Below are 144,179 nucleotides of genomic sequence, written 5' to 3'. Positions count from 1 at the left end.
TAACATGACATTGGATTTTTCTGCAGTCTGGTCTTCAAAAAGATTTTACCTAGCTAGGTTATGATCACATTACAAATTGTCAAACAGCTACCACATGTGCACAACACAAGCTTGTTGCCAATTTCTCATAGTTTTCCATCGCAACTTAAACAACACTTTTCATCCCTTCCCTAGAACATCATTGTTAAAACTTCCACCTAGAAGTAAAGTATTAAAAAAGGATTTTCATTCTTTAGATTTTTACAATAAAAGCAAGTCTGTAATTGTTACCATGGTATACTCAGTTACTAATATCGAATAGTTTGTATTTTCCACCTGTCCACATTCCCTTCTTGCTGTGGTAGTAGTGGTATAGATATGGCACTCTATGCCTCACAACTTGCAGACCACCTTGAATGATTCTGTAAAACCAAATGCCAAAATTATATGAGGATTATATCTATTTGATAAACTGTTGCATGTCATACGTTCGAGTTTTTTCCCCTTCTTCACAAAAAGAAATAAATTATGAACGTCATAACTTTTTTTAAATCCTGTAAAGTTTCAGAGGCATTTCTTTATTGCCACGAACACCTCTGTTTTCCACTATGATTTACGTACCCTAGCACTTTGACTTGAGCTGGACTATCTAATTATACATCTGCATACCAAGTACTAGCAGACTAATACAGTATCGTCAGGCTAGTTCTGTAATGAGACATGTCACAAATTTTCTCATCGAAGACATTAAACCAATGATTTCGCCGAGAAAATGCGAATGGAAAAACAAAAGCTTTGTTAGTGCTGGTCGTAGAGGGTGTCGGTCAGAATGCGAATGCACTTTACCTGTCAATAAACTCCCAGTCTTCGCCTCCCCATTTGTCGACGAACTCTTTGGTGTTCATTCCTCCAATTTTGTCCCAGTCATACTTTGTGATTCCCAGTAGTCCATATCCATTCATATCCCAGACACCTGTCACTCGTGGAATAATTAATAGACGTTACTTAGTGTTATATACAGTCAGAGTTCAGGATTTAATTATGTTAATGTCATTTTAGAAACTTCTAACATTCTATAGGCCTACCTGGCAATATTTTAATCTCGGTGTATCTTGAGCAGATAAGACGTACTGTAACCGTTACCATTTACGAAAGAATGCCGACGGATACCGGGTACTCAATGGTTCGCATATTGCGCGTCTCAACATAACAGAAGTGTATTAAAAAGGGGCCACAAGATATGCCTGTGTCTGGCATCAGAATGTCTTGCCAGGAAATTTGTTTAGAAGATTACAATTTCAATGGAAACAAGAGGCCATGGCACTTCCATAATCCTCTTACGGACGAGAAAAAACTTGATCCCGGGGATCGAGTCTCCGGCCTTTAAGTCGATATTAGTTTAATTTTAACATATTCGAGTAGGTTTCTAGCAATTTCATAAATGCTCAAAAAGCAAAAAGTAGGAAGGTCTCGTATTGGTACCTGTTGGGTTACGTGTAGTCTTTCCACATTCCAGTTTAGCGACAACCGGTGCGTAGACCATTTTAGTCTTTATTACGTGCTGCAATGGTAGATGGAATGACAAAGTAAGTGAAATGCTGACAACATAACTGTCCCCGGACCTCCCTGGTGACGGTTTGTCGAAATCGGCTGTTTGGCTGCCCCTGAGTACACCAACAATGTGCCTGCATGCAATTTATGGGAGCAATGTACATTATTGATATTAATTCGGGGTCATACCTTACGAATTCTGTCGATCATATCTGTTGGAATCTCCAAGTGAAGATCACACAGGAAGACAATATCAGCAGGATTCTGAAACAGATGAAGTCCCGACATGAAAAGTTACCATTTGGCAAATCATCTGGTACACTGTCAGGTTTAGATAAGGCAGAAGTTACATCCATGGATTTTTCTAACTATTGCTATAGTAAGCGAACCATGGACTTGTGTTGTGATATCATATTCTCAAGCAAACCAACTTATTACTAAAATGGCAACCATTGTTCAAAATGTACTACCATATCAGCTGCATGGGACCAAAGACGTCACTTCAAAGATAAAAATTGTTACTTTAATATTATGACAGGACTGTGTGTGGAGAGTTTGATTTAACAAATCTGTGTGTCGGCAAATATGACAAATATTGTTGGAGAAAACTGGCCACAAAAGAAATTCCAAATACCTTGATTTGTCCGACTGCTTTCTGGAACCCAAGAGTCTTTACAAAGTAACCACTCATGTGTATGACCGTTATCCTGTGTGAATATTGAAGTCGTTGAGTAAAAATGTAAACAAAAAGTAAACAACTCATCTTTCTTGTATTCTCTTTCCATTCAGCTAGACGCTTTTATCATGTGATTCACGGCCATTTGTTTCAGTTCAGAAAACACACGGAAGAGATTCAAATAAAAGCGAACCTATTGTACAGGCAGGATACAATTCACAACGATTCTAACGATCAAAAACACCAAAACCACGTACCTGTTTGCTAGCAAAGAATTCTCGACTATTGACGTCATGTTGACATCTACACTACCAAAATCCACGATTGTAATGCGAAAGTATTGGTCGCCCGTTGTTCTGTAGAGCTATATTAACAGATTTATCAAGATAACAGAGTGCACATCACATTTTTGTTAATGATATTTGGACACCTACCAGTATGTTACTGAATTCGAAGAGGCATGTTCTAGCATATACATGTAAGTGCCGGGTGTAAACTCTTCTCTTTTTTCGCTACTGCCTCTTTCTCTCCACAATAGCATCAAAGTCAATTCCGCAATACTAAACTTTTGTCCGTTTAGCATGCTCAACGTAACGGTGATTAATCCGCATTAATCTGCGTCTGACGTCATATTTGCATAATACGTACTTTTTATCTTTACTGTTACGTCACTTTTGAAACAGGCAATTATTGCATATATCGCACTTACCCGTTCCATTTCATTGACAAAATACCTAGTCCACTGACCCAGGTTGCTGGCGGTCACAATCACGTGAACCATACGACGATGGCTTAACAAGTAGCCGCCAGGGCGACACATACCCCTGCCATTTGATGTTATAACCACGTAGTCCGAAACGCTAAAACTGGTTGGAATCGTGTACCTGCTACTGTTGTGGCCGTCTTCAAGTTCCTGATTGCAAATAAAATTTTGTTGAAATTTCTCATGTTCATATTCATTGATTTCGTCGAGGACTGAATTTTTATAGACACCTCTTAGACTGAAATGCAAATATTATCAAACAACTTTTACGAAATTAGAACTAGATTCTCGTGTCCGATTTGCATTCGATCTAACCTGATGCTAATATGTACGCATGGATGCCACTGTTATGCATACCTGTTCCAGCCGTTAGTACTCTATCTACAGCCAGAATGTCCGAAGGAAGTCCGATCGAGTCTCGCCGGGCAGAAACGTTAATTTTTTAAACTCTATAAGTGGCTCTGATAATTCCCTCTGAATATTTCGGAGCAAAATGTACGACGCTAGAGGGCGTAGGACTTGCTGATTTTCTTACCATGTCAGTGAGGTACAATTTCCATCCATCGAAGCCAGGTATCTCTTCAATGTTAACCATTGTCTTCATTTTGAAACCTCTGTTGACGAGGAAAAAGGCACAAAAAATTGTGTCGACCATACTCAACTTGAAAGAGCATTTACAAGAAATCTTCCAAACCATACGCCTTCCACGATCTTGAGATGATGATGATGATGATGATGATGATGACGACGACGATGAGGATGAGGATGGTGGTGGTGGTGATGATGGTGATGATGATGATGATGATGATGATGATGATGATGATGATGATGATGATGATGACGACGACGACGACAATGAGGATGGTGGTGGTTGTGGTGGTGGTGCTGGAGGTGGTGGTGATGATGATGATGATGATGATGATGATGATGATGATGATGATGATGACGATGATGATGGTGGTGGTGGTGGTGGTAGTGATGATGATGATGATGATGATGATGATGATGACGACGACGATGAGGATGGTGGTGGTGGTGGGGTGGTGGTGGTGGTGGTGGTGGTGGTAGTGATGATGATGATGATGATGATGATGACAATGGTGGTGTTGGTGTTGGTGGTGGTGATGATAATAATGATGATGATGATGATGATGATGATGATGATGATGATGATGACGATGATGATGACGATGATGATGATGACGATGATGATGATGATGATGATGATGATGATGATGATGATATGCCTCCTATGTGTTCTTCATGAGGAATTTAAGGTTAAGATACACGGCTTGCTAACAGATGGTTGTTTCTTGAAGTGAACTCTTTCGGTGGTTACCTTAACAGTTCGACGTGTCATAAAAAGTAAAGTGAAATGAAGAACAGAGTACGTCATTTTAGCCTTGGTTACAAACTGCCTTAAAAGAAAGGAAATGTACCACACACTTATTAAAAAAAGTACATTTTTGTTACATTTGTGGTTGCATAGCCGTCTCGGTAACGATCCTTACACAAGTCAAAGCATCGTGAGAGATACAAATTATTAGTCACAATCACTTCGAAGATGTACACGACAATCTGAGTTTCCACTATTTGTCAATTTACCTTTTCAAATGTTTCTTGTAGGAATCTATGACACTTCTATAAGTCTTCTCAGCCAGGATTCTGTTGCCTTCTGTGTTACGCTTCTTTGTATTCCACAGCTTGGTGTCGTCATTTGGATGTACGGCGCTGTACTTCACCTAACCGTTTACCAAATACGATCAATAGGAAATTTATAAAATTTATAAAAATACGCAATTGCCGTGGCATGGTTGCGTTGTGCATGTTTCATTGACTGTCACTCATTGTTTCAGACCAGACATGATGAAGGCTTATTCGTAGCATCATTAAACTACGTAGACTTTGAATACTATTATTAAACTAATAACCACTTGAAAGTTAGATCATCCCTTTATTTCATATCAAGTACATCTGTCGCAGATCTAGAGTAGGAAAGTAATATAGCTCGTGCTATTATAGTAGATACTCCGTATGCAGCCAAAGTGGACTGTACCGTAAGACGGGACCCTAGTTTTACGACTGCGACCTATACGTAGGAGCCACCATAATTTCACGAGCTAGATTACAATAAAGGGTTGCAACGTTACATTCCATTACATTCCATTACGTTCAGATGAAATGCTGTCGACGTTGTCTTGTTACGGCAACGTACCTGTCTGTGTCCGTCAAATCGCTTTACCATTCTTCGAACCCTCGTCTCACGCCTTTCGCAGGTTTCAAGATTGACGACCATTCCCACAGCAACTTTTTGTTCTGAAAACACAAATGCATCTTCTTCACAACTGTCGGCTTGTCCAGTCACTGCTCTAAAACTATGGTAGGTGTTATCGTAAAGTTCCCACAAAAACTATTCTATCCGAGTAGTTTTGCTGGATCGATGGTTAGAGTCTTTGGCAATTGATGCATATGTACAAAGCGCCTTCAATAGAAATTGGCTACATTGTCAAATTAAACATTCAATGTGTGTTAGAAGTTAAAAGAACAATGAAATGACAACTGTAAGCAAGAATTTTAGGTGATTTAGGCCATCTTAAAAAGAAACTTGTTAGCCATCGGATATTTAGCTTTCAATTACAAGTTATTGTAACAGTTGTTATATTGGATATACATCTGAGAACTCATCGAATGAAAAATGTCAGCCAATGTTCTATTTTGCAATCCTTACACAATGCCATACAATGACACCGTACAGATACTCCAACACTACTGCACAGATACTCCAACACTACTGCAAAGATACTCCAACACTACAGCAAAGATACTTCAACACTACTGTACAGATACTCCAACACTACTGCAAAGATACTCCAACACTACTGCAAAGATACTTCAACACTACTGCAAAGATACTTCAACACTACTGCAAACCACTACTGCAAAGATACTCCAACACTACTGCAAAGATACTCCAACACTACTGCAAAGATACTCCGGTACAAACTGTACAAACATGAACTCAAATACTACTAATCTTACCTTTCACTAGGTTATATCTTTGTATATTACTGTTCTTTATATAAGGTTGTCCAACCACTTGTGAGGCTGCCGTCTCTTGCGCCAATAGTTCTGGATATGATCAGGAATAATGCGACTGGTTTTATTTCACGTTTTAAGAATTACGGGACTGTCGATAATTAAAGCTGACGCATAACAAACATGATTCCTTCATTTAGGGGGCGGCTGTGGGCTCGTTCGGTTTGCGTACTTCAAAAACGCATAAGGACTATCGTGTTATGACCTAATCTTGTTCTTGTCCAAGTGTCGAACAACCGACAATAACCGGAGACAAAACCCTATTCAGCAGTGCATGTACATACGTGTTCAACCCAAAGTCTGATAGAGAGGCAAGACCTACTATTACTTCAAGCAGAAACTTTAAGGAAATCAGAACGAAAGAGAGAATCAAAAAGAAGAGGAAAAACTTAGAGATGCCACACAGGTATTTGTATGAGGCTTTCAGCTACCTGTTGGCGCAAAGTGCCACTTTAGGTAGTATGCACCTCGAAAGTGAAAGACTTAAACTTTTGCTCTAACTTCCTCAAGGAATCTTTCAATCATTCTCTTTCAAAATCAAGAATAAAAATAGGGGGTCACCGTGAAATTTTGTTACTAGAGAAACAAATTACCCAAGATTACTGATATTAGAAATTCAAAATGCCGCCATCCCTGTGTTAACTCTATGGAGAAAAATAAAATTTCCGAATTTCGAAAAAAACTAAGCCGGTGAAAAGTTTACTGTCACCTAGAACTTTAAAATGAACCCCACATATGGTATATCAGAAGAGAATTGTAAAGTTTGAGAGTCCGAATGTCTGTCCCCGAGGTGCGTTGTACCTTAAATTTGCTGCAAGCACGCAATACTATCGTAGCATTCATCGAGAACGGAAAGACCACAATATCTGGAGACGAAAAAGACAAAGAGCTACCGAAAAGAAGTAACGTTGTTGTAATAACTGACAAGCTGACGCTTTTTCATCAAATATGTCAAAATTTTTCTCCGTAAGAAATGTATTCAAATGTTCTCTCCCCTTGATATGAACGGTATTTTCCTACCTGGAAATGTAAAGTTATGCATTCAGCCTACAGGAGCGTGTGTGCGTGCAAGTAAAAGCATTATCATGATCATGCTGCAGACGTTGTCGATTTTTCCATTATGATTTCGCATCAGAACTTTCGTTGGAGCAGGAAGGGGGTCTCAATTGTGGTTCGTTTGTGGTGTCTTTAATTATCGACAGCCCCTAAGCAAAATTGGCTAAAATCAAATAGAATTCACTTGTATGATTTTCTCTTACCCATACTAGGTGTCAATTTAATACTAATCTTTGAAATTACCGTCGATATAACAACGCAAGTCAGGAACTTTCACTGAAACATAAATTTATCAATTTTGATGGTGAACTATTTTCATGTCTACATTTGTCACAGAAGCTTTTATGAATAACATGCACGAATAACAAGTCAAATTCTCTCCCTGAATGCCATAATCTACGATCATAGTTAGTTTAGTCTATGGAAAATGAAGCCTACCTTCATTTTCCGATATTGGAATAAAAGAGTTGCTTTCCAGTAACTCGAGATTGTTACTGCCCGGTCGTGCCCACTGATGATAAGATGAACAAAAATAGCCATATATCATACAAAACTGTCATTTTATCTGTAATAATTATGGATACTTTCATCATTTATTTAATGCTGGTATATGTGTGATTTGAAATACACTGGTCTCCGTTGTAGCGAGAAATGTATTGTCACTGGCTGTTTTGAGAACATGAAATATTTTAGTTGCGCATATTTTTTGTCCGTCCTTATGAGATATTGCCGACAAAACAGCTCGCCATCACAAACACTGCCTCAACAAACGCTAACATGTAAAAACTGCCTCAAGTTATACACCCAACGTCTTAACTTGTAACATGTTCTTATTGCAAAGAGCCTAACTGCAATATTCATACCTTTACTTGAAGGAATCCCTGTCCTGAGGTGTGCATATGGATTGCTTGAATGAAGTACAGAGATTTGTCAGTCAACCTGTGATTCAAAAGAGAGAAAGAGACGCAAGTCACGGCTTTTTCGAATGCAGTTGTGCAAATTTTCGCCATTAAAAAAAATCACACAAGCAGGAAAATAGTGGTGTAAAATGTAGGAAAAAGCTCACCTGATTGGTCCAGAGTTGTTCTGTATTATCGGAGCTCCTTTATCTTTTACCTGCAAAGTAAGTCTAGTCTCTCCAAAATATATAATGCACAATGCGGGGCAGATGAATATTCCACATTGATAAAGAACGATTAGCACAAAATTTCAATACCAAAAAAATGCGCATTAACATAATTTGCATAAATTAATACTAACCTGCCCTGTATCTTGCACTAATAGCTCCAAAAGGGTAAAGACTTTGCATATTAATTACAAAGTCAAAGTTTCCTTCAAAACACCTTTGCAAGCCACAAGTTTTGTTTGCAGTCTTTAAAAACGAGCTTAAAACGATCTATTGTACTGGTTTAGATTTAATGGCCTTCTACGCTTCCGGTTTTGAAATTTATGAGATCGAAAACATTGAAAATAATTCCAACAACTAGAAAGTTCTGCTAAGCAATGACGCATATCAATGAACAAGCCATGGCCCATACACAGATCGTCAAGTGTTGAACGACCTTGTCAATTTCTATGATCACAAAGCAAAGCCACCCATCACTGTACATCGCTAGTCTACTCACCGTATGTAGTTCAACAATTGCTTGGTGATTGTCGAGGAATTCATTTCTGTCACTTCTCCAATCCTTACCTGTACCTCATCGTCACCTACCAAACTGATGACGTATACCCCTTGAATAGAGGATGAGAAGCAACATACAGAACGCTGTTATTTTTATACACAATGATTAGACAGTATAATTTTACTTTACGGCAGTTTTAATGTATAAATGTACGAATGGTATACTTGTCCCTAATATTTATCCAGTTTATTTACTGTCGATTACAATGTATATGATCATTGGACAGGGTTTATATTGCGGTGACTTAAAGTTATGCACCAAGATGTATTTCAAAAGGTGGTCAACGTAGGTGTCACTGCCGAGGTACAAAGTGTGGAATGCCTTACCTACAGTTGTCAAACAAAGAGCTCGTCCACATACTTTCAAAAGCAACTTTGAAGACTATTAGTAGGAACGTGCCCTAGCAGTTTCTCTCTTCTTGTACGTATTTTTGTGATTTGAAGTTGTTTTTCAGATTTTCTTCGAAATTTGGTAAGGGCCCCGAATGAAATTACTGTATAGTGACCAGGTTGCGAAATATAGTGTAAATAAATTGTGGAATATTAGTCGGGAAACGCTTGAAAACAAAACAAAAGTACTATTTTTGTAGGGTGAAGAGAGTTACTGACTTCAAATGAATGAGATCTACCACGAGGCCTTTTCTAACGTACGTTAAAATCCCTTCACTTACCTGGAAGTGAAACGCGAAGAAAGCCGAATACCATCTCACCGTAGGTGCTGTCGTTCAGCACAGAGTGAAATGCAGGCAGTGATGACCGCATCTATCCAACACGATGTACAGGATGATACGAAAATCGTGGTATTATGATTAAAATATAGAGCGTGAGGAGGACCCAGAAGGCTTCTATTTTTTCAATGACAGTCGAATACGTAATGACAAGGTCACTTCTATCTAACATTTGCTCTTAAATGGTCATTTCTCAATCCCTTTTTTTCGGATTGGTTCTTGCTAATGTTGAGTACTTACATTGTGTTAGCCCTTTGTTTTCCATTGAAATTTTTATCAAGTTAGTCACTTTGCTTTTAGGTAAAACTAATAAATGACCCGCCCCTTGATATTTTACGACATGCTTTGCACTTGGCGTAGGAAACAACTTGAAGCTTGTTTACATTACCTTTCTCTGGCTTGGCAACGAAACATTATGAACTGAAAGATTATTTGTTTGTTTATTTGTTTGTTTACGACGATTCTGTCAAATGTGATAATCAACACCTTCAACAGGTGTACAGAATTGACATCATAAATGCATTTTTTCTACCCAAAATTCTTTGCAGAAAATTCAAATTCCTTAAGCATGCGTGAAATAAAAACGAGGCTTACGTTTGGTAGACCAGGATACAGAGGATGGGAGAATAAATCTTCGGGTTTTTCACCGCACCAATCATTCCAAATATACCTCAAAATACGAGGTTGCTCTCTAACAGTTGAAGAATTAATCAATGATATAGCGTCGCGTATCCTCTGTCTCTTTGCACTTACATGATCAGTGCCAACGGTGGAGTTATCCTTGATCCCTAATATTAAAACAGATCTTGTTATACCCACCGTTACAAGTATCTTCACGCATATTAATATAAGACGGCGAGGTGATTCTTACAGTATTGCGCAAAATAATCACACCTAAATCAATTGACTTACACAATTTGCAAGAAGCATGCCTTTTGGTACCGAGCTTTGTAGAGCTTTCTCTGTGGGCAGCAGGTTTGGGCCATGATACACTCCTTATATCGCGTAGCGTCAAGTGTCTACTGGCGTTTGAGATTTGGGGGAGGGCCGCACAAAAGTGTTTGGGATAAGAAAGGGAGGCCAGCAAAAGTTGACTCGGCCAAGTTGTTAAACAGAATAAACAAGGTACGTAATAGAGACAAAGAAGAAGGTAATACCATACGCACGGTGACTTCTTTTTATCCCAACATCCAGTGTGTCCGCGGTTGGTGTTTCCCAGGGTCTCCGGGTGCTCAGACAGCAACGATAACAGACAATGACGTATATTAGAAGGAAAATTGAGGCAAAATGAACGGAAAGACGAAGACATCTCAGTGTTGGAATCATAGTTATCATGGAGAGCAATGTGCTCAGACGGTAGTTATTTGCAACAGAGTAACTTTGTGTGTTTTTTTCTCATGATCAAGCGAATTTGTATATCGATTTATTACAGGTTTCTGCGAATAAAAACAGAGCAAGCTATATGATTCGTTGAGTTGGGTAACCTCATCGCATGTATTAAAATGCTTAATGTATTTGCATATAGGTACACCAATCAAAAGCGAGGAATAGAAAAGTTCCCGATCGATTATTTTGAAGCGATTCGTATTGTTAAAGATCGATTTTTCTTTAAGACAGCTGCATATCGGCTGACTCTGAAACCTTTATTGGGTCACGTCGTATGGCTCGATTGTTTGTCTTTGCTTTTGGTTTGAAAGCAAGCCACCTGCCCCAGACATGGAAGTAAGCGCAGTGGTTTTCTTGTTTCATTTAAAGGGAGGGGCGTCGGAACTGCGCATGTGCGACTTTAATGTTTACAAACAATGTATTTAACATGATATCAAAATGCATCACGTCAACATAGCTGCAACATTTAAATTTTACAATATTTATTTTTAACAAAAATGTTTCAACTTTCATCAATCGCCAACATACCCAAGATACAGTGTTTACATCGGTCGTAGGGGTCTCTGGCAACCTTTGAGCAGGGCTCCAACGACCCCCCTCCCTTTAAACTATGACCCGGGATTTCTATATATTAGGGAATCCAGTGAGAGATGTCGTATTATCTGCGCGTAAACTTCTTCGTAACGTTGTCAACAATTTGTCACATACCGTTGACCTTAGTAATTTTTGATTGTCTGATCCAAGAACATTTATTTCTACATGTATGTTTCCGATGTATTAGTTTTATCAACTCAAAATTTCCATAGCTTTGGATCCCGAACTTGAAACGAACCTATTGCGAGGGCGCCGTACATCCCGAATTTGACGTCTTGCGACTTCATTAGCAGAGTGTGGATGAAACTCTGACTGTTAGCAACTACTTTGGGGAGAATGTTTTTGATTTATCAGTAATTGATCTTTAAATGTAATGTAAATAGTCCAAAAAGAAAGTTAACAGACAATTTTTTGTGTGGATAGTTTTGGTTTTATTCTTGGCAGATTGCGAACCTTCAATTCCCGGAAAATTATGATTTATTATACACTTTGGTCAATCAATTTGCTTTTCTGTCATAACCTGAAATGCGTTGCTGGGAAACACGGTGGTGTGCCTCCGTGTGAGGAGTTCAATCTGAGGACATATAGCCTAACAGGTAACATTACGTCGTAGCTTTTCTTGGAACGGATGTACTCCGGCCTGTCAGATAAGGCAATATTATGCGACATGACATAAGTGCAGCAGCCGAGAAGATCCACACGCGACAAGGCGGACTTTATACCAGGTTTTTTTTTCATCAGGACTAATGAATTATGGTCAAGTTCCACGCCTCACAAGTGCAAGTGTCGTATGGTTTGTTCTCAAGCTCTCCACACGGTCAAAACGAATTATGTATGAAAGCGATGCTATATCATGCATATAAATCGAGGAAGAATTTTAAAGGAAATATTGTCCTTAGTAAATGCAACATTTCCATGACACTCAATACAAAATATTAATAAAATTTGGCATTAATAATTCGCAGAAAATGCTACATAAACAATTGGCGTATGAAAATAAATACGTGGGCAACCGGTTGAGTTTGCTCCGACATTCGTTTGACTAAAAAAATTACTAAGCTTTAACATCACAATTAAGGAAACTTTCTGATGTCATAAAAATTGAAAAAAAGGAATTACTGAACTGAGTAACAGCCCAGTGAAAGTGAAACCCAAAAAATCAAAACTACTTGGCAGGCCACATAAATACTTATTACTGAGCAGTATAGACCCCTATATAAAACACCCTAGAATAAAGCGGCTGTAATGTCCTGAGGTTCTGTTGTCAATGAAAAGTAAACTTTTATATTCGACAGACGCTGTATTTAGGGTATCCAATCTCCGCAATGACCTCAACCAGTACTTTTTAATCATAACATTTGAATTCTATGAACAGTGCAATCTTTTCTTCTATGAAATAACAGGGGCCCTAAGTGATCACGGTTCTATCATTAGATATATAGATTTAGTCTCATCGTTTTAGAAAATACAGCTGATACCTTGTCATAATTTGAAAATATTTTTTGTTTCCTCTTTAATTGCTAGATTTACATCTGTCCATAGTTTGTTATGTCACTGCGAATGAACTTGAAGGAAAAAAAAAAAACAAATTAAGCAACACGGAAAGATTATATACTCTAAGGATACATCCTGTTCCCTGAACCTGAACGGAAACATGTGATACTCATTCAGTCATCCTGTATGCTGTTTCTCATATCACTTATTACGATCCCATTGAGATATATTCAAATAAGAGCCGAGTTCACTCATGCAGTGAGTCTTCTTGAAACCTGTACTGGTACTCACGGTCCGTGTGGTAGGCCCTACTTTATAATGCTGAAAGTTGAAACATTCTTTTTTTTGTTGATGTTTCTTCAGACAGCGTCGTCACATGCAAGATCCCCGCACACCACATGGTATTTGGACTAATTAGACCCTACACTGAACTTTTGATGAGTGCACTTTGTATATACGAGAGTGGATATGTTGAGCAATGTCTATACGTGTACAAAAATATCAGCGGTAAAGACGGGGATTCCCTTTCTGGGATTTCCCCATTCGACATTCCCAGCCTTACATTCGTCAACGTCACATGAAATCCAGCATGAAATTGAACCAAGACGCATGCGCAGTCACCTGAGCTGTATTTCCGGTGGCCGAGCCGGAAAAAAATTGGGGATCTCTCCATGTTCAGGAGCCAGTATTTGTAGTGTAATTCACTTATTTTAAGGTTCAAGATGTCACAGAAGAAGTCAACGAGGTCTATGAGGTAGGCGATTAGTAATTCATTTTCATATGACGCCTTAATCATGTTAATGTCCCCGTTACATCGTACACAGGTGCACCGTCCGGACTTGTCAAATTTACGGCGAGTGAGTCGGAATCGTTATGAGGAGCTCTCCCTTGGAGAAAATCGAAGCACTGTTTGAATGTCAAATGAATAATGACCTCAGTGCAGGCATATATTTGAGCCCCGCTGTCCGGTTATAATCTTTTGTTTGTTAGACATGTCACGACACAAATGTTGACGCTTTTGTCGCCTCACGTCAGAGCATTAATTAATGCATGTAGCGCCAACGCGCAACACCAACGTTTGTACAGGACCGCGCCCGCCCTTGTCACGTACAATTTATCGAAATAAAATTACACTGTAAGTGAGTGATGTTTTTGTACCTGCCACGGTGAAATTCTGGCCGTCAGGAAACTTTAATGATGAAACCTAACCAAGGAAAGTTCGTCGACAATTGCTTAGACTCTTAGAGAGAAGTTTTAAAAATTAACCATTCCGTGTTCGTTGGCTTTCGTTTCTAGCTTCATGGTTTCATAATCAAACCAACTACTGAACTAATATTTGAATTTCACAATTCTACCGTGATCATGTTCATAATCATAGTGCAGTTGTTCTGGATGTTAATACATCATATCTTTATTCTTCAGCGAAAGAAATCAATGAAAATTGCCAAATGTAAATGCAAGAAATTGATTAACGTGCGATATTTAATTTTAATATCGACCAGTCTAATGTTCCAATATCAGTATCACATCCATGGTTCGTGTAAAATAGTAGATTTTGTAGATATTACGTAACTACTCGCTCAAATAAAAGTCAAAGGCGTGGTTCAATTTTAATCAAGTTCCCCATACAAAGCTCTTCAAGCAAAATGTCAGTCTGGTCATTTCCGTCGAAGACATTTTCATGCAGTCATAGTTTTTTTATTGCAAAGAGTGTAGTACAACTTCTGCTCTGGGCATGTTGATTTTGATAATTTGCAGAAAGTGCAGTATTTTATGTCCAATTTCAAGAGTTATTTAAGCTACAGATCCTTTGATCATGGTTTGTATGTAATTTCTACATAAAAGTTTTCATACTGGGTATATTCATATGTATCTTTTTTGGGACGACTCAAGATTAGTGGACACAACTTTTCGGTTGCAAATAGCAAGGGATTTTCTTAGGGGGCTCTGATGGGCAGTGATGGTAATATTTGACTCCCTAGGTTACTAGTAGTTCCAACGAAATTTCTCTGTATCCACTAATCTTCAGTCTTGCCCTTGTATGTTAATCCTAAGTATTTCGCTACACAATAGTGCAAAAAGTAATTTGAAAAGAACACCAGTGAGGCAATGCACTGTGAACAGCATTGCAGTATCAGTTTGGTAAATGCTCCAAATTGTTGTGTTGGAGCAACTTTGCCTAGATTAACAAAAGATTGGTATCTGTTGGGCAAATAGTTGCATTATCAAAGTCAACAAAGTCTACAGGAGACAGATGTTTTCACCGTCTTCATGGTGTACAGGAATATACTAGTATGTGCTGATGACAAAAATACCAGCTACATGATTGTTTGACAGCATGAAACTCACAGTAACAAACGGAACAATATACATGTATATTGATAATATATGCTGTATAATATATATATATATATATATATATATATATATATATATATATATATATATATATATAATATATATATAGACAATATCACACACACATACACACATATATGTACACACACTTGAACTCTTGAACTAAAAGTCAATGTGAAATGAAACAAGTCCGTTGAAAGAAAAATCTTCTTTTATTTGAAGCTGAAGTTGAGGATTTTTAAAAAAGTGACAAGTCGTCAATTGTTTATCCACTGTAGTTTGTGTATGTAAGAACTCACATTCATCATTCAGCATGTCCAGGACTTGTGTTCATTGTGTCCACTCTGTTGGTTTCCATGTCAAAGTATGGTGGTGTAAGATTTGACCATGGAGATAACACACAGAGTGTCTCCATGATGTAATAATCTTCGTACACACAATACTCTATTGTGATAACAATTATGACTCACACAAACGGATAGATTTGAACATACCCGTTACCACCAGTAGTCCCTCCAGTGGAAATATGGAAATTTTTTGTGACTGTTTGGTTGGACACTGTCAGAAGTACATGTAATTAAAAATGGACCAGAACTACATTTTGTCAGAATTTTAACAAATCATAAAATTCTACATCAGGTTACCAGTGCACAAAAAATGAGAGTTACTCAGTATCCTTGGTGCATGCATTGGTTGTCATTATTGCATAATTAATAGGCCTAGGTGAAGGCTGCGCATTAGGAATGTAATCCGTACAGGCAAAACATTACATGTATGATGTAGGAGATACATTTTGAGCCAAATAAACGTAATTATCGGTTTCAAAGATACATGTACATTGATGATTCATGATTTTATAGGAGGATAGACTTATGCAGGTTTATGGAGAAAAATAATGCTGATGTGATTATCAATAAGTTTTCTTCAATGTTTATAATGCAAGGAAGACCAAACTTGGTCAGAGTGATATGAGGATATCAAATGATAGGTTACACATTGCAAAAGAAACTTGGATTTAAAATAAAGGTACTCATGTGCCGTTACCAGAATACGATGTCCTTCGTAATTGTTCAGTTACCTTTCATAAAATTCTTCCTCTGACTTGTACAACAGCTGTAATGCCATCTAGCATTGGTATTGCTAGATTTATAACATGTCGTATATTAATGTGTGATTGCTAAAGGGCCATAATGTAACTCGTAAAAGATGCGGACACTAAATGTGTCTATTTCTAGGGTCAAATTATTGAATGTAATGTTAATACCCTGTTGTTACTATTTCTGTTGCCTCGACTCTCAGGGCCAATACTTGCTGAGTGCTCATAATTGAATTGTTGAGGCAAACTATTTAAAAGCTACAAATATTGCAAAAAAAAACGCCCCATAAAATGCTAAAACAGTTATTAAATGAAATGTGTACACAACAAAAATTTGTAAACTGTCTTGGCTGTGATAAATCGTATACTGTAACATGCAGTAGGATGAGAACTACATGTATGCATAGGTTGTGGTGTTCCTGCAAGGTACTGTACCAACTGTGGTTTCTTCACCTGGGATGCTCTGTCTTACTTGTACAAAAGAATCATATTAATTTCATATCATAAATGGACAATCAGTTAGTCTAAAAATTCTGATGAGTTTGATAATGTACATTGATTCAATAAAGAACAGCATTCAATCCTATCTGTTTCAATTGCCAGCTAGCACTCTGGGTTGGACTTTGAACCACTTGAACTCAATATATTATAGCTAAATACTTCATTGCATGGTGTGTTGTGAAGCTTGTGTATTTTTTACAAGTCTTTGATTTTGTTATTGTTTTGATTGTTCTTCACACATGACAAGCTGTGCATGAAGTCTTGCTGAATAAATGTGATTTTGTCCAGATAGAGTCCATGAGGCATGAAACATCACAAGATGTAGGCGGATCAATCCAAAGGAATCCGACATTTGTGAGCATTGTCCAGGGTATAAGTTTGTCCTGAACAAAACAGTCATTGTGTTAATAAATTTATTGTGTCAGAAAATGGCATTTTGTGAAGTAGAAGGGCAAGAACAAGTAGTTTGATGGTAATTTTTAGCCTATGTTCAAAGTTCACTGCATTTTTGACTACATGTAGGCTTGCCATATACATATAAGTACATATGATATGTAGAACATTATTCTACTGTGAGGCAAGGTGAAATCAGAATTATACTTCTTCGCTTGCAATATTTCATCATAGAATCACACATCCCCAATATTGCAAGATAAACTTGTCTCAGTTGCTAATTTAACCCTTTTCCTGCCAAGTCCATATTCACCACAAGGTCAAGATGGTTAAAATTAATGAAACACAACGTATTCCATATGATGTATTTTAACATAATACTGTACATTTGAAGGCTGTTGAAAACATAATACTGTAAAGTGGATTTTTTGGGACAAAGATGCTATAACATGCCAAGCCAGTGGTGAAAATACGTCATGTTTTGGTCACAACACCGCTTTTTACTGACTTGGCTGATGGGGAAGTGATACAGTTATAACTGTCTGGCAGGAACAGGGGTACCAGATGTACCAGATTTTGGCTTTGATAGTGATTGGCTATGGATAGCCATGGAATTTTGAATGCTATCGGCATGGCACTGGGTACATCATTTGTAGCAAAAGGTTAAACAGGAAACATGCACAGTAACACAGGGCTGGCTGTGTTATGTGTCTGTTGTTATAATCCTAAACTAGGCCTGTTTTGTGTGGCACAATGTATGTCTGCCATGTCACAGGATAGAAACACAGCATCAAAAAACCTCAAGTGACATTGTATTGGGAAATGCAGTTTTTCCTATTTAGTCATGATTACTCTAATATTTTCTTTTCGTTGTTAATGAGAAGGCTATACCGGTATTGCAAAACATACAATAATGATTTCATATAATGTTGCACAGTGTTTTGATGTGATGTTTCTATTTATTTCCGTCTCGCACAATAATTCTCTCATGGCATACACAGATGAGCTAAATCTGTACATTCCAATTGAATGAAGCAACTACAATGGTTTTATTTGTTGCAGTTTGTATCTAGTCAGTTCTAGAGTGCATCATGTCTCTTATCACTGATCTTGATACAGTTTGAAAAATACATCAACGACCTCGTCATGTGCTCAGTTTCATCACACAAGTGTGTGTGTGTACATGTGTGGTGTGTGTGTGTGTGTGTGTACATGTATGTCATGTCGTCACAACTTTTGTCAATTTATTCAGTTTTATAGTTCCTGTATGATGGATGTTGGATGTCAGTAATGGCCCTGGCTGACCGATTCATCACCTAGTTAATGAAATTCTCATCACCGTGTGGATTGGGTGTTCAGATCTGCAGAGCTATCCACCAAATATTGCCATCATGGTTTAAAATATCCCAGATAATTCATTGATTACCCACAATAGCACCCTATAAATGAAAGCATTGTTATTACACATGGATGTGATTACATTGTCACTTAATTCTGTGCATTACTGATGTTTCCCAGATGTACTATTGATTTTTTTCAATTTGATGCATTAGAACGACAGACATGCAGAGAGATATTTTTTAAAATTTATGGGCCAATACTACAGTGATATTAAACTTGTAATTTTTTTTCTGAAATGGTGATTGTATTTAATATACAAATAACATGACAGCATTCAGTGCTTATTATGTAGTTATAAATATATGTATGATAAAAAGCAAAGTTTAACACGCATCTCGTGACCTTTCCATCAAACATTTAAGTTGTAAAACACCAGAAAGTGTGTGTTTAGCAGTGCCGCATCAATTACTAGTAGTTCATGAAGCATTTATTTGTACGTTTATCGCATTAACCGACTGTACACATATATATCATCAAATATTAGTCCATGTTTGTATAGTATGCACCGCTTGGTCGTATTTATGCAAATTAGCAATGTTTTCCAGCCTACGACCTGAAGGGTATTCATCAGGGTTCTATATTTGGCTAATGGAGGACTGATTGATTGCCCGCTCTTCAAATTTATCATTGCTAGAAATTTGAGAAAACTCACGATATTAACTCATGATGATCGTTTGAATGTTGATGTCGAAAAGCTGAATGAGTGGATGTACACAATGTACACAGTCATGATGAGATATCTGTGTTTGTTATACCAGCATGAGATGAACGCAAATTTTGTACACCATGTCCTTCATTGAGCCCCTGCCCAATCATACCTAGCGAGTAACCTTGTAGTCTTGAAAATTGAAGTCAAGTCAAAATATGAAATATGTTTGTTTCTGTTATTTACATGCTTTCAGGATGTTTTATTGTATTCTTAATCGGGTAATACTAATCAAAAAATACCAAACAGTATGTTTTATTTTTTATTTTTAATAGGGTTTTACCAATCAAAAGATAGGAACTAGTGTTTTAATTTTTATGGGGTATCACCAATCAAAAATAGGAAACTTTGGCAAAAACATGCCTGATTTTAAGCAGTGTAAAAAAGTTCAGGATCAGTTTTAATATAAAAATTGTGCCAGGTTACTGAAGCCTCACATATTATTTGATTTTGCCTTATTTACATCTATAAGTACATTGGTATATGCTCTCAACAACAGTACACAGTGGATTTCATTACCAATGCAGTCCAAATTTGTCCTGTCGTTTTGTTCGCTCTTTCAGTTTGAAATGATCAAACACAACATCACAAATTTTACGTGTGACATGTCAAAACTCAGAGCTACAAGGTTTCTAGCCTGCCTTGACCTCTACTAAAGTACAGATTTCAGCTCTTATCAACAGAATCCAAATAAACTAGAAATACTGTATCAGTCGGGACATACCTTCCTATTTAAAAATTCGCTAAATCCTCATTCCGTTGTACCAGTTTGTAACTACCAATGAATGAATTTTGCATCTGAGGGTTGTACAGCTCATGCAGGAATTTGAAAATTACCGGCACTAGTTAAGGTGCTCTGTCAGACATTTTATTAAATGATATTGAAGTAATGTCAAAGTAAAATTATTAAAATTAAAACTAAAAACTACAAGTTTAATCAAACAATTTGTATGATCACAAAACATAAAGTACACAGGTACTGGTGTGGGTATACATGTAGCCTAGTAGGAAACAACTAGCAGTAGAGAGTTCACATGTACATGTGAACATTTTACACATTACAAAGAGGAATGTTTTGATCACCAGAGAGCTTTTCTGCCTGTTTTTGTCGCAGATTGTTATCAAAAGGTATCATTATACATGAGGAACAAACAGCCAAGGAAATAGATAGTAGTTGTGTATTTAAGACTTACTAGATTCACAGTGTTCTCTGTAACTTCCGTAACATTGTCTGGACTGTAGAGTTTTCAAACATTTTGGTCAGCATGAATATAAGTATTGTTTACAGGCAGTCATAATAACCTTATGCCGGTTTAAAATAGTCGTTATTAAAGCTCAAGTCACCAAAATTTCTAATAATTCTTTCCTTTATTTATGATTATCATAGATTAATTAATTGGGCTACATGTATTGAAAGTAAGGAAATTCTTTGTTTCGCTTCAGTGCATGTAGGTTTTTGGAGTTTCAGATGAAATCACAAACTTTTCTTGGAGAATTTTTCTAAAAAACAAAAAAGCCTGCAACAAAATACTAAAGCTGTCATGTTACAATCATTGAACTCCTTGGTGACATAAAATGGAAAAGGAATGTGCATATTGTATGAGAAAACTGTCAAATAATGTCAAATATTAAATGGGAAATTAATTTTGTGTTATTTTTTTGTATGTATTTTACAAACTCACCGGCCATCCTTTTAGCATTTTGAGTGGAAGCAAAGCAAAGAGTTTATTTACATATATGAAACATAAAACTATTGTATGTTTAATATAATAGATGAATACAAGATTTTACAGCATACTAAATAGGAGCATATTTGATACTGAGAATAAAACTGCAAATAGCAAAAGTCTTACACCCTCTACTGGTACATTATCATTTAGATTCAAATTGTATTGTCTCTGAGATCTGAACAATGTTTTCCTGTACATATTATATTGTAGTTCTGTGGAGTTACAGTTACATACAGTATACATCAAGTTTGGACTGATCTCTGCGAATGCAAACACAAGATGGAATTGCAGTGTTTCTTAGATCAAGATGATTTTAATCCTTTGAAATACCCCAGTCAATTTTTTCAGATTTTTGCCTAAATTTTGATGAAAATGTATAGCCAGTAAAATGCGATGTCTGTTTGGTCCAAAATTATCAAAGCAATCACAGAAAGATTCACAAAAATTGGTAAAATGTGGCACTAATATTTAGGCGGGAAAAATTGCAGCACCAACAGGGTTAATGATTCAAAACAAGAAATGCTGTCACCTTTACATTTCAGTGTTAGTCACTTGAAATAGATATGTCGGTGTCAGAATAATGTAGTATGGTGGTGTAGCTGTTTTATATTGTGAATTCATGTTTCTGCAGGCATAGCTTTTTGTTTTCAATTTCCCAATTTTAGACCATGCTGTGTGATCAGGAATAACAAAACCCACATTCCTTAAAATATTCCATTTTTCCCCTTAATGGTGACATTTAAAATTTTGTTCAATTCAAGATTTCAAATTGGTGAAGACAAATTGCAACATAGAAATACAGTGTGTGAAAACTGCCAATCACATGTGAAAATAATTTTGTAACTTAAAAGTAAATCACCTTCAGAATCAGTAATAGGTAATCTTCACATTTATGCATTGACAGAAATGAATCACTGAGTTGGGTCAATAAAGTTTGCCATGCATGCACTGTGTACATGCAATCCGTATTCAAATTCTTCCTGTGCAATCGCGGAATATCACCCGATTCTCAAATAACATTTAGCCAGTGTGTAAGCTTTCTGGTATTCAGAACTGGAATTCTACAAGACAAACCAATATAGTATCTTTTTGACATTGTAGGATACAATGTTCACATACACTCCTTTTCAAAATATTACTGAACAAAATTATGGCGAAGTTTCTAATGTTCTCAGCATTTTCACTTTACAGCAACGTGAAATTCCAAAATGAAAATAATTGTAACAGCTTGCGTTTTATGCCCACTCAATTGCGTTCTCTCATCACTTTTTACAGTAAATTTGGGTAAATGAAAAGGTATTTCAATACAATTATAAAATACTTTGTACAGTGTGCTTTCATGTGTGTTCAGTCTTGTATGTGCATTGGTGAAACAACATGTCTTTTAAGCTAGCATGCCTTTGTAGCTACATATAATGTAGCTAGAGAGTTTGCTAATTCAAGATGTAGTTAATTCAAACATTTCCCAATATAACAATGCTCAAAGTGTCTTGTCAGCTAAATTAAGATCCCAGTATCTCATTTCAAATTGCTGTCTTGCCAAAACAGCGTGCAGCTAATTCATAGTGTTTTACAGTTATTTAAGATGATGCATTTAAGTTGTAGATGAACTGTATCAGTGTAAACCTTGGCCTGCCATGACAGCTGTGTATGCATAGTTCGTTGCCCTGTGTTATCTTTAGTCTGTGTTGGCACACCTGTCTGTTCTGCAAACATGAACAGTACACGAGATATGTTCCATCTTGATGTTACGCCAAATATTTTCAGTGACGCAGTCTATCAATACCAAACTGGTCCATGTTGATGTGTAATTTATTTAAAGGTAGGACAGAAAAATAAACAAAACGTCTGTGCTATTAGTTGGTACATGTAGGTTGTACGCTGACTTGGCATACAGTGGATTCAAAGAGTATCAAAAAAAAAGAATTAAAAGCAATTTACATTTTAGATCATCATGTCCATGATAACACAATAAATTACTTCAGCGCAAGCCATACAGTCTGTCTGTATAAACATTCTACTTGGTCATGTCATCATTGTCATGAAAAAATAAGCCTGAGTGAAGAAATCTAAAATTATATGAATACAAGCAAGTCGGAGGAAGTTGTCCAGAAATCTAAAAGATGGCTTCCCAGAAAGTTCACTTCAAGTTATCTTGACTTTTTCACCTGTGACCATGACCAGTTTGTAAAAATTATCTCTTATCTGGAATTCTCAACTGGCAGTGAGTTAAACATTATGGCAAGCTGGAGGGCATATTCCCTGTGCAGTGATATTCCATGTCTTTTAAACAAATATACATGTATATGACTACAAAAAAAATAATAGTGTTTTTCTTTCTTTTGTTGCTATAAAATTACAGTACTGTTTTGGAGTGTTCCATTTTATAAACGTATCAACGCTGGATTTAATAGTTTTTGCTGATCTCAAAGGAAGCATCCATGTAGCTGTGTATTTTGAACAGAAATGTGCCAACATCTGAATCTTCCAATCCAACTAGAATTTTCTCCAGAAATTTATAAACCGTTATTTTGTTAGGATACATTATGCAGAGTGCAGGATTAGTTATTCACAGCTTATCAGTATTGTGTGTTATATAAGTTTGCTGTATCGTGCAGTGGTCTGGTCCTGCTAGGTGGCTGTGGCCATCAGCTTTGTATACACAACTTCTTCACACAAACTGTTGGTTCAGTTGCTATGGTATTTGCTACATGTATGTGTAGGGATGTGCCAATGAATTAAAATATTGATGTGTGAATCTCTGAATGTTTATTAACTTTTGAACTGCTTATCCAAAAGGAAATTTGTGCATGTTGTTATATATTTAAGGATTTTTTGTCATATTTGATCGAAACGTCTTCTGTAAAAGCACTTGTTTAATAGCTTTCAAATTTGGTGCCAAAGGATGATATCATTGAGAATCAAATAATTTTCATACATTTTTTTTGATGTGCATGAAGCACAACAATGGTGTTGAGATTTTCCAACTGCCTACGGAGTATTTTCAAATCTAGTCCTTACTGCACAGCTTGTTATAAATGTTGCATATTCATGATGCACTTAAAAGTGAAGCTCTATCAACTACTTGCCTGGGAGATACATGTACACCACTCTTACTGCAATGAGTGGTTTCACTTTCAGTTTCAATTTATTTGGAATCCTTTTAGCTTTTAAAATTATTTTCGCAGGGACCCATGAAACAGAAACAGAAACGGCAAAGTAGAATAAAAAAGCAATACAGGTATATGACGTACAAGCATAACAATTATGTAAAGCATTGTAACAGCTACCAAGCACTCATAGCAAAACAATTGAAGATCTACCATATCAAACCATAGACGGTAGAAGCAAATCTCACTTCCACTATCGGTGATTACACATATGGCACAGTCATTTTAAGGTAGTATGAGCCTCAAAAGTGAAAGTCTTAAACTTTTGCTCAAACTTTCCTTGAAGCTTTTGACTATTCTCTTACCAAATCAAAAATAAAAATCTTGGGTCACCGTGCAAAATTTGGTACCAGAGAGACAAATAACTTGAGATTTCTTGATATTTTAAATTCAAAATGGCCACCATCCCTGTGTTAACTCTACAGGGAAAAATAAAAATGTTCTATTTTCGAAAAACTCAGACAGTGAAAAGTTTTCTTACACCAAGAGCTTTAAAATGAACCCCCACAAGTGTTAGATCAGAAAAGAATTGGAAAAGTGAGAGAGTTTGAATATCTGTCCCCGAGGCGCGTTCTACCTTAAAACATCTTGAACTTGTCTTGTATGTCATGCTGATAAAGCCCATTGTAAGGGTTTAGTCACAAGAAATACAATATCAAATTGAAGGTCTGTATGGATGACAAAATCATTATTACTTGATTTTTTGTCATAATTGTGGATGCTTTAATCAGCTAATCCTATACATACATGATGCAATAAGACTATTCAATGAGAAAACAAGTTGTTTCATTTGATGATTTCTATGAAAATTATCCTCAGTTCAGGTGCCATTGTAAGATATACCAACTAGCAACTGTTGGTGCCAATATCGCGTATCTTTAGTCATGGCGTAATTGTAATTTGACGTTTGTCTGGGTGCAAATATCACCATGACCTGCTTTAGAAACAATCTTAATTTCCCAGTTCTCGATTTAACTACGTATAAAAGTCTACCTATGCGCAAGTTGTCTGTTTAATGTGACAACCATATGGTTGAAACAATAATAATGAAATATGACACCAGTGAATAATAAATAGATTTATTGAGACCAAAGTTCAAAGATACTCCAACACTAGCAGACAAACAATTGTGCAGTCAACTTCACCACTGCAATGTCAACAAATACCAGTCAAGATTTCAGTGATAATACAAAGAGGAACCAAGTACCTACTGGTACAGTTTTAGAGACCGTGTTGTGGTTCTGTGAACAATTTCCTCCACTCTACCATTACATAATGCTTTGCCAGTCAATATTTTATTCAAAAGACAGAAAAGTAATGATAGAAAGCAATTTGATGATGATTAACTACTGTAGGGATTGAATGGCATCCATTAGTATTTGTGCTTTTACCAGTTAATTAGGCTGGGCCAGATGTTCTTTGGAGTTGAAGGGCTCCCTCTACAGTCTGTAGTGCTTCTCAGTATAAAATATGAACTGCACTGAGACAGATGTCAAATGAGCTATTTTTGAAAGTTTCCACATACATTATACATGATGGCAGTGTCTGTTTGCATGAATTTGCATTTTAATGTCAAATTATTGGTCCTATTGTTATTGTTTTGTCATTTATAACAAGTATGGTTATGTATCAACTATTCATACCTATAGAATATTGAATGTATGCCTGCGCAAACAATGCGATAACACCATTTCATTCTTTGCCATTTTCTATACTTTACATGCATAATGAGCAGATTCACATTCCACCGGGTAACTCTCAGTCCACTGTCTACAGCGTTCTACAATGTACCCACACCCGCTCCAATAGTCCCCACATCATCATGTGAAGCACTTCGAGTTTTTTACAGAATCAATAGGACGATATGTCATGTTGATTTGTAACCCCGGATTACTGCTCCGTGGCTTTTTTTTTGGAAGTTCAGAGAATCCAGAATTGTGTGAATTGTAGTCACAGTGGTGTGCTATGGATGTGTCTGTGGATGAGGAAACCGACCGGCTGGAAATTGAAGCTAGGTGAGACATAGTGCCGCGCATATAGCCAGTTACTGAAATAACAGGATTATGCCAATGCCTAGACGTGTTCCATGGATTGGTTTACATCATGGTATAGAGTATCTCACTCAGCATATATTTTGTCTGTTTAGATTGTAATTAGTGAGCTGAGATTGAAATGAGAAGCCAGGAAATCCAATTCTGGTTTTTGATCCAACAGGTGTCTATTTAGCATCAAGTTAGCCATATTTACAGATAATTCATACATCCATTGCTAGTGCAGCATGCTACAAATATGTGTAAAAAATACAGCTAATGGCTCAATCAAATCTATTGACAATCGCATGATGTGCCTACATAAAACATGACATGAGAAAACGTTCTCATGAATTTTTGTCGTTAGGAAATGATGTAGCTGAGTTTGATAAATTCACACATATCAAAAGATATTAGTAGTTATAACAGACATTAAATTTGTCTACCCATACTTCTGTGTTGAAATAATCATACCATAGATATCATATGTACACATTACGGACTATGACAGCAAAACTAAACATAGTCCACCATGGCAGTCAAGGTCATAAAACATATGAATGTTTTAGAAATATGGCTGAGGTTTTGAAGGAAAAACTAAGCCAGGGAACGATCTCTCTGTAAATGTAAGTGTGCAAAAATCAACATTTTGACACAATGCAGGTTTCCTTCATCTTGATGACACTGATTCACCATTTGATTTTTCTGATCATTCAGCTCTTTGTCACTTCTACATTGTCATGATGCAATGATTTGCTTTGCTTCATACGAACAAGATTGATTTACCCACAGTGACAGATGTTGTCGCAATGACTTGTGCCATCAGTCACTGATTTCATGAAATCAAGATGTCACACAATATGACGATGGAGGGACTGTGCAAGATGTGGTGTCATACATTGTGTTCGTTGAAGGGTTTTGCATAAACATAGCCAAGGAACTCATGGTATCACTCTGAGAGTGATCATGGAGTGACCATACAAGTATATTTACTGATGTACTAGCAATAATTGCCAGGAACTATCATACAATGGATTTTCCTCAATGCCATCATACCAGTGACTTTTCTGACCAGACATAGGTTTGGTTCTCACCTACAGTGCAACCTTTCATATCATCATGGTGTGGTAGCGTTGAACTCACGAAATTGATTCACAGCTTTGTCGCCAAATGTAGATTTGGTGACTTCACTGTCATCTTTTGTTTCTACTGCGAGTACAAAATTTAATGATGGTCATCACAATACAGTACTTGCATATTCTATCATAATGCGTGGTCATTGAAAACCTCTGTTTCACATGGAGTGTGTCTCATATAGAGTGTCCATGACAGGCGCTATCCCTAATTCACATGGAGTATTGCAACTGACAGAGTTTATCCCCTGTCTGACATGGAGTGTCCCTAATAGGCTATCCCCTGTCTCACATGGAGTGTTCCTAACAGAGACTATCCCCTGTCTCACACAGTGTTTCCCTGACAGTTGCTATCCCCTGTCTCACATGGAGTGCGTCTAACAGATGTTGTCTCCTGTCTCCCATGGAATGTCCTTGGCAGGTTACTGTACAACAGTTCATGTTCATGTTGATGCTGTTACACAGTCTACTAATGTTATACCAGCTCCAGTTTCAGGTTTCTCTCCCAATGATGTCTAGCAGTTGTGAGATTTGATTTCCAAGAATCTCAAAGAGATGCTTTCCAGATCAGTCCATTACAAGAAGTACACTTGCAATTTCCCACAACCAATCTTTTCAGGATATACACCGTAGCAGTGTATTTACTGTATGGTGCTTCAGGGTGATAAATGAGTGCTATAGTTCTCTTTACCAGGCAATATGTGTTCAATACATGTACAAGAGGCTGTGATGATAGTGTGTGGACATGTAAGTGACAAGGTCATCTCAAAGTTGGCAGCTTGTCCATTTTTGATCTGAGCCAGTTATTTGCCTACAATTTAGTTCATCTGTATGTGACACACTGTATGTAAACAAATTCAGTTGTGATAATTATAATAATTGTGATGATTGGTAATTATTGGTACATGTAATTAATCTTTGAATAATCAGCTAACAAACATCACAAAAATGGTTTTACAGGTAACTTTTCTGTGCTTGTACTGCCATCAGGCTCTTGACTGGTGCTTTGCAAAATCTACATTTATAGTTGTGGACAATACACAGTGAACCAAAGTGTTAATGAAGAACCATCATGACCAAAACTGCCAAATTAAAAAAACATGGCTCGTCAGAAATAATTAGATATCAGTTTTGTATTTAAAAAAATCCCTGTCTGAACCCAAACTCAGGGTCTGACAGATATTCTGAACATCAGGTACACCAGCTGTTCCACTGTACTATGGCAGTACCCATTTACAGGCTAGGTGTGTTAGTGTTCTCATTTTCATAAAGTCAGTAAATATGTGTACACATGTCATTAACTGTATAATGTCTTCCAGCTTTTTTATTCATTGATATCATACATAGTACAAATCAACCATGAATCATTTCTCCGTGAATCTGACAATTTTCTGGATTTTTATTTCATTTCAGTACCTCTGGGGAATCCCTGTACCAGCTTCTAGGACTTCAAAAAGGTGCTGAACCAGATGAAGTGAAAAGAGCATACAGGAAGGTAAAGCAATTAACAAAATCTTTGGAAAAAAAAAATAATTGATTGATTAAACGAGATTCACATGACAGATAAATGTCAAGAGCAAAGCCATATTGTAATTGTATTTCTCCCAAGGAATTAGTTGTCAACTGCGATATTGAATTGAATTAAGTTCAAGGATTTCAGTGAGCTCACAGTTCAAATCAGACTGCCTTCCACAAACCGTTTTAATGTTACAATCTCAATCTGTCTGTTCAATACACATCAGTATATACATGTACATTTTTAGTCGATAACAATAAAATTTAATGTGCACCAAAGCCGTACAGAATGGGGGCTCCTTTACATTGATTGTATCTAGGCACCCTGAGTGCAGTAAATTCTTTGAGTGTCACTGCGTGTCCCCTTTATGACTGTTTCAAGGGCCTCATTGTTTGACTGCCAGAAGATGTCTTTGCTATCAGAAATGTGTCCAAGATAGCATTCCATACATGCGCTATAAATTGGAACTATTGTTTTTTTACCTTGGACATAAATGGTCACTACTTGACCACATACCGCCCCAGTCACAAAAGTAGGATGTCTCGTAATAAGGTTATTCTGAAAATACCGCAAAGGATGCACTCAGACATTGATACCACCCATCACCCTCCCCTTTGCATCAGGTGATACACTGCGCTACAATGTCCTCGTGCATCCTTTGTGGTATGTCATGATAACATCATAGTTTTCTGAGTATGGATAATTTGGTGTATGAAAGTCATTGTTTTGAACCTGAATTTGCAGTATTTTTTGAGTTTACTTGGGCACAAAATCGATGTTCAACAAGTTTTAAATCCCATTAAGCAATAATTAAGGTATCTTCAGTTCAGTACTGTAGAAATCATACAGTGCAGACAGAAAAACTTCTCGTTTAAAATTAATGATGTGATTTAATTTCAATATGATGTAAAATTCTAAAATTGAAGCCAAAAAGTAAACAGACTAATCTGATTAATAACACTCAATCTGAACACAGAATACACACTGTATAAATTGGTTTTGAGCTCCGTTGTCAGCAACTTTGAAAGAAGTGAGAAATTTATTTACATGTACCATCAGAGTCTTGAACTCTTTTGTCATCAATATGTACCATGATTGTTAAGCAAGCACATTCAAGAGATGATTGTCAAAATTACAATAAAGATTCAGAGAGTACACCAAATATTTCTGGACTACTTTCTAGCGTCTTGTATTTAATTGAACACTTGGAAGTAGGATCACTATAACATGAACGATTCCTCTGATTAAACACTAATGTTCATCCCTCTGGTGAAAAGTTCGCTGACCTTGCTTGATTGTAATGTCTCTCATTTACATATGAATGGTCACATGATTGGAATCAATGAATACTAGTACTAAACTGCATTGGTCAGAAAAACACTACTGTTTCAAACAGACTATACTACCAGCATTTCTCAGCTTGAAAATAGAAGTGGACGCATTCACATTACACACATATTTTTCACGCCCCGTATAATTTGATGTTACGTCTGTGTCTGTTGTAACGTAGGATTTTTTTTCCATCTCTTTCCCAGCTTGCTTTGAAGTGGCATCCGGATAAAAACCCAGACAACCCAGACGCCACAGAAAAGGTACGGACATTAAAACACCGTGACTGGCTGCTTGGTTTTTCAGTAATGGCAGTATTGTGAATACTTCATATTACCAATAGGTGCTTAGATAGTACAAATAGATTAAGACACACACACAAAGTTCAAAGTTATTTTAAGTGCAAAGTAATAATATCTGTAACTTAAGTCACACACACACACACACACGCATGCACACATGTGTGTGTGTTTGTTTATATACATATATATATATATATATATATATATATATATCACACACACACACACACGCATGCACACATGTGTGTGTTGTTATATATATATATATATATATATTATATATATGTTTACATATATATATATATATATACACACACACACACACACACACACACACACACACGCGCAGAAGGTAAACAAAATCACTCATTTACAGATACGCAAACACAAACATACACAGACACACAAACTGTTGTGCACACATTGGAACACATACACAAATATACAGACATTTGTGCACAGATACTCTCAAACATGCAAGTTGAAATCAAGATGTTCAGATTTATACAAACACAGGAAATACAGTACATCAGTTTGGAGTAGACAAAAGTTTTGAATTTTATTTTCAGTGTGGTAAAAACTGAATATTCCAGAGTTGTAGCAGTGCTGAGGTAAATTTTGTTTACAAACCTGAAACCAAAATGTGTCCATATGAAATATATACTGTTTGGTTGATGTCTCTTTATTCCACATTTACGTAAAGTTTTTTCCTTTTCTTATTTTTCACCAGTTTAAAGAAATAAACCATGCAAACTCTGTACTCAGTGACGAGACCAAACGGGAAATCTATGATGAATACGGTTCCATGGGACTTTATGTTGCGGAACAAATAGGGGAAGAGAATGTCAAGGCCTACTTCATGGTTCACAGTCCTCTATTCAAGGTGAGAAACAAAAACTTTAATCCATTCACAAAATTTGGAATGATTATTCACAGACCACACTTTAAGGTAAAACAACAAAATCTGTGTTCTTGATAAGAGCATTAGCCTGGTAAAATTTTATGTTGGTATGACATGTTACAAAGTTTTCAGTGGTATTTCAAAGCAGTCATATCAGCAGATAAGAGAGCTTGTACAGGGCTTCCAAAACCATTGACATATGTATTCCAAAACTCTAACAAAAACACTGAAAATAAACTGAAAAGAGTATTGCATATTGATAAATTCTATTTCAAGCTATTCATAATTATTGTAGACACATGTATGTCTCAGAAACAAGCTTTTCAATTTATGTCCGTCACTCGGGGGGATGCTTTGTCTTTGCAAAACAAAGTGTTACTGGCATGAATGTGTGTTGTCTTCATTACATGTATGCCAATAAGTGAATGGATGGCAAAATGAATATATCAAGGTCACTTTGTCTTTCAATCTATATGCCACTTCACTATAAACTTTTTGAGATGTCTAGCAGACAAATGGTATAATAAAATTAGTTACATGTAATTGATGGCTATTTTACTGTTTCATTCATTTCTTTCACGCATCGTTGCCATAAACAAGTACTTACACTGCTGTACATAGCACATTGGCCAGGTAAGATTAAAATCGACAAGCACAGAAAATTTCTGTGAACTGTACTTTAGAGTAAAATACAGGTTATGCCGTGAAACCATCTAATAGCACTTATCCGATTGTGTTTGTGTTTCAGTGTTGTTTTATCACCTGGGGAATACTCACATGCTGCTACTTCTGTTGCTGTTGTTGCTGCTGCTGCTGTTTCTGCTGCGGCAAACTGAAAACGTACGAGCCGGAAGAGGACGACTTCAACCTGAAACCAGAGGATCTTGAAGAGGACACGTCGCCCTCATCGGAGCGTGCCGAGGAACCTGTCACCAGCCAACCAGGAGCCATAGCAATGCCGCCACCTCCTGAGCCTTCCAAGACAGAGGAGAACGACGACGCATCGGAGAAAACAGGTCTCAACACAGGTGACCCACCCAGGAATTACACAGAAGAAACCAACTAATATATGAAAGAAATATCAGTGCTAGATTTTTAACATGTCCATCAGAGAATTTCACAAATCTTGATTTTCATACAGAGCCAGCAGGGAAAAAGAACTGTTAATTCTACTGCTCTTATGTAGATCTTGAGACTAGTTTTATATTAAAAGAGTGAAAAATTACAAAAGTTTTTAAAAATATGTCTGAGAGCTAGGGGAAGGCACTGAAAAGCCCTCTAAAGGAATCAACAAAGTGAAAGCTTGAGATCATGAATGTTATTCTCTGTGATGCCTTTATGCTGTATTGCCATTCAAATGCTTTATCCAGGTTCATTGATGGAATATTAAACCTTTCGTTGACACCCAATGCTACTTTAAGTTCATTGATGCAACATTAAACCATTCATTAACACCCAATGCTACATTCAGGATTATTCATAATGCAACATTAAAACTGTCTATTGACACCCAATGCTATTTTAGGTTCATTGATGCAACATTAAACCTTTCATTGACACCCTTTGTCATTTGCTGATTGAGATCAATTCGTGAAGTCTTCCCATTGATAAATAAGATGTAGAAAGGCCTTCCATTAATTGCTAATGAATGGAAAGACAGCGGTCCATTCATCATGATTTAATGTTACAGTACAGCAAAAAGAAATCAGAGTGCTTCAGTGTGCTCTTTAGTCATCTCATGTCATTCATAGACCTAGATACTGACAACTGGAGGCACATGGGTGAACTAATTCATCATCTACGGACATTTTTCACTTTTGGAGTATCAGAGACATTGAACCAGATTTCACTTGATGTGTGGGTGAGACACTCTTTCCTCTTATCTGTACATGCATCTGTCACAAGGTCTGTCCCTCTCATCTCTCGTCACAAGTCAGTGTGTATCTGGCATGCCCTACTGTTCTCACCTGGTTTATCACAAGATGTGTCTTCAAATTTTTGTACAAGGTGATGAAGCAATGTCAAGTCACTGAGATCTATTCTCACTTGGCCTTGAATGGTAATTTTACAGTACATCTGTGCCAAATACTAGGGGAGTGTTAGCCGATACTGGCCAGTCCAAAAATCTGTCGCAGAAATTACAGAAACTGAAGAGTAGATCAATGTGTCATTTAGCCACATCATTGCGGTATCTGGTTCTCCTTGTAAATAGAGAGAAAGTTTGCATCATCATAAAGATACTTGCGTGAAATGAACAGTACAGCCTCAGTTCTGAGAATACTAATTGTCTTTCAGTTGACTAGAAGATCAACAAAGAGCTTACTTCAGGTTATTTAAACTATGAATGCAATTTTTACAGTGAATATTATGAAGAAGACTGCCTGGCTCTGTGCAAAACCAAGATTTGGAATTTTGGACACCCTGTGATTGGATAAATTTTAGGATGAAATTTAGCTTTTAAAAGTTGGTAACCTTTGACCCGACACTGTGAGTTAGACTACCATGTCACTAGGCCCCCAGTAATTAATATACAGGAAAAGAACCTTTCCGTTGGTTTTAGTCTAATAGAAATCCTTTATGCTCCAAAACAGGAAGTAACCCTAATCATGTAAAATGCACAATTTGAAATTTGTGACGAATGTGATCATTTACCCATAAAAGCTGTAAGCAACATACAAAATATTTTTTTTTCTTTCTTTTGTTCATAATTTGCTTATGCTTTTTTCACTTGCAATCAAGTTGTGCCCTATTGGCATCGTATTTTCCTTATTTTGGTTCAGTTCTCAAAATCTTATCAAGATTTGTTTCACAAGAACTGAAATTCTGTTCAGGTTACAGTGTGTGTTTTTTATATGTAATGGGAACATGTTACAGGTAATAATACCACAGTTGATTATGAAAAGACTTGCAAAATCATGAAGTAAAAATTGCTCAAATGCTGTTTTAATTGTGTTACCCTCGTTCATACATAAAACACAGGATTGTAAATGAAAATGTCATGTTTCGATACTGATACTTATTCCAATTAAAATGTACATGTAACATACAACCATTACCTTCTGAATTTGCTTGATATTTTATTTTGAAGAACAAAACGAATTCTTGCTAAATCATGTGCTGTAAAATACTTTGTTTTCAGTCCAAATTTCCCCATGCTATTTCAAGCTTCAGTCACTTCCATCTGGAAATAAATTCTAATGAAAAGCCTTCCCATGATCAGTGTTTATTTTGGGGGAATATCAAATAAGTATTCACGTTGTGCATTTCTGTTGGTCTATTTTGGTGAAAATAAAGTATTTTATCGTACAGTTTACAAATTTCCATTTCATCTGTACTTGTTTGTGATATAACCAAAGGATGTTTGGTGTATGGCGTGTTGGAGGGTTCACATGTGCAAACGTGTGCCGGCACTGTTTCATGTTTAAACAGGAATCGCAGAGTACAAACTTTTGTATTGAATCTGCCATTCTGTCACAATGCTCAAATATCATGTTTGCCCCTCACAAAAGTAGCGCTGGCTTACAAGAAATATTTTCGCACTGTTACTTCATGCGTTGATCAACGAACGTGACAAAACAAGCATATCTTCATCACCCAGCCATTCGTCTGTGACATGCTTGTTCAACTTTGAAAGCGTTGCTGTCTCCATGGCCTATTCACCCATAGCACATTCAAAATTTCATCTCTAGTTGATTATGTATTTCAGTCCAATTTGGTTCTTCTTTTGCAGAATCTAGCTAGAATAGCTGTGTACTCGGTATGGCTGTAGTCAACTCTTTGTTGTAAGTCTAAAACTTTTCATGACATTATGTAGATCTGATTATGAACAAGATGTAAATGAATTATATAATATTTTTATATATATATATATATTACTAACCTGAAAAATATGATGACAGTTTGAGTCAAGCAAAAATTTGCTTGTTGATAGCAGACTTTGCACAAAGTCCTGTGAATATTGTGATCGCTTTAGAGTCATCAAGCTGTGTTTTTCCTCTTTCACAAGAAAGTATTGATAAATGATGATGAAACGCAGAACTCAGTGTCTTCAGTTTGTCATGACAATTTCAGAAAAAGTTTGTAAGTAGAGTGAGAAATTCTGGTGAGTTTAAAAGACATGCCCAGGAACTGATTTTGACCGAGAACTTTTCACTGTGTCGTATTCTGTGTAATGTCTTGACTATTCCATTAACAAAAAGGTCTGGAATATGAGAAATCCCTGAATTGAAACCTGACAATGATGTCAATGTCTGAGAGAAGTTGGAATTCTGATATTTGTTTACGAGTCTAGTAATGATAAATATTGATCAGAATCATTGCTATATTTAGATCCCAGTCAGTCAGTCATTGCAAAACACTGAAAATATCCTAAATGCATTCACTGAGACTGAATATGGGCACCTTGCTTGTGAGTGTGTGTATGTATGGACACAGTTAATGACCGAGGGAGCTGTTTGTGTGAGTTGTGTGTACACAGACTGCAGTTGGGACTGATTATGCATATCTGCTTAAAATACATGCATTTGATAGTTGAAAATTACATAGCTTTCACTATTGGGAAGGACACTCAATGATGAGGGGAATAGGGTTGGGCAGGAGGGGAGGAGAGACAGTAGACCAAGGAGCAACTGTTTCTATCTTCATAGCTTTTCCTCTTTCCATTGTAGGAGGAGGGGTTGATCCAGATAAAGTGAAAATACAGCCAGCAGTAAAATTGAGAGCTGCAAACCACCCACTACTAGAAAGACATTGACAAAACCAAGGAATACTGTCCTGTAGCAGAACTCTTTTTTTTGAGTGTTTTTTTTTTCCACCAGGTTTAGTTTGACATACCGATAGAGTAGTTTAAAATGAGTGACTGTGTAATTTCTTAATGGTTTTGACTTTCATGCTGTGAAGCATTTTCCATAAATTATACGCCATTTGTATTGTGGCTCAAGGCTTCCATTTTTATACAAATTTGATTTTTTTATTACCAAACTTCAATTAACTGAAATCCATAACAATTTTCACCATGAAGTGATCATGTTTGCATTTTGTTTCCCTGTGAGGTGAAATTTTACATTTTAATGTATTTTCATAGGAATTTATGTCAATTATGCTGATTATTTGCTTACCTTCCAAGAAATCTGTGAGCAATTTCAAAAGTGATGATGCTTGGTTTTTGATGTTAGTGTCAGCTGTATCGTGTATTTTTAAGAGAAGCAAGTGCACAATGATTGCACCAGACCATCTGTTAAAGTCTTCGTACTGTTCGAATTCCACCATTTATGATATGGCCAAACGTTTTTTGTTAATGGAGTAGAAAGACCTATTTACAGGGTAACATTGTGAAAGAGGATAAAACAAAAAGAAGCAATCTTGGCTTCAAGAAGGAATTTCTGTAACATGGTGCCAGCAAACTGTGCCTTTTTGTAATTAAAAGTTCCATCGGCTCAGACTTTTGATGCAATTCTTGTTATTTTTGTTCTCACAGTAACATGCAGTTTCTACTTCTACTCGCCGATTAATACCAACATGCCCAGAGTTCAGCTTGTCAACACAGCCTGTGTATGCGTGCATTGTAAGTGTTGACATCTGAATTTTGGTCCGAACTAGAATTCGTATTGCAACAATAACATTGCACGTTATACACAGTGAGCTGTGTTTCCAAGGCTGATACAACACTTTTCAGTGACAGAAGAAGAAAAAGTACCCTCGTGTTTTTTGAAGAAAAATAATGAAAACAGTATCAAAAGTCAAGCTATTAATTGTCCTGGTAGGCGTCTCTGATATTACTGATATCGTAAAAGTTACAACTAGACATAGCTCTGGGTCTTAATGACTTATATGGTGAAATCTTTGAATGTATATATGTAGAGAGCAGAGAGGAAATTAAAGATGTATTCTATTGTGATCCTAAAGGAGAATTCTTGCATATTTGTGACCCAATAAGTTTACCTGTCATCTTTGGCATCAGGGATTGTGAAATTCAAAGTGTCTTGAGTTCTGTAAACATGAACCTACCACTGATACTGATAGGTGGGTTCATGTTGAGACCGATATTAAATGGATCTCAGCTTAGTGGAGTATTTGCAGTCATTTAATTGTCTTATTCATTTATACAAAAGGTACCAAAACCCATTTACTACACTGAACAATACAAACACCTTTCATTATGTTTTCAGAAACAGGCCAGACAAAATATGGTTTTGTGATTTCACTTCTGGTTTTATATTTTATTGACTTTTCTTTATAATTTCTGTTGACTATTGTCCCGTGTATTGTAAACAGAAATGAAGAAGTTTATTCCGATTTTAGATCTGTTAAACCAACTTGAAAATACAAAGAAGAGCGTAATTCTGACTGAGAACTATCATTGTCAAACGTGCTGTAATGTTGTACCAGCCAATCAACAGAATCTACTGTGCTGCTAGCCAATGACATCATCTGTAGTATGCACGAACTTCTCAACTGCTCGCCAATGACATCAATTTTAATATACACTAATTACTGAACAGCTAGCCAATGACATCATCTGTAATATACACTAACTCAGTAACTCTTCAACTGCTAGCCCATGACATCAATTTTATTACACACTTACTTCTCAACTGCTAGTCAATGACATATTTGTAATATACACTAACCAGCCATCAACTATTGACCATGTTGACCCACCTTTCTCTTTGACTGTCCAGTTATCCTCCTCAATAACTCCATGCTTTATGCACTCTACATGGATTACTCTGAAATCGGATTTATGAAACTTGTTTCTGACTTGACTGCAAATATTAAATAAAAGATGGTTCAGATGAAGATGATGATTGTTTCTGTGTACTTAATAACACTGATGTTGTATTCTTCTCCTAGCTTCTTTTTTTCTTGACAGTTTTTTTAAAGAAAAAACTTTCCTTTTTTATGCTCTTTTCAATTTGATTTGCCAGTGGTTAACTCTTCTTTCAGGGCAAACAGTATTAATTGTCTAGGAATATTCGGAGAAAGCATCACAGATGTTGAATCAAAGACTAACCAAATATTAAAGCATTTAGTTGTGTAACCATATACATGTCTATTGTATACACAAGTATGTAATATGTGTTTGAATTCTTTTAGCTGACACTCTGGCTTACAAACCATTCAACTGTCATGCAGACTAGAAAGCGTTGATTCTCTTAACTTTGTTAAAAGATCTAGCCTTTAGACATACATTTATGTATCTGTTTTCACATGGACATGCATGTTTTTCAGTAGGTGAAACCATTTTGTTGACCGTAATTAATCGATACTTGAGTGTTGGTCAGTAACATTGAGAGATTAAGATACAAGCAATTCTATATCATAGGTTTTTAGTTCAGGAATTATACTGAGAGTTGAAGGTGTACCTATAAGATGGAAGTCGTTTTAAAAAATCAAATCCTAGGTCTAATGTAATGCCATGTAATTAATGATCTTTTATGCTGGGAGAAATGAAATATTCCATTGAAAGCTTATGATTCAAACCAGATGATTTTTCTGGTCTCGTGATAGAATATTCAGCGTTACTCTAGTCTTTTAGAAGAGTCAATGTTCAGATCAATTGTAAAGCAATGGTAAATTCCTTGGGATAATTTTAAGTAATGAATCAAAATGTACAAAATCTGCTTTGTTCTGATGGAATCAAGTCTTTGTGTTGGCAGTTTAAGTTTACGAATATTTTAATTTCATACCTTTTCATGTAATTATTGGTGGTAAATACTGCTGGGCCACAGTTGTGTGTCTTGGATCTTTAGCTCTGTCACTGTGATCATCTCTCTCTTGTGGTTGTCACAATATGACTTAATTCGGTGACTGTGGCTTGTGTGTGCATTAAGTTGAGGTTGTCAAAACATAACTTGATTCGGTGACTGGCCAGTGTGTGCATTAAGTTGAGGTTGTCACAACCTGACTTGATTCAATGACTGTGGCCAGTGTGTGCATTGAGTTGAGGTTGCTCAATGACTGTGGCCAGTGTGTGCATTGAGTTGAGGTTGTCACAACCTGACTTGATTCAATGACTGTGGCCAGTGTGTGCATTGAGTTGAGGTTGTCACAACCTGACTTGATTCAATGACTGTGGCCAGTGTGTGCATTGAGTTGAGGTTGCTCAATGACTGTGGCCAGTGTGTGCATTGAGTTGAGGTTGCTCAATGACTGTGGCCAGTGTGTGCATTGAGTTGAGGTTGTCACAACCTGACTTGATTCAGTGACTGTGGCCAGTGTGTGCACTGAGTTGAGGTTGTCACAATGTGACCCAATTCAATGACTGTGGCCAGTGTGTGCATTGAGTTGAGGTTGCTCAATGACTGTGGCCAGTGTATGCTTTGAGTTGAGGTTGCTCAATGACTGTGGCCAGTGTGTGCATTGAGTTGAGTTTGTCACAACCTGACTTGATTCAATGACTGTGGCCAGTGTGTGCATTGAGTTGAGGTTGCTCAATGACTGGCCAGTGTGTGCATTGAGTTGAGGTTGCTCAATGACTGTGGCCAGTGTGTGCATTGAGTTGAGGTTGTCACAATGTGACTTGATTCAGTGACTGTGGCCAGTGTGTGCATTGAGTTGGGATTGTTACAACGTGACTTGATTTAGTGACTGTATCCAGTGTATGCCTTGAGTGGAGGCATGCAAATTCAAGCAGTCTATGCAATACAAAATCCATCACTCAGTCTTTATACAACTGTTCATGTGGTATAATCCCTGTTTTGACTGATAGTTGACCAACTGTACATGCAAATCTTGGCATTCAACAAAGGTAAAATGACACATTTGGAATATGTCGGTATCTTACCGTCAACTGAAACAGGCTGTATCATTCATTGACGTCGAACCACTCACTTCTAACATGTAAGCATAATGCATAAATTACAAAATTTCAATGTCTGCTCTTACATATGCAATTACATCCATTTGACATTAATATGTGATTGCTACAAGCAGACTGTAAGACGTTGTATCAAGCGACCCAGTCTGACCAATGCTTTCAGAGTACGGCGCATTGAAATTCACCACAAAACCAACACACCCAAAAAATGTTAGAGTTTTCATCCCCTAAACCCGTGTACTAGTGTGTATAGATCCATCACTTTGCTGAGAAGAGCAGAATTTGACTAGTGTGTGGAGTAGGTCAAAGGTTGCAGGGATATGATAGCATATTTTCTGTTCGTTACATTTCAGTTATTTCTGATGGGAAGTATTTCTAATGTATGAATTTTAGTAGTTCATCTGTATTGTAGTGTGCAGACAAAGCAGTGTGACCGCTGATACTGAAATATAAAGTGTATGCACAACCTGAAATGAGAATGTTTCTGTATTTCGATGCAGGTATATATTTTTTGGAGGAAAAAATCAGTACTGTCATTTTAGGTTGTGTATAGATATATCTGTTTGCTTAATGCTTAACTTTCAATGCATGTCTGAATAATGTGTAAATTTCAGGGTAACAGATACAAGATTTTATTGTTGTTGACCTGATTTGACAATACCTGCCACTGAAGTGAAGCATTAGAAATATTTTTGTTATTCTCTTTCAAGTTTTGTCAAATTCTCGGTGCATATATTATGTTTAATTTGTTTAACAATAAGTTAACAAGCAGATGTAATTTGAGAATCTCTTTTCCTGTTTTGTTTGCTATGACCTGTGACCCTCGAACGAATAAAACACAATAACAACAATCTATCTGATTTGTGGTGCATTACTTATAAGGACAATTTTTGAATGGAATGGCAACCATAGGGAACCCAGAAATCTGGTTGTTGTTATTGTTTTTATTGTTGTTTACGTTTACATTAGTCGTGTTTTGTTATTGACCAAAAAAATTCAACGAATATAACTGTAGTGTTGTTGTTTCAAACATATGTAAATGTCGTAAGAAACACTACAAGGACACTATCATTATTTGACCCAATACAACTCCCAATGTTCACTGTTCACCAATACTGAATGTACATTGGGAGCGAGTTACATTGGGTCAAATAATGAGTGTCCTTGCAGTGTTTCTTATGACTTCTATATTCTCTTTGAAACAACACAATACAACAGTAATGTTTGTTAAATTTTATTAGTCAATAACAAAACAACATGACTAATATAAACATAAACAACTATACAAACAACAACAACAACCTGATTTCTGGGTTCCCTGTGTGGCTACTCCAAGATTTTGATGTGTTTATATGTTTTCGCCATCTTCTTTCAAACATGCAGCAAATAGAATCCAAGGAATTCAATCTAATGCAACTGACATGACTTTATATGTTCACCATCCAACATGTTTATCAAAGCCCAATATTTAATATTTTCAAGGGTAAAATTATCCAAACTCAAGGTCATGATGAATTTCACAGTACCCTTACGTAATGAAAATACCAGTTACCCAGTGCTACCTTTACTTACTATAAATATTTGGTAGCCAGTGTTGCCTTTACTTCAATGTTTTTGAAGCTAAAAGTAACATTTGCAATTTTCCGGCAGGTTTCTTGCTGGCCAGAGAAAAAATGATGCCCCAGGATCTTATTTATTCATTGAAATTAAGCCATCTCAGACAGGCTGTCTGCCCTGAGACTTGCCTTTATCTGCTGATACATTGTCATGAAGTGTAATACAGTAAATATCTCATTGCAACATAGTTGTGACTCCAGCGTTTGATGCTGCAAAAAGTGTGTCAAGAGATGTCTACAGAGGGCGCTGCTTTGGTCTGGAATTGTCAAAAGGTAATAAAAAAAAAAAAAAAAAAAAAAAGGTAATGAGTTGTGAGATTGTATGTATGAATAGTAAGTGTCAAGACTGATCACTGATACTCTTTGTTTCATAATGAAACCAAGAAGTTACTGGGCACATGTGGCCTGGAAGACCATTGTAGGAAAAGTTCAAGGCTGTGGGCTGACTTTTAATGTTGATTCTCCTATGGAAAGGCTACATGGACATGTTCAAGTTGAGTGAATTTCCTCTGCGCAAATTTTCTGATTCTGATCACAAAATGCATGTAGCTCAGGAGTGTGTACTTTCAGATGCACTTTGTAATATGGGGCCCCGGGTCATTTGGGAATGGGTGGAGGAATGGGCATGGCAGCAAAAATTTTCCTTTCCCATCATAGCGACAGTAATTTGTTTTTCTATTGTCAGCCCTGCATCAAATTATTTTTTCCATATACAGAAGCAATGCAAATCCGCTGGAACAATTTTTTTTTTTTCGAGCCATCACATGATCACATTGTATATTTTTCTCCTTCACCTACCAATGATTTTTTTCCCAAAAAATTCACCCCTGAAATAAAATGGTTTTCGGCTAATATTAAAGGGATCCATCGACTAACAAGTTTGTTTTGGCATATGTAGGTGATGGTAACTTGGCCTATAACACATCTTGCTACCCAACACTCCTCTTCTATGGAATCCAAAAATCATACATTTACGTGCCTTTTTATGACTGCAATGCTGGAACTCATTTTCAATAAAGATACAGCTACATACTGAATACAGGTGAACAGGCTTGTCAATTAGTGTATGCCTTAGAACTTGGATTTGACTGTCGACAAGACAAAAAAGACAACAGAATGCTTTAGTAGGAATAGCACGTTCCTATGAAGTGTTCATGGCAAAGATGTAGAAATAGTTCACTCTTTCAACACTTTCAAACTTCTCAGCACACTTCTTTTACATGATTTGAAGTAGGAAAATAATGTTGATCTTATTGCAAAGAAAGAATGACATATTTACTTCCTTTGCTGTTTCAAAAAAGTTTCGGGTCAACATATCCTTTATTAAATTCATCTGATCATTAATTGCACTTGTTCTAACGTTTTCAATTGAGGTTTTATAAGTCCGTACTACACGGAGAAATTGCTCAAAATTGACCAGAATGGTCAAGACAGCATCATATATCATTTGACTGAAATTCCCTTTCCTGACTCATTTTTTTTTAAGTCCTGTCCCATTATCTATCATTAGCAATGACAACCATCCTGCACATAAATTCTTTGAGCTTCTACTTTCCGATAGCTGGTATGGAACACTTAGAACAAAGGCCAATTGTCCAAAAAACACTTTTTATCCAACGGTTGTTCACTTTTTAAATGAGAAGTCGTCTCCCTGTTACCTTTTTCTTTATAGTAATTGTTTGTATGTGTTATTTGTCAGTATATCTTTGTCCAACCTATAGGAGATTTTAGAAGATTTTGCAAGATTTTGCTTGAGTTCTGCAGTCTCATTGAAATCCTAAGTACTGTGTACATTTTATGCACAAGGACAATAAGTGATTCTTCTTCTTCTTATTAGTGTTGTTGTTGTTGTTATTATTATCTCAATTGCATGAAAGTGGTATTTAAGTTACTTGTAAAGCTTTGTAATGCCTGCAAAGGCCAACTGGTAGAGTAGTAGAGATGGGTAGGTGAGAGCGCCCTCACAGGCCAGCTTGACTCTCCTCAACACTGACTTTTGATCAGATTTTCTGTCAGCAAACCACCTTGCATAAAACTGTGAAGTGATAAAACTGGATCGAAAACATATCGACCCAAAATCCTAAACAAAAATGAACTTGTAACCAATCTATCACTTTAACCTTTGCATTCCATGTTGAAATTTGTATATTCTGTTTGATGTGTAAGAACATGTTTGTCAATGTTATGTACATCACACGATACATACATTATTATGAAAATAGTAGTTTAATATCTGTTTTCATTGCACAGTGGGTTGACACTGTAAATCAACAACAAGATGGTCAATGTGTGGTGCATATGGTTTCACGTGTTCAACATGGAGTATTTCAACAGTCCACTCCTTCTTGTGAGTTTCTTGCAAGAGTTTCTCTATTCTTGATTTTACTTTAGAAGCCCACTGATTCCATTCTGCTTTGATGAAATCTGACCCAATCATCAGTCCTAATCTACTTGAACTTTGGTCGCTGGTCACATTCTGTCCAGAGTCCAATAACCTTATCTGTCCATCGTTGTCACCTTTGTCAGTTGACCCCATTTTTGACCTGTCCTGTCTTTCAAAACTGACCCTATTTGAGTGTTCAGTACTGTCCTCTGACATGCACTGTTTGTAACACTCTATACCTTCATTATCCAGTACAGACTTTCCGTCACTTTCAGTCTGCTTATTCAAGGAATCGCTCCTCAATCCTTTCGATGCATTCTCTGGAACTGTCTTTTCCATGTAAGTGGACCCGCCCTTTATTTCTGTTGTTACATTTCCATGGATATGAAGTATTCCACCAGTAGATGGTTTGAGGGCAGCACAGGCCACTGGCCATCCGTCCTCTGAGCTGGGTATTAAACCGAGGTTGACCCTGTCAGCAACACCTCTGGGGCACAGCTGAAATGGAAATGACCAGAAGTAGTGCGGCTAAGCTCTGAAAGTGACCTGGTTTTTTGTGTACTCACCATATTAAACAAGCTATTTTGAAATTAGAACAATGGGTATTACAATACTGAAGATGACAAAATAAGACAATAGGATCGTCTCATACTATTATCCATGGCTTTTTCAACTATCAGACTAAAAGTTGTCTACATTGTAGTTGAATCTAGAAATGAGTAAATATGATAAGAGAGGATTAAATTCAATGAAAACTGAATTGTCTTCTATTTTTATCATTTTCATTGTAATTATCAAACTATAGTTTGTTATTCATTGGACCAAGGTCAGCATGAGGATGCGCTCAGATTTAGAAACAAAAATTGTGCATGATAAAGGCATTCTAATCCTACCCCACCAACTTTTAACATTCATGACAACATTCCTTAATATAACAACATTCTTTTGAACAACCCAGCCCTAGTGTTTTGACTCGCACATTGATAATTAAAGAGAGATGAAGGGTGGGTCTGGATTGGCAAATGATATTGTAAACATTCAGCGAAGGCTACCCACCTCTCTGTTATCTCCGGCGTGGACAACACACCTATGATTAACCCTGTTAAGTACCAAATTCCTCTTCAAAGCCTCCACGGCGTTGGCATTCCATTCACAGGCATGGACCATGGATGCACCAGCATGGACCAAATAAGGCAAGGTGAAATAGCCAATCCCTGGATTGCAAGGAGATAACCCCGGTGATCAATTATCAGCTGGTATTTGTTAGATTGCTATTGTAAAGCAATTTAGCGATCAATCAGAGCACAGTTGGATGGGTAATCTGATGACCAGTCGCATAAAATCGCTGCTATGAGAACAATCAATCACATCGTTGTTCAGATCAGTACCTGAACGATATGCTGCTTATATCATAAAGTAATGTTCAAACTAATGTTTGATGGCAGATAGACATTCTGAAAATTTCTTTCAATAGCATATAAGAGAAATTTCCTTGTCAATTTCAACAGGTGACTCATGTTTAAAACAATCTTCCAGATCAGTGTTCTCCACGGCTTGAAAAAACAGAGGGGTGGTCAATTTACATGATAATGCATACTTTGCATATTATTTGTTGTGAAAATGTATTTTTGTATGGTTATTAACATATGAATAGATTGCTCTGAAAACAGAGGGGTGGCCCACACCTAACATTCCCCTTGTGGAGAACCCTGCTAATTTTGGTGGCAGTCATTTTGTAAAAGGCAATGATAGTAAACCTACAGTAAAGCTTTCAAAAATGTTTAAAATCAACGTGTGATTGTTTCAAGTTGAAAAATGGGTTTGCTATTTCATCAAAACAGGAAATAATTTTTCCCGAATTGTTCACCTACTTTGCTAAATTACAAACTTTGATTCATGGACACCACCTAATGTGGAACCTTATCACCAGCTCAATGGGTACACTGGCAAATGAAAGGAGCAACAACTGCCTTAAAAATTTGACCAGTATTAAACCATTACATACATGTGGAATATATGTCTTTAACTTTTTCAGTGGCATTCAAAATTATCAGACAATGGTTCACAAAGCTGTTGTCAATAGATCTGCCTGTAGCTTTTCCAGCTCAGCTTTGACGTTTCAGTTCTAGTCAAAACTGACCGTTTCTTTAGAAATCTCAAAACTAAATCAACAATGCTCTGCACAAGTTTTATTGCCTGAACAATACAATGAACAAAGATTCTACACTGTAGGGTCAGAAGATAACAGGTATGTCATAAAAATTCCACTGTGTCAAAATGTATGCTACATATGGTTACATTGCTAAAACCCGTCACTCACGTATGTAAAAACAAAGGAATACGACTCCACTGACCTGCATAGAGATCTACAACTGTTTCACCTTGGCAGTCCAACTTAGCCAAACGTAGTTTCTCTGTAATATTGCCCATCGAAAACATACATTTTGTCACATCATATGAGTACCTGGTGAAAGGGAAACAGGATAGGGTTTGTTTGACTTGAAATAAACTGTAATTTACTAATTCCAATTACTTTTTATTGGCTCTCAATGTAATGACTTTGTGTTTAAATTGCAAAGAAACTTATGAATAAGTAACTTAATACACAAATATTCTAGATAAAAGGCAACAGCAACTGCTAATTGACTGTGTATAACAAAAGAAAAGGTGAACTGCAGACAATACTCATTGTATCTGACCTCAGAATCAATGCTTGGAATTGTGAAAATCTGTGAACGAAATGATGTTTCCATCTCACCGAAAACATGATAAGTAAATATTTGCTGGAAGTGTAGACTGCTGACAAGTATTTTTGATCATCAAACATTTCAAAACACAGTGGAATGGTGATGTAATATCATGCATTGAGTATCCATGGCATAAATTAGCCACGGACACATTGTTGGTGAGAATTTGTTCAAAGTAATCAAAATGGATTCAAAATACTGCCCTATAAATGCATTGACTTTCATTTATCATATTCCTTATCAAAGAAATAAATAGTGATGAAGCACTAATTGTGAAATTTGCTTTCAGACAAACATACATTGCAATATATGATATAATTGAATATTTAAAAGGAAACGGTTGGCGGAACTGTGCCTGTGCAAGTTTCTTGTCTACAAACAATGTATTTCGCGCACGATATCTAGATGCACCTCATCATCATAGCTGCAACATTTACATTATACGATGTAGATCAAGACAGACTTGTTTTAACTTTCATCAATCGCCATCGTACCCTGGATACAGTGTTTACATTGGTTGTATGGGTCCCATACGACCTTTGAGCGAAGTTCTGAAGACTATATCCCTTTAAACCAACCTTCAATTAGCCTGGACAAGCCATGAGATTCAATTGAATTATGGAAAAAGTTTCAGTGTCTTTGTATAAATATAATATACAATTCATTACTCTCACCATTACCTAATGCCATTATCAATATGTTCCACCCAACCGTCATTTCCGAGAATCAGTTGCACTGAGGGAGTCCTGAATCCATCCTCTGTAACACGGCTCTTCTTTGCAATCCGACCAACATTAAGTGCTTGAGCCACAGCCATCCAGAAGGCTTTCCCTATATCCATCCATAATGGCAGCGTGAACTTTGTGTCTTGGAATACGACCAGGTCACCGTGTATTTCCCAGTGTTTTGGTAAGTCATTTTGAATTGTAGGGTTCACTGTGATGCCTGCTATTTGCAGATGCTGCCTAACAACATTTAATAATTTCTCATATGGAGTGACCACTAATGCTTTCTTGGCTTTGGGTAACGGGAGTGCTTTTATATCAAATTCTGTGTCTTGCAATTTCATCTGTATCAGGCTGTCAGTTTTGCACAGGACACTTTTACCACTTTCAGTTATGGGAATGGCGACTTTGCCACCTTGTAGTTTTTGCAAACGTCTTGTGTCATCCCACAGACATTCTTCCTCTAGTTGTTGCCTGCAACAAAAAAAGAAAGCAGTGTTATGCTGTAATTGTCAACAAAATTGTCATAAAAACCCTGCAGAAAAGCTTGATATTACTTGAAATTTAAGCATATTTATTATGTTTTAGTGACCAACAGGACAGTAGAAAAATTGTGCTACGGCTACAGCTGCACTAATACACAGCCTGTGATTTCCCACTCTTTCCCCTCCACAAAAATACACCTGATAAATCAGTGGGCAAACACCACTGCAGCTTAGCCACACTGTTTTAAACGCAAATTAAGGGGGAAGTTAATCCATGTGCTTGTTTTGGGTCTGGTTATACAAGAAATGCCGTTTTCATGATTTATAACTCATGTATTCTTTAAAAAAAAAACCGGGCAAAACAAAAGTAGAACAATGTTGCAGCATAGGAAAAAGCGTGAAATCTATTTTTGTGGGTTAATTGTCAATAGTAATGAAAACTTTCAAATATATTCATCTTTTCTTAATGCGTGCGTGATCATGACGATAATGATGATGATAATGATAAACAGATAAACATAGCTAAGACCTACTGGAAGACTTCATGAACGCCATATCAACACATATACCATGGTACAACAACACGACTAATAAACATAAATAACAATACAAACAACAGCAACCAGATCTCTGGGTCCACTGTGGTGGGGCTTGGGCTTCTGTCGTGTCTATTTTTTACATCCATGGTCGAGCGGCTCGCGCTATGGTTGGGGCATGGCGCGAGCCGCACGACAGAAACCAAACCCCACGGCCAACCAAGGCTACAATTATTTCAGCTGCTACCATGATACTTGTTGTATCGTAGGGGCTTCGCGAAGCGACGATCGAAGCGCCTGAGGCTGTGGCTACCAGTGGCATGGCAGCATCGTGTTGATACACTCCCCACATACTCCCCAACACTACAACTACAACAAAGGCAGTAGTTGAAAATACGAAGCATAATAGTTTGACGTATACATGGTAAACGAACCTTGTACTCTGGGCATATTTTGAGTCAACAATGACGGTAAACTCCGACAGCAACCGTTCCCTTCCCTCCATTCCGTCGGTAAAGGGCGCCGCCATTTTGAAATTTGTCGACAATACCCATGATTCCTTGAGTGGAGAGTCAACGAACTTTTTCTACAGCTGTGAAGCCTTCACTGAAGGCGAGTTGTTGCTGCAGGGTCTTTTTCAACCACCTGACTATTTTCGAGTTTTTGGCGGGGAGCCTTGCAGGATGTAGTGTAAATCCGAACTGATTTGGACAGAGCGTTGACTCAGCCCCCTCCTGAACATAACTCAGCTCCGTAAGCTTCCACGGCAACCTTCAAAACCACGCCCGCTGACTTTGACCTGATGGGACTGCTGTTTCAAGATTTTCATTCGGGTGTTCCAACCACCTGTTTGTCCTTGATGAGTAACGAGTAGGCCTATACGATCCGACGGACCATCGCCCTAAAGGGCAACCAAAAACCGGGCCAAAAACCGCTACCCACGTAAATGATGTACGCAAGTGACTGCTTGCATCACAATTCACATCCAAGACCAGAAGTCAGGGATTCCACAGCATGTTTTACTTTTTTACACTCTAATAATGCACAAAATACATTTTTCACATTTAGGCTATGTAAGTTTACATTTTTTGATATTTTTACAATAAATCATGCCTGTGCGACGTACATTTGACGGTCGGGACATTGTTTGGAGGATCTATCGGACATAGTTGGTTAATTCGGGAGGACATTGCACGAAATACATCAGTCTGCATTATATTTAATCTCTGCACGAAATGCATTTTACGATCGGGACTTTGTCGGATGGGCGCTTAGGGCAAAGGTAAAATATTTAAAAAATGTATAGAATGTATTTCATACAAGCTCATATATTCAGATATAGCCCTTATCTTAAAATGTATTTTGTGCAGACCTAAAAATGGCGAAATCATGGGTATTTTCTGTTCGTACTCAGGCGAAGGACGATATTTTCCGAGCTACTCTGTAGTAAAGATACTGTCCTTCATCCTATTCTGTTGTAAAAATTATGGTCCTTCGCCCTACACCGTGAAGCTACGGCCCTATACCATATTCTGCACTCATAATGTTGCCCTTCAACTTCTTCTGCTGTGAAAATACTGTACTAAGCTAAACAATTTATTATAAGAGTCAGACTAAAAAATGAGGGGCATTAAAGGACTGTGAATTACGATATTTCTGAAGACATAAAGGATGACAACAGTATTTTCAGTGCAGAATTGAGTGAAGAACAGCGTAAGCTCTTCAGTAATACACTACGTCATATCTACTTGAAGGTATTTGTTGTCAAAAATGTATTTCGTGTGACTGCAAGCACCTTGCCCCGATAAAAAGCATTTCATGGAGACCTCAAAAGTAAACAATGCAAATAAATCAGAAAAGTATTTGGTGCAAAGCGTACATATCGATATCGTATATGTCAAAAACTGTATTTCGTGCAAGCGCATACTACTACAGACCTGGACCCGATAAAAAATGAATTTCTTGCAGACCTTAAATTGTAAAAATGGAGGGGAGGACAGGGAGGGGGGTATATGACTTTTTTCCGAAGGATAGGCTCATGGAAAGAAAAAGGTGATTTTTTAGGGCAGAGGGCCAACGGAAACTTTTCCGATGTGGGAGAGGGAAATAATAGCTATTCTGTTGGTATACTGCCCTCCCGCTTCGGATAAACTTTCATCTCCCCAATTATTTCCCCATACAATAGACATCAAATCAGGTCCAATTATCATTCAAGGTAACTATGAAATTTACCAGGTCCAAGGCATATATCGAAAATGACAAAGGCAATAGGGTCATCTTGAACCACGAAATAGTGGTGGTAGGCCTATCAGGTGTCCGGAATGGGTATAAAGCGTACCCTGCCAGCCTGCTGCACCCGTCAAGATTGACCAAAAACGACAAATCCATTGTTATTTGGTGAAATCACCAAATTACTTTTGTGAGTCAAAATTTGGTATGCTGTCATTCGTCATTCGAGAAACAGACAGGTCATATTTTGATACAACATCTCCGTATCTACCATAGAACTTCTTAAATGATTTTACTAATACAAATCTACTTTCTGAGAATCCTTTCCTCACTAACTTTTGAGCTAATAGGCTGTGTCTAACTCGAAAGTCTTCATATGAATTAAACTACCCTTCGGATCAGCAAATCCCCCCATTCTCATATTACATAAAGTAAACCCTCACTGCTTCAATCAAGAAAGTCCCAATGCCATCTCTTGGCCATATATTTTTCCTTCTCATCGAAAAACTCCCGAAATCAACGGCATTATCATGCAGTCCACGGCTCCTCACTGAAAATTTGCCTGCCCAGCCGTTTCTGTCCTCTATGCTACGACTAAAATTTTGCCCTCTCTTGGACCGTAACGTCATAATAATGGTGCACAGGAGGCTTTTACATAAGCCGAAATGTATAATAAAAACTAATATAGGCCTTAACCCTTTAAAACTTAGGTAGTAATACCTTATAAGGTTCCTGGTCCGGAAAGCGAAATCATGCCATACCTTCGCCCCTTTTCTCTGCGTATGTAACATTGAACACCCAAGGCGCCTGTTAGTCCATCTTCGCTTTGCCAGGAGTTTCGGGCAGCTTGCTTGCCCGAGAAGTACGAGCGGACGATGCTGTGAGTCGGGTTATACCATGAGAAGCAAATTAATATTTCAATCAAGATCAATATTTTCATTTAAAAAGCAGGACACAAAGTGTAAGTTCCTTTCTCGATTGTTTTTATTTTAGCAGCATAACTGTATTCTTTGGTTTATAGTTTTCAAACTATTTTCATTTCTGACCTATACGGCATATTTTATTTTGTTTAGAAATCGCAAAAAAGTCAATCAAATTTGAACTTGCAGAGACATTGTTTCTGCAGGAAGGTTTGAACTACATTTTTCGTCACAAAAGATCGTTGTTCTTCGAGCTATTGTCAATCGCAATATATTTCATGATATTCGCGTCCTTCCGATCCTTTTGTAAACGGGTGTGGCTTTTTAAAGTTAACACAGGACTGCTCGTCATACTTCAGTTAATAATTACACATACTAGTATAGTCCAGTGACTGTGCTTTACTGTAGCAATATAATATTATCATTGTTACATAGGAATAAATATCTATCTTCCCCTTTACAAATGTGCCGATTTTAAAAGTTTATATCACGCTGAAATAGCGATTTTTAAGGGAGGTTAATGCAATTTGAAGGGGCCGTCGTTTTCTTGTTGGGGAAGGGGAACATATCAGTGGCCACAGGGGAAAATTTTCAAATATTGAGGAAGGCAGCTGAGAACACATTCAGTGTCCTTACAGATTAATTTTTATTCAAAATATCTCACAAACACATTAGTTACATTTTAATTGATTAGTTGGCTTCCAAACTGCCCAATGCAAATAAATTTTAAAAAATAAAATATAAATAAGTAAGTAAATGAATAAATAAATAAATAAATAAATAAATAAATAAATGATGAGCGCCCTCACATACACTTTACGAAAGTTCATTTTCGGTATGGCTTCCTCAAGATGATCCGGGCTTTCCGCCACTTTAACTACAAGCAGTTTAGACATCAAGAAAATGTAAAATTTATTTGTAATGAAACTTTAGAACAAATTCAATGGCAGAGAAATCATGGGTGGCTTTGGACAAGTCAATTAGCCCGATATCTGTTCTAATTTATGGACACTTGTACTCGTGGCTTTAACTGAATAAAGTTTTAGTTTGATTTTTGTCGATAGTTCTCTCAAATTCACCCTCATGCAATATATGAATGCAAAGCATCAAGAAATTCCTTCTCCAAATGTACTTTAGGATACACCTGGCATAGCCTGACTTCGTTAGAGTACAGGGGGCGTATCCGTATGTATGTGTATAATGGGGTATCTTGAAACCGCAGTGATGGGGTCACGTGAGTAAACGTAACCTTATCGCCATCTTGCTCGGCACACCTTGGTGGCAAGTCGACGATCGAAGTCTAGCCGTCTTCTTTTTTAACAAACCGGCAGCACCGATTGTGTATTACCGACGAATATTGCGCCACTCTCTATCTGAAACAGTCTGCGAAGGGCTTCAACGTGATAGTCCCTCAAGTGTGCTAAATTTTGTTCTAGATTAGCTTTGTTTTTGTGAGTAAAGACATGAGTTCGGAGGGAGACCCCAAACCTCGTCTTTGCCATGTTGTACGGGGCGACAAGGGTTACGGCTTTAATCTACACGGCGAGAAGGGACAACACGGGCAATTTATTCGCGCAGTCGACAAAGGTAAGAAGAAACAAATATGATAATGTGACGTCATTGCTCAGACGCCATTTTTGCAGCCTGATATATTATCTGAACAGTTATACGCAAGTCCTGCGTCCCGACTTCACACATAGAGGTGTTAGACACGGACTATTATCATAACTATTTAGCTTCCACAAACCAAAGTGTGACCGGGTGATACTGATGTTGTATGTCCTTGCTGTAACTTTTATCTTTAAAGTGTTTTAATGCTTTTGTCTTGTATTTAAAAATAAAAATACCCGAGTGCTGCCGTCTGTTTAGCGACAGCGTAGAGACATCAAGTGGGGTATGTACGGAAGTTCAACCGTGAGCGCAGGCCAGCTGCACCGTAAATCCGGAAGCGAAGACTGTAACCGCACCAAGCTAGTAATGTCGCGGACATTTGTTGTAACGGTCGTTACGCAGAAGGCATCTGATAACAGCGCTCTTTGTAGATATTGAAGCCCTGGGGAAAGAACTAGGTTAGATGCGAATATTGTAGAAATTGGATTGCTGGAGCATGTATGAGTAATTCTTGAGAAGGGTGGAGTCGAGATATAAGGGAACTGCTGCTGAACTGTGTGCCTTAGGCAAGTCGGTAATCCCACCTGTGACATAACACTGTTGACAGAAGGCTTAGCTGTTCAGTAAGCTCACTTTTCCCAGTGCCTAGTGCCCAAATTTTCATCACTTTGGTCTGGGTTGTCTAACATATTTTACAGTTTCATTCTTCTCAAACCCCCAGAAACACAAACTTATTGCATCTGTTACATGATGTTGTATGTTGATAGCTTTTAATTTACACTCAGGACAGTATGAGTGGAAGTTGAGCAAGTTATATGTTAATTATTACTACAGTGCCTCCACCGCAGGTGTCAAAACAGACCCTTTTGTTGAAGTTTTATTGAAGTTCCCTATCCATGATCATTCCAAGTTAAAACTAGGTACAGCGATACCACCATGTATGATTAGTTTCAGAAAAAGTATGGTATAATTTTCTCTCCTATAGTTTGCCAAATTTTAGCATGGATGTGGCCAAAATAAAAAATGGTCATGATTATGCCCAGGTTGATTGTAATGATACTCAAGTATGTCGCTGAGTTAGTGACAATTGGTTGGTCACATTGAATGAGGTATGTACATGTATTACCAGGACCTCCATGGTCACATTGAGTAAACATATGTTTACCCTAACCATAATCTAGTAGGTAAGTGTCAACAGACATATGGCAAACATGTTGCATCACTCTACAAATTTGTCAACGCTTTTCAAAGCTCAGGTTAATAAAAATTTATTAACAGGTGCTTTTGAAATGAATGTATTCAAGATCATGATAGGGGAACAAAAAATTAGGAAATATGGAAATAATATTTAGTTGTTGCAAGCCATGGATGAGGATAAGATTGACTTGCTGAAAAAGAGCAATCCAAACTTTACTCTTGCACGCCCTCTCTGGTTCTTCTATTCTGTTCCACATCAAAAGTTTTAAAATTTATTGAAAGCAAGGGCAGTGCAGTGTTTACTTAGGATAAGGTGAAACTTCATGCCGCTTTGCCGGTACTGATATAGGAGAGATTATGTTGTAAAACTCAAACACTTGTGTCACAAGAACACATTTAGGCAAGAGTACACAGTCACATAAAAAAGCATACCTTCTTACTTCTCAATATATTAGTAGCTTTTAGTTTTTCCAGGAGCCATGTTGTACCTATAATTCTTCAGTTTAATTGGTTTGAAAAATCCGCCAAGAGGTCACTTATTTTTCATATGCTGCTGTGTACCAAATATCAGCTTGCATTCATATCGTAATTTGTAATTTGTGCTGACAAAAATACCTGCTCTACTTCAGCATTAAACAAATAAGAAATGAAATTCTGTGATAACAATTGGAGCCAGAATGTCTGCAGTGAAAAGATAAAATAATATGTTCAGTACAGCTGCTGCAATGTTAAATTTAGATGATAAGTTGAATTTTTAGTTTGATGCAGGTACACAGAAATTTAATGTATCTCAGAATTAAAAGATTAACCAATATGAACATTTCATCATTTCAGTGAGGAGTTATGGACACCTATGGTGTAAAGACTCCTGTGTAATTTTGTAACGGCCATAGGTTTTTCCAAGACATATGTATCACCTGCCTATGCCCGATTAATGCAGCTGCAATGCATGGAGATTGCCCTTTCAGAGATCTGCATGTGCTCTCAAGACTTACGAGTTTTTGTCACAGCGTTCTGAGCTGTTATCTGTGATATTCGTGATAAAAGTAGCATATTGGGGCAGCAATATTTTCATAGAAGCAATATTTTCCATTTAGTTTACTGACAATCTCAGTGGATTGGGCCATACCTTTTTCAACCCTTTGAGTGCCAAAGTCAATTTTTGCCGCCTTTATAATATATGCACCAGTCAATGTTTTTCACATTTTTGCCAAAATTTTGATGAAAAACTGCAGCGTATGAAATGTGATGTTCATAAAATTGGTAAAAAACTACAAAATTTTATCGCAAAAATTACAAGACTCAAAGGGTTGATGAAGTACTCTGCATTCTTTGTCTGTTTGTTATAATTCAGTGGAATACAACCTGTTCCTCATGTAGCTTTCAAAGCATTTTTCTTTCCCTACCAGGGTGTTTCCAACAATGTGTAGATCTTCAGCTTAGATCTTGGCATTTCAATGAGAAGTTTTGGAGTACAGCAAACAAATGAACAACAAGTACATTTTGAATTTGATTTCTTAAAGGTTGCAGTGATCGTTTGGCATAGAAAGTATTCATTGCATGTAAAAATTACAGATTAGAATCCTCTGCTGTTGTATTTGAAAAGAAATAAAAACCCCAATGCCATCAATTAGTGCTTGTATGTCAATGAAGATAATGTGGATCAAATAATTTCTGTTTGTTGTGATGACAAGAATTTCCTGAAAGGTTGAATTAAATTAATCGTTGTTATCTGTGATGATAGGAATTTCCTGAAATGTTGAGACTGAAGTGTAGAAATACTTCCTTGTAAACATACATATACAGGAAATGTATTCTTAATATGATTAAATTGTAGCTAGCTATACGGTGAGTTAATGCGATCAGGGGCATAGTAGTTTGGCATGCAGTGCATTGTATTGTGGGATTGCAGGGTTACTATCAGTTCCACTCAGTTTATATTAAGCAACTTACTTCCTGGCATTTCACAAATTACTTTTTTTAATTAAAGTGAAGAAAATTTCACATTGAGAAGCAGAGAGCAGGTCCACCATAGCAATGATGTGTGGCAACAGTCAAATTGGAAAAGCTTTTGTTAGCTGAATTAAATCGTGAAACTATTTCTATTAAAATGTAAAACGGCTCCCTCACGTTGTACTGTATTCAGAGTACATTGACAATGTCATCCGTGAAAGACGGTATATTAAAATGATATGGTGATCAGCAGTTGGAAATGTTGAATCTATTCCTGTCAACTATGTTGTCAGTGCGTCATGTATTGGGAGAACCTGGTGTCCATCAACATCGCCCGTTTTAGACATTTTTAATTAATTGTATTCCACATTTTTTCTTGTCCCTCTTTGTGTACAAAGATGTTTGATGAGGTTCAAAGAAATAAAGGGAAAGAAGAAATAAAAATGCTATTCCTGTTGAAGAAATTTAACTTGAAGTTTAGAGAAAAATTGAGGTATTATTATGGTTTGATTTGATTTTATTTCAGATTCACCGGCTGAAGCGGCAGGACTGTTAGCGGGAGACAGAGTTATTGAGGTCAATGGAGTTAACATTGAAAGAGAAAATCACTCACAAGTTGTTGCCAGAATACGAGCAGGTGGAAATGAAACAACTCTCCTCGTTGTAGATAAAGCCACAGATAACTTCTACAAAGGCAAAGGAATTACGGTAAAAGTAGACATGGTAGACGGGCCCAAACAGGAGGAGGTTGTGAATGGTACTGAGGACACTGAACCTGAAGTTACACAGGAGGAAGTCACGGAGGAAGCACCAGTCACTGCGGAAATCAATGGAGAAGTGACGAGAGAAGAGGAGCCAGAAGTAGAGGCGGCACCCGCCGCGGTCGAAGTGCACGTCAATAATGAACAAGAAGCTGAACCAGAAGAGGCGCCATCACCAGAGCCGGAGCCAGAACCACAAGTGGAAGCAGAAGCAGTGCCAGAGACCAAAGCGGAACCCGAGCCAGAGCCAGAACCAGAACCAGTTGCCAATGAAGTGGAGGTAACGCCAGCTGTTGCTGTTGCTGTTGCTAAGGAACCTGAGCCGGAGCCCGAGCCCACGCCAGAGCCGGCCAAAGAACCGGAGCCAGAACCCACGCCAGAGCCAGCCAAAGAGCCAGAGCCAGAGCCTGTGAAACAACAACCAAAGCCACCAGCACCCAAACCAGAACCAGTGAAAGAAAAGGTAAAATAGTTTGAAAATTTCCCAATATATGAAACACGGAATAGAAGTACATGAATAGAAATACAAGTACAAATGACAAATTGAACAAATTTGAAAATTTCTTCAGAGGTTTGTTAGATGAACGAATGATGAATTTACCTTCCATTGTATTAAAGTAACTTGAATCAGATACTGCAGCCAATCTGTTTATCACAAACTCCTTTATCAGACAGATTCAACATCTGATAAGGTGGAATATACATTCCAAACCTTTCAGTTGTGGACATTTTGGTGAGCAAATCTACTGGCAGGAAGTCTTTGAAATATACAGCCTTTTTGTTGCCTGGGTTCATGGTTGAGTATATCTTTCACATTATCAGTTCGCTTGACAGAGCAGTACTGATAAACATCACATATTTGAATGAGGACGACAGATCAAGGTTTCAGGGCCAGTGGAGTGATGTGATCATGGTCCAGAGGATATCTGATCTCCAGTAGGGTTTCTTCAACCCTGTTCAACATTGTGCAAGATAACACTGTTGTATATTGTCCAGAACTGAAACGCAAATGAGGGTCAAAATCTATAACTATAGGTTGCATCATCGCGTATCGATAGATTACTCTTTCTCTTGCGTGACAAACATTTAATTTCTAGCAGGATGAAACAATTGGAAAGCCATACTGTGTCTTGAAAAGTCTAACATTCAAGATGACGTTTTACAGTGTCATCAGTCTAAGGCCATCTTTTGTGTGAAGAGTATGATAAAGAACAATAGTCTGCTATCAAAAAACAATATGTTACTCCCCCATGATTGGTTGATGGTTAGCTGGGAGCTGCCTGGAAACTGCAACATTTTGAAGTTGCGTACATACATCCTTCCTGTATAGTACCAGTGATTTTGCACACACAGACATTCATTGGCAGATACTCTATTGACACACCCCAACAAGACGTGATATAACACTAACAGGGAGCGGGAAAAATATAAGCGTGTACAATTTCGAGGTTAAATTCTCTTTAATATGCAAATTTCCTATAATTTGTTAGTTAAATGAGCAAACAGGTGGTTTGTAGTTAGTATTCAAAATGTTCATGTTTGAAAACATTTAAAACAATACGATAATTTTAATTGCTAGATCAGTAAATGTACATTTAAGTCTTCATTCTATTCACGCGGAATTTAATCGGCTGACCCTCTCTTTTATTTTACGGTCTGAAGTTCAGACAGGTGTGAACTTGTTCAAGTGTTGGTGGTTTTATTGTATATTCCCTCAGCCAGCAAATAATCGTACATGTACAAAGCATGTCCCTGTGTCATAAAATCCCATGGGTGGTTACATGTTGTTGTCGAAGCCGTTCATGAAACTGTAAAGCTTAATAAGAGACCATGTATTATAGTATTAAAGTGTACTTCCATGGTCAAAATATTATGCAAATATCAGTGACTGAGTCTGTTCATATTTTAAGCCAGATAACCCTGGGAAATCACCTACTCAGTGCCGAGTGAAATGTAAATATTCTCATGTCATCACACCATGGAAGTTTTCATGTCCTAAAAGGTTATACCATTTCAAGCGTAGGGGTTGAAGGAAGTCTTGGTGTTTTCGCATGTTTTAAGAGTTTCACCACACAGAAGTTATGAAACATTAGATTGATGGAACTTTATCAAATCCATTTCAGATAGACAAGGAATTTAAAACTGTCATGTTAGGGTGTTGAAAGAGATAAAAAGTCATCAGTGAAGTATTAATTACTGATTTCTGTTTTGGTCAGTTTGTGTCATGACATCAAACAGTAGGTATGGATACCGCCTCTGAATATTGTTATGGTTCTACTTACAATGTCACAGAAAATGTCACTGCAGTGTTTCATGTATAGGTAATTTGTAGACGTTTCAACTTCAGGGCGGTACATGTTCAATAAGCTTATAATCATCCGTTGTATATTCCAGTTATGCCAAAACCACTACTAAAAATTTTGCAATGCTTCTGCATTGAATGGTCAAGTAGGTGTACATGAATGAGAAGATTTTGGAATTAAGTGTTTTTTTACAAAAAAATGAAAAGGAAATCGCAGGATGGTTGTCACAGATCTGTATCAGTCATGTAGCCATGATAGTATGTGCTGCCCTGGTTTCTTGATACCAGCGATGTCAATTGTCCACCCACATAGCATTGTTATACCACTTCAGGTGTGTCCAGTGAGTGCACTTGTCTGTATTGTGTGCAGGTATGCTGCACTCGTGAATAAAAAACCGAGTGAATGAAATGACCTCATTTTTCAACACTTTTGACTGCTTCAACTGGATCCGATTGTAAATGTGGGTCATGAAATCTTGCTGCACGATTATCTAGTCAGAATCATTTGAATCCAGTTCCAGGTAATTTCACCTGTGAAGAACACTTTACTGTGATTGTTCTTGGCGACTGAATTCCTCTAAATGTTGACAAATGGGAGCTATTCTATTGTGGCTGACACCAGCCAGTATGGGGTTATCAGCCGGTGACATTCCTTTGTTTCTGTCCAAATAAATCACCAGCAATTTGATCAGGCAGTGGCTCATTTTGTTTATGATTTCCACCTCTGTCCAAATTCTGTTCTGTAAAAATGGCCATCAGCTATGCAGACTAGTGAGATTTACTGGTGGTTGAAACATTTTTGTACAACAAAAGATTCCAATAAATCATTTTATGTAGTCAAGATGTTAATACATGGTTACCTTGGACAAACCCAGTCCACAAAACACCCAAGCATTCCTATGTCATCAGGAAGCTTGCACCAGTATCTTTTTTGACCCATAATGGACCAGGAAGATCAGTTTGTGCGATATATACATTAAATGTTTATCAGTGTGTGCTAGTGTTTATCAATGTGTGCTAATGTTCATCAGTGTATGTTAATGTGTGTCAGTTTATGCTAATATTTGATGTATGAATCCTTTGAAGGGTTACAGCATAGGCAGTCAAGAAAGTTTTTAGACTGTCTATGGTTACAGTATCAGATTGCTTGTATTCTGATATATGAAACTATTGCAAATTTAATGTTCATGCTCTCTGCTGCCCAAGTTCTTAGGCTTGTTTTCTGTTTGATTTCATAAGAGCATTTCTTCAGTGCTCTTTCAATGATCTGAGCCGGGGATCTGAGTACAGATAGATGTGTTGAAATATCAGAGTTATACTGAGTATCAACTTTTTAAGACTTGAATTTTCAATATTAGAGATGTCATTGGCAGCAAGTAAACCTTTAGCAAGATTCAACATGCTAAAATGTTTCTTAAAATCTGTATGTTAGGTCTTTATGTCTGTCTTCCAAATTTTGGTACAATCATTGAATGGCATTGTTTTGTATGATAAATCTGTATCTATGCACTTGAAAATGGGGGCTATGCAACTGTTAAGGATGTATGTAAGTTGTCACTTTTGTTTTTATACTTGAACATGGTTTACAGGGCCACATTTTTTTATTTGGCATCCCAGTTTGTGTCCTGATCAGTGTAAATTGTGACACAAGGTTTTCCATTGCTTGACTTATTTGTCTAGAAGTCATTCTCCATAGTCACTGTGTCTTGTGATCATGATTACAATATTAAATTCTATGTACAGAGCAGTGAACTGAATTTACCATTTTCTCGCTCTATGCATTTCATTTTGGTTTTCATAGCTAAAAACTTCATAAGAAAGATGCTATATCCCTTTACCCAGACGATTGTGATTGAAATATCATAGCAAATTTTGTGACAGATTAAAGGTGAAATCAGAATCCCAATGTTACATAAAAACATTCTATTATGCATAATTTAACTCAGATATTGGTAATAATATGTTACCAGGCATTAACTACAGTAAACAGTAAATTTAATGTGCCTAACACAGATCCGATGTGACATTTCAGATTTTAGGCCGGCGTATTATTTTATGTTCATCAACTGATAGCGTAACAGAATTATAAGTAGAAATTCTGTGAACACCAGCTTGTCAGCATGTTATTGGACACTTTGCCTGTCAAAGTCTCCTTTGCCAAAAAAGAATTTTATTATTACCTTTGTGCTATTTGTGCAAGGGCAGTATTTATAAATATGCTAATGTTGCTTTTTGTCATCTGTCAGAAATTCAACTTCATCAAATGACTCTTTGATAAACTATCTCAGTCCATCTTGGTTGTTTGTACCTCTGCAAAGAAAAAAAATGAGTTTTTGCTGTCTCCAGTCAGAGATTTTTCACTTTGAGATGGAACTAAAGAAACTAAAGAATTAAAGGTTTTCTACCTAAATGTCAGGCAAACACATTATTTATTCATGGCCCACAGGGGACAGTTGGTGCATACACCACCAATCACACACCTGCCTGTATCATCTTCCTTCGATCACTCTGTTGCGTAGCAACATCTGCCGGTTTCCAAGGTAACGATCAATGCTGCGGGACACCAGGAGAAGTCCACCCCAGAGAATAAGCCATACAACGCTTCATTTTACAGTGTCTTGTGTGCTTTATGCTTGATATAAAGTCTCAGATAACGTATCAGGTCAAACTATCTACAGTTTAGTCAGCAGTTTTAGTCTGATCAATATTTTTTCAAAGTATCACACTTTTGATAACTGAGCCACTCATCAGGATGACCTAAATATAAAGTACTTGTCTCCTGGTCATCTGCTGTGACCTTATTAGTCAGTTAAAACCTATCTTACAAGGAATTATAGGTGCTGTGTTCATCTAGCTGAACTTTCCAAGTTTCTCTTTTAACAGGAACCCAGTGAAAAAAGCAAGAGTCTGTACAAAGGTGCAAAGTTAGCTTTTCAGATTTTCAGATTGCATGAGTGCTTGCTAATGTAAAACCCTGACAAAGTCAATTTCATCAAGGTTACCTCTCTTTGATGAATTTAAACCTGATCATTGCTCGGAACAGAAAGCTGTCTTCTGTTGAAATGCTTACTGCCGATAGTTGTTATACGCGCATATGAATTATGAGCCGGATAGAGGTTCAGTGTCAGATGATGTTCTTCAAAGGCACACACAGATCATTAATCTTTTATTTCAAAACATAAGATTTGTTCATCAACCCTTTCTTTCCTGCGTTTATGTAGAAAAGTCCACGTATCAGCAGAAAAACTATAAAGTGACATTAACTTCTGGAAACAAAGCAGGTTAAAATGGAGTGACATACCAGTAAGATTTTATGGCGACCAGTTTATTTTGATTCTGGGGTTGCCATGAGAGTGCACTGTTATTTGTGAGATGAGAGGCTGGTCTTGATCTTCTTGATTGGCTATTTCATATCAGAACCATATGGCATCCATAACTTGCCCTGAAATATTTGTAGAATACACCAAAAAAAAATTGCGCATCTTGCAAATTTTGTTACAAACATTGCTGATGTGGCATCAGCTTGTCGCCATGGCAACTGTCTTTTGAAGTTTCGCTTGAAGGAAGACCTTTCAAAGTGATGGTATTATCACTGCTGATGTACCGTAGAAAAAGAAAACCAGTTACAATTGTAATGTAGCCCTCTGCGGTGTGTTGTCACTTATTTGAAAAAGTAGAAAATCATGTAGGTAGGCAGGTGGGTGTGTGTGTCATTGCACAGACAGTCAAATTTATCGGAAATATCAGCATTATCATATTTCAACATCTGCTTTTCTAGAACATATGATCCAGGTGCGTGTTCACAGTACATCACTTATTTGCGAAGGAGATGAGATAAACGTTAGCTCTGTGAGTTATTGAACAAAAAGACTCCATACCATTACGAAATAACGGCGATACTGATACAAATACAGTAAACTGAGTGTCTATAAATACCAGTCGTGACTGTTTTTTCTCTTAAACTTCCCTGGACTTTAAGGTATGATAGACACATGTGTAGTCTGTGTGCTCATAAAGGCAGTAGACTTTAAAGCATAACAAGGAAGTAGATGTAAAATTTATCACCAGCTGAGACAAATTGCCTTGTTCTCTGTTATAGGGTATTTCACATGACTCAAATTAGTTCGATTAATGTTGTTATTGTTAAGGTGGTTCACGCCTCAAAAACAGAAAGACTTTTGCTCAAACTTTCATCAAGCAAACTTTAAACCATTCTCTTTCAAAATTAAGAATCAAAATCGGGGGGTCAGCCTGCAAATTTTGGTAGTAGAGAAACAAATTACCGAATGTTTACCAACATTTGAAATTCAAAATGGCCGCCATCCCTCTATTAATCTCTATGCGAGAAAATAAAGTTCCCAATTTTCACAAAACAAGAAGTGATAGACCAATAGAATATTGTAAAAGTTTGAGAGTCTGAATATCTGTCCCTGAGGCACATTCTACCGTAATGAGAAATTTATAGACTGTTTTGGCCTTTCTCCATACTTCACTGTGTGTATGTATTTCTGTGAATGGTCAGTAAATCACTAGGTGTGTTATTCCCAGAAAGAAAAGTTTCAGGTAAGAATAGTGCGTGAGAAAGAAGACTACCAACATTTGCATAAGTCAACACCATGTAATAATAAGTCTTACATGTGCAAATATATTCATATAATTTTCGGGTGCCGCAGTGTCACAACTAAAGAATTAAAATCTATCATGTACAATAGGCAAAGATCGTTCTGTCAAAACAGTGTTTGAATTGACTTTTATCCCGGTCAGTGGACTTTTGATAGGCTTATTAAATCATGAAGGCACCCACTGCAACCTGTTACCCATTGCTGTTCACTCTGATATGATGGAACATTCTGCTGACTGGTGGTGATATCATTCTACTTGATTTGCATGCCGACTGACATGTATTTTGTACTGGAAATGTTATGCTGTATATTGTAACAGACAAAACATGACTATGTTTACTGGTATTGTTTCTGTCGATCTTTGCAGTGTATATGATGTATATCACTGGTTCTTGTTCTGCCCATAGTCTTATCTATGCTACATTCAAGTAGTCTTTGGCAAGGATGTCATACATTCAGATGGTATATTGTGTAAATCCTGACACTGTTTGTATTTCCTAGCTCTGTCTTGTAATGACGGTGTCCTTCCCAAGGGAAAGAAATCTTGGGTTTCCCTTCCCACTGACTCAAACAGCTGTCAGATTTTCAATATTGTCATATTCTCATGTAGTTGGGTTTTTTTCCTGATAAAGACAAGTCTCACAGCTTGTCAACTATAGAGGAAAAAACATTTTGCTGTTGTGTCTAGAAAATGATGTAAAATTTGATATGTTCATGATGTTCGTGAATGCTCTCATCACAAAGTTGTTTTGCCAAGTGCTGCTGTTTGTGATATGAAAATTGCACTGTGTGTGCTTGGTTTGTCTCCCACCGAGGTTGAAATAATCAATACCAATGCATGCCTCACCCCTTCAATGCACTCAGTAATTTCTATTGACCATCGCTCATTGTAACAACTATGCTGTGAAAAACCCACAGTATGTGTGCAGTGCCCAGCCATTGTCAACCGGCTATTGTCCAGAGGGTACGCATTGTATACTGTGTTTTGTTTCAAAGGATAATGCCCCCTGTAAAATGAACAGACACGGGAATTGACAAACTGATGAAATTGTGGTGCTGGCTGGCCGTTGGGTCAATACAGCTTACTGTATGTACACATACTTCATGGCATCTGTCTCGTGGTGGTAACAATTTCAAAATCTGTGTGTGAGATGTCATTCGGATAACACTGTTGCCTGACAGAATTTTCTCAGCAGTGAACGGCGTTTCAGTATTTCTGTAACTAGGTGATTGGTTCACTCATGGAGGTAGTAGAGAAGGAGTCACAACTAGGCGGAGATCAAAGGGACCATGTGTTTTGCCGCTGTTTGCCTTACAAACTACTCCATTAGCACCAACGGGACTTGCGAACGCGTTTTCTCGGATTTAGTAAACAAGATTAAGTTCGTTCGGGGTCGTTTGGGTGTTTCGGCCGTCCCTCGGCAGTTGACAGATCTTCAAACATGGTGTCACGTGTCCAAGCGTCGCGTCGGGAAGTTCGAGTCGTTCCACTGATTTTGATGTACACGATGTTAAAGAGGTCGAGGAACAGATAATTGAGGAAGGGAGCTTTGGTATCTGCAAAGGCGCGGAAACTGAGTTGATCATAGCTTGTGATTACAAAAAAAATGACATACATCGTAGAGCAGCATTGTTAACACGCAAACTTTTTCCAAATCCAGTTCTTGGTTCTTGCCGTGTTTTATCATGTTGTACTGGCATTAATGATAAGGTTAAATAAGAAAGCATTGCTTTTAACTGCTACATCCGTGACTTTTATGAATGGTCGCGATATAAAAACAACACGTACGATGCATTGAAACAAAGCGTCGCAGCGTCGCCTATGGCGTCCCTGGCGTCGCGTCATAAACACCCGGGAAACGCTACAAGTTTAACCCACGCTCACGGCAGTGCTGCAGTCTGCTGCACCATACTCAGTACATGATTAAAAAGTTCGTGATCAGAACTTTCATTCTAACAAGGAAAGGTTCCTGCGATCGAATGTAAAGTATATTAAAAACGACGTTAAAATTACCAAGATTTTGAGAATGAAAAACTTAAATTCCTTGTAACTTCACTTTTCGTAGACGGAACGTGTCGGTTCTTACACTATCATGACGCACTTGACCCAAGCTACGCAAGTACAGTCTTTGGGCATGTGTTATGACACTGTGGAGAAACTGAGTCACATTAGCAAACCTAGGTTAATTTCACTCGGTTCGGATGCGAAGGTACTGTCAGCAACGCAGATGGCGGGAAAGGGGTTTTAAACAATGGACATAAAGGGATTAAACCAATGGTGAACAATAGTAATAAACGTAATTATCTCAGTTGTGACTCCTTCTCTACTACCTCCATGGTTCACTGTATATTTTTATGTGACATTTGTTAAACATGTGAAAGTCCTTGGTGCGCAGATACCAGTTCAACTGGGCAATGTGGCTTTTTTGTCAAACTATCCATTTACCCCTGACAGAAGTATTTACCAGAGTGACTCAGCTTTAGTGCGAGTTACAATTACTGTCCGTGGTTTGAGATTCCATTAAAAAAATAAAGCTGGTGCATGAAGTGGAGATTTTTGAATGAAGAGTTGTTTTGGGGATTTTGAGGTGAAAGGTCACAGTCCCAGGGTAGCATGTCCACCCCTTCCTGTGCAGTACAACATTATAATGTAAAAGACCAAAGTCAGTGACTGCTGACACAGCCAAAGTCCAGTCCAAGTATTGCTTATGATGCAATGAAAGTACAGTGATGTTGTTGTGACTTTTAAAAGGTATAGATTTGTTTATGGATAGTTGTACCCTTTAGGAAATTTGAAGACCAGGGCATGTTGTATTTTCAGAAACAGTGAAAAATTTGAAGAAGAAAAGATGTTTCAGGCAAAACTATTGTATTCTTGATGGCAGAGCCACAAAATCCCAGATACTAATCCTCTGTCCTGAATGACAGTTGTAAAACATCCATTTTCAGAAATAAATGGTGTCTTAGAATTGTGTTCTGGAGTCTTGATCAAATAAAATTACTTGTGTTACAGTGGTAAAAGTCGGTATCTGAAATCTGTGAGACAGTGAAAATATGGTTTTGTTTTTAAAGAAAAGCAAAGACGCTGCTATTGGGTTTCAACTCATGATTGTGGTTCAAATTTATGTAAAGCAAGACAATTGACAATAGGGCTGTTATGAAAATTGCATGCTAATATTTTTCATGGTAATAAGAAAGGAAGTGGCTTGTTGCCAGAAGGTTGGGTGAGGTCGTCTGTAAACACAAGCTGCTTCCCACTGTCTTGTAGACTTTGTTGAACTGAGGCGTATCATATTGCTGTTGTTGATGTGCTGGCATCTTAAAAAGATATAGATACAAAATAACGCCAACAAAAAAGTGAAAGTGTATATTTGAATAAAATATTTAACATGGCAGACTTAATAAGCTTTACTGACCCGGTGGCCATATGGTGTTACTGCTAATCTCATATGATGTTTACGCAGATGGAGCTGATCCTGGCCATAGTGAATCATGTCGAAGTTGAACACTTTTGACAAAGTCACCTCCAAAATATCAAATGTCCTTTTTTTCAAAATAACTGAATTTTTACTGCCATTATACATGGTACATGTATACAAGTACGTGTATAACAATTTTGATAGTTCAAAAACTAGACTCTGCTCTTCTAGTCTGAGACTACCGATAAGTGGTAGATCCATGGCAAATCAAATACAATGGAAAATAGCCTGACCTTAACGTCCCTTGGAAATTGGACACCTCAACTAAACTCAAGATTTGCACTTTAATCACTCGGCAAAAAGAGGATTACACTGAATGCTGAACTCATAGTAGTTTGTAAATGTTCTTGAAATTCCATTGAAATGTTCTGCCTGCAGAGAAATTGCCAGATGGTACTCCCAAGATATTAAATTTTCACAAGCAAGTTTGCTAAGTGATAACATTGCTGTGAATTTAGTGGAACCTTTTAACATGGCTAATTCAGTTTTGTTTATCACCATAAAACTAGCTAAGTGAAGAGGCCTGAAAATGATATTTTTTGTCATACACCCAGCAGGTTTCATGGTTACCCCACAGATTGGTTCACTGGATTTAGAGGTCAAATATGTTAAAGCTCTTTGTACAAACCTAGCATTGTTCCTAGACAGTTGTAATTAGAACAACACAGGAATTTGGTACCGTTACAAGCATGAAAATGTCAGGACTTGTTAGTGTGTTTGTTCAGTAAGGGTCACGGATGAATCAATTATCAAGGATGCTGGATCTACATATTCTCTGCAAATAAATAAATAAATAAATAAATAAATAAATAAATAAATAGATGAAAAAATTAACTACTTTAATGTGACAGAACGTTTGGTCAGCCAATTTAAATTGAGAAAGAAATTCATATATTATTGCAGTCAAGTTTTGACATGCAACGATAAGTGTTTACCGATAGTTAATGAAAATTTGTGAAGTTTGTATCTGATATAAAAACATGTACATTTTCTCCTTGTAGATTTTTTCCCCCAAAATATGATATTGTAAGTAGACAAAGTCAAACCCATGGCTATTAGAAGTAAGGCATGACTACTCATTGTGAGCTTGTGGGTGAGGACACTCCATCGGTTATCTGCCGAGGTTGCCATTAGATACCGTTTTAACAATGTCAAGATAGACGTGTCCTTTGTAATTGCTGTCTTGCAACAGTAATAGTTAAGATGAGATGGCTTAGCAGAAAACTGAAAGCCTCATTGTCAGCATCACAGAGCTGATCAGATAGACTGATTATCTGTCGTTGCAATCTGTCATCTGCAAGTTGTCATTCCTTTTCAAAATCCATTTGTATGATAGCTTTAAATTTGGTATACAGGTTTTTAGGGATAATAATTCCAGTCAAATTTGTTCAAATTGTCACAAAATATGCAATATTGTACACTTTGGGCAGTATTTACAGTTTTGGCCGACAAAATCTTATTCCACTGGTGTGAAATTTGTTACTTTGGATAAAAGGTTATCTCCAAAGGTGCAGGTCTGATAGCTTTGAAGTTCATGGTCATCACAAAAACATGCCACATCACATATCAGTATTACAACATAGTTCTATCGGCTGCTAGGTCACTTATCTGTGGTTATAGGTGCATGAAACTTCTTATTCAAAAAACCCTCCAACATTTTCAAATTCATTAACGGCATCTAGATATACAGCTAGACAAAAATCTGATCCACTCTTTGTATTATAAATATGAATTTGTATCCGATAGTACTGCATTATACTGTTTTGAATATTCCTAATGAAATTTTGTCCCCTTTATAGTTTTATCTGATAATACTCAGTGCCATTGTAGCTAAAAGCATTTAGTTTTAAACCCTGTACAATTAATAGAGACAGGCGGTGACTGCATTCATAGTGACATTTATTAAGAAGAGGATGTGAAAGTTGAATGCCTTAATTTGATTAATGTGGATGCTTCATTAATTAAACATGAATCGTGTGTGTAATAGTGTTACGTGACAGCATGAAATGATATATGCAGGTCGGTGAATGATAAGCTGAGACTTCCTCAAATTGAAATAGGAACAACACTTCAACAAAGTTTGTTTACATATGTGTCAATAATTAAGTTGTTTTTACGTTTAGGTCGAATAAAAGTTTTAAGTGTATTTCTTCTATTGCTTCATGAAAATTGGATTAACACTGACAGGCAGAAATATTGGATGAACTACAGAAGATTTACAATAGAAAGTCGAACAATGGTGGAGTGAGGTTGCATCTTATTTTCTGTCAACAGTGATCTGTCGCAGATATTTCTAAGCAAACCTCATCAAATATTGTGATAATTGTGAAGTTTTACTTACAAAATTTATCAGAGTGACATGAACACTGGAATATTAAAAAAGTAAAATAGATTTAATAAGCAACATAAATTTAACGTCGATGGACTGGGAATTTAATTTTTCTGTGTAGGCCATATTACAGTAGGCTGAACTTATGTCTGAAATGTTACACGGTATCTGCTATGAAATAAATGGCAGCAATACTTGCATTAAGGTAGTTCGCACCTAGAAAATGAAAGACCGAAACTTTTGCCCACACTTTTATGAATCAAACGGAACTATATCATTCTCTTTCAAAATCAAAAATGGACATTGGGGCTCACTGTGCAAATTTTGGCACAAGAGAAATAAATTGCCTAATATTTACCAATATTTAAAATTCAAAATGGCTGCCATCCCTGTGTTATCGCAATGGGAGAAAATAAAATTCCTGATTTTAACAAAACTGTTAAAGCCAATGAAATCTTTATTTACTCCAGAAGCTTCAAAATGAGCCCCCCCCCAAGTGGTAGGCTAAAAGAATATTCAAAGTTTGAGAATCCGAATATGTGTCCCCGAGGTGTATTGTATCTCAAGTGCAATATTACTACATCATGACCTGTCAATGCTGTATATCTTGGACCCTATGCTTGCACCGCCGCATAATTGTCATTTCCCCTAGCCAAGCTGTATTTCTTTGAACAAGGACTCTCCATCAAAATATCCCTTGTTTGATCGGGTCCATAAATAATCTGAGCGATAAGCACCATCATGTGGTTGTAAACGGTTCTGTACCTGTAAGTAGCCAATCACAAACCGCATGCTGTGTGTACGCTGTACAGTTCAAGATGGCATCGTCCTTAAGGCTTTGCCTACCCAGGCTTGTGCCTAGCTTTTTTGTCATCAGTGGTTTGACTTACAAATCAAAGGAAGAGAGTAAACTCAAAATTTGACTGTAAAACTAAGGCAGCAGTGCCTTTCACACATGCAGAATTAGAAGTGGGTGGCAATCCCTTTACATCGCCTACTGACTCCACCAAGACAGTGATAGTTGTATCCACTACTCCACATTTGAAGCTGTCAGCCAAAAGCTGCAAATGATTGAACTGTGGGATGTTTGCATGCATGAGTTGGTCAGGGAGACTGTACCAAGCTGACCTAGCCAAGCCATGTGGACCATATGATGTATCATTGTCTCTTGTGACCTATGTACATGTACTGGTCATTCTTCCAGTGTATCCTTGGTGAAAAGTCGATGTCTAAGGTTTCATCGGTCAAGCATGGCCAGTGACCTATCTGGACTTAAGCTAAGCCTAAAGCAACAACAACTAACAAGCCAAATCTTACTGAAAGGTTCCATAAAATGATTTCCAATGTTCTAACCAAGGTTACTTGCATTCTTGTTGTTGGTACTGTATGTGTACTGACCAAGGTTAAACAGTCAGCTTTAATTACATTGTGAGGGAACTTGCAATCTCTGTTAAAAGCTGTGAATTTTAAAATGTCAAGTCACAAGAAACTTTATATATCACTTTCCCTTTGTGATAACTAGGATGTTCTAACAAACAGCCATTTAGTTCTGTTACTGATGCACAAATGCCACTGCTTGTAGCATTGATTGTATGCTTTCGTCCATGTGATCATTGCTACTGGTGATGTTGAGATGCCGTCACTTTACCACTATCAAAATGCCCACATCTTTATAGCTACTGCTGCAGGTATGCCTCAGTTATAAGAACAGATGTAGTCTCGATGACAGCCATTCACCGCACCTAACTGAATGATTTTCTCAAGTGTGATGCTGTTCATGATTCTAGTAATACTTAGCCATGAGAGGTTAATATGCAGACAAGTCCCTTGCGACTGCAAAGTCATTCATTTTTCATTTCATGATGTCTTCTGTTTTCCTTCATGGAGCGTGAACCACTTGTTTCTTTTTAAAAAGTGTTCTGTCTTGACCTTAACCGGGCCAGGTCAGCCTCTTGTCAAACAAGAGACACAATGGTCTTTTATTGAACAGGGTGATACTTTCAACTCTAGAACAATTCAATACACAGACCCCAGGGTCAATTTGGGAATTCTAAGTATTTCAAGGCCAGTCAGGTGTAGCTAAGTGTGTGTGTAGAGTTGTGTATGTAGTGACTGAAAGACAGCGCCCATTCACCAGAAAATGCAATTCCGAGTCAAATTTATTACACATTATGCATGATTTATGCTGTGATTCTGTATTTTGTATTTTGCTTTGTTCCTCTTTGTATTATTGATCAAAATTCCATAATGGCAGCATAATTACTGAAAATCAAGTAAAGACTGATTCACTAGGAATGGATACATGTGTTTGTTGAAGGTGTGTTCTGAGTTTATCTGCAACTATTGTGTGTGTAGAGAGTGGGAGACTCTCTTGATTGTTTGTACCTGCGTGTTGAAAGATGTATATGTGCATTACACAATGTTTCTGATGAATCACTCATCAGGGGAAAGGGGGTTGAGAAGGGCAACATTCACCATAGCAGGTGTGTCCGCTCATGGTGGGCTGGGTAGCGCACAGAGTTTTAGGGAGTACTGACTGACACGTTTTCGAAGAATGAGTTGTTTTTTCTTGTGCTTTGACAGTGCGACTAATTACTCAGATTTTTGTCTGCTCCACAATTATGGAAATGTACAATGTTGAGTTGTATTGAATGGTCTTGAATTGTGGTTTTCAGTTTCCGGAACTCACTAGGTTTGGTTTCCTGCTCTCTTCTCATCAAACAAACACAGCTACTGTCATGTACAGACACACCTTGCCTGTCAAGATTTGTGCCTTTGTCACAGCATAGTGTTCTCCTCATTTGATCTTCTTATCCAGTGGGTGGGTTTGTACATGGTATGGTGTAAATTTCTCATGATTTCTGGATCCTGGTTGTAAGATGAAATGAGAGCAGCTTGCATCTATTCAAATTTACATGCAAGCTAATGTCATATGGTCTTCACTATCATGTCATTTGTATCATCAAAAGATTTTGAATTTTAAGAGAATGCATCATTGCCTCAGGCATTGCCATTATTGAATGTGTACAACTTTGCCCTCTGATATCAACTTTAATATGAAATGAAATTACAGGCTGTATAGTTCCAATCATAGAAGGAAGGTAGATATCAGTTGGGATAGCTGTACATCTCTTGCTCATGAGGATATAGTTGGTATCTGTATATGCATCTATTGACCACCTATTGGTCTATTCATGCACATTAAGTCCAATGGAGGGATATCACCTACTTCTACCTATAGTATATGCACCTAAACTAAGGTTATTAGGGTCAGATCTATAACATTTAGGATTCGCCCAAGATTTTTTTCATTCCACAGCAAACACACCCCTACCTTCTCTACAGCAACCACACCCCTTCTCTACCACAAGTTTTCAAAACAATGCAAGATTACATTTCTGATACTAGAGATATGCGTGATCTCATCCTGATAGCCTGTGTATTGTCGTCAATGACAAAAGCTGTACCCAGGAATTAAACTACCTGTAGATATTGTTAGCGCTCTACACGGTGTGTTGTACATTTACTTCTGGCTTTTTCCCCATGTTTATTCTGTTTATCAATATTCACCATGACTTCTACTGTCTTTTATTCTTTCGTTGTGACAGTCAAATCTGTTATATTGAGCCAGCCCTTGGTGATTTGCACATCAAAACCTGGCACTCAGTTGACCAATATGGATCAAGCATAGATACAGAATTATTTTACTCTGTGTAAAATGTGACATCGATATACCTGTATATTCATTTTCACTCAATAGGAAAAAATGCAATCATATTCGTTAAATGTCCCTTGGGCTTTTAAGATAAAAACCATCGCTAGTTTTTATAATGACAAGGATGTCTTTCATTGACAAACAACTACAGGAGGGGAATAGTTGATTTTGACTGAAAAGAGTATCATCACAAAATTGGTAAGGTTGCAGAGTTGTAAAAGGTCTATGAATAATAATAAAATGGAAGGTTAATTCTTTTTTCAATGAATATAAATTCTTTTGTTGTCATCAATATCTCATAAAAACTTCAAGTTTATATTGATTTATTTCTGGATACAGAGTTTTTACCAGATCTGAATTCAATGAAATTATTACAATATCTGCAATTAACCTTTCTTCTGCCAAGTTCATATTTCACCATCAGGTCAAGTTGGTTAAAACTAGTGAATTACAGCATTGTCCCATATGGTGCATTTTAACAAAACATTGAACATTTGAAGGCCCCTGAAAACAGAGATATTATAAACATGATTTGGACAAATTAAAGCTGCTATAACATACCAAGCCAAGTGGATGAAAATATGTTGTTTTTCCTCCATATTGCTTTTTACTGACTTTGTAGATTGGGCAGTGATACTGTCTCAGTTTGCGGCAGGAAAAGGGAGATACAGTGGGTTGCCAATACAAACATATGGACAATCTGTTGACAAATTGACAAAATAAATATTGTACCTGTCAATCATGTCAGCAAATGAGATATGTATGTGTATGATTAACTTTTCACTGAAGTGCGATATTTTCAGCAATATACGTGTGGAAATTGCTTTAGTTGGTTCTGATGCAAACAGTGCAAGTTAGGCTCTCTCACAGCCCCTCGCTGGCTCTTCACTACCGATGCCTGGTTCAGCACAGCTCACTGAGCTAGGCTACTATACATGTGTGAGTACACTTTTGTCTGGAGTGAAAAGACCATTTGTTCTTTCACATTGTGAACTTTGTCCTTTGACCTGTCCAGTGCGAACTTTGTCCTGTGAACTGTCCAATGTGCAGACATTACAGAACTGAACATTGATTCGTTTGTTATGGCATCAATTTAATGAAATGAAAGATCTACCATCATCCATGAAGAGGCGTATAGTATTATACCCTTTAATTTCTTTCCTTCTCTGGCTGTCTGTCAGTGACAATATGCCACTGATTAGAAATACTTTATCTGTCTATTCCAAAAATACATGAATGATTTAAAAAGTATATTTAGCCTCATCTGGCATTCAGGTTCTCATAAATTCACGTCTGTCATCAGCCTTTCCAGAGATTTCAAATGAGTCCTGGTTTAATGAAACCAATTTTGCGGTGTTTACCATGTTGCAGTCGCAGCAAATCATTCAAATGTTGGCCAGCCAAATGATGGCAATTGTTAATCCAATCACTCTGAAATGAATTTTACCTATTGCCGTGTTCTAAAGGTGTGTTGTCACGTCACACCTATAGAGTCTATGATTAAGATGTACTCTGTCGGTGATGTTCAAAAGACTGAAATGTTTGAATCGTCTGATTGGTGTCCCCAGATGCATTCAATGTTATCTGCTCCTGTACCCTTCTCTGCAAAATATACTGAAATTCATGAATTTACGGCTGTCAAAATCCACAATTGAAAGCACAGCTGTGGACCCAACTGAGTGACTAAAATTCTGGTACCATGTATGGTCCTCTCTGTATTCGGGAAGTATGTTTGATATTTCAACGCTGCAATTGTAACTTGATTGTTTTTGATGATGTGATAAAAGGTGTGTCAAGGCATTGTGTACTGGCATAGCGTTTAGTTGATGGTAGGCTGTGAATAATGAATTCAGCAGCCGTCATACAGAGTTGTAAAAACTAGCATTATATATTCTTTAACCCTTTGAGCACTGTAATCTCCCCCCCCCCCCCCCCCCCCAAAAAAAAAAAAAAAAAAAAAAAAAAAAAAAATATTAGGGCAACATTTTACAAATTTTTATGAATTTTTTTGTAATTTTTTCCATGATTTTGGACTTAATGGATATAAATTTTCACAGGCTACACTTTTTGACCAAAATTTTGGAAAAAATCAGAAAAAATTGTCTACATCTGAAAGAAATTGTTGGCATCATATTGTTTCAAGGCAACAAACATTGACTTCGGCACTCAAAGGGTTAATAATGTATCTCTGTGTTGAATAGTATATTTTTTTTTATTTGGATGACTTTTCCTTCATGAGAAATTGTATTAGCAACTATGGAGGTCAATTGCATCTTTCACACACATTTGAATAAATTTTGAATGAAAGAATTGCGAGTTATGAATTTCGTGGTTTAGCCATTATATGTAGATGAGTGACCTCATCAGAGCTGAATTGAAGCTGTTCAAATGGATACACAAAAACGTGGTAAATGCATGCACAGATAGAGAGCGGAGAAACTCTGATGATTATGTCAGTTTTGTGTTTTACCAGTAGCTTGAACGTTCTTTTACGTTCTGATTAGATAAGGTAGTATGCATCTCGAAAGTGAAAGACTTAAACTTTTGCTCAAATATTCCTTAAGGAATCTTTCAACCATTCTTTTTCAAAATCAAGAATAATAATTGGGGGTCATTGTTCAAATTTTGGTTTAGAGAAACAAATAACCCAAGATTTACCGATATTTAAAATTCAAAATGGTTGCCATTTTGGTGTTAACTCTATGAAGAAAATAAAATTTTGAATTTTGAAAAACTAAGCCAATGAAAAGTTTTCTTACACCAAGAGCTTTAAAATGAACCCCCACAAGTGGTGTATCAGAAAAAGAATTTGAGAGTCCAAATATCTGTATCGAGGCACATTCTACCTTAATAGATTGATAAAAGTCTTGTGCCATATCTCGACAGCGATAATGGAGTGTTTCTAAGTCATGCCAAAACTGAGTGGTTGGCATCACAAGTGATCTGTATGTTATAGAGCCAACCTCCAATCAGATGAAGTAACACAAACTATACAACGTTAGAGCTAGTCGGTGTGTTACAAAGACCAATGTCCAACCAGAGTTTGTTAAACAACATAATTCATTGTCACAGCATACCCCATTGGTTGCATCAGAAGCTATCATAACCAAATGCATCATTGCTAGTCTTGTTCTGTACTGGAGTAACACTTGCAAATGTTTTATGTATTATAAACATGATCAACATGCATTTGTGCTTTCTCAGCTTGAATGCTAGATAAAGACGTTCATTTTTAGCTCCCATAGCCATATGTATATATGGCAATGGAAGCTATTCTTATAGGCTAGGGAAATGTCTGTATGTATGTATGTCTGTATGTCTGTATGTCTGTATGTCTGTATGTCTGTCTGTCAACATCAAAAACTCCAAAACCGCTGTACATTTCATCTTGATATTTGGTGTGTACATGGATGATGGGCTGTAGATGAGATTTTGTTCAAATGAAGTTGTCATTGCCAAAAATATGCAAATTAAGTGAAAAAATGTAAAAACAGTCAAAATTGAAAAAACTCAATAACCACTGAGCAGATTACATGAAAAATTAGCATGTAAGTACTTTGGGCTGACATGAAATGATTGTGCACATCTTGGGTCAGTATCTTGGACTTGCTATTTTTCATGAATTTTTTTGTAATTTTCTCCCATTTTGGTCAAAAAATCTCCTGCTCTGAAACCACAAGTCTGATTGATTTGAAACTTGGTATGGAAGTGCATAGGAGTGACCTTTCCCAAATTTGGGCAAATCGTGGTGAAATTTGCATATTTTTAGTTTACACGTCCATAGACTCCCATGTATAAGGCAGATCTCCATAGACTCCCATGTATAAGGCCACGAAAAATAAAAATTTAGTTTCTCATGGTATTCATATTGCAAAAAGGATGCAGTGACACAATTTTTAGTCCCCACGGATGAAGTTTAGTGAGCTTATAGATTGGGTCATGTCCGTCTGTTCGTCCATCCGTGAGTCCATCCGTTCACGCAGATATCTCGGATATTTTGACAAAATGTCATGTGACCTTGATGACCTTTGATCTCAAATATACATATTTGTCCATAACTCAGTAACCACAAGTGCTACAGCCTTCATGTATGGTATGATGGGACAGCTTATGACACCACATATTGTACCTCATTAATTATGCACATATCTAATTTTGAGCGAGCCAATAGAGCTAGAGGTCTGATTTTTGGTATATAGGGATAACTTAGCAATACAATTTTTTTGACAAAATGTCACGTGACCTCGGTGACCTTTGACCTCAAATATACATATTTGTCCATAACTCAGTAACCACAAGTGCTACAGCCTTCATGTATGGTATGATGGGACAGCTTATGACGGCACATATTGTACCTCATTAATTATGCACATATCTAATTTTGAGCGAGCCAATAGAGCTAGAGGTCTGATTTTTGGTATATAGGGATAACTTAGCAATACAATTTTTTTGACAAAATGTCACGTGACCTCGGTGACCTTTGACCTCAAATATACATATTTGTCCATAACTCAGTAACCACAAGTGCTACAGCCTTCATGTACGGTATGATGGGACAGCTTATGACGCCACATATTGTACCTCATTAATTATGCACATATCTAATTTTGAGCGAGCCAATAGAGCTAGAGGTCTGATTTTTGGTATATAGGGATAACTTAGCAAAACAATTTTTTTGAAAAAATGTCACGTGACCTCGGTGACCTTTGACCTCAAATATACATATTTTTCCATAACTCGGTAACCACAAGTGCTACACCCTTCATGTTTGGTATGATTGGACACCTTATGACACCACATACTGTACCTCAATAATTATGCGCATATCTCATTCTGAGCGAGCCAATACAGCTGGATGTCTGATTTTTGGTATAAAGGGATAACTATAGGAGAGAAATTTTTTGACCAAATGTCATGTGACCTCGATGACCTTATACCTAAAATATATGTTTATGTCAATAAATAAGTAACCACAAGTGCTATGTCCTTTGTATTTAGTAGGATGGGAGACCTTATGACAACACACGCTTTACCTCATTAATTATGTACACATCTAATTCTGGGCAAGCGAATAGAGCTAGAGATCTGATTTTTTGGCATATAGGGATTAATTAGCAATATAATTTTTTTTCAAAATGTCATGTGACCTCGATGACCTTTGACCTTGATTATACATATATATGCATATTTCAGTAACCACAAGTTCTATACCCTCCAATTTTGATAGGATATTAGACCTTAAGATGTCACATCTTGTACCTCATTTATAATGCGCATATGTATTTCTTGGCTGGCCAATACTGCTAGAGGTCTGATCTTTTTTCCCGATTTAGAACCATAACTTAGACATGCCTCATGTGTTTCAAATTGGGAACAACGACATAGACCTATGTGCCCATAGATCTCAACATATACACTCCAGTGATACTTCTTAATGACCACATTTTCCTGCCCCATCAAGACTAATACTCCTATTACAAGTGGGGACTATGTCATTGTAAATGACTTGTTGAGTTAATGGTTGTATCACAGTATTCGATATATCTAATTCTGTATTTTTTCCATTTTATATTCTGAATAATTACATTAAACATATTTCACTGTCTCCAGTACATTTCATTTAAGTATTTTCACTTCATGCACTTTATCCCTTTCACACATGTTCAAATATCTGCCCAGAGAACAAACACTAAATAGTCCAGGATGGGAGCTACAGTGTCATTGACGCTATTTTTTAAAACTTACGAGGATGAAATTTTCCGTGCCTGAAGTGATGCAATAATACATTGTTTTCCTCCCACATATAATTGTGGTACAGCCAGATAGCTTTCAGTCTTACTATAGCCTAGTACAGGAGATGATGAGGCGGCATCAGTATCTAATCAAGTTGATGTACTTTGTAGTACGTACCAGCTATGTCTGTGTCTGATCTAATACACTGACCTCATTTTATCACAGTGAATGCATCATGCTGTACATCAGGATAATGTAGATATGCATGCATGTCTGTCAAAAGAAGAATAAATTCCACTCAATATCTCCATGTATGTGTCTGTCAACTAGGCTTGAAATGTTGAGTCATCATTGTCAAGCAAATGCTCTCGGCATGAATTTTCAGATCATTGTCTGGTGTGAGAGGCAGGTAATAAACTTATTCCATCAGACTTGACACGTACTGGGCAGTCATCGTTTGTTGATTCAAATAACTACAAGTAACATTTTCACATGTATCTAGTAATGAGGGCAGTGCATTGTGTAAGGCCAAATACCGTAGTCAATGCATTATTAGAATTCTATGCTACAACAATGGACTGCTACAGTCAATGTCATCAAAGTCATAAACATCCCAACTTAAATATTCAGTAAATGTGCTGTCAACTGTCGTGAAAACTGGACACAAATATTCAGTAAATTTGCTGTCAACATCAATGTAAACAAAACAGAAATGTACAATAAATCTGTTATCAATATTCTGATCTGGTTATTGGAATTTTAATACTAAAGTAACCACACATTATATTTCCAACACGTTAATATAATGCAGTGAAATTCATTAATTTCAAACAGAGACAAGTTTACTTGATGTTTATGTATCTATAACAAAATTCAATGAATACTATCAACGATTTCATTCAATAATGAGATCAGCCCAATGACACATCTGAACACGGCAATCACACAAACAATATTGAAGCTGCAGGTACAGCAGGCAGATACATGTATAATTAATCAGTGAATTTTCCATGGTAGGTGAAGCGATATGTTGATTGTTTGGGGTATAGACACTGACAGAGTAGTTTATAAAAAGTAACAGATATGCGGAATCATTCTAACTGTGGTTTTACCACTCTCAAAAAGCCTACATCGTACTGGACTTGTCGGATGAATTGAAATTTCAGCATCAGATCAGAAATAAAAGTGCTGTCATAGCTGTGTTCTCTTCCGAACACAAATTTTCATGGCTTTAGTAGAGAGAGATCTTTCTCATGCAAACACCAGATGAGTCATTTCAAATCCAGTACTTTACCCAACAACATGTCAAATCTTCGTGTACATAGACTTACAAGTTGTTCTGTGGCGCCATCAGCTGGGACCAAATCTATTGTAATAATCCAGCTTTAGTCTTCATAATGGGATCCGTCCAAACTTAATCCCTTTGTCGGTCAGCAACATGTGACTGCTTTATTTCTGATATAAATATTTCACAATGTCCTCGTTCCAAACTGTTCACATTTGTTTATTCTGTGTACAGGTATGTTATCGACCTGAATTTTTTTTTTCTTCAACGAATGGGCAACTGTACACACAGACATAGACAGACAGACAGACAGACAGACAGACAGACAGACACACACACACACACACACACACACACACACACACACACGATGCTTTTACTGTGATTTGTGCTTGCCTGAGGTTCATGGAAGATACACTAAGTTTTGTGGGAAGATATTAAGATGAACCAGAAAACAAAAAAACCTCAATTAATTAGAGTATTATAAAAGCTAAAAAAATAATATTATTTTCAGAAAGTACTTCGTCAAAATATTTTTTGCATTTGTCTTGCAATACTAACGAAATTTGATCCTGTATTAGAGAGTGTCTTTTCTTCCATGAATTAGTCCAGCCTGTCTGCCACGTAAATCTATTTTCCTCTTGTTGCCAACAGCCATACAGGCAATAACAAGACACCACTAAGATTCTGCTTTGGTGGGATAAATGCTCAACTTAGAAATACAATGATTGACAAGGATTTTTTTTTTTGTCTTTCTCTTCCAGGCTCCCACATCGCCAACATCAGCTGGGGAGATTGACTTCAACAACTTAGATATGGCCAAGGCCAGGGCCATGGCGAAAAAGAAGAGACCACAGAAACAAGACTGGAAGACAAAATACGCCCAGTTCAACAACATGTAAAAATTTGCGGATGAATATTTTGTTACAAGCCAGTGTGATAACCTTAACAACGGTGCTGATTGTACTCTGATAAAGCATTTATGAAGTAGATGAGAGAGGAAAGAGACGTATTTGTTTCCCATCAAAGTAAATATTGATTGGAAACTATCCCTCATGACATATATGTTATTTTCTCAAAATCATTGGGGTCCAGTTTTCTCCTTTTACGCAAGAATTTTGTTATGTATACAAAATTATACACTTATTTAGGGTCAAACGTTTCCAGAGATTGAATGAAGAGAATATTTGATCAACATTTATGGAGGTTAATTTGGTTTTATTTCTTTAGTATGGAATTTTGTCACGTTTCTTTTTTTTTTAAGTCACCGTCTCCGTAAAGGAAACGGAATGAGTAAAGGTACTTAACAGCACATATCTAGTACTGCAACACTTACAGTTCTAAGAATTCTTTGTTTGATTCGTAATTTAATGCTGTGGCTATAATTTTGCTGATGTTTACCGGAATTTACATTATTATTAATTGTTTGCTGCAAATTTTATTTAGATAGCTGTGCATTTAAATGCGATCTGACAAGTTGATAGGGGAAAGACATTACTGCAGGCACAATAAAAAGTAAGAAAATTTTGAAAAAAATGTTACACTGTTTTTTCACTCGGCTTGGTAATGCTTCCCCCCAGCCTGTCTGTGTGCGGAGTTCAGTTAGCTTTATCTTTTGATCTATTCAGAAACAAAAATGTTCTCAAAATTTACAGCCATTCTCACTTTACAGCACTGGTGGCATTTTGCAAATTCAATAATCAAGTCTGCCGTCTTCTCACACACTTGCTGCACAGTGAAAAGTGACATTTCAAAACTTGCAGTAGAAGAGTAGACGAAGCGTCATCTTTTCCTGCTGTGCTTAGCTACAGCGGCAAGAATTGTTATTTCTTTTTGAAAGTTTATGATTTCTATTCTAATATTGCAAAAAAAATAATATAGAATGAATTGTCATAGGATAACAGAAATGAACTTAGTGGAAGTTATTATAATGAAAGTCATGAAAGAATGAATTTCAAATAATAGAACCAAAAAAAAGAGGAAAAGTATGACAGTGCAAATAATGTTTGGAATATGTATGTATATGAATATTAATTAGAATGCCAATACAATGACTGTACAAAATTTTTCTCGATGGTTTATTTTTCTACATGGTGTGTAATTTTGTATGTATCCCAACCCGTGTCATTTAGCCTGGAGGAACATTTACTGTCAGGAGATTCGTACAGTCTGTGTTTCTTGCCTTCGAAGGGGTTTTAGTATATGCATGTTATAAACCAGGCTCTTTGTGTACCCATTGGTCAGGCTGTATGTGAGTACCAGCCATTGAAGTTGTTAGGCTTATCAACACATACAACTAGTATGACTTGAAAAGTAGGAAGAAAGACCATAATACCTACCATTTGCATGTGTTAAACGACTCGTACGTTCAGAATATTTTTCATGTACTGAGAAGAGGTAGAAATAAATACAGCAAGACAAAATTGTGATCTACGAATCTTAAAGTGAGTGGATAGTTCAATAAGGTTGGGCATGTGGTATAGTTCAAACCAAAACTACCCAATGAAGTTTGTTGACCAGTGTGTCTGTACCTATGCCACCTCATCCCAAAACCAGTGTGTCTATACGTATGCCATCCGGTTCCAAAACCAAAGTGTCTGTACATACGTATGCCATTGGTTCCAAAACAGCGAGAGAGAGAAAGACGGGGATGTAATAGTGAAAGCAGTGATAATGGAATTTAAATCCAGATCACAGAGGGGTTGTAAAGACAGGAAATATTTGACTGGCGCTAACTTCAAACATCATATTTTTTTAAGGACAGGCCATTAGTTTTTAGGCCATCATCTTTAACCTCCCACTTTGATGATTCAAGTTGCAATACGCAAATTTTCACGGCCCAGCTGCCATGGTGAAAACTTGAACCGTCCCAAGTACAGCCTGTTTGTGTAGTAACTTTACATTGAGCAGAGTTGACCAGTCACTGATTTAGCTTATTGCAATATAAGTGTGTCATTTCCTGTCAAACAAAGTTGCGTAGATTGTACATCAGATAACTTTTTACGCATGTAATACTCTGAGGATAGAAATACCCAAGTAGTACAGCAATCCTCAGGTCATTTGAGTATCTACTGCCCAATTTTCAGACCTAAATCTGACAAAATCTTCTATTATCTCTGCACACCATATGAAACTCTCAAGATCAGCATAGTTTGTCATAGTTTTCTGATGTGTATGACTCTTTAATAACAAAGTACAGGAAAATTCAGAGGTCTATGAGGCAAGATGATGATATGGTAATTTATTACATGCCTCGTGTATCAAACATTGCACGCTCCATGTTGATGTGTTGGTCGCGTCGCGGGCTGTAGTCAGTATGGGCTAGAAAGTTGAGCAGAACTAGGAGATATTGTCTTTAAAGCATTAGGCATAAAAATTGATAACCACATAAAAGTGATTTAGATTCAGTCTTTAAATGTGCTTTTAGATGATAAAAATTGTTCGTTTCCAATGGATTTGTAAAGCATATGAATGTCGATTGCATTTAAAGTCAAAAGTTTTGAATGAGAACTATGTAAGAGAGGCATGTAATAAAAACATTACACAGCCCATCAAGGGACTATGTACCCTCGAGGCAGTAGACCATTTGCCCTCCTGACATTGGGCAAATGGTCACCTACCCTCAGGCACATAGTCCCATGTTTGGGCTATAATATGTATAGTGTGGCTGTCAATACATGTACAAGGTTTAATGTTGGTTCAAATGCTCAGTGTGAAACTCACAAAAAATGTTCAAAAGTCACTGATGGTGGCAAGACGTTTGTCATTTTCAAAGCTATGCATTGTAGCAAAGGTAGGATACACTACTACACTGACAAACTGCAGATGGGAAATTATTTTTCGACCGAGGTTTAATACCCAATGTTCTACAATTTACATAAAAAAAGTGTTATCTTTTAAGACAGTCCAAAACTGATGAGACTAGAGATACTACAATCACAAGTTGGTGTTTCCTCACAGGCCAGTTTTCATTCAGAACAAATGTTACAGTGTAGATATGGTCAGGTATTGTAGTTTTGATATTGATGTGCATGATGACAGCCAACATTAGATTGTGCCCAAGCTGGCTAGCCAGACCATTGCTTTAGAAAAGACCGTAGATATAACCAAAACTCCCTCCTGTACACAAAATATAGCTAGATAGTATTCGCTGTCTCTACTAAAAAAAACCTGAAAAGAAAAAAAAAATATAGAAATATTGCAATATATTTATGAAAAATTGATGGTAATTTTTTCACTTTTGAAATCTTGCGTTTTTTTGAAGAATGAATTGAAAATACAATTGCAATGATAAAATACAAATATATTACAGATTTGAAGTGAAATGTTGGTATTTTAGTTTGGACGGATTGTATTTGGTTAAAAAGGGTAAGGAAATAAGTACTATATGTGTTTTCATGGTTTCATGACATTTTCACACCAGGGTGAAGACCCCCACTCATGTCAAATTTTAGTTTCTTTTGCTTTTGTTTTGGGTAGGAAGTTTATTGTATCTACTGTTTGTATATACTCTGTTTTTTTTTGAGGAAAGAAACTTTGTATTGAAGTTAATCATAGCGGCAGAGGTGGTTTCGCAAATGTACATGAGGAAAATGTTCACTCAAAGCTTGTATCTCTACTGCATGAGGTGATTCAAGGACACAGTATATAGTCACCTGTTCAAAAAAGTAACTTTTTATTGATCTGTAGTGATTTTCAGAGTCCAGATGTTATCTGTTGACCTATTTTGCCATAGTCAGTAAATCTGCTATCCTAAAAACAACATTTAACGCAACAATGTCTGCTGTTGGACGACTGAATGATGTGTTGTACACTGCTTAGAGTAGGTCTGCTTGACAAGTCCCCAAAATGGCTGCTTCTTCATAGAAGTGCGATACCACCAAAGATGATCCCTTGATCTCGGCTGTCAGCCTTTCAGAGGGTCAGTTTTTCAGAAGCAGGCAGAAGCAAGCAGTGAGGAAGAATCCATAAATGGGCATACATGAGTGAATATTTCCTCAATTTGGATCAAGGTGCCCGCATGCACAGAGTGTGTAGTTGACTGTAAAGGGCAAAGTGAAACATTCGTAATCTTTGAACTTTGGTCCTAAATACAGTGTAGAAAAGAAACACAATGATCTCCACCCACCAAATTACTCCAAAAACAAGGTTATCAGGCTCTGATCACATTTGCGTCTACACTTTAGTTACATGTGGAGTTTCACTTTATTAGGTGTATTGTATATGAATGAATTTGTACATCATAACACCTCTACTCTTTTGGTCGATGGATCCAAACTTTTCAGCATGTGAATCAGTTCCGCTTTTGAAAGCAAACTTGAGAAACGGGTTTTTCATCACTCATTGGATATTTGTGACTTTGTCATTGCTTGTTGGTAATTCAAGATACATGGTGACGGTTCTGCAAATGTATTCTAGAGGGATAAAAAGCTTACATGTATGTTACCTACATATTATACAGTTTACTTTTCTCGGATTCAGATTATATTGGATAGACTGTAGTCGTTATGCAGTAATATATATTTTGCCTTTATGTCAACGTGCATAGAAATGATGTGAAGCGGTAGAAATGTTGGTCTAGTTTACACACAAGGCAGTCCTAATAATTAAATGATTTGTACCGCTTTCAGTAAGGAAATAAAAAAGCTTTTTGATTTTTGCAATCAAAGTCTTTTCAGTCTGGTCTTTAGCTCCCATTTGTAATACCTTTGTAGCACATGAGGAGCTATTTGGAAATACTGATGTTGGTATATATGTGTGTGTGTCTGTCAACTTCACAAAATTTAGAATGGCTACATGTGTGACCTTTAGTATAAGTATTAGTAAAATGGGATTTCTTCCAATTAAAAGGACAAAGTCAATTTTTTACTGTTTATCAAGAACACAGGGAGTACTTGCATAAAAGTCCCTCAGTGTATGTAGAGTGATGGCCGATACATAACGCACAGTGTCAAAAATTACTCCATATTGAAAGCAAAGAGACAATTTTGATCGTCCACTTCTAGAAAACATGAACACCGATTCCGACTTGTTTGCTATTATAAATATATATTGCTATAATGTAAGGAATATGCTTCTTCAGAGGGAATTGAATTTTGGCATTGCCATTGAATTTACTCCTTCATTTGGCACACTTTGCAATGAGATGCAAATTTGTTACTAGCCTAGATTGTATTCGTTCGCTTGCCTCCGTACCTCCGACCCACTCCCATCTAGTCTTGTGAGCAGTATTTCGAGCTAGAGTTGTAAAAACTGCTCATTTGAATGTCAATGGTCGCCAACTGAGACTGTGACGTCCCTAGCGTCCCTTTCAAAGTCAATCACTGAAAATGACCCTCTCATGATTGGCCTATGACTTGGTTGGGCAGAGCTGCAGTGTCAACAGAATTTACATATTTGACATCATATTAATTAGCTCTGCCCAACCAAGTCGTAGGCCAATCATGAGAGGGTCATTTTCAGTGATTGACTTTGAAAGGGACGCTAGTGACGTCACGGTCTCAGTTGGCGACCATTGACATTCAAATGAGCAGTTTTTACAACTCTAGCTCGAAATACTGCTCACGAGACTAGACGGGAGTGGGTCGGAGGTACGGCAGGCAAGCGGACGAATAGAATCTAGGCTAATTTGTTACTGATCTGACACGAATGTGAATCTGCTGCTAATCATGATTCCTGATTCTCAAATTAGGCTGGCATAGGCATGTAAATGCAGTTGTACGATCATGCCAACCTCTAGGCTGTTTAATACATCAAATCTTTCAAAAATAGTTTCCATCATTGTGAATAGATGGCTTCCTCTATCCCTCAGTGTGCAGGATTACCATATTTGAAGTGACCCTTCTCTGACCATGCACGGTTAAAGGTTCATATGTCAACTGGATTTCATTGAAGCTGTGTGGAACCTAAAACCCTTCAGATATTTTGAAATAAAATATCTAAGAACAAATAAAGCATCCAATTACAATACCAAATCTGATGGGTTTTATCTCCAGTTGAGCAAAGGGATATTTTTCTTCTCTGCTAATCAAGTTGTTGCCTCTTGAACAATAAGTCAGCCATATTTATTTTGTCTCCAGTGTTTGTCATTTGTTACAGAACACTTTCTCATTATTTGTCAATGTCAGTCATCTGTTTTGAGAAGGTTGTTAGCACTTAAATGGACCAATTTATTTCAGCATGTGAAAAACAAGTCCTGAAACGAGAGACTTCTGTAATGCCTGTGTGTGAGAAAATGTCAACACTAAAAAAGAAACAAGCAAAACACACCTCATGTGTGATTAGGTTCTCACATCCTCACAGCATTACAATGAAGACACTTTGAGTAAAACACTGTCAGTGTTTGAAATATACCGCCCCCTCACAAGCCTGAGACTGGTAATATTACATTGGCCCACAGAGTAAAATTCGATCTCACCAGACGGGCGATAGGGAAACTTGAATGCATGAAAGTGAACTGAAATAACATGAAACAACCCAAGCATTGGTCATTATGGATTTCTAACATTGCCAATAGATTGATAAACAAGTAAGAAAATAATGCGAAAAACCAACTTTTACAATTTACACCCATACTTGATGATTGAAGTGACGCTGCTATATTATAGCACGGTGGGTTTTGAACTTCCCAGGGTCAGGTGATGTTAATTGGTGACTACATCACATGAAGCTTATCACAAAAGTAATTTCTTCTGATTATGAATTTTTACTAAGCTTTAAATTACTAGTATGAGTTCTGACCTGAGAATGTGAGTGCAAATTATCAGGGCTGGCAACTTTCTGGAAAGACTGGTAACACTTTGAAATATAATTAGCAGCCCTTACGTCTGGTACATGATCTGGACAAATTTCAAGACTGACACTGTATTTCTTCTGGTAAAGTCGCCGACACTGGTCAGTTAACCACAGGATTATATTTTGAGAAACCACCACCACACTGAGTTACATGATATTATGAAAGCAAAATGCCACAGGAATATTTCATGCTGACATTTGACCACTGATTTAATAAAACAAACCAAAAACTTTGTGTCTGTATTTCAAAATATGTAGTGTGTGGTGAGACTCATTTTGGAGACATATGTTTGCCTTGAACACAGCTGGTTGGTTTGTGCATGTAGCTGTGCACACAGCATCAACATCAGCATCAGTAACTACTGACGGGAGGGCATCAGGAAGTCCTCTTCACATACAGAATACCATCAGTCGGGTTATGAATTTGTAATCTTTGGATCACTTAATAAAACTTACATTCATACAGACAGATATACAGACGCCACCGACTCACCATGTAAGCTCTTTTTGGTATTTATACATTTACCAAATATGAGCTAAAAATTACCAGTACCCTACCATACTTCTATGTTATTCATTACTTATTTATTCTGAGTCAATTTACAATTGTGTTGAATTTAACTGAACTCTATTTTGGACTGGCTAATTTCAATGATATGGCTGGATCATTCAAAATGTAGTACAATAAGGGTGCACGGCTTCTTACAGGATGAAAGATCGTTTTTACTTTAAAATTCAGTTTGAAATATTTTGCGCATGGGCTATGAGCTGGTCAGTTCTCAACCCTACATTTGGGTAGTTCAGATTTCTAGAATAAAGTAATAAACCATTGTATATGACATGAATAGTACGGAAATAATTCGATTCATCAGCAAATACATGTGTGTAATAAATGCCAATCACATCAACAGGGCATTGCTGCGTTTGTCACTTGTGAGAAACTGATTTTAGGAATCCACACAGAAGTATTTCAATGGAGTTTTATTGATCTTGAATATTGTTACAAATTTCTTGCCTATAAAACACATACCACAGACTAATATTTTTTGATGGCAGTTAGATAAGGCATGCAGAGTTATAGCTTTACCGAGTTGACCCTCAATTTATCAGAAATCTCCTTTGAATTGCCGGTTGAACGTTGAGGGAAATAACTTTTGGCTTTGTTTATGATTACTCTGTTTACAGAAGCTATCACGGACTCATAGCATCACCATTTATGGAATCAAGCTACGCGTCAAATAAATTCTGCAAAGATATCTGACATGCGACCCATGGCAAGATATGTAAATGAGAGAAGAAATAAAATAGACGACAAAATGCGAACGGCAAGGTCACCAAGGGTACTTGATGTTGAACTGCATTTATTCAAATGCATACTGCGACTAAAAACATTTTTACTGAATAATAGGGGATAAAACAAAATAAAAATTGCAGTTAAAAAGATCAACTGACAGGTTAAGTCTGTAAGGGGAAGCTGTAAACATGAAAGAAGTTTATTGATATTATGCCTTGACCTGCATGAACTCATTAGAATGTTATGCGTAGGTCATAGGTCATATCTTTATGTTAATAGGCTGGTGGTATAAAAGGAACACCGACAAAAAATATGGACGTTTGTTTACAGTCCAGATTAAAGATAACAAACGTAGTTCAGTTGGTGTGCCTTCACTATGGTGTGCCTTTATGATTGTGAGTTTGATAACGACTAGCAGCATGAGTCTGATATTCAACTTTTGCCTCTTAAATTACGTCGTTTTGACAATATAAAGCTAGAACAACGAAAAACAAAAATTTAAGTTTTCGCACCCCTGCTTATGTTAAAATGACTTGATGAACATGCATTAAGCAGTATCTGCCAGTGAAGACAGCTGTACAGAATATGAAATACATTATCTGCATAAAATATTATTGATAAGCAGAACGAAAAAAAAATTGCAGAACCACGGATACAGAACTATTTTAGTCTTGACTATCTTTTGGACACTGGGAAACTAGTGTTATGAGTCTTGCTGAACACATTTACTGCAGATACACAGAGACAAAAACTAGGACCAAAACTCCTATCAATGCTAAAAACAGCCTTGATGTCTGTTACTTGAATGAGTAACCTATTGCTCAAATGCACAGTGCCTGTAACAGTCTCTAGGCTGCACAGCGTCAAATAACTGGACACGCTGTTGATAGCTGTTGATAAGACCTATCATGTATAAATAGTTGGGTAACTAAAATGTCAACAAATTACTGTCATCCATTTTAACCCTATGAACACCTTGCTATTTCTCACTTGCATTCAAAGTAAGATAGCATTACACGGTGATTACTTTAAGAAACTTAATTTTCAAAGTATGCATTGCCCTGTGGCAATACTCAATGGTATTTTGGTTTGTTATCGGCCAGGGCCTTCAATTGACTTAAAAAGTGGGTCAAAGGTCAGAAGTCTGCATCATTAATGCGGCGAGGTAGACAACTAAAGTTCAGCTAAAAGTTACCGTCTGTTTGGTTGAAGTCTTGATCAAATCTATTTCTGAATTTCCTGCATTTTTATGTTGATTTCGAGTTGAAAAAATGGAAGGGAGATGGTTGTTGACTTTGAAGAATTTCGATATCAAGCCAGGCCGACTTCTTCAATATGTTTAAAGGAATGACACTAATGAAGTTTTATGTAGCAATCTTAATATTTCACTGATGTTTGCATTCAAGACTTTTAAGTGATATTTTGTTTGCATTCAGTCTTAAACAGTTATCAGCTGTTTCTCTTGTCTGTCTATAGAGGGCAGTGTTTGCATCTACATGTCTTCTGTGATGACTATGTACTGGCTGGGATTGCTATGGAGACTGATGGCAGACATTGGCCAATTCAGAGTTGCAGGCTACGACTTCTGAGCACTGAACACATGGCCTGGTATTGGACACGCATACAGTCTTGTTCCGTAGGCTACGACTTCTTGGTGCTGAACACATTGCCTGATATTGGACACACGTACTTGTTCCTGGCACACTGCGTATGGGTGATAACTCCATTTGGAAATCTTGCAAAAGATGGCTCATTAAACGGTCGACTGCAAACAGCACATTTCCTGCTTGAAACACAAGAAGAAAACAAACACGTACATGATAAAACAAATCAGACTAGTTTGTAATATTGAGTTTTCTAAAAGACTGTTCGGTGATGAGTTTGCAGTGAGTGCATAGGTAATACAGCATGTGCCACGCATACAAGTCCAAAGTCTAAAGCTCGTTTACAACAATGCATTCAACTAACATTGTTATGTGTGTCCTTCTCTGTCACTTTGAACATATTCACTGCAAGGTGTGTAATTGTGATTGACTCATGTTTATCTAGACATCCATGCAGGGCAGGATTGCTGATAGATATCTGTCATTGATAATAATCAAGGAAAGATAGAAATCAATGATATCGGGGCACGATTGAAGTGTGTCCGCTATCAGTGTGTGCTCACATGTTGACAGACAAACACTGTAAAACTGTTAAACTATTCACACAGAGCTGTGACTTTATCAAAACTGTTGCATATTGTACTTTCTCATGGCAAGGAGTCATAATTTACGGCTTTTAATGGTCTATAACTCATTCTGTGCACAGAACATGAGACTTTCACAGCCAATCTCATTCCACTGGATGAACTTAAATGAGTAGCAAAAAAGTGATTAATTGGATACAATAGCGTCTACCTAGCTGTATATTTTGTGGCAGTAAAAGTCAATGGGCTTTCAGTCTTTGGTTATGTTGAAGGAGGGCTGGGAATTTGTTGGATGGCTTGTCTGTCATGGGGTGACAGGTCTCTCTGAATAAGTTACATTATGACAGAATGTACCATGGAGACAGATATTCAGGACGCTTAAACTTTTACAATTCCTTTCTGATCTACCATTTCTGGGGGCTCATTTTAAAGCTCTTGGTGTAAGGAAAATTTTCACAGTCTTAAGTTTTTCGAAAATCGAAAATTTTATTTTTCTCCATAGACTTAACACAGAGATGGCGGCCATTTTGAATTTCAAATATCGGTAAATCTTGGGGACCATAATTTGTTTCTCGGCCATTTTGAATTTCAAATATTGGTAAATCTTAGGGACCATAATTCGTTTCTCTATTACCAAAATTTGCTCAGTGACCCCCAATTTTTAAAGACTTTTGAGTATGGTTGAAAGATTCCTTGAGGAAATTTGAGCAAAAGTTAGTCTTTCACTTGCAAGACACATTTAACCTTAATTTAGGTCAATTGCCTCATTATTCATCAGATTTAGGATTGTTTATGAACAAATGCACAAGCAAACAAATGAATAAGTGAATGAAAGGAACAAAAACTCTGAAAGTGTAACATCAGAAAATCGGCATTTCTGATATCTAGAAGTATCTGGTAGTTTGCCCTGGGAAGATAGCAGCACAAGGTCACTAATAGAGGGCAGTGTTGCTAAAGTACACATTTGCATTTTAACAAGATTTGCATATGTGTTGATAAGAGGTGTATTTGTTCACAGATGTTGAACAAATTGTGGTTTGTCAATAACACAAACTGACCCGCTACGAGCAAAGGGGGAAAGAGAACACAAAAACATTGCTACTTTTTCAAACAGGAGGTAAATTATTGAGTACAAGATATGAATTCATTATAGATTTACCTGTCATCACTCATAGTAACTGGAATTCTCGTTTCTCTGATGGTTTGCGCCTTCAGTTGTAAATTCTCTCCCCTTGCCAGCATCCTCTCTATCTTTGTAGATCTGCATGTGTGCATGTTAGTTCTGACAGCCTTGGATAGGAAGTGTTGTAGCAGTCCTATGGACCAGTTCTCTGGCAGAATTTGAAGAACCTTGGGAAGGAATTATTTTTGAGACCATGATGTTTTAAAAAAACACTGCACACTGAAAATATTGACACCAATTTACAAGTGGTATAGCCACAAACTGATGACGTCAAATCGCCTTACATAAAAACACAGACACCTTGTAATTATGGCACTGTGTATTGTGTATGGCGATTTGACGTCATCAGTTTGTGGCTATACCACTTGTGAAATGATGCCAAAATATTTGTTTAGGGTAACAATATCTTACACACTCAGTCTCTACTTTGGTATTTCTGATTCAGAATTTAGAGATTTGTGAAATACATTGTTAAATATTGATATTATATACATTGTGGTTAAGAAACTTAATCTCATTAGACAAGTTAAGTCAGTTTTTATTTGGTTGAAAATAACATCCTTGTACTTTCCCAGGGAATGTTAGGTAAGGCTGATTAAAATCTGACATGTCAATGTCTGTAAAAATTTCATTACTTTTACACCTCTGAACCAAAGAAATTTACTTATATTTACATAAATTTTTCTTGAATCAAAGCAATATAAATCATCCTCATTTGTCATTACAATGCAAGAGGTGTGAACCGTAGATGACAATTTTTATGCTCATTTGGATGCAGAGATAATTTCAGTACAGCAAAATGACATGACAATGAGACAACTCTGTAGTATAGGGCCATAGTCCATAAAAGAACACAGTCTATTCAGAGGTTTTAAAACGGTTGATCTTTGCTTTAACGCATCAGTTTTGAATCTTGCATGGGATTTCTTTACAAGTCAAATCTTTTTCAGTTCAATAATTAACCACAGAAAAGTGATTGCTTTACTTATCATGTCCAGCGAGGTTGGTTGTTCAAAATGGGTTCAGAGCATGGTATGCCAAATTACCGAATAACTGTGAGGGCGCTGTCTTGCCAGCACAAACGATGGTGATGCCTTCAGCAACTGATAGTTTGCTGACTGACACTTCTTGAATTTTAAGATATTCTAGTCTGGTACTTACCCTGCTAATGTCAAATTCAGAAGAATTACTGTTTAACAACGTTATTGCTGGACCAATCAATGCATCCTTTGGTCTGTGAGAAAACGATGTGAGAAAAAAAATGTGGTAATATTCAAATTGTTAATTTTTTATCACAGTTATCAAGATTTCCAGACTTTAAAATATTTTATCAATAGAGAACAGTATTTCTGTAAAACTGAAAAGTATTTCTGTAAAATTTTTGTTCTTCAGTACTCTGACAATTACTTTTGCCATTAAAACTCATAACTTGATATGAATTTGAAATGAAAACATCAAATGGCAAGGATATGGCAGCATATCAAGTCAGCCAAGCCCCAGGCCATGGTTTTCAAGTGTGAGATTGAATATGTGAGCAACATACTATAACAGCGATCACAAACCACAGCCCAGTCTCATCTGCACAAGAATTTGTGTCCTTAGACCAGATTCTCTGGTATTTCCCACACTGCACATTACACACAGAGAGACTTGTGTGAAAGTAGAGTAAATACCGTTGCTTGGTCAGTCTTGTATCAAATGTGTATATGTATGTGAGAGAGTCTAAAAGGCCACTTTTGTTTTATTCAACATTAGTTTTTGAATCCCTGACGAATGATAATAAAATGAGTGACAAGACAAATCATACTGGTTTCTATACCCTTGATTATAGAATTACAGTTTTTTTTACATGGCAGGTATTTTAAATGTCCAAAATGCACTCTGTGAGCGGAGTGATGCTGTCAACCGCACTGATCTCCAACAGTCTTGTGTATGACAACTGTATTTGTAGTTTCAAAATGTCCAGTCATTGCAATAACAACATCAGTTGACAACTTACCCTTCAAGAGGATCCAGGTAGACACTGAGTAAGATTTGATACAGTCTCCGTCTGTAAGTCTTATCTTTGCTGGATGAGTTGACATCACAGTAATTCTCAGCTGCTCCGTAATCTTTGAGTTTGTAGACAAGAATTCTGAGAGCTTTGTCGTGCTCTTCTAGCTGTTGAGACAAAATACATGGTTCCTGTTTCATAACTTTTGTTTATACACAACAAAAAGAAATTGAGTATTGTAAGAAACTCATTCTGGCCAATGAAGATTAGTTCAAGCTACGTTAAATCTGACAGGAGGAAAAATATTTTTATTGACGTGCCAATAATTCAGAGCTGACTTTACAGTTCAACGTTGTTTTTGATACGCTGCAATTACAAAGTCAATGTATTTGTGGAATTTCATGTAAGAATATACGCTGGGAATTAAAAACTATCAAAAAATTGTTTTAGCTGAATAGTGTACAATAGCTAGATTGTGGTAAAGGAGATTTGAAGTACAATTTTTGATGTAATTTGAAATCTCATTTGTTTTTGAAACATTGCATATTATGATTAATAATTATTAATTTATGCTGTGTTGTACATATGTGTCAATAATTACCTTGACATAAATTGTAAATATCTCTCGTGATTTAATATACCGGTAGAGATTGTGCAAACGCAATGTTCAGTGCTTTGACAATGGGTTAAACCTGGAATTTGAATGGATCATGGTACAAACAAAGCCACATGCAAAAACATGCACAGAAATACATGTATTTCTCTACATGCGTATGTTTGTACCGGCATCACATCTCTTGGATGAACTGAGTGTGCAGGACACCGTAAGTCATTTTTATCTTGGAGTAGAACCATTACCTAGCCTGGTTTGTTTGAAATATTACATGTATACAGTACAACAACCGCAAAGTAATTATTTCTTGTCTTGCTACTGGGTAGGGAAAAAACATTGACTTGTACACTGGGTTTGGGAAATAAATTTGTCCTTACTCAGACAAAATGCAACTTGCCATAAATGTAACAGAAAAAACTTAATAAAGCACGACTGCTTGTTGAGGGAAGTTAGCTACGAAAGTCACTATTTACTTCATCAGTTCATTTCATTTTCCCTCAGTATATACATCAGCATTATCAAGTCTGAGCACAGCTAACTTCTTGTAGTGAATCCCTGTGCATGACTTGATAATAGCCAAGATGATGTCCAATGACATGAAAGTAAATGCAGTGTTTTTGTTAAGGCCGGTACCCCGGTAAATGTTACCGGGATTCCCCAGTTATTTTACCAGCGTTCCCCTTGGTATATATCAATGCAATCAGATTTAGGGACAGCAGAAATGTTACCAGGGTTCCCAAATCATTTACCAATGTTCTAGAACCTTTACTAGTAATAGGAATAAACACTGACACGGTTGATATAGAAAGAGCCAAGTGTTTGATTACCTTGCCATAAAGTATTGCACATTCTGCATACATGTCAGTCTCTTTCACTTTTCCCAGTATCAACTGAACTCTGTACAGCACCGATGTCTGTAACATGTGTCTTAGCTTGGACCTGGCCAGATCTAACTGTTCCTTTGACGTATCTTCATTCTTCCTGAGTTGTAGCACTGAATCTAGGTATAGTACTGCTAGGTGGGTGTGGTATTTTTCTTTCTGGAAAGAGAGAAGAAAAAACAAAAGAATACAGTTTAATGAGCTCCGGTGGCATGATTCACTGTACAGTTCCTGCTGTGTGTGACAATTGGAATAGTTTTTGTATTGCTTTCCTTAAATCATGAACATGGTTCAGCCTGGATTCCTAGCATCTGGATGAGGCAGAATTATTCTGGGAAGGATGAGTTTTCAGAAATAAGTTTGCGTCTCCTCTACTTACCTCCAGTCTCTTGGTGAAGACCAGATATTCTAAATATCTGATAACAGCTCTGGGATATCTATGTAAATAGTCTATGATGTCATCGGGTCGTAACCTTTCACTTGGGACCTCGTTTTTGGGTCTGTCGGTGAAAATCTTGAAAAAGAGGAAATGAATTTGATGATAAACTTCTAAGGATTGATCAGTTTCATTATTTGAACACTTCCCTCAACAAACAAACTGTAAAATGACTGAAATCAGATTACAAAATTAGAAACATTAGCTTCAGATTACAAAACAGCTTTAAATGATTTAGAGAAAAAATTGAAAATAAAAAATAATTAAAAATTGAAAAATGCACTGTTTGTGTAACATAGCTCTGTTGATGTTTTCTTTCAAACACTAGACACTGAATGTGAGTTACCTTGATTCCAAGTAGTTCATCTTTTTTGATGGCCCAGTCTACGTATCTCCAAACTAATTCATGATCACTAAGACTAGAAAAGAATACAGAAATGCAGATTTTATCGGTGAAAATTTGACTGTGTACCAAATGCCAACAACTTCCTTGACAGTATTTTCGGATAAAAACAAAACAAAACTTTTGACATCTTTGAAAACACAAAACTGAACAACCTATCCTTGCTACCATTTGGTCTTGAAGTCAATTTCTTTCTCCTTTGTGAAAAGCTAATAGCTTTTCACAAAGGAGAAATATTTTGAACAGGTCTACATAAAATTCCCTGGAACGATGGGATAAACTGTGTTGAGTATAGAACACATGCTTTTCCATATGGCTATATCTAAAGTCAGGCAAAAAAATTACATTATTCAGAATGTTATTCTGACTCACATACCTGGCAAGAAAGTCAACTACAAACTCTAAACCAGGAAATGACGTATCCTCGCGCTTTCCATCAACAATTCTGTAATAGGAGGATATTTCTCATTCAGAAATACAGTACAAGGTTTATGTCTGGTCTACTTTGATTCTACAATATCATCTATATTCGTAATCTTGTCAGTCAGTCTTCTGCTGTACAACACATTCATTGCAATGCATAGATGGCTGTCTATTGAACATAGACTGTAGTGCGCCCTCAAAGGTATGATAGAGAAGGTGAGCCAATTTCATAATGAATCACTGATTGTAAAAAATACAAATATGGTAGTTCAGTCTAGCACATTATAAGGTGGTTGTATTTTATTTTAATGTTTTCCACTGAGCTTTAAGAACTATTCACTGGCACTTTGGTAGTCATCTATTGATTCATAGACCCTGGAGAGACTCCAGGGTCTATGATAGTTTTGATATTCACCTAGAGATAACGGGAGCGTGATGTGATCTGTTGCTGTACAGCATTTCATCCATTTTTCTGGCTTCTCCTTTTTTAAACTCATCATGCTCATATGCATCTTGTAAAACAACTATCTGGCCTAAAAAATACTTAAACATTTCTGAAATATGATTTTGCTCACTTTGTAAATCCTTAACTGCCAATGCATTTCAATGTTCCTACAATTGGCAACTTGGATGACTCAACGTCCTGTCTGTATTTCTGGTAGTGTGCTTCCAGCAGAGTCATTTGTTTTACACTCTGTGACAGCTACACGACTGTTCTGTTACTCAAATCTTTGCATCTTTCTCGCAGCAAACTTTTGAACATTTGAATACTACATACAATAACAAATCTCACTATGTATTTAGGTGACAAAGAGATCACAAAAAATGGTAAATCCTATAAACCGGATATATCTGACTTCATGACTTTGACTAGTAAAAAATATTGATGCTCACTCAGTCCATATTTGCAGTGCTTTTTCAAAATCTCCATGGTACTTGTACAGCAAACCCAACGCAAAGTATCTGCCATACTTATTCAGTGTTTCGATGCAATTTTCAAAGACACAGCCGTTGTCTGATGAAATCAGTTCCACTAATTCTGGTGCATTGATTTCAGCATACAACTTCAACAAGGCCGTGTCCACTTCCTGAAAGAAAAAAAAAATACATTGAAAGCTGTGTAGTGACACTTTTTGAGTGAGAAATCTTGCGACTCCCAAAGTCTAGTCCCATGTAAATTTTAGCAGAATCAACTGTTGTTCACAACCTGAGTGGAGTGAACTAGTGTAATAGCGAAAATCGCTGATGGTCCGGACCATATACAGAGCAGAGAAAATGGAGAAAATGACGATTTTATTGCAGAAGAAAGAACTCACTTTTCATGCACGACTGTTATGAGGAAGCAGAACAAATAAACAACTAACTCAGTTCATGATATTTTTTGAGTTTGTACATCGTCGTAGTAAGAATACATAGGGTAAAATCATGAGAGATGCAAGTTTTTCTGCTTCAAACGCTTTTTGGCGTGTTGTAACATACTTCTCCACAGATGCACTGCTGTATTCACATGAATCAGTAGTATAAACACAGGGTATGGTATATGGATTATCATTCAACAAAGTTGCTGTGTGTAGCGAATTTGATCATGACCAGATTCATTTTCATAAACTCTGTATTCAAGTGAAAGGCAGAGAAACAACCTACTTCTGGCTGTGGGATTTAAAAGTTCCCCTTTAACAAATTCAAATTGATACCATTCATATTTGTAGGTTTTATCTAGTAGTAATTGAAAGTACAAAACCTCTCAAAGGTATTTCTGATTCAGATGAAATAGTTTGTACAGGGACTTGACAGATTTTCTTGAAGGGAACGTACCTCTTTGTAACCAACTGCAAATCTTGTTCCTCGGATGTCTTTTAAGTACGAAATCAAGAACTCTTTGCATTCCGCCAACCTTTCCTTGTTGTGGCGGACAATCTGATTAATATCCGCAAACTCGTGTAGAAGTGGAACAGATCTTGTAAAATTGGAATTGGCAGGAAGTAATAACGGGAAAAGATTGATTAACTGTTGGAAAAGAAAAAACAAAAATTAGTAATCCTCTCACAATCAATTACAGTTTAACACTTTGGTTTTATCAGGTACAGTTTAACCTCAATAAAGGAAAATGTCGGCGGAGGGGTTGTACCAGTAATGATATTTCCTTCAGCCTTTACCTGCCAAATCAGCAGATATTGTATTGATTTTTAGGGAGCTAAGAAGCTGGCATACGGGGGCAAATAGCATGCCTAGTCTTCAGTGAAATTCAGTAATGTCTACACATACTAGTCAGAAAACTCCAGTGATACACATCATGTATAGATACATTTTAGGGGTGCTTAAATAGCCACACTGAGGGCTGCTCAGATAGCCAGAGCACGGGGTACTCAAATAGCCAATCTGAGGGGTACTCATATTGCCAAGCTACGGGGGATTCAAATTGTCAAGCTGAAGTGTACTAAAATTGCTAAACTGAGGGGTACTTAAATTGTCAAGCTATTGCAGTGTTCAAATTGCCAAGCTAAGGGGTACTCATATTGCCAAACTGAGGGGTACTCATATTGTCAAACTGAGGGGTACTCATATCGTCAAACTGAAGGGTACTCATATTGTCAAACTGAGGGGTACTCATATCGTCAAACTGAAGGGTACTCATATTGTCAAACTGAGGAGTACTCAAATTGCCAAGCTAAGGGGGATTCAAATCGCCAAGCTGAAGGGTGCTAAAATTGACAAACTGAGGGGTACCCTAATTGCTAAGCTGAGCTCATTTACATTGAAGTTATGTACACTGGTATAAGGCATACTAAGTTGGTGAAAACATTGTTAAGGATCTTTGTCACTTCTTCACTGACTTGGCAGGAAAGCAAGTGACAAACCCAACAGGAAAAGGGGGGTTGAAAGAGTTAAGCTGAACACACTGTTTTTCAGTGTAAGATCTCACCTCTCTGACATCAAGTCTGCCAGCTTTGAAGAGTTCAGCTGCTTCCTTGAAATGATATTGTGAAAGTTCAATAAAACCTGCTTGCTGTTGAATACGATAAAATATCTGAAACATAAACATAAAGAATATTCAAAAAGTTCCCAAACGCCAGTGAATAAAACAGTTAAAATTTTATAAAATTCCGCAACATTATTTGTAAGGAAGAATTGTGTTTTGATCTCAGCTTGATAATATATATTTTTTCAAAAAATCATGGCTTCAGACATATTAATGTGTCATGTAACTTTGTAACGATAATATCCACACTCACAATGCACAGATTTTATTTTACCCTACTTTACTATTCTGTACAAAAAACAAAATAACACTTTTGGATTCCTCAGAGTATTATTACCTTTTGAAATTTTTCTCGACTCATCCCAGCTTTCTTGGCATTCTTGGCCAAGGTCAAGGCTTCTTCCACTCGTTTATCATTCAAAAGCTCCTGAATCTGGAAGTCAAAGTGGTGAAAAGACAAAAATGAGACAGAAATCTAGATACAAAAATAGCGCCAATGGCACTTGATCATAACTGGCACATTGTGAAACTACTCTATCTCTGGGTACACCTGTACATGAAATACTGAATGGGTAGGTGCTGCAGGTTTGGAGTTTGTCAGTAAATGCACACAGAAAACAAAGTACCGAAGTAGCGAATTCCAGCCATTTTCAAACCACACTGTTTGTCAGTGGGGTAAGCAATATTCGCAAAAATCACATTTCCAGGCTAAGGCGAGGAAAAAAAAAATATCTGTTCAACGGGCCCGACCGACCCATATTTGGACCACTCCACATTTTTCTTTTTTTTTCCAAAATCTCTACGACTCTGAAGAAACGCGGAGATGTTATTCAGTGAACATCTGTCTGTAAGATGAATGACCTTCACATTTTCGATGACATTGACTTGAGTGAGATTGATACAGGTTATGATTTGAAGAGTATAGGTGGAAGCGCATCACAAACATTTGGTCAAGGTGAAGGGCAGGGTTAATACGCCGTGGAAAATAAACCATTGCGCAACGTGTTCCGTATAGCTTAGACACTCTGTACTGTATTGTTTCATCGGCGTTTATTTCACGTCCGAGTGGTTGTACAGTCTATATTTTCTAGTGTTCCTATTTTCAGTGTTCCTTGAAAATTCTTTATTGTTCTTTGAGTCATCACTCGTTCTGATTTTCGTCATGGCTTTCTCCTATCGAATGTGTGGTTGTAAGCAGCAGTTCTCACTGCAGGACGGACATGATTTGTGTTTCCGTTGTCGAGAATGCACAAGGAGTCAACCTTGTGACATTTGTTTGACTTGGACACATGACAAATGGTCTAAATTTCGCTCCCTCGCTCGACGACATCACCCCGGACATCCCCGGGGCTGACCCGTCAGTTTCTGAGTCGCGAGTTTTGGTTGGAATGCACCGTGCTCATATGGCTGGTGACACCAACACAGAAATTAGCTCCGTTAGATTCAGGTGCCGCCAATGAAGCAAAAAGGTGTTCGTGCTAAGTTTTTCAGCGGGCAGGCAGATTTCAAAACTAATCAGCGGGCGGGGAGAAAATATCGATATTTACTGTGGGCGGGGAAGAAATTTCATTACTTTCAGCGGGCGGGGAGAAAATTCTTGACAGTGGGCACCGGAAAATACGTAGAGGGAGGAGAAAGGCGGCGTGCTTAATAGAACCTAACTTAGAGGGGAGCAATGTTCCAAGGTATACTGCTAACTGCTTGCATGGTTTTGTGTTGATCTAGGTTGCATAGTGGGCATCTAGTTGGCAAGGGGGAATTTCAGTAGTAGGGAGAGGGCAGCGGGGAGCTTGAATTGTTGTGGGGAGTGGGAGCGGGCAGACTGTAGATACCAGAGGGCAGTGGGCATCAAAATTCAGTGGGAGGGCACATTTTCAGTGTATACCAGTGGGAGGGCAGTTACGAACAGCTCTCACTTTCCCCTCCAAATTTTAGGTCAGGGTCAAAAATAAGAAAAATCGGTATATCAGCCTTCAAAACAGGTTTTGTGATGATTTTGAGAAATTCATGAAATTTACCAGTTGGCGGCACCTGTAGATTGACCTGTAGAAGTGAAGGCAAAGAAGCTGTTCTGAGACAACCAACCCATGTCAACAAAAAATTGAAAAAATCATGAATGTACTAAACAACATATCCAGTATATGTTATGAGACTAAGAAAAAGCATGAAACACACAAAAAGTGTTTATATTATATGTTCTGTTTAAGAAAAACCAAAAAAAAAAATCAAAAAAAAAAAAAAAAAAAATCCGACCTACCTACCCAACTTTGAAGTCATCCCGCCCGTTGAACAGCTTTTTTTTTTTTTTTGGCCTAATAGACTATGTTTTACGAAATCACACGTTCTTATTACAAAATAAAACGATCTTTGTCTTTAAATCAATGCGCCAGTAAACAGGTCCAGCAGCTAGTTATGTCATCAAGTCTGTAAGGGTCATAACAAATGTGAGAAATCTAAAACATTAAACATGTTGTTTTTTATCAATTTTATTACCAAAAGCGCATGAAAATCTCTGATACTTTGAATCAGCCATCCTGCATATTTGTAACATTCATCAAAACCTCATTTCTGTTCCACAACTCATTAAATAGTCCACAATGCAGGATTAGTGTACATTCCAAAACTACATATATGAAAGACCCCTAAAATCAATTAGTTAAAGGGGGGTTAGAAATTTCCCGAAACTATCTAACCGCTGCTCCGTTTGGCTCCATTTTTCGGAATCGGAACCTTGGAATTAGTCTGAATATCTCTACCAAATATCAATGCAGTCTGTTCAGCGGTTTTGACTTTTTGTCGTTTACGGAAAATGGACACTGTCCACCACCGGTTGAAGCTAACCCTATATCACAACTTCCAGATGTGATAATGACCTATGGTCATTATGTTAAAAAATACTGCCAATGGCGCTTGGACATAATGACCGCCTAGTATTATCGGCATTTATCAACAACCACACTCACTGTGAATTAGACAGACCACGAAGTCAATGAGCAACATATAGCTGAAAGACTATTTTTCACATTGCGATTTTAAGCTCATTTTTATAAGAAAAGAGACATGTACCGGTATATGTATATGGAGAAAAAGCAGAAGACATATTTGTAAATTGTTTGTTAAGTGACAATCATATATGCATCTCTTGAAATTTTGTGGTTATAAGGTATAACACTAGTGTAAGAATAATGAGGTTAGAATAAGTTAGTAAAGCTAAGTTGACAGTAATTAAAATTACAAAATTACACACTAAGCTGAGGAAATCTGAATGAAATAAATGTTGAAAAGTAGCAAAGTCATGGTCATCTTTTGTCTAATACCTTGTGTAAGTTCATGAACTTTACATAAATCTTGCTATAGATTTGTTGCTAATGGGCAATAACTGTGTTTCAGATCATTTGAGAGCAATCTATCCATGACAGGTTTAAATTGTAATATACTTCTATTTAAAGGAGAGAAACTTCTCAAATAATTTTTTTCCCTGTAATTTGCTGTGAGAACACATGGACAGATGCTCAGGACTCTATGCTGGTGCTACCTTGATAACTAACCTACAACTTGTAACGTCATTGTCTAACCTGTTCACCCCAATTTCCTGTAGACAGGTCCACACTCTCCATTGATAACAATGGGTTTGGGCCATACCATTGTAGTGAAAGACTGTAACATGTGAGGTTGTGGATCAAAGTCTGTATATTGACTCAAGGATGTTTACTTAACAAATGCCTAGGGTCATCTCAAAAGTGAGAATCTAAACTATGAAATATGTTTTTTTTTAATGCTTTTGATGCCCGAAAGACCATAGAAATCTCTTATACTTCGAATCAGCCATCCTGCATATTTCTAACATTCATCAAAACCTCATTTCTGTTCAACAACTCATAAAACAGTCCACAATGCAGGATTGGTGTACATTCCAAAACTACATATATGAAAGACCCCTAAAATCAATTAGATAAAAAGGGGGGTTAGAAATTTCCCAAAACTATCTAACCGGCGCTCCGTTTGGCTCCATTTTTCGGAATTGGAACCTTGGAACCAGTCTATGTATCGGTATCAAATATCAACGCAGTCTGTTCAGCAGTTTTTGACTTTTTGTCGTTTACGGAAATGGACGACATCAAACACCGGTTGAAACCACCTCTATATCACAACTTCCAGTTGTGATAAAAATCAACATTCAACAACTCATACTTGAAGCATAAAGAACTAAAGTTCATAAGGCCATACATGTGTTTTCTGTAACACAATAGGGTAAGAACTGTGATGTTTAATATATTAAAGTTGGACTAATTGTGTTGTGGACTACTTAAATTACAGGATTACTCATATGGGGTGAAATGTTAGCCAGTTTCAATGACTTGCATGTAGTAATGCAAGGAAATGTAATTGTCATATTATCATTTTCTTGAAATTTTCACATAGGACTCAGTTTAAGAAGCCATTTTGATGAGTTCATTGAAAAAGTTGCGTTCCCATACTAGAATTCAAGATAAACTGGCAAATTTCTTTCCACAAAAATGTTGACTCGTCATTTTTCCCTCAGCGCTTATGATATATATGCCATTTACATCCTCATTGCTCGGTCATAGCAGGCCTTACATGTAAAATTCATTTGTAGAAGAACATTTTAGAAAACTACTGTGATAAGAAGTGGCAATGCTTCTGTTTCAAACAGCTCCCTATTGTTTTGAAGGCTTAAACTTGTCATAAGGCAACGTGAGTGAAACAACACCGGTTGGTATTTAGTTTATTGTACGGCATATACAGTACCTCAAAGGGTGAGATGAGAATACCAATTATTTGTCACCACATTTCTTGTTTATTCACTATTTGCTAGAAACATGTAAAGTTGTTAAGAAAATGTCAACAGTACTGCATAGATTTCTTAAATGTTCACCTACTTTAGAGGGACTGTGAAAAGAGTAAGTAGAAACAAAATGGGGAATACAGCCCTGTCATCAAAACGCAAAGCATAACATACCTGTTTATCAACTGGCACTGGTATAAGCATATAGACTTCCTTGGTTGACGCTACGTACACCTTGCCTTCAAAGTTATTCATTATTTTTCCCCCTTGGAAAGAAATGGTCTGTTTTTGCTGTTGATCTAAAATACTGCAAAGAGAATCAAAGCAATGGTTTATGAAATTAGAACATTAAGATTAAAGTCTGGGAGGATATCATCTGTACTGTTGGGAATACAGAGAATAGAATTTGGATATGACAAAATTGTAATAAAATGGCATACTGATGGCAATATTGGATTGCAATATGAAACAAACTGACACCAATATGTACATCACAGTGTGTTATTCGTATGCAAGATTTGCACGAATTTGGTTCACACATGACAAAGAGCCAGGTCCGGACTGACAGAGTCAAATCTACAAGTTCCCAGGGACTAATTAAGATTCTCACTGGGGCCTCGTTCTATTCATTGCAATCATGTCTTTCTTGTTTTTGAAAGAAATCTGTTAATAATCTCACAAATATTATAATTTAATTCTTGTTGGTAAAACCTGACATACAAATAACAGTCTAAAATGTAACCATGTGGTTTAACAAATTTTTATGTGGTTGACCAGGATCACTATTGCAGGCCAACTTGATTTGTAGACATTTCATGTATACATACATTTGGTTATTTTATTTATCTAGGAATGTTCACCAGTAAAAACATTTACTTGTCTGTCAGACATGCAGAATAACAAAGTCGCTAGTCAGGTAGTGAAATGGTCGCACTACCAGTATACCTTAGATGACTAGATTTGCCAAACCTGGTGTCTCAACAGCCCCTACTGCTGTGTAAAAATACACCAAATGAGAGACAGACAAAATCAATAATTGATGACATGATTGATGAAAATATGAAAGAGATAAATGACAAGAGAAGAAATATAAATCTGACCTATGCACAGTAATGAACTCATCATCCAAAGCACAGACGTATGGAAATGTAAACCCTGTTGCCATGACGTTACTGGACCATTGCAGTGGCGGTCGTTGTGATACACCCTCTGACGTCACAAACATACCAAGTGCACTGGGACCACTAAGTAAAAATTCACCCTAGGGAAAAAAAATGATTGGTGGATTAATAACTTTTGTAAATACAGTTACTATATCAATAATTGCTTGTACAGGAATTGATTCAATGTTCAGAAAACATGGATTAGGGTAGTATGTGCCTCAAGAGTGAAAGACTTCACCTTCTTTCAAAATCAGGAATAAAATTTAAGGGTTATCATCCGAACTTACGCCAGAGAAACAATTTAGCTTAAATTTACTGATGTACAATTTAACTTAAATTTACTGATGTATGATATTCAAAATGGCTGCCATCCCTGAGTTTATAACATTATGAAAAAGAAAAACTAAATTTTCCATTTTCACAAAATAAGATCCAACAATTTTATTACTTCAAGTGTTTCAAAGTAGCTCACACAGGTGGTAGATCAGAAAAATACTGTAAAAAATTGAAGGTCCAAATATCTGTCCTGAGATGCATTCAACCATATCACTCCTTCACTGATAGCTGTACAATTATTTTCTGGCTAACAGCTCTATCTATAACACTATGAAAATAACTTCTACCAAAATATTCTGAGAGACACTGGCATTCCATGAAAATACTGTTACTGAATTTACAATTTGAAGCAATGATATTTCGAAGGAGATGCCTTCAATGTGACGTCTGTATATATCCAGGCAGGAACTGCATAGCAGTCAGTGTGCATCCTAAGGTTATGCTATACATATGTCCTGATTTTTTTTACATTGCAGGTTTCAATCTTTTGTTGTTCAGGTGAAAGTCACACTAATAGAGAGTTGATTTATCAGCTATCTCAATCTTGTAGATCTTCCAAGGTGGATTACCAGCAAGGGGGTTTCCTTCACGTATCACTTACGTTGATTTGAGATTTATACACTTTACCTTCTACTCATGATTTGGTGAAACCCTTCGGTACAATGTCTACTGTCGTTTTCAGTGACTTGTACAGTGCCTAGCTTGGAGGACTGGCATGTGGGAGTGCAATTTTTTTCATTGATGTGCAGGATATGCAACAACTGATTTACACAAAGAATAATGTCATACAAAGGAATGCTAAATGGCAATTGGCAGTGATGACAAAGTACTGTACTCTCAACATTTTGAAAATGCTTCAGATTAAAAGTGAGTCTACAAAAGACGGTCAAACTATTTGAAGATGAAAAGGAAACTACCTGACTGATTCTTTTGACCATTGGATTTGTCTGTTCTGCATCATATGGGAAGAGATCTGTCGGTTCATTGCTCTCAAAGTTGATCATTACATACTGTGTTGATTCAGCAACACAAATAAAATGGCTATCTATGTCCTGAAAGAAAAAATACTGAGTTAAACATATGGCAAGTTCCGGTGACTGTAAGTGTAAGACACTATTATCTATGCACACCACAAGGTGACATTATAGAAAGAGCACTTTTTGTTAACAAAGGTTCATTTCAGCATCATTCGTTGATACAGTGCATAGAACACTATTCAGCTTGACATTGATAAAACACATGTCTGCCATGTGCATTGCAAGTATTGCAGGGAAATTGATCTGTCAGCGTCATTGGATTTGATTTGCAGAATCTGATTCAGATTCATATTCTGATTCACTTTGGGGGTTGATTAGCAGTATTCCGGTTCTTGTATTCTGATCAGAACCACATGATTGTTATTTAAACTAAGACAGTTCACTAAAGTATAACCAAGCTATTAAAGTTACATAATTACCATGGTTACTGGAATGTCAGAGGTTGATATTTCTTTGTGAGCAATCATTTTATCTTCAGTAACTGTGTACAGATGCAAAGCTTTCTTCTTGGTTGCAACACAGACCTGGTAAAATAGATCATGTAGTAGTGGCATTGAACAGTTAGAAACTATAGAAGATAGAAGCTACCTTGGTGTGTACAAATGTATGTACATGTAAATACATTTGAGAGCAATGTAAAATAGTTAATAACTTGTTGAACTGCTGTTATGTGCATACTGATATTTAGGTCATGATGACAACATGAAGTATCTTCCTATTCTTAACAACAAGTGGTAAAACAGATTTGCCATTTTGCAATATTTCTTATTATACTTTTTTCTAATTTACAGTCTTCATAACAGTGATATTGCAAGACTTTCAGGTATGAAGGAACAAAGACACTTTGTGAAGCTGAAAAGATTTGACACAAAGTATCTGATATTTGACTCATTCTTTGACAACGCATAAAGTAAGCATTCCTCATACCTGTATACTAAATGGATTGCTGGTTGTCGGGTTTTCATTTACACAGAATGAGGTCACCTGCAATGATTAAGTTTATTTGTATAAAATTAAAACTTGTTAGTAGACTAGAAGTTGTCCAATCACAGGCTGATCATGTATAGGGTATAGGTATCTCTGTTTATTAACAATTAGCCAATCCATGAGTATGGAAGTAAACATGATTATCAATTACATGTACTTGTAAACTTTCAGATCTTTTCAAATGTTTCATCATTTTATCAGATATGTTCTTATCGTCATGGAAACCACTGCATTGGTATCATTGTAAATATATGTGTCCATTATGCTTTTCTATGGTTGATTTAATATCAGTCAATCACTGGAGATCGACATTTTACATCTAAATAATAACACATTAAAACCAGATATGAACTGAATATGCTCACGTGCATTACTGTGATTGGTTGACAGAATGACAAGAACATTAGATAAAAGTGTTGGAACCGATTTTGTTTATAGTTGGGTTGCCAAGGCATTTTTTTCTACTTTTGACAGTAAAGTAGTATGGTACGAAGGTGAAAAATAAAAGGTTGAAGGAGCTTGATTCATTCAATCAGAAGTTATGAATTTTTTAATAATGAGAAATGACAATTTTTGGCTTTTTCGTCAAATTTCTGCCAAGAATTCAGTCTCATGAAAGTTCGACAATCTGTTAACTTTGTATTTATCTCATATAGAAACATGAAAATTTATGTTGTGGATCAAAATTTTGTTCTTATTACAGAAAACCGGAAAATGAAAAGTTTATAGTACTCAATGTTCAGGGAACTTTCAATATAGGTGAAATGGCAGGGGTAGCGCTAGGATTTCAAAGTTGTTAGCCACAGATTCCTTGCGTGGCGAATTTGTCATATATCTATTTAGCCACACAAAACTTTCTTTAGCCACACACGTTTTTTACAAAAAAATCAAAACAAAAATATTTTAAGGTCCCATCTTGTTTGAAGTGCAATAGACTTCACATGCAATCCAACCCCCCCCCCCCCCCCCACACACCTCTTGTCAGAGAAGGACTTTTTGAACGCAGCTGCTTGTTACACTTCTTTAAAAAGACTGGTGCAGTTCATTTTCTGTGATGAGGAATTCTAGCAACCCATATGATTCAATTAGTACAACCATAGAGTTATAAACTATTGTGCAACACATACATACAATTGCAGGGCTTCTTTTCCTCATCCTTTGAACTGCAAGTATGTTTAGAGAGTGGAGTTGAAGACAAAAACAGTTAACTAATTTTTTACTGATTACATTTGGTGTTTGGACCAACTGACATTAGTTTGATTCACGTACGTACAACATATGCTTTCTATAACTTGCCTTGATTCACAGGGGCTGTGCTTGATTTAATCGTGTCTCGTACTCATACTGTGTTAGTCAATCTCTTTTCAAAGGGATCACGTATTTTGACAAGCATACCAAAAGTGGTCTTTAGATAAAATGAAAGTATTGAGATAAAAGTTTCATGCCCAGTAAAAAATACAGTGTTTTTAGTTTGAATCGAATTCACAAAATACGGTTTCCAGTCACCTTGTGGAGATGCAACAGACACAGGTAAGACTACGACGCGACGTAGGAAGTATATATCGCGATGTGTACAACACATATTGTAAACAATCTAGGTCGACCGTCATGGCTCTCTCGCTACAGGCTGGAGGCCACGATATCAACAGTTTGCATAAGCTTATCGATTGTAAGTCGCTTGAAAATTAACAAAATACTCTTCAATTTAACTGAAATCTTACAAATTTCTTCATCGTGCACATTGAAAGAAAACCTAAACACAGCGTCACGCAATGATGGCCATGCTGCCATCCAACGCTACGTTCAATCGCAATCAACTTGGTTAGCAAATCGCTCCATTTTTCCATAGAATATTCTCCAAAAAGTCGTAAAATCTACCGTTTCTATCACTCAGAGCTGTACATGATATAATCGTCTTCTGATTGCGGAAAAGCTCTCATATAAAGGTCTCTCGACTATCGTTGAGTGCACGGCAGCGGGGCCGGCCGTCGACCTGATTAAATATTCATGTAAATCACTGACCCCTTCTCGGAAAGTTTGCATAAATTACTGGAACTCTCTATTGTTAGGGTGGATGATGTCATTATTTTAGTCCTTATATGGTACTAAGGTGGGTTCAAAGGGTAAAAGAAAAGGTCTATGGCTTGCTGAGTTCGGCAATGCTTGACAGAACGCATAGTACGCAACCACTGTCCGGTATCGTAAACCGACGTGGCGCTGAAAGCGAGAGAATAGTCGCATGGATTTCGTCACCTGAGAGTACCGCATAGTCCACCGTGAATTTGACCGGGGGTCTTTGAGTTTGAGGCCAATTCGCCACACTTTCATTAGCGTGGCGAACCAAGATGACATTTTATTCGCCACTCGGCACTTTCTGTCGCATTTTGCGAATGTGGCGAGCGCTAGTGCGACCCCTGAATGGCCATGTAGAAGATGACTTCCTTGTTAAACTGAGATAGCAATAAAAGTTTTGAAAGACAATGTAAAGTTAGTCTTGGTATTTTGTAGATTATAAGATATTAGCTGTATTACATTTTTATATTTCTGTCAGATATAGTACGTTATGACACTGTGATATAGTATTGACATATACATAGTGATTTTCTTTTTTTTAAGGAATTTTTTTTAGCTTGTCTCTAGTGAACAGGCTTGCGATTGGTAAAAAAGCAATGTCTACCACCGAGGGCGCTTTGGATCTGAACATGTGAGCAATAGACTACCTTGTATCAGAAAAATTAAAACTGTGATAACTTCATTAATATGCAAGCCACGCCCACCAAAACCTTTTCAGTTCTAGCCATTTGAATTCTGAAGATGTCTACCAAATTTGACTGAAATACGTTCAGCCGTTTTTGAGATAATGGGGATACAGACACACGGACACACACACACACACAGACACACACACAGACAGACATGGCTAAACCATATGCTCACGTGTGTGAACACGTGAGCAAACAAAGGTAAAGATCACAATTTGTTGCCTGCCAAAGGGATAGTGTTCATGACAGTGATATTGATGACACCTGAACTGAACTCGGTTGTATCATCAATATTACTGTCTTGATTACCAGCTCAACATGTAGCTTTCTGACACTTTGATGAAAATTCAAGCACATCAACTTTTCTTTAGAAGATAAGACTCACCCCTTTAATTTTTGCTCCACTCATAATAGGCTGCAGAAAAAAAGAATGGAGAAAGTAACAATAAATAATCTTAAATTTACCATCTTACTTGAAGCAAAAAAAATTTCCTGCAGGTTATTTCCAGTCAATGGTCATAAAACGTGTCTACACGATACATTCAACTCAACATGTGATATATACAGGACTGAAGAATGTACAATGGTTAAACTAACTGTCATGTACAAGTTCTTAAAACTAAGAATGAAAGTCAAGCATGTCAAAATTTTCAAAAACAGTTGTGGATGAAATATATAGTACATGCAATTCTAAAAAGGGTTCAATACTATAAGAACCTCTTCCCAACTTCATCTGGTATGGACTTATATAATGCATTGCTTATGTGTGACCACTGAAATAAGTGTTAAATCATTTTTTTTTTGCCTTCTACAAAACAAGAAGAATTACTCTTACCTCTAAATTAAACATGTGTAGCAAGGCCAGAGTGTTGTCACAGAGAACTAAAATCCTCGTTAATGCTGACGCTGCCTTCAGTTGCACTATAGGTTTTCTCTGAAATGACAAAACACAGTACAAAATCAGTTTTTACATGCACACTGGCTCCTGGGCAACATTACTCTGGACTACAACACTGATAAGCTAAAGCACAGAGAAATCTAGGCAACAGTCTAATAACATGATAGGCAAGATAGGCATAGTCTAATAACATGATACTGCAATTAAGATCAACCTGGTCCAACAACAACTGTGTTGGAATCAAGAGAGGCTGGTCAAAATATAAATAGTAGAAGCAAGAACAACTTGGTGCTGGCATCAAGTGAGCCTACTCTATGAATGTTAGCAATGGTTCAAAAATGTCAACAACAATGACCCACAAGTGGGGTTAATTTTGGAGAATGTATGTGGTACAGTGACGCTCAAATCCACAATATACCAAGGCATCCATCCCAATACTACTGTACATGGGGAAAAAGTTGACAACAAAATGTGAATCTGTTGATTTGTACTTACCACTGCTAAGTATTTGTGACTTTGTTTCTTGCTGGTAACAGTGACTTTGCCATTGTGCTGTGTCTTCTCTTCCAACAGAAAGTGCATCACAAAACTATGGAAAAATACCAGGTTTTTGGATATTATTTATTACTCACATTCAGATCTCTACACAAACGTAGCTACACGTAACGATAGTCTACATACATATAATGCACTGCCTCATTGACGGATGATGAACATAAATTCAACATGCAGCTAGCCCAATAATTGTCAGTATTGTCTTTCCGCTAGTGAATTTCTTTCAATGACATGCATATTGCTGAGGTTTGAGAATGTACTTTTAAATGGTCACAGTAACCCTATACCATCTGAAATGTTGAATGACTGGAGAACCAAGGTACAATTTACAGGAGTACTGCCCTCAACAAAAACACAGCATTGCTATTGTCATAGAGCATATATTAAAGTTTTACACACAGAATACCATCTTTAAAAGGACAAATACACTTTCCTTTCACAATATTATAGTCATTTTTGTTTAACCCTTTTCTTGCCAAGTCCATATTTCACCATCAGGTCAAGATGGTTAAAATTAATGCAACACAACATATTCCATATGGTGTATTTTAACATAATACTATACATTTAAAAGCTGTTGAAAACATAAATACTGTAAAATTGATTTTTTTTGACTAAAGATGCCAAGTGGGTGAAAATACGTCATGTTTTGGCTCAATACTGCTCTTTACTGACTTGGCTGATGGGGAAGTGATACTGTCTGGCAGGAAAAGGGTTAATTTGAGATGTATGTACACGGGTTGGCTTATGAAATTATGATTAGGGTTGAATGACAGAGCAAAATTTCATAACTAAAAGACAGTACAATATGTATCTAATGATTTCGTCATGCAATTATTTCAACCCTACATTAACTAAATAGTGTTGGGATATGTGGCATAGCAAGAAATAGTTAGTCTTACAATAGGAGTATGAAAACATGATAATGCTATGAATAGATCTGATACCATACTCACCAATCACTTGATCCAATGTACAGATTTTTACCACAGCATTCAATACACTCAATCTGTAACAAATAGAAAAGTGACTGATATATTGAATTGTGTCCAAGTACACAGTACAGGAACCATACACTCAAAGCCACTTACTGTAAAATTCAGGGGCTTAAAAGGACTCCTTCAGCAATTTTCAAAGACTTTTTCGGTCCAAAATACCATTTTCCAGATATCAATTTCAAAGTAAATCATTTTTGTATATCATTTTACATGTAACATTTAAGACATCATGACTGATCATTGTATCACTTTTGAAAAACTCCCAGCATGGGTGGTTTATTGATTTTCAAGAACTTTCCAGCACTCAATTTCAGTTTCAAGGACGTTTCCAGGATTTTCTAGGTGGCTTTAACCCTTTCACCCCCAGTTCCCTGTATACAGGTCCAACTTTACCATAGAAAACGATGGATTTGGGACAAACCATGGTGGTGAAAGGGTTAAAGTCTCAGGACTTTCCAGGTGCGTAGGGACCCTTATAGTAAAACCTGTATTCCTAAACCTACATATAAGACCTGTCAATTCAAATGCACTATCGAGAATACAGACTTTGTTGGAAGGAATTAATCACTGTTTGGTTAGCATGTTTTAGATGGTTTAAGTCAACACTAGAACTACCTCTCAAAATATAATGCAAAGCACTAAGTCAAAATATTAAATATTGTCCTGTAATATCTGAATTTCCTTCACTTCTTCACCATGCTATTTGTAGCACTGCAGGCCAGTAAAAATCACAGCATCTTCTTTGTGGTGGTCCTGAATGTGTGACAGCACAAATCACCACATGCCATCTTTTGATGGTCCTGAGTGTATACAAAAATCACCGAATCCCATCTGTAGCAGTGTATGCCAACATCAATCACTGCACGCTGTCCATGGCAGAATGTGATAGCAACAATCACCACATAATATCTGTGGCAGTGTGTGACAGCAACAATCATTCAATATACTTTTCACAGTTGAAAAAATTTCACTGATATACTGCTATAGCCTCTAATGACCTAAAAGGGTATGGGTAAGTGTAGGGGTATGTAGACACCACAAGAAACGTCTAACAAGGACATTTGAACTCACAAATGCTTCAGTGCTATCGCATTCTTTCTGTAAAACTCACACACATGCTTAGATGCAGTGATGAAGCTTTTACTTTTAGGGCTCAAGCAAGGCAAGGTGGAAAGGACTGTGCTGGTCTTTCTCAACATTATTTGATGTTGACACGAGTTGATTTCACTTGTAAGAGACTGGCTGTGGTATTTTTATCAACACTTGATCTGAATTTAACAGATGACATGAATAAATCTGAATAAACGGTTGCACTAGTCTATGTGAAAAATGTTGTCATTGAACTCTAAGACTTTATATATACATATAGGATGTGACAAAGGGACCATGGCTCACTGCTTCCTGAGCACGCTGAGATTCAATGTTAAAATTGGCACTAGCAAGGCACAACCACTTGTTTGTAGAGGGAGTGGTAGGGCTACAAAATGCAGCAAGGAAATGCAGGTGAGAGTGCTGTTTTTTAAATCGATGGGCAAGGTATGTTTTTTTCAGAGAACATCTCGGGAAAACCAAGCAGACTGGCAGGGAGTTAGCCCTGCATACGATGCTGTGTGTTCCCAGCGTTATACGGCATCCCACCACAGCCCTGCTGACTGAATCTGGCAACCATGGTCCCACTTTGGACCGTACACAAACAACTACTTTTCTGACTACTTTTGGCCGAAATCAACTCAATGCCGATCTATGCCTACCCGATAACTCAACCACTCACAGACTGCAAAAAAGTTTGCTCTCGTGATGTCTCAAACCGTTAGTTTCCCATTGATGCACTGTCAAGGGCCCAGCGCTCACAATTAGTTACATTCATGTAAGATATAGTCTCGCTTCCAAACCTCGTCGCTTCGCCAGTGCAAAGTGCGCCGCTGGCGGTAGGAACATGAAGTAATTTTTCCACTGGCTGGGCGACGGGGTCTGGAGACTACTGACTTCCGCATTCCAAGATATTTATACCCACCAATCACATGCCTCAATCGACAACCACGACAACAGGCAAACTTTGATGCATATTCAATAGAAGGAGGGGCTTGTAAAAATATCTACCAACAACTATGAGGAACTTCTATGACTGACAACGTCAATAAGCTCGACTACGCAATGATATGACATACATAAAAGGATTCCCTCGGATTCCCCAAACGACGCACTGGGCATTCACAGTACGCGGACGTGCGTAAATTCAACTGGCGAAAATGGGGCTGACAGCTGAACTTAGGAAAGCAATCAATTGTGGCAATGAAAAATTAGCCATAGAATGCCTGAAAGACGAGCAAATTAGCCATAGAATGCCTGAAAGACGAGCAAATTAGCCATAGAATGCCTGAAAGACGAGCAAATTGGAGCAGCTTTTCTACGGGGGGGGGGGGGGGGGGGGGGGGGGGGGGGGGGAAATGACGTCTTCGTAAACTTGCCAACTGGGTACGGGAAGTCTGTTGGCTGTTGTCTTCACATGCTCTCCGTATATTTTCACGGGAGTTTCAGCATGGTCACTGTCTACAGAGTACATCTGCCCCGGACATTTGCGACGAGCTCGATGTTGACTATCGCATATTGAAAACACATGCATTTGTCTTGGTTTTTCGGATTGAATATTCAAGTAGGTCAAGGGTCATATTTAAATTTGGTTCTCCGCCCGTCCTGATGCGTCATCACAGTGGAATGCAGTGGTAGTCACCAGACCCTCGTCACTTCGCGACTCGAAGCTCGTCGCTCTGCGACTCGCCATGTCCTACCGCCAGCGGCGCACTTTGCAGTGGCGAAGCGACGAGGTCTGGTAAGCGAGACTATGTAAGATATGGCCAGCCACTGGACCCTTGACCGTGCATCGCTAGCAAACTAACGGTTTGGGATGTCACGAGAGCAAATTTTTTTGCAGTTGAGTTATTCGGGTAGGCATAGATTGGAATCGAGTTGATTTCGGCCGAAAGTAATCAGAAAAGTATTTTTTATGCACAGTCCAATTGGGACCACGGTTGCCAAATTTGTCTATGGCAGTCAGCAGGGCTGTGGAGGGAGGCCGTATAACACTGCAGGGCTGGCAGGGAGTAGGATTTGAGGGGTCCAGACACTTCGCACCAAAACCAGTTCGCCCCACACAACTTCGTCCCAAAACCATTTCGCACCAAAACCACCTCGTCCAAGTACTACCTCGTCCAACGCCACTTCGCCCCAAGTACCACCTCATACAAAAACCACTTCACTAAAGTATACTTCCGTCAACTCGTCCTAAAACAGGCTAAAACGTCGATGCCACGAATCATAACGTTGTTTTTACCTACAACTTGGTTACCACGAACCATTTATTCTTCCATGAAACCATACGGTATATTAGAAAAAAAAAAGAAACACGCAAACTACTAAATGGTACATTTCAGGTACCGTGCGCAGTATTGCACGATGCGATGTCATTTTCTCGAAATGTGTACAATTTCAAGATTTCAGTCCTGGGATGTTAGAAAGGTGCCTTCACTGGCAGTGGTTGTTTTCAGCTTTTAACGGTTAGCGATAAATTGGGGAGTGAAGTGGCATTGTTTTTGGGGCGCAATGGTTTTAGGCGACGTGATTTTTGGGGCGAAGAGGTTTTGGTACAAGCTTGTTTTGGTGCGAAGTGGTTTTGGTGCGAAATGGTATGGGACGAGATGGTATGGTTTGAAGTGGTTTTGGTGCGAAGTGTCTGGGAACCGGATTTGATGGTTAAACGCGGTCATGGCGAGTAGGAGCGCACACCCTGTGGGAGGCTTTTGCAGAGAAGAGAATTGGCAAAGACTGCTTTAGCTGTAGTACAGAAGCTCGAGGTTTTGCCTGGGTTTTGCCGTCCGACACAAATACCCAGGCAAAACCTCGAGCTATTGTACTAGTCTGTACTGCAGCTAGCTCTGGTTTTGCCGTCCATCCCACAACCCCAGGCATCGAGCTACATGTACTATACCACCGAGGGCCTTGTCAGCTGACAATTTCCTGCAGGAGAGGGCAGAAGGAAAACATTTTATAAAATCACAGCGGGAGCGATGTAGGCAGCATCTTCCACTTTCCTCGCAATTTCCACAGTTTCAGTCAATTCAGAATTTTGTTTGAAAAATGGGCAGTTCTCATTGCCTTGCCTCTCGATCTTGCAAGTTGCATACTTACCGCTGTTTTAGCCTTTTCTCCCATCAGCTGTAGGCGCTCGATGGCAGGTACCAGCTCGAAAGCTTTGATACTCATCTTGAAACGTTTTCTTGGGTTTCACATTTGACTTTTCTTCCGATTGAACGTTCGTACAGATATGTTGTCAAAGGGGGCGAAGAGGAGGCCGGGTTTACTTCCGGTATGTTTGTTTGTTTGTGAAGATTATAGGCACTTTCCACGACTCAATAGCATATGCATGCCCAAGGTGGCGCTCTTCACTTACATCTGGTTGAAGTCAACCGCAATCATTCTGAGTTCCACAACATAGACTATAATAGCTTACGGTTTTACCAGTACTTGCAATTTAACAAGTGTACATTGGTTCTCTCCTCTCATACGTATTTATTTATTTATTTATTTATTCGAACTTGTTCTTCCAGTCTAAACATTTTCCTTGGTATCAGCCTGATGAAAAATACTGTATGATAACTCTGTCGCCCAACAAAAGTGTATCTAATTAATTAATTAATTAATTAATTAATTAATTAATTAATTAATTAATATGCAATTCTAGACTTGGGTTCGTGTAAAAAATAGCGACATAATTAGACAATAGGCGTTTTATTCAATTCTTTATTTTTCATGTACAATTTTTAAGCGAACAAAAAATTGAACTTTCTAATATTGCTTCTACTTAATATTGCTTGTACTTCTGACGACAGCACGTGATGATAAAGGATTTCATATCATAACATTCTGAGAATATAATTATTCATATGGCATAACCGTTTGAAAACTGAAAAAAATACAAAAATACAGACTACGGTTGTCATTAAACAAGCTTTGAAGTCGTTCTTTGATTGGCAGCAGCGTTCCATGGTACGCGGAGGCCGATAAATTTGTACGATATCGATGCTTGACAAAAACTTGGCCCCTTCGATCGATTCTTAACAACTGTTTTGAAGTAACGAATATCAGATTAATATCGTAACTCAACCCTGACACAAAACAACAACAACAACAACAACAACAACAACAACAACAACAACACGACTAATATAAACATAAATGGCAATACAAACAACAACATTAACAACCACAGATTTCTGTGTTCCTGACAGAGGAAAATCTACTGCAAAAGCCAAAAGAGAACAAAGGTGAAATGATAAAGGTGACAGACTGTAAAAAGGGTCAATTTGCTTTGAAAAAAAACTAAAAATGTAAATGACTTCGTAAGATTGGTTCTACAAACACATGGAATAGATGTACGTAGTCCAATCAAAATAGGGTTAGACCCACCACAAATTGCAACAGGAATATGTCCACTTTGCATAAATCAAATATGGCTGCCAGCTGTCTGACAAAATAACATTATTGATAATATATCACATAGAAAAACAAGCTATTTCAGTGATTTTAAAGACTAACGTTACTTATTTGGAACAGGGAATCATTTTTTGAGGTATAATGTTTAACATAGGAACTTTAATAATTTGCATAAATACAATATGGCTGCCAACATTCCCGCAAAATAACATTTCCCCCTGTACATCACGTCATAAACAAGCTATTTCTGTGATTTTTAAGTCAAAATACATACTCTTGGCATGGACAAACGGTTTCCGAGATACGATGTTTTACATAGGTATTTTAATAATTTGCATAAATCCAATATGGCTAGCAAAACTACTATAAATGACATTATCAGTCATAAACCAACGTAATAAAACAAGCTATTTCAGTGATTTTTAATTTTAAATATGTTTCTTCGGCATAAAGGAAAACTTTTGAGGTTCAATATTTTACAAAAGCAATATGACAATTTGCATAAATCCAACATGGCTGCTAAATTAATGCTCCATTGCTTAATAGTTTCTGATATGTATAAGGTTTTGGTATATTTTTAGCACTAGGAATCTATCCAAGATAAACTGAAGTCTTTGGACATTTATTTCTAAAATATGGAATATGTTCTATAAACCTATTTATTATAAAGACCCATTTAACACTGAAGGTCTATTTCATAGGTTTGTGGGGCACCTGAATGTGTCAAAATACTTCATAAATATACTGTATTTTGTAAAGAACGCTTTAGAAACATATCTGCCGGAGCGGTATTTGTTTTGAATGTTGCTTATTATTCTCATTTCTGTCTCATGAAATGTAATATCAGGTATTTCCAGTGAAGCTGGAGATCCCATACAGCACCCAAATTCTGTTATGAAATTTGCATTTCGTTTTTTCATGAGCATAAAGCCATCCAATTTTCAATTTTTGTTTGAAACTCTGATAAACAAATCGAATATTCAGGCCTAATTATCTTAAAAGGTTAGCGAGACAACGAAGAAGATTTTCCGCACCGGAAGGTGTCATATATAGAAACATTACGATGTAATTACATGTAAAAGCGCATGACTTTCTAACATCTTAATAGTAAAAGCATATCATTATATAACTTGTTTTAATCTGTTTGTAAGTCATATACGAAAGTCTCTAAAATCAGCCTAAGCATTCTTTTCAAAATACAGTATATTTATGAAGTATTTTAACACATGCCCCAGAAACCTATTAAAATGGACTTTCAGTTTAAATGGGTCGTTATTATAAATAGGTTTATAGCATTTTCTCCATATTTTTAAAAATAAATGTCCAAATACTTCAGTTTATTTTAGATAGATTCCTAGTGCTAAAAATATACCAAACTCTTATTCATATTAGAAACTATTTCAGGCAGATTCGAGTAAACTTTTAATATGTTGATCTGGGTACCTCTCTCAAATACATACTGAAGAAAAAAAATTGTTGCAATTTGTGGTGAGTTGGGTAGCAAAACGTCGTAGATTGACTGGACTAGCGGTGCTTTCCTGACCGCTGAGTATCCATACCTCTCACACTGTGCAGTAAGGTGTTGATTTAAAATTATTTATCCCCTGGAACTCAATAATCAACAGACTGTTCCATTGGCACGTGCACCACCATCAATACTAGGTGGATAGGGATATATTCTGTCTCCTGTGGAGGTTTGTTGTAGCGTAGACAGTGTTGTTGTGGTTGCAGTGATGGATTTAAAAAATTGAAAACATAGTGGGAGAAGGAAATACCGTTTTGCAGCCGTGTTATACAGTTTGCCGCTGCGCCAGCACGCCATGTCCTGAACAATAATGGCACGATGCAAACTACAACCTTTGGGTGAAGGTTATGCTGATGTTATTGTAGTCGTCACGGATGCCATCCGCCAATACAAAGAAACTTTCTGACGTACACATCTTCTGGTATTCGTCAACGTCATTCTTGCAGAAATTGCGTGTTCTGTCTGCTGGGATGTGTACTGTTTTTCTGACGGACTGTTGAATTTATGACGGACTTGCCGATGTCTTCGCTAGGTGACAGGGTGTCGTGAGTTCGAATCCGATTGAAAATCTACTGGATTTTCTACGCTGGGTTGATAGTTCTGCTGCTGGACGTCATTGGCCCCGAGGCTGTCTTTCGCCAAGTAAAGCGATGTGTTCATTGTTCTGATTACAGGGAACCAAGAAATCTGGTGGTGGTGGTGGTGGTGGTGGTGGTGGTTGTTGTTGTTGTTCAACGGTTGTTGTGTATATGAGCCGCGTTGTTGTTGTTGACCAATAAAATTCAACGAACATAACTATTGTTTTGTTGCTTTTTCAAACTTAATGTAGGTGTCGTAAGAAACACTACAAGAACACTCTCACTGTCACTCTCACCAAACGTAAATGCACTATCTGCACATAATTATAACCTGCAGACAGTGGACGTTGAAAGAGAATTGCATTGGGTCAAATAGTGACAGTGTCCTCGTAGTGTTTCGTACGACATCTACATTACGTTTGAAACACAAGAGTCATGTTCGTTGAATTTTATTGATCATCAACAACAATAACAACAACAACAATACAAACAGCAAAAACCAGATTCCTGGGTTCCCTGTGCTCTGATAAGGTTTGTGCGCCATGTGTGATAGCGAGTGTGTGAGTGCGATGCTTCATGAACTATAAGCTTACAGCGCGTGGAGGGGTCGCAGTAAGAACGATAGTAACAACTTAACTCGGTTATTGAACCACTCTTTTTCAAGGTTGGGGATTTTGCCGGGCAGATTTGACTGTGATGTCTTCGCAAGGTGACTTGGAACCGTACGTTGAGAGTTCGAATCCGCAATCGAAATTCTTCTGAATTATGAATATATTTGTGTATCTATATATAATGTATGCATGTGTACACAAAATACAACAACAATATACGAGCACAGAATTATTTTTAAACACTCCCCATTCTCTCTTTGCGGTGGTCCAACGATGTCCTGCTAAAAATTAAAATGAAGTAAATGAACGTAGCGTGTGCACATCTCAATACGTGCAATACACGTAACTCAACCAATCCCTTTCCGCTCACGTGAAGACAGAACGGATATCGCAACCATCTTATCTCTGAGATATGAGTTGCAAGATATTACCTGCAAAAACAAATAGTCTAGTTTTTGAGCGTAAACAGTATCTCCGTCCAGAAAACTCGAATATATATATATATATATATATATATATATATATATATATATATATATATATATATATACATATATATATAACGAAAATGAATAGATAAATGACGTGTCAAACATTGCAGTGAGTGAAAATAAAGAAAGCGTCAGGTCAGGTCATCTAGAATATTAACAAATAAAAGCGATGAGCCAGGTGAAACAATTACGGTTCCATGCCAGCGAGTAAAACTGTAAAAATGAAAAAAAAAAATTAAAAATAAACTTAATTAAGCCCGTGAGTGGTGCGGCATTGTTTTCTGTCCGATATCACAGTAAATTAATTCTAGTCGTCAATCCATACAATGTGCGTTATCCTCTATCTCTAAGACATTGAGGTAGAATGCGCCTGGGGGACAGATATTCAGACTCTCAAACTTTTACAATTCTTTTCTGATCTAGTCTACCACTTAGGGGCTCATTGTAAAGCTCTTGGTGTAAGAAAACAAACGTTTCACCTTCCTAGTTTTTTGAAATTGGAAAAATTCATTTTTCACCAGAGGGTTAACACAGGGATGGCGGCCATTTTGAATTTCAAAAATCGGTAAATCTCGGGTAATTTGTTTCTCAGGTACCAAAATTTGCACGGTGACCCCTGACTTTTATTGTTGATTTTGAAAGAGAATTGTTGAAATATTCCCTGTGGAAAGTTTGAGCTAAAGTTTAAGTCTTTCACTTTCGAGGTATCGGTTTCCTGACTTATATCTACTCGCCATGTTATCTACAGTATGTCATATGGTGTGACGTCTTTCCCGTAGACTTGCCACTGCATGGAGATAGTGCCCAAGGACCAAGGGTAGTTACTTATCGTTACGATATCACTAATACGATTACGCAAAACAGATACACTCACATTCGCACGTGGGACAACGGGATTTGTATTTGCATTGGGAATTGGTGGTCGAACGACAAAAATCACTTCAAGTCTCGATACTCCCACACCAGTTTCTCCGCTACTCCAGCCGTGGAAGCACGCAACGGTCGTTTATATCTGCACTTGGAATATGAAAACAGCAACTGCATGTTGTACCATAAGACTGCTGCTCAAAAGAGTTAGTTTGGCGCAACTCCAGAAACACACCGAATCACAAGGAGCCGGTATCCGACGGGCTGTCCAAGGAAGTCTTGTACGCCACTTGTACACGAGCAAAGCCAGTAGTACAAGGGATATCAATAGGACAACCATGACTGCCAATGAACGCACCATCAATAGGCGAAATATAATCAACAGGTGGGTAATGTGCAGTATTATTTTTATATTTGATCGTGCAGATTTGGTATATAACTAAGGTTACTAGAAAGATTAGTATCATAGGTAGTTCGTTTTAATAGCTCTCTTTTTTCTGCAGATTTGATTCATAAAATTTATTTCACCGGCCAAACATTGAATAGAAATATTTATGTAACCTGTAAAGAGAGTTGAAAATATATGATTAATACAGGTCCATTTTTTTGAACTTTTACTTGGAATAAATTTGTTCTATATATTTCTACATATATTCAACTGTTTGTAAAAGTTGCAGTCTTGAGATCGAATCTTCGAGTGATATGTGATGAATAAAATGACGGAATATTTTCCGAAACAAACTGATAGACATGCATGGATACACGTAGATTTTGGGGAACGATATCCATTTTCAAACATTCTATACATGTTTTCTTCAACCAAACATACAGATACCGAACCACAATCGAGGACACACGTAGGGCTAGCACGCAGCGCCCCGAATCGGCCGACTCAACAACTTTTGATAATTTCTACAGAGAGTTGTCATCAACTTTGATTCAACGCTCCATCGACAACTTTGAAGTTCAAGATGCCATCGACAGATTCAAAATAGTACGTAGCAGAGTTTTGTTTCTTATCTTTTTTATCATGATATCCGCACGTGAGTCTCATGCGATGTTTAAAAACATCTTTCTCAGAAAATTTACGGTGAAGGACATCTTTTCCTTTTTAAAATTTTCAAGTTTGGAGTAGGTCTACGCATGGCACAAGTTTGATGTGTTTATTGTTTGTGAAAGGGAGGGCACGGATGTGTGGCCCGGGGATTGCCTGTTTTCTTGCCTTTCAAAAAGCCATAGAGCCAATACAGGGAGCCAACGTGGCTCATGATAAGGTACACTTTTACTTCGAACATTCCTTATTGCATGTACTTTTTTTAATCTTATAGGGCATGTCATGTGTCCGGTGTATACTTCAGTCCACAGTTGCGAGTGGAGTGATACGTACCGGCCGCCGCGTACTATGCATAGTACGCGGCGGCCGGTACGTATCATTCCACTCGCAACTGTGCTTCAGTCATAAGCGATTGTGCTCAGAGCAGACTCTACCGTTCAAACTTCAAAGCTCACCTCATTACAGGGATTATTTCGAATCAAATCACAGAAGTTGTTCAGAATCGCAAAACCGAGCATCTCTAGGCATGTTTCTCAAAGCATGGTGGCTCTTCCCACCCTCATGCTCAAAGTAAATTCCCTTGCTGAATCACAACATCTTGAGTAAATAATGTTAAGAAGTAAATAAACGGGGAGATTGTTGACAGTTAGCTAAAGGGTCATCGAACTTTTTCCCCGAACAGGTCCTGGATTACAACGTTCCGTTCGGTAAGAAAAATCGGGGTTTGACGGTGGTGGCGTCCTATCGCGCTCTTGCTCGTCCGGAGGACTTAGAGAACGAAGACTGTTTGAAGAGAGTCATGGCTGTGGGCTGGTGCGTTGAATTGGTAAGGTAACGCTCATTCTTGACAGTTGTTTAATTTATCCAGAGTTCTTAAGGCAAAATGATATACTTGCACCAAAATTCCGCTTTCTATTTATTTTCTCAGGATATCAAAAGTTCACTGATTCAGGCATTTGCTCCATCCACGGGACCGTGCTTCATCAAATAAAAACAGCATTTCAAGTGCATGAATTTAAAATCTAGACGCATAATTAGTATATTTATATGTAAAGCCGGTAGATTTTAGGAAATTTCTAGGACTAAAATATTTTATTTGGTTTTTACATAAACTCTTATCATCTGGAATTTTCAGTTTCAAGCCTTCTTTTTGGTTGCTGACGACATCATGGACCGTTCGACCACAAGAAGAGGACAGCCTTGCTGGTACAGAATGGTAATTTTCTATCTATTGTTTTTTCTGACGTTCTTTTAAGCGGTGAATTAATAAGATTATTATATTCCTATGTGGTTTTTTATGATGGTCTACAATATTTCAAAGGCATAATTTCATTTTTTGTGCATTGACTTAATCTTTTTGGTCATAACACTGGTGGTGCCCGCATACTGCCCACGTAAAATTCTTTTGTCTTTTTGTCTTCCAGGATAAGGTTGGTTTGGCTGCCATCAACGATGCGTCATTTATTCAGGAGTGTATTTTCCAAACACTGAGACAATATCTTAGAGATCAGCCATACTATCTTGACATTGTGGAACTTTTCCATGAGGTAATTACAAACGTTACTTTCTTTGTAGTCGTAATCTTAAAACTTCAAAATTAATATCGAATAGTATTCATTTTCTTCAAAAGCAGGGTTCATTTTTCAAATTTTGAAAGTTTGATTTTCTGCATTCCAAAAATTTGATGTGACATATATTGAATTATAACCTTGCCCGACTTCCAGTGTCCATGGCTTGAGTAGAGAGATAATGCTGAAATTGAAAGTTTCTAAATTTTTGAATTAGGTTGGACTTTGTTTGACACATGAAATATGCCGCAAAAAGGAAATAGGTTTAATAATTATCATGAGTTACTTTTTCTTCAAAGAGAGAAGTCATTTAATGCCTAAAAAGTGCTGTTGTTTTCTTTCAACTCATAAAACGTTAGTTGAAAATATTTGTCAAAGTAAAAATGGGACTGAAATTGTAAAACAATGATTACTGGCGATTGTTTTTTCCAAATTTAATACAAGCCATGCATAGCATACGCACTGTATTCATGTAAACTGTTGAATGTGTAATGTCAAAAATTTAAGCGTTTTTTGTCATAAAAATTAGGTTTCATTCTTATATATATTGTTATATAAAACACATATTTGTACAACTTTACACTTCCAAATGCTAACTGATGTATGATGCTGAAATTTATGTCACATTAAGTTTAATCTTTGTCACAAGATAAGTCACTATATGAAAATCATTTCTATTCAGCTTATGTGCCCGAGGCACGCTATCTCTTCCAAGAAATCTCAGTAATTCCATTGAGGCAGTCTACGCACAGACACCCTTACAATGAATATAATTCTCTCTTCAGACCATTTATCAAACTATCATTGGTCAGAGTTTGGATATGCTGACAGCTCCCGAGGGAGAACGAGATCTCAGTCGATTTACGATAGATAGGTAAGTTGAAATAGCAGCCGTCCATAGACTAGTGTACACAAGCATGGGCCAAATAGACCAGCCATAGATTAGTGTATGCAAGCATAGGCCAAATAGACCATGCATCCATAGATTAGCATACACAAGCATCGACCTATCCTGATATGTCTAATGCAGATAAAATGGGATTGGAGTCGGGAGAGTCAATATTGGACCTCTCCTCTGTTACGGTATAGAGGGGTTCGGTGAGAACGTAGGGAATACAGTAACTGAGGAGACATCCTAGACTAAAGGAGATTACGATGGTGATAGAGAGACTTTAAGTCGCTGTATTGAGTTGAAAGAAGGAGATGTTTATAGTCAATAATTTACGTGGGAAAGAGCGAGGAGACTGAAGTGACCAAATTAGGATGAGGAGAGCAAGGGGAGTTGATTTACTTTGTTTTGTGTGAGCACGGCGTAGGAATCCAGATGTAACTTTTAGAGGCAGATTTCCATCAAGTATTGAAATGTGCATTCATTTCTCTATTCATGTTGTACAATTTTCATTCCTGACTGTCATTTGCTCTCTGTAAAACCAAATTTCATTTTCCTTTGTGAATCTTCTCTGATTCAATAAAAATCTGTTTCAGGTATAATGCTATAGTGAAGTGGAAGACTGCATTTTATTCATTCTATTTACCAGTGGCTCTTGCTATGCACATGGTAAGAAAGTTAACGCATTGTGCCCCTTTTTATTTCATATATCAAACGTGAGATATTAACTCACTACCTCTGTCTGTCTGTCTGTCTGTGTTGCTGCTGCAATATCTCTAGAATTGCTAGGTTAGGGTCAGAATCAAATCTGGTCCGTAGATTCGGTGTGGCATTAGCAATTGCTGATTATACTTTTTAGCTTCCATTTTGTCGTATGTCTATGACAATGGGCATTAATCTGATTGGTTGGAAGTCTGGTGACTTATGTGTGTATGCATCACAGGGAATTCAGTAATCTTGTTGTTGTTGTTGTTGTTGTTATTGTAGTTGTTGTTGATGGTGATGATGATGACGATAATAAAAAATATTAAAAAACAATGTGTCATTCCTTGCTGTTGTTTGTCGATGTTGTAGATAATTGTAAAAGAAAACTGTAATCGTGACCAAAAAACGACGTAGGTCGCCCAACGTCACTCCCGTCCTATTATACAAGGTTGTATAATAGGACGGGAGTGACGTTGGGCGACCTACGTCGTTTTTTGGTCACGATTACAGTTTTCTTTTACAATTATCTACAACATCGACAAACAACAGCAAGGAATGACACATTGTTTTTTAATATTTTTTATTATCGTCATCATCATCACCATCAACAACAACTACAATAACAACAACAACAACAACAAGATTACTGAATTCCCTGTGGTATGCATGTCTGGTTGTCAAATATTGTATGTAGGTATGGGCAATGTTATGTCAATTGCGTTGCTCATTTGCATACTGATGAAATTTCACAAAATATTACATGTAAGGGTATATTTCTGGATGTTAATGAAGCTTGCCATATATTTTCATGATACAAAGATATGAAAGTAGAGAAAGACATTCAGTGATTTAATATTAGCTCATTCTCTATTTGCATATTCAATAATTTATTTCTTCTATCAACATCAATAACCAAACTGAATTTGATGAAACTTAATTGGTATAGATAATGCTCAAAGCAAGATAGGGATATGAGTGAACGGAAACACAAATACAATGATTGAATTTGCATATTTAATGAACTTGAAATATTTTGCATTTAATTGTTAGAATGGCTGCACCAAATCTGATGAAATTTGATTGTGATTTGATGAATTCTGATTGTGATCTTGATCATGACAAGACACGAGCATATTGTTAGGGAAAAATAATGTGTAAATTAACAGGAAAACTGCGCACAGATACACTTACTGAAACACTGGGGCATTTTCAGTGCACAACTGGTCTGTCAATCCGTGTGTTCTGTCAATCCGTGTGTTCTAGAATGACAAAAGCGCTGATTAGCTTTGAAAGACTGGTTGTATAGGTTACATTTCACTTGAGAACTCGTGAATACATAAACAGATTATGGAGACATGTTAATCTGAGGAATTCTCTGTATTTCACAATCTGGATTGCAGACCGGAATAAATGATGAAAAGTCTCACCAAGTAACCAAGAACATTTTGCTGCAAATGGGTCATTATTTTCAAATTCAGGTACAGTTGCAGGATTTATCTTTTGTTATATAAAGATACATATATAAACTGGTTGTACCAGTATACACAGCGAAATCCTCTGTAAGAGATAGCAATTGTCTTTGATAAACAGAGGTGACTGTGTTTAGTAATGTAATGTAATGTAATGTAATGTAATGTAAAGTAATGTAATATTATTTGTAATGTGATGTTTGCAATATATATAATGTCATATAATATAATTTGATGTAATTTGTAATGTAATGTAATGTAATGTAATGTAATGTAATGTAATGTAATGTAATGTAATGTAATGTAATGTAATGATCCTTCATTGAAATCTTATCCCCTGCAGGACCATATAAAGGTCTATATAGGTAAAATAACACCGAAAAATACAACATAAAGATAAAATAATAGTCAACAGAAATGACATGAATAAATAGTATACGCTAAATAACTTGACAGTTTCAGCCGATGTCAGTCTACGATAAATCTGAAATTTGTGAAAAGCATGAGGGGTTAAAGTTCAAATGTTACTTTACTGGCCACAGGATGATTATCTCGACTGCTATGGCAACGCTGAAATCACTGGCAAAATAGGCACAGACATCCAGGATAACAAATGCTCGTGGTTGGTTGTTCAGGCTTTACAGAGAGCCAATCAACAACAGAGAATGGTGTTACAGGTGGGTAGATTTTGCATACAGCGGATTTTCATTTGACCTTGCTGATAGTCGGTGTCTAGTATATATGCAGCAAATTTTGCCGCTTCAAGAGAAAGACGAACTACCAACCTTCTAGATATTGTATCGAAACATGGCGTTGAATAGTTTGATGTGTTCTAGCAAGTGAATATCCTGACGTATTGTGAAGCATTGCCTCAATAGTTGTCAGAACAGATGCCTATGGTAGATGAAATACAAAAGAATCCGAACATTCATCCAATCACAGTCTTTGTCACAACCAAGCCAATTGAGAAATCAGCCCATGAGTCATTGTTTTCAATTGGAAGTTGACCTGTTACAGAGAAATGATTTGAACAACTTATTAAAAGCTATCCTAATGAGTAACAAAGGTGGCACCTTAGAATTAAGATACAATGGCAATTAACCTACACAATCTACAATTCTTCAATTACTAAGCTGATTAAAATGCCAACGATTAAACGTTTGCAGACCATTTTTGGTGTTGCAATTAATATCAATAAATTTTAATGATTTTATAAAAGTTTCTTTACGACAAGTCTGCCAGTCGATATGTTGTACTAAACCTCTTCCATGATAAAATCAAACTCACTTTTGTAATGACTTATTTACTACCTTTTAATATCTTCTTCTTTGCAGGAAAATTATGGTTATCCGGATGAGAAAAAAGTAGCCGAAGTGAAAAGAATTTATGAAGAACTGAACTTAAAGAATCTGTATCTGGAATTTGAAGAGGAAAGTTATAAAACAATCATGGAACTTGTGGAACACAACCATGGAAAACTACATAAACAGATATTTAAAGACTTAATGGCAAAAATTTACAAACGGAATAAATGAGAATGAAATCAGTGTCATTCCCGATTGACGTTTAAAGAATTACGTGAGATCTATGGTACAGAATCAATTATATTTTATACAACTGTGGGGCTTATCTCTTTTGAGAATTTGGAGAATAAGAGAAAAAATTGATTTGAAGAATGGTACATTTTTTCTTTTATTTATTCTGTAACTTTTGGAGAAAACCAACAAAAAGATAATTGATTTGATTTGACCAATTTTTAAAGTTTGTTTCATTTGTTCTGTTTTTTACAGTTCTACTTATTTTACAGTGTGGTTCTCATTTGATATGCCTGTGTATAGCATAATTATGTACGTTTGTATGGCATAGATAATTAGCGCTTTCCTGAGGATGTGCCCCAATTTATGTTAATTCAAAATAGTGTCAAAGTTGCATTTAAACATTCAATGTTTCAAAATTCCTTTGTTCTCAGGCATATGATATGTCTTTTTCAGTTTTCTAGGGATTACCAAATCATTATCAAGGGATTACACAATCATGTTTATCAAATTAGTAGAAAACTTATATATCTTTATTTTAGCTAATTCACCAACGTTTTGTCAAAACGTAAAAACTTTACTTTTCCCAGAATTCTCGGTGATTTTCATCATTGGTTTGATCCCAAGGGTGATCTTATTCTAATGACAGTAAAATTTGCATATTAAATGTTTTTGTATCATTTTTTTTTCATTTTTTGACTTTATTAAATATATTTTTACCAGCTTAGTCATATGTATGGATTCAGTTGACACTCATTTCTGCAGAGGTTTTATTTTTATCAGATCAACAGAAATTTTGACCAAACCAAGTGAAGAACAAAATTGAAATTTATGTGCATTAAAGTGGAATGCGCCCAAAGGGACAGATATTCTGACTCTCAAACTCTTACAGTATTTTTGACGACTACTTGTGGAGGGTCATTGTGAATCTCGTGGAGTAACTGAATGTTTTACGGACTTATTTTTGTGAGCATCGAAAGTTAAATTTCCCCCATAGAGTTAACACAGGGATGGCGGCCATTTTGAATTTTAAATATCGGTAAACTTGAGGTGATTTGTTTCCACTGTATCCAAATTTGCATGGTGAACCCTGATTTTTATTCTTGATTTTGAAAGAGAATTGTTGAAAGTTTCATCAAGGAATGTTTGAGCGAAAAGTGAAGTCTTTCGAGGCGTGTACTACCTTAAAGTACATTGTAATGACTGTAATAACACCAAAATACACACACATGAATGTTAAGTGTTTACAATATTATAAAAGCAACAGAATCAAAGGATAAAAAGGACTTTCCACAAGCTAATATTTCAGTTGGAGTGCATCAATAAAATAAAGGAGAAATAAAACTGTCAAATTAACAATAATGTCAAAGATAGATCGATCAATCTTCAAAACTGCACCAATTACAACGCATCTTACAGACCATATTAACAAACTTTAAAAGCATCGCTCACTTCATGAAGTGTACTTCATTTTTGGAATAAGCCTTAAGGGACAGTCTCAGATTGTCGCATAAGTTCATATAGCGAAAGTCGTTAGTTTACGGGCCCGGGGGGGGGGGGTTGACCTCCATTCACTTCGTGACTTTCACATAAGTACTTTTACTTTATGATCACAATTTCTTTGTATAAACAAATCCTGCAAACTCGTGCCAACACATTTTAAAGTATCTGTTTCCAATTCGTTCGTTTCCCAAACACATTAACATTGTATCTTAAACCTTTCATTCATCACATTTTAAGATAGAAAGTATCTTCTTTAAAATGGCTTTAAGAGTCTGCTTGCTCTCGCCACACTTGGTCATTTCACTCTCACTGTGTTGACGAAACAGCTCTGAATACTGCAGTCTTCTTGAGACGCATAATTCTCAATTAAAATGTCGAAAAAACACCCAATATAGTAGACAAATGACTCTTTTTGGTAAAATAGCTACTTGCTCAAAGCAATTCTTCGAAAAGCACTGTGACTACGAAACGTTTGTGGAAGCCTACATGTTTTTATACCAGCACGACTTATCAACAACTGAAAAAAAGCACAGAGATGTACAGGAAGATTGGAAAATGGTTACAAGTTTGACGCTGGAAAGCTGAAAAGTATTTGACTCACTATAGCGAGAAAAGGAACGAGAAGAAAAGGAAACTCTTGGGATGCAAAAAGGGGAATGTAAAATAAAATGACACTTCTATGCGGTAAAACGTCCCGTTAGTACTCAAATTTGACAGATAAGTTGACATTGTAATGTGACAAGAACAATGCGACATTGTACAAAATGTAGCAAAATGGTAGACATCAACATTTCGCACTTTTGAACTTTCGTTTAAGGTGGGGGGGGGGGGGGTTTGATCTAAACGAAGTAATTTCGTTTCTTGAACTTATGCGACATTCTGAGACGGTCCCTAAGGCTTCGACAAAGCGGGCGAGAGGGGAAGACTGTCATTGCTATATCTCAGCTGCAAATCCCTTTCTATAAATGCTGAATCAGCCATCAAATATTTTAAAGTTGTTGCACTGAAATGGATCTCAACTTTTAGTACATTGATGTATGCACCTGTGAACAATATTTTTGGTGAAATGTGTATGGCCTGTTACCACTTTTAAAAAATGTCTGCAGTGTTGTTTTCAGAAAGTACGTGTTGTGGTAACTTTCAGTTTATAAATGGAGGCTCAATGCCCTGTAATTAATCTCAATATGCCATGTTCAAAATTATCATGGCCAGAATCTTGCTAAAATCAATGTTGCTCTGAGAGAATTTTCTCCGATTTGACTGTTTGAATCTTGCAAATATCTAGCTTGCCAAGGGCTTCGTTTATCCGGAAATTTGCTGATTACTATATAACAACGTTAAAAAATAGTATTTGTTTGCTTTCTGTGATTTTAAGATCTGCAAAAATTTAAAATATGTTTGATATGTGAAAATTTTAATGGCCATGTTTGATTCAAGATTAAATGCTATGTATCTTTGGTCGAGTTGACAATATAGGGCCGTACAGGAATTCCATCAGAGTCCGCTGACGTACACAGTGCCTCAACAGTAGCAACTATGTCTTTACTCAATGTCAAGGGCACTACTGCTCGTTTCCCATCTAGGACTGAGGCCTCAAAGGATAAAATTTCACTTCGGAAGACGTTCTGGCATAGCACAGTCACTTCCTTGGATGGTTGTCCTTCCATAACCAACTCGAAGGAGTTGGTTGTGTTCCAACTGTCCGGGTGGAAGCACCAGTCTTTGTGGAGTCGCATCCTGCCTTTGGTGCCAACAATTTCAAAGTAAGTGTTTGTTGGACAGGTTATACTGGCTGAGATGGATCCTATCACATTCTCATCAAAGTTCATCCATCCAATCATCTTAACATCTTCCCCTCTATTGAAATAAAGTTGAGAGCAAATTAATTTGTTACCGGTTTTAGTAACATATGTTTATAGAAGGAAACTACAAAGTAAAGGCATTAAAATGCCAATCTGTGAGCTAGTGTTAATTCTAGCACTTTCACAAATCAAATTCAATTTATTTTTGTTGTAAAGGTCTGAGGCATTCGTGCAGGAAAGAGGACACCAAGGATTTCTACATTTTTAAAAATGATTTTTTCTTTATAGGGTATTCTCTGATTTTTTCCTTTTCTCCCATGGCAACTTTAATAATCTCAAATATTTGCCGATCCTGGCTCACCTTTGACCTTTTTGCTTCACAGCTGAGACTTTGAGCGGACATTTTCCCACGATTCCTACCATCATACTCACTGGATAGCATCCAATATTCCAAATTGCCCCTATGTCACTGTCTGCACCTTTCCTGTCAATTACTGACTTGTTGTTGTTGTTGTTGTTGTTCTTTGCATGCAAATCAAAGTTGCCGTACATGTGACTCACATCACCGATACATCCTGTAGTGGAAATCAAAGTTTGATTGTCATACCTATGACTGACATCACCAATACATCGAAGCAGAGAATCTAATATACATTAGTTTACTGCTCTAAGACTTTCCACTTTGGTATCTGTTGGAAACTCTTGCCCAATATCATTAATTTCTCCAAATTTTAGCAATCTATTCATCGTGCTGCCTCAGTTTATGAAAAAGGCTTGCTGAGATCATTCTATCCAAGAATGAAAATCACACAAATAGAAGATTTGAAATTCATCTGGCAGTATTATAATATAAAATGTAAATTTATTACTTGGGTTTCCAGACTTCAGATTTTTGAAATCCCACAGGATTGAAAATGCCAACAATAATCTTCTAGGGACAATGTTTTATGAGTATGATATGTACAGCTTTCATAAAAAAAATTTACGAGCAGTTTGCTTCTTTCTTCTTCAGATTTCAGCACAGCCATTTAAGTCTTCATTGTTACAGTTTTCCAAACTTATTATGTCATTGATGATTGCGATTTAGATCTGCTCTTAAAGTATAAAAACATCACCATACACCTGTCAGATTTTTGACCTTTCATAAATGATAAGAGAGAGATAATAAGATGAGAGAAACAAATTACCCAATATCTACCGACTCTAGAAATTCAAAGTAGCTGATATCCCTTTTGGGGAAAATGACATTTTCGATTTCAAGAAAAGTAAGCCCGTGAAAAGTTGAGGTACTCCAAGAGTTTCAAAATGAGCTACACAAGTGGTAGGCCAAAAAGTATCGCATTTGACAGTTCCAATTTCTGTCCCCGAGGCACATTCTACCTTAAAAGCTTTAGACGATGGGAATAGAGGAGGCCTGTTTTTTTAGCAAGCTCATATTGTCAGAAAATCTCTCCCAACATTGATATGAATCTTCTCAGTGTTTCACAACCAAATCTTGTGTTCTCCTCATTAATTTTCAATGGATTGATTGGTGGCTGTACTTTTAGGAGTTACTACTTCACCTGATTTGATTTCTTGTTTGATAGCGTGATACTGCGGATGATAAAGATGCGCGTAGCCTTCTGCTATGATCACGTTAGCTTCCTTGGCCAGTTGCTCCAACTCAATAACATCTGAAACCTGCAGTAAAAGAAAGGCGCACAGAAGTAAGGGATGAACCATTTGATATCAGGGGTGGGAATTGAGGTGTTGCGAGGGGAGGTCGGAAGAGAATCAACATGAAGTGTAATTTTTTATGTATTCTCCAGTAATCTTGTTTTCTGTGTAAACTATGAATGCTTCTTGTATTGCCAAAATCATGCGAAAATATTTCTTGTTCAGCACATTAATATAGTATGTGTGCAACGTCCAGTTTTATTATTGTCAACTGAATCGAAGTCAATAATAAAATGTTATATTCTAGACAGTGTGTTGTGTTAGCCAGGATAATTCGTTGTATTCCAGAAACTCAAAAAAGAAGAAGAAAGTAAACGTGTTAAAGTTTAAGTAAAGTAATGAAAATACATATATTATCAAAAACAAGATGCATTGTTTCCTTTAACGGTGTTCTGTTTTGCTGTCTGACCGCTAAAAATCATGATTGCATCAATTGAATGTACTTTGATATAGATTCCGCGAAAATTGAGATATTTTACACCATCTTCGAATTTGTTTTGCCTTACTATTTCAAATCACTGATCTTAATACTCTATCTTTCCTTACCTTTGTTGCCAGTGGTTTTTCAACAAGACAGTGTTTCCCACCCTTGACTGTTTTCTTGGCGAGTTCAGCATGTAAAGAATTGGAGACTGCGATATACACTCCATCTATGGCCTTATCCTCCAGCAAATCGTCATAGCAACCATAAACCTTCTCAACCTCCAGCTCGTCAGCTATTGGTTGTACTCTGTCGGTGTCAGGACAGGCGATGGCTACCAGCTGACTACGGGGACAACTTTTCAAGGCCAATAAGAAGTGTTTGCTGATCGCAGCGCATCGGTCATACAAAATGCCCCAGCGAAGTTGTTTGAATTCTGAATAAAACATAGTGTGAAAAAATTAAAAAATTACTTGATTAATAAGACACAACAAAATAAAAATAAAATCCCAACGCTAACAGAAAAAAAAACCAGACTAAAATGTCAGGTACTAATCATTTACAATCTCCATCAAATTTATTGAATAGTACGGCTCTATATATTTTTCTTCGCAAAAGTCAATTTTATTTTTATATCTTTTTCATTTTTATATATTTGTCCCAGCAAAGCTGCATTCTTCATATCAATTGGGTAAATTTATTCCATTTTCATACGTTCCGAAGGAGATAGAGAGTTCAAATAAGATTCTCAACGTCAGGTCACCAGGTACGCACTCTGGGGTTAAAGGTCGATCATCACCAGCAGCAACCACAATCACTCACGCAGTTGTATATGTTACGGGTTTTTTCGGAGGGAGTGTTTTTGGGGCTTTGGTTTTTTTTTCAGTTTCAAGTTTTCAGGGACTTGTGTTATGGTTAGGCCTACACGGTTGTTACGAATGAAATATATCAGCATTGAAGATGAAGCTTTGCGCAGGTGCCTTGTATATTCGGAATCGATGCAACATTTATATCAGAGAACATTGATGCTGTTAGTTTTGAAAGTATGCTGCATTCTAAATGAATTTGTTCCGTTGTAGATATATCAATTTAGAGACGTTAACGCGTTTCTATTATGACGCGGTCTTCTTTTTGCCTTGCAATAGTTTTCTTACCGGATCATGCTTGGAAAAGAACCTGTTTAAAAGATATTTGTTTGACAAGGCTATAGCTGCAGGGTTTCGCTATACCTGAGGAGTTTAAACAGTTGACAGGTTACAATGACGCCTCTTAAGGGCATTTATTGTGATGCATTCAACTTTTAGTTCGGCCGACCTTTCGTTCCTTTGTTCGCTAGTTTGATTTCGTGACGAAGTACTCCCTGGCGGATGTTTAGTTTTGCGGAGGCATTTTAACTTTGCCATAGATCATTATTTCTTTACAACTGTTGATAATATAAGAAACAATCTGATGTTGACCACCCAAAGTTTGGATTGACATTGAAATTCAAAACAGAACTTGCAGCAAGCCGCAAATATGTTTCACAGCGTCTGTTAAGCGTCGCGTCGCGTCGCGTCTTTAGAGCACAACCATAGAAGCACACAAGTAGATATGACCTCGCCTGACTTTACTCCCTTATTTGCATAACAAAGCTTTTTACTTTAACACTCACCACAACGCTAAAAACAAGCATGTTATTACCCGGTCTCGACGTCAAGGGAAAACAATTAAACTATTTAAGACTTTTATTTACGATTCATTACATTTAATTCTCTTCGCTCCGTGTCCCTTGTCCGGCCTAACTTCACCGAGAGCGCCATAGTTCAAACTGAGCAGCGAAAGAATATGCTGGCATTCCCCTTTAAGTTCATATCACGGAGGTAGCACACAGGGCTACCTCCGTGATAATATTAATACACAAAGTTCTCAGAGTAAACAGCATGGTGAAAATCCTGTCTGACATGTTGATAATTCATGTATGTGAGTGTGGCATACGATGATAGGCTTATAATCGTTTTGTCACAACATTACGAACATGGCACACTTTGAGCTCGTCTTCATTACACCATTCACAATTCGTCTGATTCGTTGCCGTTTAACTTTTAAAGTTATGGAGGCAAGGACTCAAAAAGCCAGTGTCACATTGCTACATACCCCGACAATCCGCAGGAAGCGGTTTGCGAGTCTTCGATGAGGGTGATTTCAGTCGCTTTTTGTCGGCTCCACCCCGCGAAACGTTGCCGTTCATCTTCGGAGCTGGAGCGGATGTGAGTTTAACTTTCCTTGTGCTGGACGCTGACCCGTCAGGTGTTGGTTGGCAATAGTTCAGTGTCGCAATGAAGAAACACGTACATTATATTGAATCCCGGACTTTATATATAATAAGACGAACAGGTAGAAACGCATACGTCACCAAATATAAGCTCTATCATCCGAACAGTTGGACACACCGAACACACTTGCTAGGTATAAACGAGATCTTGTTAACCAATTTTTACGTATACACAGTCAGATCAGGTACACACTGCTGACGACGACAGTTCGTGTGAGCTAGAGTACCTAAAAATACCACCAACGCACATATTGTTCGGCATGAATGGAGTAACCCCAGCTGTCTTTCATGCTCACATACCATAAAACGTCCACTTATCTCTTAGTTTTGGGCACTTTGGGATTCATTTCTGTAAAACGCAGAACTACTTGTGTTCAGCAGGTTGCAAAACCTTGAAATACAGACCGACAATAGTAGCTGCATTACAATAATATTAATAACACTGTTTTACCTTTTTTTCAGATACCATAGAGTGTGCCGTCCTCGATATGACGAGAGAGAGATTTAAAACCAATCTACGCTCGATACATGCTAATAGGTTAGATATAAATTCCTTCAATAGGGAAAGTTTGTTCAGTTCATGAGCATCTATTGGTTCAACGGCATTGTCAGTGGAGCTCACTACGGACTCCAAATGCTCGTCGGAGAGATATTCAGACTCTCAAACTTTTACAATTCTTTTTGACCTACCTCCTTTGAGGGCTAATGGATTAAAATGGCAACCTTTTCACCAGCTTAAATTTGCAAAAATCGAATATTGTATTTTCCCCATAGGTATAACACAAGAATGGCGGTCATTTAGAATCATCAAATAACGGTTAAATATTGGGTAATTTATTTCTCTTGTACCATATTTGTATGGTATACCCCAATTTTTATTGTTAATTTTGATGGTTAAACGTTTGCTTTGGGAACATTTGCGCAAACGTTTGTCTTTCAATTTCGAGGCGCAATGCCACTTTAGGGCATAATATTTCTTGATACGCAAGTCTATGTTTACTGATAAACAACGTTAAGAATCACAAAAGTATAAAGTAAGTAAACACCATTTTGTTGTTTGGTTGTTTTTGCTGCCGTCAGAACAAACGACAATAACCGTAGTCTTCAATATTTTGTTGTTCGTTAAATTTGCAATGACCATATACATGTACATTCAATGAGCGATGTACTTATTGTTCACAATTGAAGTTCTGTCCGGACAGGAATTCATGTACCAACAATAAGAGTGAATGTCAAATATGCACACGCTTTTACAATGAAGCCGAACTAATTGGCATTTTAACATCCGTTGGGAGCTAGTAAACCGGAATGTAATTGACAAACGTTAACAGGAGAAATATTGAAAAATAAGCTTAGACAATAGGATGTAATGAATTGAAGTCCAGTGCCCCATATACTGCATATAGGACCATGGAGCTAGGAAGAAATCTCTTCCTAACTCCATGGTTGGGCGTATTCCAGAAATGGCAATGTGATCGCCTCATACAACAAGATTGTTGTCCTCAAGTTTTCTCTATATAGCACAAAACGCTAAAAGCCAAGTTCCTTATCATGGCCAATGGTCTGTCAATGGTGATACACTGTTATTCGTTGCATTTGTTGACTCCAAACAGCTGGCAATCCAATGAGGACGGCTCGCACTGCAGCTACAACTCGCAACGTTTTTGGCATGGGAGACTGAGATGATTATGCCCAAGGGTTGTGATCCAAAGTCACGGACTATGCGAGAGAAAAACCCTCTTAGCTTGATTGTGAGCGTACTCGTTGTGATGTGATCATGTGAGCACAATCACCTGTGGTCTATTCCGCTCTAATCTTCTCAGGCATATACTCACGTCTATGGGGCGCATAGACGCAGCGCGGAATAGACCACAGGTGACTGAGATATGAGGCACATATTTTCAAGCACCGACATAAAAACTTCAGCCTACACTGTGCTATCGCTATGCATAATGCAGTGGGTGCCGTACACAAGATACGTGACGTCGCGTCCGACAGACCCGATAAGTATATTGCAACCCACCTCCGAGCACAAACATTATCTACGTCCTGTGGCGGAGCAGGTCGACCACTGCTGTCACTGTTAGTCTGTGAATACCGTCTAATGCGCTACCGTGTTGAAATCATCAAGGGATAATCGGTCAACTTAAACATTTCGTGATAAACTAATGACCTGAAAGAAAGGCAATATTAGAACATCATCATATTAAATCAAATATTGTCATTTCTTGATACTTTGACAGACTCAGAATAAGAAGTCGTTTTGAAACTTAAATTCAAAAAGTGATGTCATCAGGCTAACTTTCAAGACCAAATGGCAAGATTATCCTTACAGTACAAAAGAACCCGTGAAAGTGCTGATCGTGCAGTTTGTTGAGCGCTTAATATCGTTTTTCTTTTATACCTAGAGAAATTCATGTCTTGCATCAGTAGAGTATGCCCGCAATCCCCAAAATACCCTAAAGCATAATACGCATATTCAAATATCCAAAATTACTATATGTATGCGGATGTCCCTGCAGCTGAATTACTGCACGTTTTTGAATGTCACAGATTTACTGCATGTTTTTTGAAATGTCCCAGAATTACTGCACGTTTTTTGGAATGTATTGGAATGTCCCACAATTACTGCTTGTTTTTGGAATGTCCCAGAATTACTACCTGATTTTTGAATGTCACAGAATTGCGGCCTGTGTTTGAAACTCTCCAGAAATATAGCGAATCTTTAATGTAACAGGTCTAGTGTTCTGAATTAATGATTTAAACTAAATTTCACATCCTGAGGAAAATTTATAACCTTGTAGACAGAGACACATTGAACAAATCCAGACAATCTTCAAAAATTAGCACAATCAAATAGAATTCGAAAGAAATCAAAGCCAAAAAATTTGAGTATTATGATAAACCTATTCGCAAACTATATCATAAAAACACTTGGACGTACTCTAATTTCCGTTTTAAATTCATTATCTATTACTTCCATTAGTAATTGCTATATTGTCTTAAAATATCAATCATAATTAAATTGACGTTTTGTATCGGTTAATGTCAAAGCTTTATCCATGTAAATATATTTTGAACGGTATTTCAGCACATTCAATGAATTAATTCTGACTGGGTCTGGAACAGTGTGCGAAATTAAGAGAAAATAGCTTCAGGTCATAAGGACCTGCACCAAGCCAAAGCTTCAGGTCCTTACAGAAAACTGCCAGTCCTCAATAAATGCAGTTGTTAACGACCATTAAAGTCAACTTCTCCACCAATACTATGCTTTTGAATGTCGTAATATTTAATTTTTCATGTCCTTTTATCAATAGAGTCAGTAAGTATTCACTCCAAAAGACTATTGTTCACATAGATTGCAGAATAGTGTAAGTGAATGATCATGAAATATTCATCTACATGATCTGGAATCTGAAAAAGACCACAGCCATCTTCCTCACTGCCATGCGCACACGTTGATCAATGTTTTCTACCACTGGGGGCGCCATGGGACTAACAGGAAAATTTGACATTTTTTCTAACCATGTCAAATCCTCCACTCTCGGACTATAAAATGATGTCAAACACCCAGGGGCCGGGGAATACAGGCTCATGCACTGGCTACATGTGGCTGATGAAAGTGAGAAAGTTTGTCTCTCATGACTTTCTATGGGGGAATGGTGTTCTCTACATTGCTGTGTACAATTGTACACTACACCTGGGCATGTGATATTGTGATTTGAAAATGATTGGCGAGCTGAAAATCCCTTCTGAAATTAGCCAACGCAAGTGGTAGAAGAGTGAGTGAATAGCTTAGAACTCTGAAAACAGTCATGAGTAAGGGGAGTGTATGAATAATTTTTTTTTATGCAAACATTGATCACTTCGACTTTTTATTGTAAAGTAAAACAGGAGGGAGAAAGTACTTGGTATGTGTTTTGATAATATGGCGTATGGATTACTTTCAAAATTTTTAAAAAAATAAATATGCTTAAATGTGGTCTCTGTTGCATTCATGAAGAAAAGATGAAGTTGTACTTTTAATTAGAAGGACAAGTATCGTAAGAAATTGCAGACAACATGAATGGCACACATCGCCACTCGCGGAAATAAATGCATATTTGCTGATCGAAAAGTTTTGCCTGAGCGATTGCTGGGTGTCATCGCCTTTGAAAGCTTAAAGTTATTAAAATGACTCTGAAAAGTTTCACAGACACTCGATACTGCTGACAACCATCGACACGATCAGTTAATGATACCGCAAAATCTTAAAAGACGTAATTTTTTGCGACATTTAGGCCTACAGTCCAGTATGACGGTGAGTTTTGCCTGCCTGTCGTAAAACGGTATACATCGAAACAATTTGAAGCCCTATACTCTTGGCCTCTGAGAGTATACACGACGGATCGTGCAACTTGACAAAACTGTTAATGATAAGGTCGCTCTGTTTTATAAAATGTACACTTGTTATCATGTCGATATATCGTGGTAACAGTCGGCCTTGTGAACTTTGGTTGAAGACCAACGAGCAAGCAAGATGTTCTAGCGGTCCACAAACAAACACAGCGAAACGTGAACTTGACTGTCGAGTGCAGGTAGCACAACTGGGCTTTCGTGTAACATCTAGTCCTTGTATCGGTCGTAGAGGTAAAAAAAATACCTCCATGTTCAAAACCAAATATGTTTAGTCAACAGCACTGTTCTCGTAGTAGGTTTTTGTCTTAAACTCTTCTATGAACCGTTAATGTTTTGAACGCTTCAATGGAAAATCAAAGCAAAGTAAACGGAGTCAGTTTGATGGGCTGTATTATGTTTGTACATTTGTGTACATGTAAATTCCGAACACTTTAAAGTGTGGAACTAGTGAAGTGATAGTGGGTGTTGTTATCATATGACACAGATATGCTAACAT

At 37.2% G+C, this 144,179-nt stretch overlaps 7 protein-coding genes and 2 long non-coding RNA genes across 21 annotated transcripts in view; 3 read left to right on the top strand and 6 right to left on the bottom strand.

Moving 5' to 3' along the window:
* LOC139140787 (beta-1,4-N-acetylgalactosaminyltransferase 3-like) overlaps positions 1-4,707 on the bottom strand; it is a 5,931-nt gene extending 1,224 nt beyond the window's left edge. Inside the window, exons 1-9 of the mRNA XM_070710199.1 lie at positions 4,575-4,707; positions 3,505-3,583; positions 2,916-3,119; positions 2,464-2,570; positions 2,165-2,237; positions 1,720-1,794; positions 1,462-1,540; positions 826-952; positions 1-401 (exon numbers count right to left, since the gene is read on the bottom strand). The exon at positions 1-401 is cut by the window's left edge and continues 1,224 nt beyond it. Coding sequence (XP_070566300.1) covers positions 281-401; positions 826-952; positions 1,462-1,540; positions 1,720-1,794; positions 2,165-2,237; positions 2,464-2,570; positions 2,916-3,119; positions 3,505-3,573 — 855 coding nt within the window. The 5' untranslated portion in view covers positions 3,574-3,583; positions 4,575-4,707 and the 3' untranslated portion in view covers positions 1-280. The remainder of the gene's footprint in view (positions 402-825; positions 953-1,461; positions 1,541-1,719; positions 1,795-2,164; positions 2,238-2,463; positions 2,571-2,915; positions 3,120-3,504; positions 3,584-4,574) is intronic.
* A 2,852-nt stretch (positions 4,708-7,559) lies between these two features.
* LOC139140786 (uncharacterized) lies at positions 7,560-8,857 on the bottom strand. Its single transcript, XR_011554060.1, has 4 exons — positions 8,747-8,857; positions 8,188-8,237; positions 7,985-8,060; positions 7,560-7,632 (listed from the first exon to the last, which is right to left on the bottom strand). It is a non-coding gene; the product is annotated as an uncharacterized lncRNA (long non-coding RNA).
* A 618-nt stretch (positions 8,858-9,475) lies between these two features.
* Positions 9,476-12,144, bottom strand: LOC139139667 (uncharacterized). Of its 2 annotated transcripts, none has more exons than XR_011553857.1 (3): positions 10,691-12,144; positions 10,128-10,321; positions 9,476-9,567 (listed from the first exon to the last, which is right to left on the bottom strand). It is a non-coding gene; the product is annotated as an uncharacterized lncRNA (long non-coding RNA). The 2 variants fall into 2 exon arrangements; XR_011553858.1 differs by having other exon boundaries at positions 10,700-12,144.
* Positions 12,145-13,604: 1,460 nt separating this feature from the next.
* On the top strand, positions 13,605-41,242 carry LOC139140791 (dnaJ homolog subfamily C member 5-like). 9 transcript variants are annotated; one of them, XR_011554064.1, is made up of 8 exons: positions 13,605-13,761; positions 28,939-29,020; positions 30,577-30,633; positions 31,403-31,555; positions 32,322-32,601; positions 35,304-35,355; positions 37,050-39,520; positions 39,561-41,242. XR_011554064.1 is itself a non-coding variant. In XM_070710207.1 (7 exons), the coding sequence occupies exons 1-6, from the start codon at positions 13,730-13,732 to the stop codon at positions 35,312-35,314; spliced, it is 615 nt and encodes a 204-aa protein (XP_070566308.1). In that variant the 5' UTR covers positions 13,605-13,729; the 3' UTR covers positions 35,315-35,355; positions 37,050-41,242. The 9 variants fall into 9 exon arrangements, 5 of the variants coding, with proteins under 5 accessions (XP_070566308.1, XP_070566307.1, XP_070566305.1 ...); XR_011554063.1 differs by having other exon boundaries at positions 36,241-39,520; XR_011554062.1 differs by lacking the exon at positions 13,605-13,761 and adding an exon at positions 26,172-26,377.
* A 2,968-nt stretch (positions 41,243-44,210) lies between these two features.
* LOC139140785 (tRNA wybutosine-synthesizing protein 2 homolog) lies at positions 44,211-49,669 on the bottom strand. Of its 2 annotated transcripts, none has more exons than XM_070710195.1 (5): positions 49,318-49,669; positions 47,818-48,336; positions 46,745-46,854; positions 45,447-45,604; positions 44,211-44,888 (listed from the first exon to the last, which is right to left on the bottom strand). In XM_070710195.1, exons 1-5 carry the CDS (start codon positions 49,410-49,412, stop codon positions 44,247-44,249), a joined length of 1,524 nt encoding a protein of 507 aa, XP_070566296.1. In that variant the 5' UTR covers positions 49,413-49,669; the 3' UTR covers positions 44,211-44,246. The 2 variants fall into 2 exon arrangements, with proteins under 2 accessions (XP_070566296.1, XP_070566297.1); XM_070710196.1 differs by lacking the exon at positions 49,318-49,669 and adding an exon at positions 48,881-49,134.
* A 3,599-nt stretch (positions 49,670-53,268) lies between these two features.
* Positions 53,269-86,687, top strand: LOC139140784 (Na(+)/H(+) exchange regulatory cofactor NHE-RF1-like). The gene is made up of 3 exons (XM_070710194.1): positions 53,269-53,619; positions 57,320-58,017; positions 81,784-86,687. The coding sequence occupies exons 1-3, from the start codon at positions 53,496-53,498 to the stop codon at positions 81,919-81,921; spliced, it is 960 nt and encodes a 319-aa protein (XP_070566295.1). The 5' UTR covers positions 53,269-53,495; the 3' UTR covers positions 81,922-86,687.
* A 3,092-nt stretch (positions 86,688-89,779) lies between these two features.
* Positions 89,780-119,138, bottom strand: LOC139140782 (transforming growth factor-beta receptor-associated protein 1-like). 2 transcript variants are annotated; one of them, XM_070710193.1, is made up of 22 exons: positions 118,936-119,138; positions 114,709-114,761; positions 113,693-113,786; positions 113,135-113,233; positions 112,685-112,714; positions 109,478-109,534; positions 108,970-109,074; positions 108,431-108,565; positions 107,115-107,275; positions 106,189-106,321; positions 101,545-101,640; positions 101,151-101,255; positions 100,043-100,234; positions 99,122-99,315; positions 98,181-98,249; positions 97,748-97,820; positions 97,345-97,479; positions 96,912-97,124; positions 95,478-95,638; positions 94,640-94,712; positions 93,455-93,645; positions 89,780-91,890 (listed from the first exon to the last, which is right to left on the bottom strand). In XM_070710193.1, exons 1-22 carry the CDS (start codon positions 119,008-119,010, stop codon positions 91,749-91,751), a joined length of 2,586 nt encoding a protein of 861 aa, XP_070566294.1. In that variant the 5' UTR covers positions 119,011-119,138; the 3' UTR covers positions 89,780-91,748. The 2 variants fall into 2 exon arrangements, with proteins under 2 accessions (XP_070566294.1, XP_070566293.1); XM_070710192.1 differs by having other exon boundaries at positions 89,780-91,893; positions 118,936-119,131.
* A 3,014-nt stretch (positions 119,139-122,152) lies between these two features.
* LOC139140781 (farnesyl pyrophosphate synthase-like) lies at positions 122,153-132,259 on the top strand. Of its 2 annotated transcripts, none has more exons than XM_070710190.1 (11): positions 122,153-122,407; positions 124,225-124,697; positions 125,144-125,306; positions 126,049-126,192; positions 126,502-126,582; positions 126,791-126,913; positions 127,720-127,808; positions 128,420-128,492; positions 129,929-130,006; positions 130,540-130,674; positions 131,332-132,259. In XM_070710190.1, exons 2-11 carry the CDS (start codon positions 124,471-124,473, stop codon positions 131,530-131,532), a joined length of 1,314 nt encoding a protein of 437 aa, XP_070566291.1. In that variant the 5' UTR covers positions 122,153-122,407; positions 124,225-124,470; the 3' UTR covers positions 131,533-132,259. The 2 variants fall into 2 exon arrangements, with proteins under 2 accessions (XP_070566291.1, XP_070566292.1); XM_070710191.1 differs by having other exon boundaries at positions 122,179-122,407; positions 124,194-124,697.
* Positions 132,260-132,284: 25 nt separating this feature from the next.
* On the bottom strand, positions 132,285-139,556 carry LOC139140780 (trans-1,2-dihydrobenzene-1,2-diol dehydrogenase-like). The gene is made up of 6 exons (XM_070710189.1): positions 139,108-139,556; positions 137,100-137,410; positions 136,400-136,517; positions 135,199-135,412; positions 134,123-134,892; positions 132,285-134,078 (listed from the first exon to the last, which is right to left on the bottom strand). Exons 1-5 carry the CDS (start codon positions 139,199-139,201, stop codon positions 134,481-134,483), a joined length of 1,149 nt encoding a protein of 382 aa, XP_070566290.1. The 5' UTR covers positions 139,202-139,556; the 3' UTR covers positions 132,285-134,078; positions 134,123-134,480.
* Between the last annotated feature and the right edge of the window lie 4,623 nt (positions 139,557-144,179).

The sequence above is a fragment of the Ptychodera flava genome, chromosome 9, assembly GCF_041260155.1.
Source record: "Ptychodera flava strain L36383 chromosome 9, AS_Pfla_20210202, whole genome shotgun sequence".
Classification (NCBI taxonomy): domain Eukaryota; kingdom Metazoa; phylum Hemichordata; class Enteropneusta; family Ptychoderidae; genus Ptychodera; species Ptychodera flava.
Note: the sequence above shows the minus strand (reverse complement) of the source record. Positions and strands in the feature narration are given on the sequence as shown.

Excerpts from the sequence above, each read along its gene's own strand:
- LOC139140785 (XM_070710195.1), bottom strand. The coding sequence starts at position 49,412 with ATGGCGGCGCCCTTTACCGACGGAATGGAGGGAAGGGAACGGTTGCTG. Across the intron at positions 48,337-49,317 it reads AAATATGCCCAGAGTACAAG|GCAACAACTAGAGGAAGAAT; the intron begins GTTCGTTTACCA and ends TTTTTGTTGCAG. Across the intron at positions 44,889-45,446 it reads ACGCCGGAGATAACAGAGAG|CTGTGCCCCAGAGGTGTTGC; the intron begins GTGGGTAGCCTT and ends TTTCCATTTCAG.
- LOC139140780 (XM_070710189.1), bottom strand. The coding sequence starts at position 139,201 with ATGAACGGCAACGTTTCGCGGGGTGGAGCCGACAAAAAGCGACTGAAA. Across the intron at positions 135,413-136,399 it reads CAAACAAGAAATCAAATCAG|GATGTATCGGTGATGTGAGT; the intron begins GTGAAGTAGTAA and ends TTTCCACTACAG. Across the intron at positions 134,893-135,198 it reads GTGAAGCAAAAAGGTCAAAG|AGGGGAAGATGTTAAGATGA; the intron begins GTGAGCCAGGAT and ends TTATTTCAATAG.
- LOC139140781 (XM_070710190.1), top strand. The coding sequence starts at position 124,471 with ATGAAAACAGCAACTGCATGTTGTACCATAAGACTGCTGCTCAAAAGA. Across the intron at positions 126,914-127,719 it reads TTGTGGAACTTTTCCATGAG|ACCATTTATCAAACTATCAT; the intron begins GTAATTACAAAC and ends TTCTCTCTTCAG. Across the intron at positions 130,007-130,539 it reads GTCATTATTTTCAAATTCAG|GATGATTATCTCGACTGCTA; the intron begins GTACAGTTGCAG and ends TACTGGCCACAG.
- LOC139140782 (XM_070710192.1), bottom strand. The coding sequence starts at position 119,010 with ATGAGTATCAAAGCTTTCGAGCTGGTACCTGCCATCGAGCGCCTACAG. Across the intron at positions 100,235-101,150 it reads GCAGACTTGATGTCAGAGAG|TTAATCAATCTTTTCCCGTT; the intron begins GTGAGATCTTAC and ends CTTTTCCAACAG. Across the intron at positions 97,480-97,747 it reads ATGAACTACTTGGAATCAAG|ATTTTCACCGACAGACCCAA; the intron begins GTAACTCACATT and ends CTCTTTTTCAAG.
- LOC139140784 (XM_070710194.1), top strand. The coding sequence starts at position 53,496 with ATGAGTTCGGAGGGAGACCCCAAACCTCGTCTTTGCCATGTTGTACGG. Across the intron at positions 53,620-57,319 it reads TATTCGCGCAGTCGACAAAG|ATTCACCGGCTGAAGCGGCA; the intron begins GTAAGAAGAAAC and ends ATTTTATTTCAG. Across the intron at positions 58,018-81,783 it reads CAGAACCAGTGAAAGAAAAG|GCTCCCACATCGCCAACATC; the intron begins GTAAAATAGTTT and ends TTTCTCTTCCAG.
- LOC139140791 (XM_070710203.1), top strand. The coding sequence starts at position 26,328 with ATGGATGTGTCTGTGGATGAGGAAACCGACCGGCTGGAAATTGAAGCT. Across the intron at positions 26,378-28,938 it reads CGGCTGGAAATTGAAGCTAG|TACCTCTGGGGAATCCCTGT; the intron begins GTGAGACATAGT and ends ATTTCATTTCAG. Across the intron at positions 31,556-32,321 it reads TTCACAGTCCTCTATTCAAG|TGTTGTTTTATCACCTGGGG; the intron begins GTGAGAAACAAA and ends TTTGTGTTTCAG.